Consider the following 110,741-nt stretch of genomic DNA (forward strand, 5'->3'; position numbering starts at 1 on the left):
CCGCGTCTTTTTCTGCTGCTTCTCATTCAAGTTAGTGATGAAACGCGCTCTGTAGCGCTGTGTGTTCGCTGTCGGCTACGGTAGTAACAAGATGTCACGATATGTCGACCTTCATAGAAGGGGGTGGCCGCGGTTATGTACATATAAATGACTCATTCTAAGGTAATAAAAACATAACGGTTCATTAACCCTCTGGGGACCAAAAACGCGCCCGCGCGTTTTGCTCGTTTTTTTTTTTAGCAATGAAAATAAACACTAAATGCTCTGTTAATTTTGATCTTTCATTTTCGTGTAATACATCAATCGATCCTGTTCAGTTTCTATTTTTTTTTCTGTATACTCACAATAAAAAAAAAGTGTTTTGCTTTTTGACAAATAAAGAAAAATTAAGATGATGCAATTTCTGCCTTCTCTCTGTCAGTAAACTCCCGTTTGAAACGCGTTCGAAAATGATCTATAACTCCGCGAAAATTCAGTCAAACAGGCAAACAGACCCACGGGCATAAAGCTTGAGATCGCATCTTTTAATTGAAGTCATTTATATAAAAAACAAATATTCTTAGTTTCTGTAATCTGTATACAAAGAGAGCGACTCCAGTCGAGCTCATTACGAGATGATTCACAGTAATTTGACCACTCCCCGGAGAGCGCGCGCTATTCAAATGCAAATTCTGAGAACCATTTCAGATCTGTGAAACGCCCACATCAGCTGTAAACAAAGCGCGTCGCGAGTGAGACATTATAGCCTTTATGGAGAAAAGTTTCCACAGTGCTGATGAGGAGAAATATCTCCTGATATGAGCAGCAGATCGCGCTGAGGAGTGAGGTAGGCTGTTTTCTTTTCTCAAGTGTGGAATAACGTTATGGAATAACGTTAGTGTAGGCCTATAAACCGCAAAAAGATGAATCGCATTTCTATAATATGACTCGCGTTTCTGTGAGATGAATGAAGGGTACATATTTGTAAAGAGTGTTTAGCCTAAATTTGAATCGCGTGTCTGTGTGTGAAAGAATAAACTGCTTTGCCATAGCCTACTGAGATGAGTAAAAATCGACTGAAATATGTTGAAATAAAACGTATTTGTATAAGCAACGTAAATTAACATTTATATGCCCTGATATTTCAATAAAACAACGTTAGTCAGGCGTTAGTCACACTATTTTTGTCAAAAATAAAGTCATAGACTAAGATGTTAGATGTTCCAATGTTGGCTATATTCAAACTAATGAATACATATGATAAAATGTAGGCCTATAATCTTTTTTTTCTTTCTTTTTTTTTTTTTTACAAAGAAAGAGTACACTTGAAATATTGTTGAAATTGTAATTATTGTTGTAATTGTAACATTTTTAATAAAATAGCTAAACATATTTACAAGATAGATGTAAGCGAAATCTTAAATGGTCAATATAAGTATTCTTCTAAATACATTGTCCTTGCATTGTGGCTCAGTCAGTGTCACACCTGAAAGAATGGCTAATTATGCAGAGTCATTATGCAGAGTGGGTGGGACTTTGTAATCTAAGGTGTAAACTACTCCTCCCCCTCGCATATTGGCTTTCCAAGCAAAACCTGTTTTACACCATTTAAATCAATGTATTTTTTTTTGTGAACGATAAAGCAAGACTATTTTCACATAATTTTGAAGCCAGTGCTCAAAGGTACAACATCAATTAGACAAAAGTCTTGTGGACACATATTTAATATGTGTTTTGTGGTCTTAATTCAGCCACTTTCATTTTTATTTTTTCCAATAACCACGCATAAACATTATTCTCTTAAAAATACAAACATCTACATACACGTTGCCCGCATATTTTGGTAGCCCTGTTTGTGCTATATAGAGTGATTTTACACCTTTGCCATTAACATGTTTATAAATAACTGAAAAAAGCACAAATTTCAAGGCATGTCAGAACATCTCAAGGGCTCCAAAAACACCTTGGTCCCCAGAGGGTTAAGTAAGGTCTTTATACACCACTGAAAACATAGTTATGGATCTTATATTGCATTTCTGTCAATAGATCCTCAGAAATATCACACATTGCACCTTTAAATGCAGCAAAGGTATAACAACAAACTGGTCATGAAATGGCAGTCTGACATATTTTTGCACACTCTCCACTCTCTGAAAATGTTTCACTGTCAAAGACAAGTTAGAAACCATGAAGATGTCCAATTCTGTAGAGTCAAAAGGGTATTCAAAGAATGATTCCTTGCATCTGTAGTCCCTACCGACAAAATATTCCACTCCCCTATCAACAATAATATTTTCAACCAACACAAACTTGTTCTTTATTTTGATGCAGGAATCTCTATTTGTAGTTTTGATAACTGCACCATCCATGGACAACACTTTAAACTACTTCTGCCGTGAAAAATTGTGGTACTGGCCCTTCAGTATGTTCCGATTTATAATCTTTGGATGTCTGTGCATTAAGATTACAGTTGGAGCTGGCTTCATCAATTTCAGACAACCTGCGGATCACTTGTGTCAAAGGATTTCGTGGGCCTCTAACCAATTTTTTAAGATGACCCAGGAAATTCTCATATGGAAAAGATGAAAATAAATCCAAATTACCATGGATTTTTACATCTTCACAAAGATGGACCAAACCATGAAAATTGTAAACTAATAATTCTTGTCCATAAAGCTGACCAAAATGTTCAACAAAAGATACCAAAAGAGAATTGGCCAGATTGTTCATCGTCAAGCAATATTCTGAACTCAGTAATGTGTACGCCAATTGACAAAAGCATGAAATTGTCATATATTTGAGACTTTAACACACCCTTCAGTACAACAGGTCCAGTGTACAGCAGGAACTGACGAAATTCTGAGGCCTTCCACCTACTTTTTCAGCCAGTGTACGTGGTCTTCTAGTGAACTCAGAAAGAATGTAATCCAATGTAATCAATATTAAGGTCAGCTAAAGGTGAGTGTTCATGGTGGTGTTCTACATCTGTATTTTGTCTAAAGCATTCGTCTGTTCTACACCTTGCACTTAAACTAGGAAATGTCATTCGATGTCCTATACGGACACCAATTTGGTGACACTTGTCACATCCATGGTATGCACAGTGTGATTTCACTCCTTTGACAAAGGCTCGGGCTGGGGTGTACATACAACAGAGCAGATGTTCAAAAAGAACCTCTTTCCCTGAAAAACAAACCCACTGCTCAGTGACTTTAATTCACTCACCAGATGTTGCAAATACTTTGACAAAGACTTTGGTTTAGTGTTGCCACAAAAAAGACCAATCAGCACTGGTTTCTCACTGTACCCCTGCAACATACCAAGAATGGGCCAAAACTGAGTACTACTGCTTTTGAACAGGGGTAGGCCGTCAAAATTCAGCTGTAATTTTAATAAGTGTCTATCTGGGACAACAGACCACACCTTATTCAACAGTCCATGAAACAAGCTTAGTATTCCAAAGTAGTGAAACATTCCACCTGATAAGAGTTTCTATTTTGTATGCTGTTTTTGTTTTAAGTAATGTTCGCCCATCTTTTGGCAGAAAGGGATGGTGAACTTGTAAAATGCAGAGCAGGGCTGATAACGCAATCAGGGGAATGCTAACCTCAGTGGCCCAGTCAGCAAGAGAATCCTTCAAGTCATCAATAGTGTAACTGCATGCATCACTATGATCCATTTCCTCCTCATCAGACAGAAACCAATCCTTAGGAATCTGTTCATTCCCACTATCTCTGCTGCCCTGAAACTCTTCCTCAAACCATACAGAAGTTTCATCATTGAAGCTCTCTGCATAATTTATTTCAAACTCTTGCCTGCTACACTCACTACCTATTGTCTGTATTAGTTCATCAACTTTTTTTTAATGCTCGTCTTCTCACATTGCTCCTCTAATTGTAACTCCAGTTACCATCCATACCAACAGTCTGTCAAGTTTTCTTGCCCAAGCACAGTCCTGTAAAAAAAAAAAAAAAAAAGATTAACACTGAATATACCTCAACTATTCCAGATTTACCAATATAGGATACTACTGTAGCTCTAAAACTCGTTTGTATTAATAATTTTGTTAGATCATGGAAAGTGAGTGCTTTTAGGCCAGAGTTTCCCATCTTTTTAAGTAACTTTAATTTCATTGTTTTTATCAATCAATTTATATCCGCATCTACATATTTTATATTTAATTATTTTAACCATAATTATTACATTCCCTTTAATTTCATAGGATAATACTAGCCTCTTGTATGGTTGTTCTCCTGGTTCAGTTTTGCCATAAGTGCCCAATAGTTCATTGCATTCCTAGATGTGACCTCAAACATTACCCAGGTTGAGAACTATTGTTTTAGACAACAGAAAAATTATGTGATCAATTTCATTCTTTCAATGTAGATATTTTAATAGTACAGTATAATTATTTTTCTCTCAATCGCCTACAAATATGGCACTTGAAAAAATTAAATTTTTGATGTTGCGTCATGACGTAATGTGTGACGGCATATGCGGAATCTACAAAAGGACGCCGGCACACAACAGAGATAGCTTCTGTGATGAAGCAAGCGCTCCCAGGCAGGGGGAGGCGTGGCGAAAGGACGCAGTTCTCGTTCCCTTTCTCAGGAAACAAGGGTTACAGTCGTAACCTGAGGCGTTCCCTTTCGAGGGAACTCGAACTACGTCGAATGACACTTTGGGGGAACGAGTACCCACTATGCCACAACAAGCCCTGCCTGTCCTAGTGTGAAGCTGCGCACAGGCACACTTAGGACAAGAGCACAAGGGTGCCAGGTGTCAATGGAATGTCCAGGCTATAAAATTAATAAAAGTGTGAGGGGTGGCCCATCCTGCTGCGTCGCAAGCTTCCTGGATCGGAGCCCCTGAGAGGAGAGCTCTAGAGGACGCCATGCCTCTGGTAGAGTGAGCCCTCACAGTTAGAGGTGAAGGCAAATTGTGTCCTGACCGAATCCCACACTACTGCAGGAACGTGGTTCTCTGGACTGGTGCCAACATGCTTTTTTTCGTGAGATGACGTGAGATGACGTGAGATGACGTTTCACGGCCAAATCAAATAACCAATCGGAGGAGAGCCCTTCTAGCCAATCAGAGGTGAAAAAGGCGGTACCTTCCCCTACCATCCTGGGAAAAAAAATATTGCTCGCGACCACCGTTGATCGCGCCATCACACCAACACTGGGCAGAGAGTTGAAGTCTTCAGTGTACAGCTGAATTCTACTTGAACTAAAGTCTAACAGAAGCTCGGCTCCGAAGTGAAAGACAATGTGTGCGTGTGCCCGCTTCCTGTTTATACCCGCGCTGCAGGGCGGGGCGCGTGTTGGATTCACGCACGCCAACGTTCATTGGCTCGTTCTGTAGACACTCAAAGTTGATAGGGCTCCCTGAAGTGATCCCAATTACGTTGTCACGTCGACTTTACGTCGAACGTGAGTGACTGAAAGGGAACCTGAGTTTTGTAATATCTTATTGAATCCTGGTAAAAAATTGGTCGCACACAAATCCAGTCTTGCCTTAAAAATCAAGGGTTCATTCAGCAACCAAAAAATGGAATGAAAATTTTCAGTCCTTTGAATATGAAAAAAACTCCAAATCTTGAAAAGATGCTGATAAAAAGATGACAATTTTAAAATATCCAAGCACTTAGGGTCCATTAAAAATAAAAATAAAAGATTTATCTACTCCAAGGTTTCCAACAGTCCTGAGTAAAAACACAACTGGAAAGCTGCACTCCTTCTCTGGAGATGAACCACTCGTTGACCCCCTTCTTCTTCGGGCAAAAATAAAATACTCCCCAAAAAAGTCAACAAAATCCGCTTGAATCTCGGCCATCAATTTCACTGGAGGATCATTACAAACCAGTCTGTGCCATAAGAGTAAAGCGACCAAATTATTTACAATAAGTGTTCTTCCCCTATAAGACAGGTTGGGTAGAATCCACTTCCATTTGTCTAGACGACCTTTCACTGTTTGTAATAAATCCCATTTTTCTTTTACATCCCTTTTTTTTTTTGTACGATATTATCATCTCCTAAAAAAAAAAAAAAAAAAAAAAAAGATATTTGCAACCCTACCTATTTCAACACAGACCTTCAGGAATAATTGGTTTCCCTTCATTCCAATCCCCCAATAAAAATGCCCCACTTTTTTACAATTTACTTTTGCTGAAGATCCTAAAACCATCTAAATCAGGGGTGCCCAACCCTGCTCCTGCCGTTCGACTGTCCTGCACAGTTCATCTCCAACCCTAATCAAACACACCTGCCTTTAATTTTCATGTGATCCTGAAGACCTTAATTGGTTGCTTCAGGTGTGTTTGATTAGGGTTGGAGATAAACTCGGCAGGACAGTCGATATACAGGAGCAGGGTTGGGCACCCCATATCTAAATTCTTCCTAATTGTTTGTAGAAGTGGTTGAATAACAAGAGAATATAACATTCCTGATAATGAACATTCTTGTCTAATACCTCTACTGACCTCGAATGAAGCACATAAGAGCACTATTAAACTTAATAACACTCTCAATGTCACGTTTGAAAACTTCTCATTAAAACTAAAAGCTTCTAAAACATTCCTTAGATAAGCATGCTCAACCTGATCAAACGCTTACTCTTGGTCTAAAGATAACACACCACAATTGATATTAAATAGTTTGGAAGCCTATATAATATATCGAATTAAAAAAATATTGTCAAAGATTGACCTGTTTGGTACACAATAAGATTGATCTAGATGGATCACCTGTCCATCTGCTATAAATACTGCACGCTCTAGTTACTACTTTACCATCATTAACAATGCATCCTCTCGACCAAAAACACTGTTTTCTATAGTCAACAAACTCACCAACCCTCCTGCACCCCCTATGTGTAACTCAGCAGACCTCTGTGGGTCATTTCTGCACTTTTTTCAAAGTAAGACTGATAGAATTTATACTTTCTTCCCATCCACTATCTCTACTGTTCTTACACGTCTTCCCCACCTCTTCTACATTTGGTACTCTCACTGCTTTTGCCCCTCCAACCCCTGCTTATATCTCTGAGCTAATTAACAAAGCAAACTCATCTTCCTGTCATCTTGATCCTGCTCCTACTACTCTACTCAAAAAATGTGCACCCGTTATTTCACCATCGATTTCACTTCTCATGACTCAACTTCTAAGAACTGGTGTTGTTCCTCTGAAACTTAAAACTGCTGCCGTCACTCCTGTCCTAAAGAAACCTGGCCTCGACCCCTCTGACATGGCCAACCGACCTATTTCTAATTTACTATTTCTTTCAAAACTGCTTGAGAAAGTGGTTGCTGCTCAACTTCAAACTCATTTGTCATCCAACAACATTTATGAATGTTTTCAATCTGGTTTTCGCACCCTCCACAGCACTGAGACTGCACTTCTTAGGGTTGTTAATGATCTCTTTGTCGCCACTGACTCCGGCTCCACTAGTATTCTAATTCTCAAAAAATGTGCACCCGTTATTTCACCATCGATTTCACTTCTCATAACTCAACTTCTAAGCACTGGTGTTGTTCCTCTGGAACTTAAAACTGCTGCCGTCACTCCTGTCCTAAAGAAACCTGGCCTCGACCCCTCTGACATGGCCAACTACCGACCTATTTCTAATTTACCATTTCTTTCAAAACTGCTTTAAGGGAAAAAGTGGTTGCTGCTCAACTTCAAACTCATTTGTCATCCAACAACATTTATGGCAACAGAGGCAACAGATTACAAGCAATATTATTAATTAAATTGAACAAATTAGAATTGAGTAATAATTAATCAAATTATTTTTTTTAAAGTTAACCATTTAAAATGAGTAAAATTTACAAAATATATTTTTATTGCCAACATTGAAGACACCTGATGTTAACAAGCAGAATCACTGAAGGAGAAAACCATAATTAAAGTCACCATTGTGGTGATCAGTGTTTGTTTTAGTTGGGCTCTTGACCCTTAAATTATTAACTTTAAGTTTAGTTTGGCTGCTGTACATGAGTTATAACAGCCAGATGAACAAATATAAAAGGTGATGTGATGGTGTTGGTTGTGTTTTAACATAATCATTATTTCACAATCATTTGACCTGAATCACTGAACTCATATAGAGTCCAGTTTATGAGTTAGGTTAACTTTATTAATTATAGCAGCAGAAATCCAAATGATCAAAAAAAAAAAAAAAATATATATATATATATATATATATACACACTTTTTTTTAGGCACACACACACATCAAGATTTTGCGTATGAATCTCAGCAATGGTGACAAACAGATCACCTCTGATCATAAGCTCATTATTTATTCATGCAGCAATGCATGATGGGAGCCATGAATGAGTTTTGATTGGTGGGAACCAGAATGCACTGCAACATGCTTTATAAATGTCACCATTGTTGAGATTCACAGGCTGATTATTGATGTCTGTGTGTCTCTTTTTTGTATGAGAGAAGCTTTTTAGAAATTATTTGGATTACATTGTAAAAGTAAAAAATATTATGCCGTACAAGGCCAGTGCTGCTATAATTAATAGAGTTAATCTAACTAAATTGGACTTTATATGAGTTCAGTGATTCAGGTCAAAGAATTGTGAAATAATGATTATTTTAAACACAACCAACACCATCAGATCACCTTTTATATTTGTTCATCTGGCTGTTATAACTCATGTACAGCAGCCAAACAAAACTTAAAGTTAATAATTTAAGGGTCAAGAGCCCAACTAAAACACACACTGATCTCCACAATGGTGACTTTAATTATGGTTTTCTCCTTCAGTGATTCTGCTTGTTAACATCAGGTGTCTTCAATGTTGGCAATAAAAGATATTTTGTAAATTTTACTCATTTTAAATGGTTAACTTTAAAGGAATTAATTTGATTAATTATTACTCAATTCTAATTTGTTAAATTTAATTAATAATATTGCTTGTAATCTGTTGCCTCAATTTTATTGATTAGATATCAATAAAATCAATGTATTCTTTTTTTACAGTGTACCGACCTATTTCTAATTTACCATTTCTTTCAAAACTGCTTGAGAAAGTGGTTGCTGCTCAACTTCAAACTCATTTGTCATCCAACAACATTTATGAATGTTTTCAATCTGGTTTTAGCACTGAGACTGCACTTCTTAGGGTTGTTAATGATCTCCTTGTCGCCACTGACTCCGGCTCCACCAGTATTCTAATTCTCAAAAAATGTGCACCCGTTATTTCACCATAGATTTCACTTCTCATCACTCAACTTCTAAGCACTGGTGTTGTTCCTCTGGAACTTAAAACTGCTGCCGTCACTCCTGTCCTAAAGAAACCTAGCCTCGACCCCTCTGACATGGCCAACTACCGACCTATTTCTAATTTACCATTTCTTTCAAAACTGCTTGAGAAAATGGTTGCTGCTCAACTTCAAACTCATTTGTCATCCAACAACATTTATGAATGTTTTCAATCTGGTTTTCGCACCCTCCACAGCACTGAGACTGCACTTCTTAGGGTTGTTAATGATCTCCTTGTCGCCACTGACTCCAGCTCCACCAGTATTCTAATTCTCCTAGACATTTTTTCTGCATTTGATACAATCTCTCATAGTATTCTCATTTCACGACTCTCTGCTCTTGGTATTTCTGGAACTGCCCTATCCTGGTTCACCTCCTACCCAGTGTTTGAATTGAGGGGGGGCTGGGGGGGTCTGGGACCCCCCATAAGCATCAAGGGACCCCCCATAAGGCCCAAAACATTTACCTCGGGGGGTCCCCTGGTTTTTCATTAAAACTAAAACTACTATCTAAAATAATAGAGACATAATTTATTAGGTAATATATATATTTTGTAATCAAAGTATTGCGCTGCCGCTCCCATTAGAAAGTAATTCAAATTAGATTTGCGTCTGAAAAGACGCTCAAATTTATAAACAGATACATTTTATTGATCGTGCCATTTATACGCCAAAAATAGTTTATTTTTATTTATTTTTCGTGTAAATGATATGCACTGCAAACCCCTTGGGTAGGATTAGGGGTGTGGAGTACGTGTGTATTACACGCCATAAAGTGCATATCATATGCACGCAAAAACTATTTTTGGTGAATAAATGGTACGAGAAATACATTTCGTGCTATAGATAAGCACTTTCACGAGAGTCTGGCAGAGTGGATCCTCATTTTCACCTCACGATGACGGTAAGATAATATTTCTTTCTTTTATGATTGTTTGGTAATTTACTGATCTGAATAGACTTTCGACATTAACGCTTGTCCGGGACACGTGCGTGTGTTTTTTAAGGGACAAGTGAAAGAGAATTGTACTTGCCCAACCAGACAAATGCCCTGATTAAAACAATTTTCAATATCAGAAAAATAAAATAAGAAATAACGCACTCGGTTACTAACGTAACCTCAGTTCCCTGAGAGTAGGGAAAGAGTATAGAGAGTAAAAATTAGGGAAAGAAATGCCCTTTATAAAGCTAAATGATGTAATGAAACATTGACAATTTAAGTTTGAAGGGAGTAAAGTCTCTGTTTAGGCTGGAAATGTAATTTTGACAAAAGAAGAACTTTTATTTTAAATAAATCTTAATTTTAAATCAGCCTACTTCAGTGTGATATTACCCCCCAAGAGCTTTGACACAATTCGAACACTGCTCCTACCTGTCTGATCGCCATCATTACATCTCCATCCGCCAGTCAAAGTCCACTTCTGCCTCTGTCCCGCACGGTGTTCCTCAGGGTTCTGTTCTTGGGCCTCTTCTCTTCATTATCTACATGCTTCCACTAGGTGATATCATCCGGCATCATGGCTTCAAATTCCACTGTTACGCAGATGATACCCAAATATACATCCATTCCCAACGCAATGCTCCTTTTCCAAGGACCCACATCTTCACCGTCACCATCACTGATCTGAGAACAGAGGATCAAGGCAAATACTGGTGTGGTGTGACAGGACTGGGAAAACCTGATAAATACACAGAGATTAACCTGGAAATTAAACCTGGTAAGTCAGAATATTCTGTATGAGTGAAGTGGACAGTGCACACAGATATGGTGTAAAACACATATAATCATAACTAATATATCAGTAACATCAGAGAGGTCTGTGTGTGTCTGAGAGAGCGCTGTATCACGTGTTGTAAGCAGGGTTCCCACGGGTCCTTGAAATCCTTGAAAGTTTGTGAATCTGAAAAAAAATTCAAGGCCCTGGAAATGGTCAATGGCCCTGGTTTTTGCAAATGAACATAATAGATACAGTTCCTTGAAAGTGCTTGAATTTATTTTGTTTATTTAGTTTTCTGGGAAAAAAAAATCCATATTATTTCCTCCTGTCCATTAATGTGTTATTTTGCCAACACTTCGTGGCCCATGCATACTTGCTTGATTTATGTTAGCTACGCGTGTTTACGCGTTACGTTAAGTGTTTCCCGCATGAGGCACTTTGTGTTGTACGTTGCCATGACGTTCACGTGCGCATAAAACAACTAGAGAACAGTAGAACAAAAAGTAGAAATCTGGTGTGTTGATGAGGTATTGTGTACTTTATGTGAGAGAAATTAATTGGTGTTCACTTTTTAAATATACATGTGTATAAAAAAAAAAAAAATGTTGGATGAAGTGTGAATTATTCAAGACTAAATTGTTATAATAAAGGTGTATTTAAAATGTAAAAAATTCTCTCTCTCTCTCTCTCTCTCTCTCTCTCAGGGGAAGTGGGCGTCTCTGTCACATTCATGTTAAACATGTAACCAGGAAAGAAACACTCAAAACTCTTCTGAACACACATCAAGAGCTTCAGAAGAACTGAATCTACTAACAACAGAGAAGATCATTTAATAAGAGAGAAGAATGAAGATCATCTGGACTTTCACTCTGCTGATGATTCCTGGTAAGAATCTGAACTCAGAGTAAATCATGAAAAACAGCACAGAATTGATGAGGAGAGTCTTTAACCCTCTGGGGTCTGAGCTGTTTTCTGGGCCCTGGAGGTGTTCTGACATGCTCTGACATTTGTGCTTATTTCTGTTACTTGTGACATTTTCATGGCTAAAGTCTAATTACACTGTATTTAGCACAAAACTCTGCTACAATAATATATCAGCAGCATGTATGTAAAAGTTTGTAGTTTTGAGATAATGACATTTATGCGCAGTTTGTGAAAATACAAAAAGAAATTCTCACTGAAATAAGGCCATGAAACCCATACTGATTAGGCTATTTCTTAACAAGACTTTTGAAAATTGTATGACGTAGCCTAGAATATTTGCTCTAAAACATTTACATTTACATTTAGTCATTTAGCAGACGCTTTTATCCAAAGCGACTTACAAATTAGGACTAAAATTAAGCGAGTCATCATGAAGAGGCAAAAAACAACAACAACGCAAGAAGTGCTCAAAATACGAAGTTCAGGCATTATTCAGAGTAGCATAAGCACGATAAGTGAGGTTTTAAAGGGAAAGGTTTTTTTTTTTTTTTTTTTTTTTTTTATGAAGTTAAGTGCTCACAGAAGAGATGTGTTTTCAGCTGTTTTTTGAATGTTGTCAGGGATTCTGCATTCCGGATGAGGGTGGGGAGAGTGTTCCACCAGCATGGAACTGTGAATGAGAATGTTCTGGAAAGTGATTTTGTGGCTTTCTGTGATGGAACCACGAGACGTCGCTCGTTGATCGATCATTGGTGTCTGGTAGGGATGTAGGCTCGTAGGAGTGAGTGAAAGTAGGAGGGAGCTGAGCCTATGATAGATCTGTAAGCAAGCGTCAATGCCTTGAACTTGATGCGAGCAGCGATAGGTAGCCAGTGCAGAGAGATGAACAGAGGAGTGACGTGGGCCCTCTTGGGCTCGTTGAAGACAAGACGAGCTGCAGCATTCTGGATCATCTGTAGAGGTTTGGTTGCACATGCTGGAAGTCCGGCCAGAAGAGCATTGCAGTAGTCAAGCCTAGAAATGACCAGGGCCTGGACAAGGAGTTGTGTTGCGTGCTCAGTTAGGAAAGGCCTGATCTTCCTGATGTTGTGAAGTCGTGCTGTAGAGATGGACTGGCAGGGAGGACGAGAAGCTCAGTCTTTGCCAGGTTGAGCTGCAGGTGATGTTCCTTCATCCATGTGGAGATGTCTGCCAGACAGCTTGAGACGCATGCAGCTACTGTGGGATCATCTGGTTGAAATGAGAGGAAGAGTTGTGTGTCATCAGCATAGCAGTGGTAGGAAAAACCGTGTGCCTGTATGATGTGTCCCAGTGATGTAGTGTAGATGGAGAAGAGGAGGGGACCAAGAACTGAACCCTGGGGAACCCCTGTGGTCAGTTGATGTGCTCTGGATACCTCGCCTCTCCATGCGACCTTGAAGGACCTACCTGTGAGATAGGACTCAAACCAGTCGAGTGAAGTTCCTGTGATGCCCAGTGATGAGAGGCTGGACATAAGGATCTGATGGTTCACAGTGTCGAAGGCAGCAGACAGATCCAGGAGAATGAGGAGTGAAGATTTGGAAGCAGCTTTTGCAATCCGTAGGGCTTCTGTGACCGACAGTAATGCAGTCTCAGTTGAATGCCCTTTCTTGAAGCCAGATTGGTTGACATCCAGCTGGTTGTTTAGAGACAAGAAGGATGTTACTTGGTTGAAAACAGCTCTTTCAAGTGTTTTCGCAATGAATGGTAGGAGAGAGATAGGTCTGTAATTCTCTACAAATGATGTGTTTAGTGTTGGTTTTTTAAGCAGTGGAGTAACCCGAGCCTGCTTGAATGCTGTAGGGAAGGTGCCAGTATGGAAGGATGAGTTGATGATGTGTGTGAGTGCTGGTAGAAGTGTGGGAGAGATGGCTTGTAGAAGGTGTGAGGGGATGGGGTCTAGAGGGCAGGTGGTAGGATGACTGGAGAGGAGAAGTGTAGATACTTCTTCCTCGGTTAGCGGAGAAAAGGAGGACAGAGGGTTATTGGCTGTGGAAGGGGTCAGTCTGGGTTCCTGTGTGTGTGGAGCTGAGAATTGACTGCTTAGTTGTTGTTTTGTTGGTGAAGAAGTTCGCAAAATCGTCGGCAGTTGAGAGGAGGTGGGTGGTGGTGGAGGTGGACAGAGGAGAGAGTTGAATGTCTTGAAGAGTAATCGTGTGTTGGGGGAGCTGTTGATCTTGTTGTGGAAGTATGAAGATTTTGCAGCATGAACATCAACAGAAAAGGACGAGAGGAGAGATTTATACATACTCAGGTCAGATGAGTCTTTTGATTTGCGCCATTTCCTCTCTGCTGAGTTCGGTCCGGTGTTCGCGAAGAACCTCAGATAGCCAGGGGTTAGAAGGAGTAGCACATGCTGGCCTGGAGGAGAGAGGGCAGATATTGTCTAGAGAAGAGGTTAGAGTGGAGCATAAGGTGTCCGTTGCAGTATTCACATCCAGAGATGAGAATTGTGAGGGTGGGGGAAGAGAAGATAACACGGCAGAGGAAAGATGGGAGGGGGAAAGTGAGCGCAGGTTTCGCCTGATGGTGACTGGTGGTGGGGTTGGTGGTGCCGGGTAGCGAGTTGTAGACTGAAAGTAATGAGGAAATGATCTGAAACATGGAGAGGTCTCACCAAAATGTTGTCTGTGGTGCAGTTGCGTGTGTAAACCAGGTCCAGTTGGTTGCCTGATTTGTGAGCACCTGTGGTGATGTGTCGTTTGAGATCAAAGGAGGCTAGGAGAGAGGTGAAGTCTGTTACATGTGGTTTTTCGAGATGAATGTTGAAGTCACCGAAGACTAGAAGTGGGGTGCCGTCCTCAGGGAAAGAGGACAGCAGCACATCCAGCTCCTCTACGAAGTTACCCAGCTGACCTGGGGGGCGATAAATGACTACAATGTGGATCATAAGCCCTATTCGCACGGGATTAGTATTACCTAGGGACCTCCGGTAATTTGTAATAATCGCGGAGGTCGTATGTGATTTTTATCCCGTGCGAATCTGCCATGTCTGTAAAAATGTCTGTAAAAATTCCCCCGAAAATTACCTACCGTATTTCGGCCAACACAGGGGTCCTCTGATAATACCAGTCCCGTGCGAATCCCCATGTCTGTGATTTGGGCTGTTTTTCTGTGAGCCTATCGTTTCCTAAAGAACGTAATAACCATTATGGGCCGTTTAACAGTCCATTTTACGTCTGTATTAAAACTATATTAACAATAAAATCTCTCGATATGCCCTACTCCAATCCGATTATAGTTTTTCTCCAATAAAAACTATGAAGTGCTGCAAAAGAGAAAACAAACTACAGTAAAGACGTGATCCGGAAGCTCAACTCGGACCGTTGTCATGGAAACGTCAAATTAAGCATTTTGGCGCAACATGGAAGCTCTTTTGGAAAGTTTGGACGCTTTTTGTGGAAGTGTAACTTAGTAGTCTGTATCGTGGAGCAATTCTTTGCGCTAAGCGTCACCGTAAAGTTTTGCGCGATAACATCCAAGACCGCGGTGGCGTCAAGCGCATCTCCGGTCTGATCTACGAGGAGACTCGCGGAGTGTCGAAGGTGTTCCTGGAGAACGTGATCCGCGATGCCGTCACCTACACCGAGCACACCAAGAGAAAGACCGTCACCGCCATGGATGTTGTGTACGCGCTGAAGAGACAGGACGTCCATCCTGTAAGTATCTCAAGAAATCAAAGTGTAAAAGAGTAAAAATGATATAAAATGAAATAAACCAAATAAAATGAATAGAAGAACAAGCCTATCGCGACGTTTTGGTATTTATAATACCTTCTTCAGGCAGGCTTGTTGTAAATATGGACAAAGAATAAAAGAAAAAGAAGATTGTAACGGGGTATGTTGTTGCGGGAAGAAGGAGGCGGGAACCGGCAAACATTCAACATTTTAATAAATAAATAAACAAGATACAAAAATGAAAGTAAAAGCCAGCAGCCCCTCACGGACGACTGCTGGCAACACAAAACAGAAACAACACATCAAATAAAATCCAGGCCTGTCCTCTCTCGCTCTTCACTGTCATCGCTCCTCCTTTATGCTTCCGCTCCTCCGTGAGAGATGCGAGACCGGTGCGTCGCGCACGTGTCGCTCATTATCAATCGCGCCACCGGCCTCGCGCCGTCCTCACACGGCCCTCGACCTCGTCGTGCTCGCCACAAAGATATATTATATATTTATACAATAATATGATATTCTATAGGCTAATATATATACAATTTTTCTCTAATAAATTGGTTTTAAATAAGTTCTTTTTTGAATTGCAATACTGCTGCGCGATCTTCGTTTCAGCACGTTCAGCTAGTGAAGTGTGAATGGGTGGGCGCGCGCTGTAAAGTCCGTAAACTCGAGGGAATTACGAACATTTATTTGCCCGTGTGAATGAGCTACCAAAAACACAGACGTCAGGGGGTAATTTCTTAATTACAGAGGTCCAGGGGTAATACTAATCCCGTGCGAATAGGGCTATACTGGGAGTTGTAAGTGTGATAGCATGATATTCAAATGAGTTGTTGTTGCATAGAGAAGAGAGCGTTAAGTATTTCCAATTGTTGGAGACGAGAAGCCCTGTCCCGCCACCCCTCCCAGACTGGCGATGTGAAAATCACCCTGACTGCTCATTCAGAGAAGACAATATATTGATTTAAAAGTTATACGACGTGTTGTGTTTTGTGCCACAAAGCTTTATGCGGGAGGTCATTAATATGTAAGCTTTTCACACCTGAGAAAGACAAAGTCCCTCCTCTAACTGCCCTATTAGGAGCTATCAGGCCCCTATCATTCTGAGCAACCTTGCACAAAGAATGAGGAGATTTAAAAAAGAATGGCTTTTAGATTGTTTGATTTATTTACAACACAACATAATCCAAAGACAACCAATGATGCAAAGACAGAGACCTTTGTGCCATTCCTAAAAACATTGTACTTTCATTTCCAAGGTGTTTGATTTTCACTTTACCATGTTCATGTACAGAGACTGATGTGAATGTTGAAGTCAGCAGGAGTGGCATCTGGGCCCTGAAAAAAAAAAAAAAAGTGAACATACTGATATCAAGAGAAAGGCCTGCACGATTTTGGGAATACATTTTAGATTTTTCTGGTTAAAATTGCTTTTTAAAATTCACAGAATACACACACACACACACACACACACAAATGTTTCCAACAATAATATAATGAACACCAGGTTTGTTGTGCCTTGTAGGCATAGGCTATGCGCAGTGCTGCATAAAATAATAATAACAATAACCATAGCAGCCTATAAATCTTCCAAAATATTTCAGTAACAACTAAGCTAGAGAAAAATATATTGATTATCATGTTACTTCAAATGTTTCCATTCGTTATGATGATATGAAATGAGATAATAGTAAAAACATGAAGCCATTTGGTGCGTTTTGCTTTTCGAATGTATCAAATATGATACATTCAAACGCGATCGCGCTCAAATATAAAACATTATGGTTACCATATACATATCTACGTTTGAGCAGATATCCACAAACACAGTAACAGTAAACACGGGTCTAAATATTACAATATTCACCATATATCTAGCAACAGTTCAACTGCAATGTGAAATTTATGCAACAATAACAAACTAATATGTAAGAATTTCTTACCTTGTACATCTTTCTTGTCTTCAAATCGCATTCTTCTTCTTCTGAGGTAGCCTAAATCCAATGTAAGCTCACGGTGCGCCTTTCAAACTCGACGAAAAGCAGAGACTGATTAAGTGTTTCGGTGTTTTGTTTTTGAGGTAATGAGCGCATTCGCGTTCCATGTGGAGATTTGCATGTGAATATCTTTTGCGCGAGTGGGCGTGTTCAAATTAAAAGTAATTAGGAAGCATTTGAGAAGCTGGACATCTTGTTGGTTTTATACAAATTACTTAAACAGATAATATTTGTTTTCAGTTTGAATCCGATCATTTAAAAGTACACACTTAAATGTTTATAAAGGTATATGGCTCATAAATGTGTGACAAGTATTCGCTGAGTTTTGTTTCGGTTTATAGACGTGCTCAAGAAAAAAAAGTTCACCGCGACGGAGAGGCAGAACGCACACCCTGTTTATTTTCTTTATTTTTCAAAAGCACAATGTTTTGATTTGATTGTAAGTGGACACATACAAAAGTAGAAATATCACAGATTCTTTTTTTATATTTCTTTTTTCTGTATGACCATAAATGACGGAGTAATTTAAGTTTATAGTTCTACAATGTGAAGAAAATCCAGCAAAACGCGCGGGCGCGACCTCAGAGGGTTAACTTCATTCTGTTTTATTGACTGTTGAGGAAAGTTAATTTCTGTGTATATTAAAGTGTTTTAATGCTGGTTTGTTGCAGGTGTCGTGAGCTGCATGAATGTGACAGGATATTCAGGAGGAGGAGTCAACATCACATGTAGATATGATAAAGGATATTCAGAGAATAAAAAGTATTTTTGTAAAGGACAGTGGTCAGAGTGCACAGACAGAATCAAGACTGATATTAAAGATAAATGGGTTCAGTCTGGAAGATTCTCTCTGTATGATGACAGAAGATCAGCAGTTTTCACTGTGACCATCAGAGATCTGAGAGAAGAGGATTCTGGGACGTACCACTGTGGAACTGATATCCCTTACGATCTAGATTTATACACTGAAGTGAATCTGAAGGTTTTAACAGGTGAGTAAATGAGACCCTCAAACCCATGATGATCTCCACAACATCATGATACTCAACACTGACAGACGTTCACATGTGAAACAGACACCCTCAACAACCTTTTTGTCTCTTGATGTAAGACTTAAACTTGTAATCTTGACTTGCATCAATAAATGTTGCAAAGTGACATATTGTTTATATTGGGAGGGAACAACATGACAAATTATCTGGGTTTGTGTTTAGCAGGTCAACAAATCAGGACAGTGAGAGGATATTCAGGAGGAAACGTCATTATAAACTACAAATATGAGATGCAACACTCAAATTATTTGATAAATGTCTGTAAAACTATTGCTTGAATGTGCAAATAGAATGAAGAACCAGGTTTATTCTGTTCTTGTAGATTTGCAAACAGGATTATTTTATAGATCAGGGGTGCTCAATCCTGTTCCTGGAGAACTGCTGAGTTCATATCCAACCCTGATCAAACAGACGTGTGTAATGATCAAGGGCTCCTGAAGATCTTCATTAGCTGGTTCAGCTGGGTTTGATCAGGGATGAAGCTGAACTTTGCAGGAAGACAGATCTCTGGGAAAAGAATTGAAGACCCCTGTAGTAGATCAACCCTTGATGAAGATACTGAAATATCTACATATTCTTGAAGAGATACAGCAGTGTGTGAACTCAGGAACTGCACATCCGAGTGAAAGTTTGTGTGGTCATTTGGTGTTGCATCATTAGTGTGGCAATTTGGACAGTATTACCACTTAAGTACTATTAATTATTTACTTAAAGCAACAACATGGAACTTTTCCTCTGCGGTCGCCCTACAGGTTGGAAGCGGAATTGTCCATTACCGCTGTCGTAAAATGATTTACGGTTACTGTCAACGCATTCTCATCCCCAAATCGTCACTTTCAAACATTCTTCAATATCCGACGCACAAAGCACCGTTAGCGTCAATATGAGACGCTTCGGTTATGGGTAGGTTTAGGTCTGTGGTAGGGTTATGCGTCTCATATGGACGCTAAAGGGTGCTTTGTGCGTCAGATATTGAAGAAATTTTGAAAGCGTCAGTATATGACGACTTGGGATGAGAACGGGCTGTTACTGTATATGAAGCATGCAGGTTTTTTTCATATGGGCAATGATAATATTATTAATCTTCCTCCTTTCATAATTTATACATGTTTAGTAGACTAAACATTTTAACTCAAACATTTGCGATTTGCATGTCGATTGCAATGCTCAAATCTGAACGAGAATGATAGCGATAGCATCCTAACCATCTAAAACTAGCATGTTAGTGTTTACTAGCTACCAGATTGATAATTCGCTCATCTACTAACGTTAGCTGATTCATGAAGATAAATGGAGGACCAGATCGTTTCCGTAACGTAGCCAGGCAGACAACAGATTAGAAAAACTAAAGATAGTATGCAAGCAATTTACTTACTAGTTCAACAGCATGACGGCCAAGTCAGCATCGGTCTGACGATAAGCTCACGCCAGCGAGCAAACGCTCGACCAATATTGATCCTCGTCCTGCCTTTCAGTTTATCACTCTCCCTTTTCCTCTTCCGACTCTACTCCGACAAAACCTTGGACTTCTTATTTTTTTTTATTTTTTTTTTATAGCAGAACTTACACATAATTACAAGCTCAGGGAAGTGAAGCAAGGTTGCATCTCTTACAATGAACAAACAATGATACGAAAAAAAAAAATAACCAGGATTTGCATACAGCACATTGTGTAATTATACATATAAGAAAAGAAAAGAAAAGCATAACCAGATTAAGTCATATCTTTGAATAAATCATCATAATGCATTAAAAATGTTGCACTTTTTTTGTTATTTATAAGTCTAAGGGATGATATAAAAGACTTAAGGTCAGCAAGAAAAAGAGGGAAGCTCAAAGGAGACTTAAGCCATTTTTGCTTATGGATGAAGAATTTTGCAAACAAGATAAGGAAATTAACAACATGCTCAAGGGACATCATCTTTGGGTTTTCATAATAAAAGATAACCTCTTTGAGAATGAAGGTGTGGGTCATCTTTGAAGGGACAAAAACAAAAACACTCAATTCAGCCCAAAATCTATCGGTTACATTACATTCACAAAATAAGTGGGTGAGAGTTTCCTCAACAAAACCACAAAAAGAGCAAGTCTCATCAATATCAGAGTATTTAGAAATGGATGCGTTAACAGGATAGATTTTATGAAGGATTTTATAATGAATTTCCTTAACTTTGTTGGACACACAAAATTTACTAGGCAAAAGCCAGGCCTTTCTCCAAATTATGTTTGTTACAAGGGATCCCCAATAGAATTTACCCCTTGGAGTAACCTTTCTCTTCATTTGAAAAATTGTGCGAATATGTCTGTTGTTGCATTTTCGATCTAATAAATCTATCTCGCCCAAGCGTAAAGCCGGAAAAACACTATTACCTTTACTGAAGTTAAGGTGATTTTTGATTAATTGAATTAAGCCTGCTGGGATCGCTTTTATCAAGGTATTATATTCCTTTGGTGGAACTGGAAAGTTATGGAGATTCAAAAATTGCTTATAAGTTAGAATATTACCAGAATCATCAAAGACAGATAGAATGCAATTAAAATTATTGTTAAACCATCTAGGAAAAAAGAGAGACTTATTTCTAACGGTTATATCCGCGTTATTCCAAAGAAGAACTTTGTGGGGGGAAAAGCTATGGACAAAACACAATTTCCACGAGAGAAGGCATTGCTGATGAAAGTTAGATAAGGAGATGGGTAACTTGCTTGGTAAAAAGTTACACTTTAATAGGAAAGACAGGCCACCGAGTTTGTTAAAGATAGTATTAGGAATGAAAAACCATAACGACACTGGATTCACAAGGCATCTTTTCAGCCAGTTTACTTTAAAGGTGTTTATAGTATCAGCAAAATCCAGAAAATCAAGGCCACCTTCACTTTTGGAATTAGAGAGTACTTCTTTTTTCAATTTGTGAGGCCGATTTTTCCAAATGAAATTCAATTTTTTTTTGTTAATTTCCTTTATAGCTTTATCATTGATAAACAAAGAAAGAGCAGGGTATACAAACCGAGAGAGCCCTTCCACCTTAGATAAAAGGACTCTACCGTATAATGAAAGATCTCTCTGAAGCCAGATGTTAAAGACATTTTTAGTTTTTGTCATTTTATCAGAAAAGTTTAAAAGATGTCTGGTAACTGGGTTTTTAGTGATATGGATACCTAGATATTTTACACAATTTTTAACTGGGATCCCTTCCAAAGATGTCTCATCTATATCATGAATTGAGATCATTTCACATTTTGAAATGTTAAGTTTTAGACCCGAAGCACATGAAAATTGTTCCACTAATTCCAGAGCATTAGGTAACTGTTTTTTATCCTCCAAGAATAGTGTGGTGTCGTCAGCTAACTGTGCAATTTTAAACTCACGATCAAATATAGAAATTCCAATCAAACTTTCATTTTGGTTGATCCTTAGACAGAGTAGTTCAGTAGCTAAAAGAAATAAAAACGGGGAGATTGGACAGCCCTGTCTGACTCCACGATGAATGTCAAACCTTTTGGACGTATCAAAGTTAACTATCACTGAGCTGTTAATATCTCTATAAAACATGGTTACAGTATCAATAAATGATTTACCGAATCCAAATAACTCTAGAGTGCGATAAAGAAATTTGTGTTCTATAGAATCAAAAGCTTTTTGAAAGTCAAGAAAGAGTATAAGACCATCAGAATGAATTAAGTTTGAGTAATCCAGCACATCTAATACTAACCTTATATTATTAGATATGTGACGGCCTTTCATAAATCCCGACTGAGATTCTGAAATAATATTATTTAGACCAGTACTTAATCTTTTAGCATAAACAGAGGCTAATATTTTATAATCTAATGTTAACAAAGTAATAGGCCGCCAATTGTCAATTAATAAAGGGTCCTTGCTTGACTTGGGTATAAGGGATATAACTCCCTGTTTCATTGTAGAGGTCATCTCTCCCTGACTGATGCATTCCTTATACATATGAAATAAAGGTAGTTTAATGAACTCCCAAAAGTGAAGATAGAATTCTACTGAAAGCCCGTCAATACCAGGGGATTTACCTTTTTTCATTGAGTGCAGAGCTTGATTAATTTCATCTAATGATAAATCAGCGTCACAAATTTGACTAAACTCACGATCAATAATTGTAATATGGTGTTTAATTGTATCAATACATTTTTCACAGCTGTCATAGTTAAATTTAGACGTATAAAGATTGCTATAAAATTTGGTAACGAATTCTGATATTACTTTTGGGTCTTTAGAGATAACTCCATCGATGTTAAGTGCTGAAAGAGCTTTCCTCTGACCGTTTCTCTTTTCCAGGGCAAAAAAAATAGCTAGAATTCTTCTCCCCCTCCTCAAGCCATTTTGCCCGAGACCTGATATATGCACCTTTGGCCAACTCTAAGTAAGCTCTGTCGAATTCCAGATTTAATTTTTTTATCTCCATATCTTCTTCTTCTGTAGTCTTATCTTTAGCTAGTAATACATTAAGTCTATTAACCAAATCTGCATCAGTTTTATGTTTAATATCTTTAAGTTCCTTACTTCTTTTAACAGCAATATATCTAGCTTTATATTTAAAGAACTCCCAATTTTTTTTATAATCTCTCGTTGATCCAGTAAATAATTCTTTGGTAAGATTGACGATACTATTATTAAATTTTTTATCTTGTAACAAGGTATTATTAAGTTTCCAGTAGCCCCTCATTCTCGGGTTATCATTAATGTCACTCAATTTTACTGCAACTAATTTATGATCTGATAAGGGGGCAGTGACGTGAGAAACATCTTTTAAATATTTAAGGATAGATGATGAAATTAGAAAAAAGTCAATTCTAGATCTAAGAGAGAAACTTCTATTGGACCAGGTAAAATCTTTGGTAGAAGGATTAAAGAACCGCCATGCATCAGTAAGAGAGAGGTCAGAGCACAGGGAAAAAATTTGGTCATTATTCATCCTGCTATCAAGTCTAGGGGGGTATCTATCCAGGTGATCGTCCATACATTCATTAAAATCTCCCCCCAAAATAAAATAAGCATTATTATATTTTTTGTGTAACTTTTTAAGCTTGTCAACTAGATGAGAGAACATTACTCTATTGGATGCACGAGAGTTGTGTCCATATACACAACAAGCTATAAAGGTGGCGTTATCTTGTTTTATTACAGCACAAACCCATCTGCCTTCATCAGAGCATACAGTTTCTAATACAGATCCCTTAAATCTGTGTAACATTATAGCAGATCCAGCCGAGTGGCTGCTGCCATGGCTAAAGAAAATTGAGTTTCCCCATTGCGTTCTCCAAAATTTAACATCTGCTTCCCCTGAATGAACTTCTTGAAGAAAAATAAGATCAGCTGCACATCTTTTACAAAACAAAAAAATTGCTTTTCTTTTCAGATTGTCCCGCAAACCTCTAACATTTAAAGTTACAACCGACAAGGAGTTAAACGAATACTCCATAACAAGAACCCCTAAACAAAATGAGAAAAAATAACAAAAAAATTACTTTCTTTAGACTTAGCTATCAGAATGTAAAGGGAGAGGTGGATAATAACCAAAGCACATCGTTATCGAGGTGACAAACAAATCAGGAGAATATTAGTAAAGGTAACAATTATTAAAGAAGAACAAAAATAGTTACCTTCCTATTTGTGCACAACTAACGAGTTTTTGCACAGATTATATTGTCAGTCAAGTTTCATCTTTTCGAATTTTGCATGGGAAAAGTAACAAGTGCAAGCAACAGCTTAGCTTACAGGACATCAGAATAGAAGATTTGTTTCCCATCAATCAAAGCAAATGAGTTGCGAAAGGTTGCCTTCTTGCCCTCCTCCCTTGCCTTCTTCACAAGAGGCCACAGCTTGTCTCGCGCTGCTCTATCTTCAGGAGACAGCGGCTCCGAAAGACGCAGTTTATTGTCAGTTAGAAACTTGCAACCTTTAGCAGCACTCCAAATGATGTCACGAATGCGGCGCTGTGAGAAGAGAATTATGATCGATCTGGTCTTTCCATCCGTCCGATTCGGACCCAGACGATGAACGACATCGACACTGTCCTGCAGCCCGTCTCCGACTCCAGGAGCAATCTTCCCTAAGATGTTGAGAACCACACTTCGGACATCCTCGTTGTCTTTTTCCGCAACGCCGTGCAACTTTAGAAACCATCGCCAACTGTAACGTCTACACTCCTGTACACTTGCTTTCAATAATCTGTTTTCCTTTCTTAGAGTGTGGACCTCAGATCCCAGATGATCGAGAGCTTCTTTATGCACGCCAACATCCAAGATAAGCTGTTGCACCGTCGCTGTTAGACTTTGGACTTGTTTGGAAGTTGCCTCGGTGGTAGTTTCGATCGCCGAAATCTTCTGGAACGTTTTGTCTAACTTTGAATCAAGCTCACGAATAGCCGCCAAGACATTCTCATTTCCGTTTCCACTAACGTTAGATTCTGCGCGTTTAGTTTTTTTAGTAGCTGGCTTCTGAGGAGTATCCAAGAGGGATGTGACAACAACCTCATTGTCGAAATTTGGACACGTGTCAAACCACTTTGATTCGGTATCTTTCTTAAGTTTAGAACCAGCACTACTCGAGGCTGATGCTGAATCCTCAAATTGATCAGTTGAGCCAGATGCGTCGGAAGACATGGTGTCAAGCCAAACTTGTTTAACTTTCTTCTTGCCTCTTTGTCCCACACTGTAAAAATGAATACGCTATATTTACTCAATAAAATTGTGGCTACAGATTACAAGCAATATTATTAATTAAATTGAACAAATTAGAATTGAGTAATAATTAATCAAATTAATTCCTTAAAAGGTAACCATTTAAAATGAGTAAAATTTACATAAAAAAAAAAAAATCGAAATAACAGACAGAGGTCAAAGATGAATTAAAAACTCTTTATTTTTTATTGGCAACATTGAAGACACCTGATGTTAACAAGCAGAATCACTGAAGGAGAAAACCGTAATTGTAAGTCACCGTTATGGTGATCAGTGTTTGTTTTAGTTGGGCTTTTGACCTTAAATCATTAACTTTAGATTTTGTTTGGTTGTTGTATCTGAGTTATAACAGCCAGATGAACAAAGAGAAAAGGTGATCTGATGGTGTTGATTGTGTTTTAACAATCATTATATTGATTATTAACGTTAGATAATTGATAATTAATATCAATAAATATTGATAATTAATTATAGCAGCTTTGTCCCTGTACAGTATAATATTTTTAACTATATGAGTTCAGAGAATCAGGTCAAATGATTGTGAAATAATGATTATGTTAAAACACAACCAACACCATCAGATCACCTTTTCTCGTTGTTCATTTGGCTGTTATAACTCAAGTACAGCAGCCAAACAAAATCTAAAGATAATGATTTAAGGTCAAGAGCCCAACTAAAACAAACACTGATCACCATAACGGTGACTTACAATTACGGTTTTCTCCTTCAGTGATTCTGCTTGTTAACATCAGGTGTCTTCAATGTTGGCAAAAAAAATAAAAAGTTCTTAATTCATCTTTGACCTCTGTCTGTTATTTCGATTTTTTTTTTTTTATGTAAATTTTACTCATTTTAAATGGTTACCTTTTAAGGAATTAATTTGATTAATTATTACTCAATTCTAATTTGTTCAATTTAATTAATAATATTGCTTGTAATCTGTTGCCACAATTTTATTGAGTAAATATAGCGTATTCATTTTTACAGTGTACACCGCCGCCATCTTGGCCTCACCACCTTGGACTTCTTACGTTTCGCTGCTGCTTCAGCCATGATGAAAACAGACGCACGAAAACAAACGCGCTGGTTGGCCTGTCACGGTGGGCGAAGTGACGTATGCCGTAAAGCAGTCGAATTGTGTAGTTCTTTTTGAGCTCTGAATACTACCCGCTCCCCGAAGTTACATAGTGCCAGTAAAAGCGATACAGACCCCGTCAGGCTCTGGCAGACGTCTCATTCAACCTATTGTAAGTCGATGTACCATCACAAGGGTCTTGGAAATATATTATGAAGGTTGAAAAACTACATGTTGTTACTTTAAAACCTCACCCCCTTTTTTTGAGTAGACGTTAAAATGCACATTTCGAACTTAAATGGTTGTAATTAAAGAATGCTTTGGAGTATAGACGTACAATTGGTCTTGTTTTAAAGAAGACATTTGGCAGATTTTTGTAGAAGTGAAAGAAATTAAGAAAGTGAAACAGGAAAAAAGTTATAGAAGTTTGAGTTTATGGAAATGTACAATGTAAAAAAATTAATTATTCATATTTTATATAAAATATATATTTTTTAAACCTGGGCGACTCTAAAACTTCAAAAAAAAAAAATCAAAATTTAGGTTGATATCTAAAAAAATGAGCTTTCAGTAAGATTTTGTTTGGGCGCAGTACCAAACTTTTTCACTAGGTGACAACCAGACTCCATTACTGCCCATATAAGGGCGCCCCCATTTCCATATGTGGTGATCTGAACCATTATTTCCACAATTTTCATACAATTTATGAAGTAGACATTCTATTCAGAAGTAATATGGGAAGTTTGGCAGATTTTTATATGAATTCAACCTCTAAGAAACATAAAAATGTTCATTGCTTTTTCAAAATAAAGGTCTGAACACGCCTTAGGAATATGAAAATATTCTTGATGCAAATTGATAAATTACGGCTCCTCTGTAATTTATTTTGAAAATCAGTCACCAAATATGAAAACTAGAGATTGTAAGCTTTCAAATGATATATAGTTTGTCAAGATTAGTTTAGGTTTAGTGTAGGATATTACTGTTTTAAATATGTAATGGATTTGGGCCCACCGGTGGGCCCGTGACAGTTAACAGGTAGTACTAGTGTTGTAATTTGGATACATTACAAGTGCAGTTTTCAGTATTTCTGTTAGTCCACTACCACACTTGCACTACAGTTAAAACTGAAGTGCAATTTGGGTCTGGAAGTTGTTTTATCAAGTGGGTAAAGATTCTATATTTATGTCCTCGTTCATCCATTCTGACAAACGCAAACAAATCTAACCCTTTTGAGTTGCATCGAGGAGTTAGGCAATTGTGTGCTGTAGTTCTGCTTTTCTCTTTCGTTGTGATTTTAATACGCAGAATATCATGTTTTTAGAAAGAGGATATACTGTTTGATCAACATTTGTAATCAGATGTTTGTCATCAAAAGCAGAATTGCCTCTCAAACCATATTTATGTAAATCGTCCCATAAAATAACACACTTTAAATTAAACTTTTTGGCTAAGATTGACAGATTAAAAGATAATATAGAGCGATGGAGGCTCCTTCCGCTATCTATGATTGGCAAAATTAATTAGTGTCACTTTGCCACAGTTCCTCTACCTTTTTCAAAATGTGGCTACTTATATACCTGTATCTTTTTTCAAGCTTTTGGATTCAGTTATCATACCGTTTATTTGGGCTTACAAGACTCCCCGAATAGCAAAAGCGCACATGCAGAAACCCACTCAGTTGGGAGGCCTAGGGCTCACAGTGTTTAACCAAGGTGTGGTAACCCTGTGTATGGATGTAAAGAGATAACAGAAACCACAGTATCCTCTGTAGATGATGATAAGCGAGTGTTCACACCACAGACACTGACCCGCATCACTTCCTCACACACAACACTGTCTCAGTTATGGAGAAATCGCTCAATCAAAACACAAAGTATACATTATCTGTACACCAAAGGTCAGGTCTTTCTGTTGTAAAATACCTTTTCATTTTATTTTTTTTCCATTATCAGTTTTGAGAGGCAATGATGGGACGTGCGTGGTGTCACATGTTGAGCTCACAGTATGAGTGCACACTCTGATAACAGATATTTCTTATAAGAACATTCACCAAACATACAACTGACTTCAGCCACAGCCTTAGAGTAAATGAAGACATTCAATCTGTGAAGATCTCAGCAGAGGAGGATTAAACAACTCCACAAACAGCATTACCAGCTTCACTTATTACTAACCAGACTGACTTTATTTCTGTCAGACGTCTACAGAAGTTCTTATTGAGAATAATAGAGATTTAGATGTTGATGGTTTATTATTTTGTTTGAAATTGAAATTTTAAATTAAAATAGACCTCAGATTACACAGTTTGATATCCAACAGTATCATAATCATTTATAATGGATCTGAATTGTATAATAAGACACAGACATTTGAACTACTGTTTCATTTAGACACAAAGAGACATCAAGAATCAGCTTATGAATCTCAACAATGGTGACGATCGAAACCTTCATGCTGCAATGCATGCTGGGTATCTAGTCTTTGTGTAGTCCAGAGTATGTGAGCGGAGCGGAGAGAATTTGCGCTCCACGCTCAAAGCTATAGGGCTGGGCGATATATCGATATAAAAAATATATCGATATATTTTTAAATGCGATATGAAATTAGACCATATCGCATATATCGATATAACGTTAGTTAAAATTTGCGCTCTGCTCCCGCGCCTCTGCGTGCGTGTTTAGAGCATGTTATGTTATGAGAGGCGAATCATGACTACTTCAGAAACCCCAGCACAATAGGAACTTCCAGGCAGTGACATAAGTGTACGCTGAAATAAAGTCTTTCACCTCAGAAAAACGGACTTTATTGTCCTGTCAGCCGTTATCCTGCACTCAAAAAAAAAAATTGTGTCTAAAAATAAGATTTATGTATTTGAATTGCATAACAAATTTCCATGCATTTGGATTACATAGTTTTAACATAAACCAATCAATAATCTGAATGTGATTCATATTTTTAAGTCATATCTAAATTAAACAGATAAGATTTATGTAATTGTATTAATAAACTGAATGTGATTTATATTTGTCAGTCGTATGTAAATGAAACGGGTAAGATTTATGTAATAGTACACAGAAAAACGCTCATGTTAAATGAACACTGCTCAGTGTTCATATGTGTGCACACTACAGAGTTAAAGCGGTGTTGAAGTTAATGAGATAATTAAGTGATGATTGGGCATTAATTATGAACACCTGCTGTTAACAAGCAGAATCACTGAAGGAAAGAGAAACACAAGAACTACAACTGACTTCAGACACAGCCTTAGATTACATTTACATTTACATTTATTCATTTAGCTGACGCTTTTATCCAAAGCGACTTACAATTGCTCTATGTGTCAGAGGTCGCACGCCTCTGGAGCAACTAGGGGTTAAGTGTCTTGCTCAGGGACACATTGGTGTCTCACAGTGGATTCGAACCCGGGTCTCTCACACCAAAGGCATGTGTCTTATCCATTGCGCCACACAACCCCCACGATGAAATCAACTGAAGAGAAAAGAAGACATTAAATCTGTGAAGATCTCAGCAGAGGAGGATTAAACAACTCCACAAACAGCATTACCAGCTTCACTTATTACTAACCAGACTGACTTTATTTCATTTCCGTTTGAATGAAATCAATAGTTGTATTTTAAAGTCACCATGATGGTGGTTAGCGTTTGCTTTAGTTGGGCTCTTGACCATTGACTCTTTAATATAACATTTTCTCTGGCTGCTATAATTATGTGTTTATAAAACACATTTGTTGCAGCGAAAAAGCCAAGAGAAAATGAGATCAAGTGATATTGGCTGTTTATATATAAAAATATCGGGATATATATCGTATATCGGGATATGACTTTTGGTCCATATCTCCCAGCCCTACTTGAAACATCAGGTAAAGCGCACAGGCTCGCAACTGAAGGAATACATATGCCTGCAAATCAAATTGGTAAAGTCACACAAATTAAACATTGAAGTCCATGTTGCACAAAAATAAACACTGAAGTTTATAATTACTATGTTGTTTTTTTACAGTGGGTCATAAAATATATTATCTTTTAGTTTGTCAGTGCGTTTTGTGGTGTCAGTGTAACCGGTGGCTCGCGACACCAGTTATAAACACTTGTCTGCGTTGTGTAGTGTAGTGGAGACAAACACGGGACAACAGCCGACGGTTTCACTGGCTTTTATCTGATGTAAAACAAATAAAAGGAGCCTCTGAGTACAATCACCCTTATTTTCCATGCATTAACAATGCCAAGAGGAATCCAGAAAAAACATACCTGATGTAAAACAAATAAAAGCAGCCTCTGAGTACAATCACCGGTGTGACGTGAAAGATCGCTGAATGTGAGAGTGTTTCGCTGATCGCGGAGGCCGTAGCTCATTTCATCTCGTCCGATCTCGTCATCAGTGTTCTATCTTCTGTTGCTCATATCACAGACGGTAAAGGTTGAACGGTTGCCTTTTACGAGGTATGATGAAAACCTGTTTTGATGAAAACACTTCTTTTTTTTGCATTGCTACACGCTCATCAATGACAGTGTTTCTGTGAATTGTTTTTCTGCGCATTTCCGCACTAACTCAAAACGTGCGTACACCACCTCCTGAGCTGGCGTAGGATTTGAGCGTGCCGTACGCCAACGTCCATATTGATCAATCTCAAAGTCACCGTGGTTTTGGGTGTACGCAGGGACGGATTGACAATCTGTGCGTTCTGGAAAAGTCAAAAAAAAAAAAAAAAGTCTTATAAAGCAGTAGGCCTATTAACAGCCAACAGCAGGGGCACTAATATGATCACTTATTACGTGTAAAAAACAACAACTGAGGTAGAAGAGTCGGCCTATAGCCACTGACAGAAAGTTAGTTTTATAAGGCTGCACTTTTAAATTTGCTTACATTATATTTGAATAGCAGTGGTCTCCAACGTGGTGCCTGTGAGTTGCCCGCTAAACACATTCTATAAATAGCCCTAACTTGCCGTCGGGGTTCCAGACTTCGAATAAATGGCATAATTTTGCGACCTTTTCAACTAAACGTTTCAATTTGAACTTTTGCCTCTACAAAATTACCCAACTCTCTTTGATTGTACGCTGTCATTTGCGTTGCGTATGAGAAACATCAAATGGCAAACGCTCAAAAAGCGGAACAAAACTTATTTGATCTGAGCAGCGCATTATCAGCTCGGCCCAAAAAACAGCGATCGCGGACAAACCAGCTGTGCGGGCTGATCTCGATCACGCGAACATTATTACACAGAGCTGCGCGATCCACTGAGAAGCATTTCAATTACCGGTAAGCGCAGAATTCTCTATCTCTATTATAAACCACAAATGACTATGTGATTTAAGCTTGTAAAAAGCCAGATGAAACGGCGCTGATATTCTCAACATATTGACGCAAAAAAAAAAAAAAAAAAAAAAACAGGCGAAACATTGTTCCGAGAACAAACCAGCTAGAAGACATTTCACACCAAAACCTATGAATTAACTTTAGTAAAACAAACTTTTTTGGCAGAAATGTGCCTGTATTCATATTAAAAATGCTATTATATTAATACAGTCATGTATAAATGTATTAAATGTAATGCAGTAATGTTTTTGTTTAGAAGTTATGGCAGTTTATTTTTATTTTTTATTTTTTTTTCATTTATATTTATACTAAATGTTTGGGCTACTGTTTTGGATAACACGTACAACAGGTTTATAGAAAATCAACAAAAAAATCAATACATTTTCAGAATTTTTTTTTAAACGCTTTTAAGTCTGAACCAGAATATCAAGATATTTTATTATTTCCCATATGATGGTGAAAAGTAAAAAAGCTTCACCATGTTATGTATAATAAATATTGGAGTATAACAAATAAAAATTCCTTCTAGATTATTTTATCCCTTGAGGTAGCCATTCGCACACAAAAAGGTTGGGGACCCCTGGTATATAGTAGCCTAACTATATGTTTTATAATTACAAGTTTGTGTAATTTGGGGTTTCTGTAGCCAGTGACATTTTGTTATTTGTTTTTTATGGCATTGTACATTTTTTGCTTTTATTTGAAGGCTGAGGCTTCATTAATAAACACAACCCCAATAATGATTATTGGTTTTGAGATGTTACTTGCTGTGAATACCTTGTCTGATAGGCTACAGTATTGTGGCATAGTATCAGGACATCCTGGCTAGTGTCTGTCCCACACGGCTAGAGGCGAATGGCCGGATGATGGGCCTATTTGGGAGAAAGTCCAGGGCTGTTTTTTAGCCCCAGTCCGTCCCTGGGTGTACGCCAGGTGTACGCTGGAAATTTGGTGTACGCACTTTTGATAAATGAGGGCCATTGTGACTATAGCATGAGCACACAGTGAGGGCGCTGTGAGGTTACACTTTTAGCTCACTGTGAACTCAGATTATGTTAGTCCACTTTACCACACTTGCACTACAAGTGCAATTTGGGTCTGGGAGTCGTTTTATCAAGTGGGTAAAGATTCTATATTTATGTCCTCGTTCATCCATTCTGACAAACTCGAACAAATCTAACCCTTTTGAGTTGCATCGAGGAGTTAGGCAATTGTGTGCTGTAGTTCTGCTTTTCTCTTTCGTTAGAACTATTGTTTCGTTGCAAAATAGAGTAAGTACTGATAGTACTGTGTTTAAAATACACATTTTGTGTTTCAGATTTTGTTGACCTGTTGTATGATAATCAATGTCACGTTTGCCATCATGTGGATATTTGGGAACAATTGCATTCTTGCTCATTATCAACATTAAATACAACAACTCGCACAAGGTGTTTTTGTATCAAAGAAAGTTTATGGGCCCTATTTAAACGATCTGAAAAGCAAGTGTCAAAGCGCAAGTAACTTTGTGGGCGGGTCTTGGGCGCTGTTGCTATTTTCCCGGCGGGATAAATGACTCTTGCGCTCGACGCATATCTAAAAGGGGTTGGTCTGAAGTAGCTTCATTATTCATAGGTGTGGTTTGGGCGTAACGTGAAATAAACCAATCAGAGCATCATCTATCGTTAGTAATAATGTATGATTTGCAAAAATGAAAACTGCTGCTTCTGTGTAGATTAGAAAATCAAAGTGTATGCGCGTTGTGCACGCTATACATTATGGTTAAGCATGCGCCCTTAAAATAGCATAATGAACAACGCGCAACGCGCCACTGACTTTAGACTAGGTTTTTTTCTGGGCAGTGGCGCAATTGTTTTATGGAACAGTAAAATAGCACCAGGGAACGTTTGCACCGGAACACGCCTCCTTTTTTGCGCTAAACCGCCCAGGGAGCGCAAGTTCATTCCCTAGTTTAGCGACGTGCTTCTGTGGAGGGAAAAGCGCGCTTTGCGCGGGTGCAAAATAGGAATGAAACATGCGTCGGTGTACAAAGTCAATTACGCTGGGTGCAAGATAGGGCCCTGAGTCTTAAATCTCTCACTCTGTGTCTATATTTGTTCTTCATGTGAGTATGTACTAAATCCCCACTTTTAGCGCGGTGTCAAGAACGGCAGTAATGTAGCGCAGCAATACTCTGCAGGCAATCTGTCATATGCTCGCTGCCTGTCACTTATAACTTATTAACAGATAAGTAGGAGTCAAAATGAAAGAAAGATTCAATTTGTGAAATATTGATCCAACACACAAAAAAAGTACAATATTGGAAAATCAACCATGTGACCATGTGAGGAGATGACCAGAAATCGGTAAAGCTTTTCGTTTGTCACCATTGTTGAGATTCATACGCTGATTCTTGATGTCTGTGTTTGACTAGTTTCTGCTGCAGATAAAAATTTTCAGAAAACATTTTTTTTTTTTTTTTTTACTGCTGGATAGTATGATGTAGTTTCACAAGATTGTTATAACTAACAGCACATAAATAAATTAAATGCACACCATCCATATACTCATAAACTTGATCAGATCAGCACTTGCTGATTATGACATCATCAAAAAACGTCTGATCATATTTTCTCTCACCATAGCAAATGTATTTTATTAAAAAACAGTTACAGCAGCCAGAGAAAAACTAAAAGAAGAGTAAAGGGTCAAGAGCTCAAATAAAGCAGCCATTAATCACGATTCTGGTGACTTCAAATAAAACATTCAATGAAACATCAACATCTAAACCTCTGTTAATTCTCAATAAGAGCTTGTCTATGTAGATTCATGATGTCTAAACCATCCAGGTAATAAAATGTTCAAAGAAACTCTCATAGCTGCCAACATTTGTCACAGTTGTGTTCTGTCTGAGTATTTGTTGTCACTGATCACATGTCTTCCTTTGTTCTGTTTTCCCGACACTCCTTGGTTTCCGCTGTAACTGTCATTTAGTTAATCTGTCACACCTGTTTCCTCGTTAGTCTTGTCAGCTGTGTCTTGTTTCCCTGATCAGTTCTCCCATGTATTTAAGCCCTGAGTGTTGCCTTGTTCTTTGTCAGTTTTATGTTGTAATTAGAGTGTGTTGCCTGATGTCCTGATGTCCTGATGTCCTGATGTCCTGATGTCCTGATGTCCTGATGTCCTGATGTCCTGATGTCCTGATGTCCTTGCATTTTGTATGTTCATCCTTGTCTCTGTGTGCTTTCCTGCAACCATTCCGTGACAGAAGAACTGACCAATAAAGTAATGGAGGAGGACGCTATGGATGCATTTCTGTTTAATCAGAATGGGAGTTCATTGGAGGAATTTGTTGGAGTTTACCTGCATCTGCATCAGGACGTTTACTGGGAGGAGGAGTTTTTGAAGCAACGGTTCTGGAGAGGACTTGAAGATCCACTAGCCCAGATACTGCTGCTCAAAGACTTAAATCGACCTTTTATAGAGTTTATGGACAGAGCTCTTTGGGTTTGTGGTTCCTCCCTCACTGTAACACCAGCCGATCCAGAGTCAGCAGAGCCAGTAGCCTGCCCGCCTGAGCCAGAGCCAGTTGCCTGCCCACCAGAGCCAGTTGCCTGCCCGCCAGAGCCAGTCGCCTGCCCGTCAGAGCCAGAGCCAATCGCCTGCCCGCCAGAGCCAGAGTCTGTGAACGTCGTTCTCCCCGAGCCAGAGCCAGAGTTTTCAAAGCCCTCATCGCTGGTCCCGTCCAGCACAAAGCCCTCATCGCTGGTCCCGTCCAGCACAAAGCCCTCATCGCTGGTCCCGTCCAGAACAAAGCCCTCATCGCTGGTCCCGTCCAGCACAAAGTCTTCGTCGCTGGTCCCGCCCAGCTCAAAGCCCCCTTCGCCGCTGGTTTCGTCCAGCTCAAAGCCCTCTTCACAGCTGGTCCTGCCCAGCTCAAAGCCCTCTTCACCGCTGGTCCCGTCTAGCCCATAGCCTTCACCGCTGGTCCCATCCAGCACAGAGCCCTCACCGCTGGTCCCGACCAGCACAGAGTCTTCACCGCTGGTCTCGTCCAGCACAGAGCCTTCACCGCTGGTCCCGTCCAGCTCAGAGCCCTCTTCGCCGCTGGTCCTGTCCAGCTCAACGCCCTCTTCATCGCTGGTTCTGTCCAGCTCAGAGCCCTCTTCGCCGCTGGTCCCGCCCAGCTCAAAGCCCTCTTCGTTGCAGGTCCCGTCCAGCTCAAAGTCCTCTTCGCCGCAGGTCCTGTCCAGCCCAGAGCCGCCTTCGCCGCTGGTCCAGCCCAGTACAGACCCACCTTCGCCGCTGGTCCTGTCCATTCCTGACCTTCCCTCGCCGCTGGTCTCGTCCAGTCCTGACACGCCTTCGCCGCTGGACTACTCCTACCCGGAGCCTAAGCCCGTTAACCTCCCCAAGAAAATTTGGGGGGGGGGGGGGGGGGGGCAATAGGTCCTCTTCGCCATGGCCACCTGAAGGGTCCTCTCCGCCATGGTCACCTGAAGTGTCCTCTCCGCCGTGGCCACCTCCTCAGCCTGCTTCGCCATGGCCACCTCCTCAGCCTGCTTCGCCATGGCCACCTCCTCAGCCTGCTTCGCCATGCCCGCCTGAGGGGTCGTTTCCGACATGGCCGCCCGAAGGGTCGTCTCCGCCATGGAGGCTTCCTGTCCTGCCAAGTCACGCCCTTGTCAGCCTCCAGGGTCAGCCTCCCAAATAATGTGATATAGCCTACATTATGGTCATCAAATGGCTTTCCTGAGGTAAATGTTATGTGATAATTGTTCCCCAGCTGTTTTATTGACCCCTTTCCACGGTTGAAAAACACTGATTGATCGATATTATGTATGATGAATATACATTTCGGTAAGTTGTACTGTTTATTTCAACATTGTTCATTCATGTTTATTTACTATTACCTAGTAGAGATGATCGGTTCATGCTAGGGATCTGTCACGTCACATTTACAAGCGCCAAAACGGTATTTATTGTTTGAATTTCGTAATAATTTTTTTTTTTTTTTTTTAGCAGAGATTTTTTTTATATCATAAGTAACCTGCTCTGTCTAGTCTGTCTTATTATCTGGGTCTTTCCAAGTTGTTGATTTTGATCTATGTGTGTGTTCAAGAGAAACAGTAACTTAATGGGCCCTATCATACACCCGGCGCAATGCCACGCAAGTGTTTTTGGCTAGTTTCAGCTCAACGCAGTTTTCAGTGCAAGGTTAAAGCTGTGTGTGTGTGTGTGTGTGTGTGTGTGAGAGAGAGTAAGGTTAAAGCACAAGCAGACCCTCTAAGGGACAAGCCGGATTCCACCATATCTTTATGTACACAATATTAATCTTTTACATTGTAATCCTTTTATTTGTAATATTTGGCATGTTTGTGTGCCGCTGTGGGTCCCTGTGTTTTTAATAAGCAGAGTGTGTGTGTAATAAGCAGAGTGTACGCGCGTTGTGAACCCACCTATAGGCGCACATTACTAACACGCTTATTAAATAACAAAAAATATATTGCACCATCTACTTTAGAGCAGGTTTCAGTCGGTCAATAACTGTCTTTTTCTGTTCCTCAAAATAGCAACGCAACAACAATGCGCCAGAACACACCTCGTTCTCAGACCAGCAGCCCATGGGCGCATAAATGGGTGCAAATGCATTTGCTATTTAGACAACGTGGCGCAGGACGTGAAAATGATAATTGCGTCAGGCTGAAACTAGCAAAACACACTTGTGTTGTGTCTGGCGCCTCGCTAAGACACAGAATATGGTGATTAAATGATGCAGTAAATTGAGATGGTTGTCCTGTGGGAAAAGTGCTTGAACAATTTCTGAGCCTCCTCCCTGGGATTTTCACTTTCCTGGACAGCAAAGGAAAACGGGAACCGGTGTTGGATCACACAGCTGGCCTTTCTGACTGAAAACCTGAGCCTCCAAGCAACATGCTGAATGCAATCAGAGCATTTCAGAACAAAATAACTGCCCTCTGAAAAATGCTGGGTTGTTTTAACCCAATTTTGGTTCAAATATGGACAAACCCAGCCGTTGGGTTGAATTTTTAAATTGCATTTTTAATCCAACGTTTGAGTTTGTCCATATTTGACCCAAAAATTGGGTTAAAACAACGACAGAATTCATTCACTTCCCACAAATGCCCCATCTCTGCAGAAGCTCTTCAGCCACACAGGATTGCGAATGTTTTGGAAGAGCTGAGGGGGGGGTTTGAGTCCATATTCAAGGATGTGAATGAGCACAAGGAAATGTTCAACTTTAATGAAAACCCCTTCCACATGGATGATCATCTCACTCTCCAACTATCAGTTGGCTGAAATGGTAGAACTGCAGACAAAAGACATTCTCGAAGCTGAACTCCGAGCACGTTCTGGTCACTTCTGGAGTTTGGTGTCTGAAGAAGATTTTCCCACTTTGAAGCCACTTGTGCAAAAAGTGATGTCCTTCTTTGTGAGCACATACACTTGTGAGTCAGCATTTTCAACCATGAACTTATAAAGAGGAAACAGAGAAACCGCCTCACCAATGAACATTGTGCATGCCTCACAAGAATTGCAACAACAAGCTACAAATACAACATGAAGAAAGCCAAGGAAATGCATGCATGCTTCCACTCATCCCAGCATTAAGGTAATCCTGCTTTTTTTCATTAAGGGAAATCATCTTGTCTCAGTTACAAATGAAGACCACATCTCTAACCCTTCAGTCAAGCGGAAGCAAGTATACTACTATATCCTCCACACGAAAGACAAGAAGTGTCTAACCCTTCATATATCACAAAATAGAAACAGACAGGAAAGACAGTATTTAAAGTTACATGCATCAGGGCTGCACTGGTTGGCTGTAGTTAATAATATAATATAATATATGTAAGGAATCATTGAAAACTGTCCAATGAATTAGAAAATAATGCACACCCGAGGTGGTAACGAAGCGTGTAATTATCTGCATCGAGAACAGAGCCATTACGTTGATAAAGAGAAATGTCAGCTTTCAAGTTAACTATTTCACTGATAAAACCGTCAGATCAGCGCTGAAAACACATTTCTGTGTGAATGTGTGTTTGAGTGGGAGAGAGCATGTGACCTAATTTTGTGGCAAAAATTTCATTTTAAAAAATTTCAATTTCAGTTCGCTTCTGTAGTCAGTCTGAGATGGTGACCGTTTTCCCCGTTTTCCTCCGGCCTCAAAACAGCCGGCCAATCAACGAACAGAGGGCGGGCTGAGAGCCGTGACGTAGACACTGATTGTACCGTGGATGCGTAGATTTACTTCACATAATCTGCAAAAGTCGTTCACAGCAATATTCACTCCGGTATTTCGCTCGATGGTTTTGTTTTCGCATCATACATGTGTTTACAGTGGAAGTTAGATGAGGCTGAGCATGCGCATAACACATGCCATAACCAAACGTTATGTGATTGGCTTACGGGTAACCAATGATTTTAAACTTTAGACAAGCATTATCTGCAAATGAGCAGATAACCAATAAAGGCCTTTATTAAAGGATTAGTTCACTTTCAAAAAAAATTTTGCTGATAAATTTACTCACCCCGATGTCATCCAAGTCGAAAATAAATTAAGGTTTTTGAGGAAAACATTCCAGGATTTTTCTCCATATAATGGATTTCAATGGCAACCAAACTATTACAATGTTCAAAGAAGGTTCAAATGTCCATCTCAATGCAGCTTCAAAGTCTCGACACAATCCCACTCAAGAAATAAGGGTCTTATCTAGCGAAACGATCGGTCATTTAAAATAATAATAATAATAATAATAATAAAAAAAAAATATATATATATATATATATACAAACAGATGAACATACCGGTTGATTTATTATCTTGTTTCCAGTTGTTTGCGTATATTCTGATCTGTAGACTCTAATCTGTGGTCTGTGCTCTGTTGTCTGTGGTCTGGTGAGAACTGTGTGCGCTCCCCCTACCTGTGGCTACCACTTCCTGTCACCTATGCCCCCTATATACAACCATGTGCATCTAATCACTGTCACCCAGTGTCCAAAATACTAATATAAATATAGTTATTTATATATTTTTTTGCTGTAGTGTGTCAGTAGGAAATATCAGTTTACATTTCCAAACATTCTTTTTGCCATCAATTGTAATAATCCAGTGAGATTTGTGTATGCACAAGGAGTCTGACAACAGCCGGTATGATCTGATCTCACCATCATCGAGTCCGTCTGTGATTACATGAAGAAACAGAAAAAACTGAGACAGACTAAATCCAGAAGAACTGCGGAAACGTCTCCGAGATGCTTGAAGAAACCTTCCTGCAAAGCTACAGTACTGTGAAAAGTACTGCCACTTGTGTTAAAATGCAGTAAAGTGAGAATGCTTTCAAAAATAAAATCACAAATTGAATTTATTTATGATTTAACTTCAATTAAATAATTCAAATCAATATATGGTGTAACGACCCTTTGCGTTTAAAACATCTTTTGTCCAGGTACACTTGCGCATAGTTTTTTCAGGTAGCTTTGCAGGAAGGTTTCTTCAAGCATCTTGGAGAAGTTCCCGCAGTTCTTCTGGACTTAGTCTGTCTCAGTTTTTTTCAACAAGGATACTCTGATACCAGGAAAGATTATAAAACTAGATTACGCGCTAAGATCATTTCCAGAACACAAACTGAAAAACACCACAAAGTACATACACAAAAAAACCCCAGCAAAGACATGAGGGAAAGAGGCACAATATAAAGGGACCAGAGCACAGATGAGGTGAGCACAATGAGTGAAACGAGAACAAGATGTGAACTAATCAAGGGGGCATGGTAATGGGAAACAAGGAGGCGGGAAAAGAGGAGCACACGCAAACACAGACCATGGGTGTGTTTCCCGTACAACTATAAAGCTCGCTGCTTAACTACCATAGTACGATGCATCGTTGGAGAAATCAACTAGCTAGTCACGACTGTTTCCTGAAACCGTATGTCGCAAAGTATCGGTCAACCACGTTGGTTTATGACGTCCCGCGCGTGGTGGACGTATTTTAAGGGCGCATGCTTGGCCATAATGTAGCGTGTGCACAACGCGCATACACTTTGCTTTTCTCATCTACACAGAAGCAGCAGTTTTCATTTTTGCAAATCATACATTATTACAATAGATAGATAGATAGATAGATAGTTTATTATAAAAGCATAAATCTAGCTTACACATTTACCCAAATTATCATACGCCTGTTTAACCACCAGCTTCAATTCTCTGTGTTTTACGGCCCTGAGGAGAACGTCAGTCTCCTCGGCTGTGAACCGCTCCTGGCGTGCGCCTGGCAAATCCGCCGTTATAACAGCAATCCGCCATGGAACAAGCGGGTCTGCTCGTAAAGGGAATGTGAGATGACGCTCTGATTGGTTTATTTCACGTTATGCCCAAACCACACCTATGAATAATGAAGCTACTTCAGACCAACCCATTTTAGATTTGCATCGGGCGCAAGAGTCATTTATCCCGTCAGTATAATAGCAACAGCACCCGAGACCCGCCCACAAAGTTACTTGTGTTTCGCACTTGATACTTGTGTTCCCTTTCATGGTCACTCCGAGTTACGTCGGATGACGACGAATGGGGTTTCGCTTAGAAAGCCTATCACTTTCGAGTATATAAAACGAGCCAATGGCAATGAAATGCCATGGGTCTGCGGAATTTGCATAGCTTAGGTCCGCCCCCCTCTGGGGGTATATAAGGAAGTACGCCGGCAACATGCAGATATGTTTTCGCTTCGGAGCCGAGAGCTATTATTCTTTCCACATAGAAGCCTGAATCCTGAGTTACTCTTTATCTCTTCATCTTCGAGATGAGCGAACTCTCCGGTGTTGGTGTGACGGCGATTCCAGCGAGTGCACATTACCCTGCTGATCTGATCAGTGATCTGACAGATATTGTGTTTCTCCCTGGCCGCTTCAACATCCGCAGAGTTTTTCCTCTCACAAAAGAGCTTGCACGCGGCACGTCTTTTTAAAGATGCCTCGCCCGTGCACTTCTGGTTGCGGTCGCAATGTGTCTACGTCACTGTGGGAACATGACCATTTCCGCGCTTCGGTCGAGACTCAATGAGCTCATTCGAGCGAGAGTCCCCCCACCCACACCCCAATCTACGGTCTCCCCGGGAGGCTGTACTTCGGCTGGTGGCCGGGGTGACCTGAGGGTAATGGTGTGGAACAAACCGCCGACTCGTCCACAGTCCACACCCCCCTCTCCAGCGCTGGTACCCGCGAGTGTCCAGACTGAGACCGCTGGTCCGATCCCCGTCGGCGTCCAACCCCAATACCTTTCTTCCCGGATGTGCATGAGGAGGTCACGCGGTCCTGGAAGACACCAGGTCCTTGTCTTCCCGCGATCGTTCGTCGACCTTCTCCACCTTCCCTCCCCTCGATAGAGCTGCTGCTTGTGGGTACACTGGGGTTCCCCCGGTGGAGCGTTCTGTCGCGATGCAGCTGTGTCCGGCAAGCGCTTCCTCTCGGGGCGACACTAAGCACCCGTCCAAAGCCTGTAGATTTTCGTCTACCCTGGTGGCGAAGTCTTACAGAGCGGCGGGACAGGCAGCTGCCTCTCTGCATGCCATGGCCATCTTGCAGGTCTGTCAGGCCCAGATGCTCAGGGACATGCACGAGGGCAGGGCTGACCCAGGGCTCTTTGATGAGCTGCGTGCCGCCACCGACCTTGCTCTCCGAGCGACGAAGGTGACCGCACGCTCCCTGGGTCAGGTGATGTCCACAGCTGTGGTCCAGGAGAGACACCTGTGGCTGAACCTGGCTGATATGCGGGAGGCCGAGCGGCCTCTTCGGCGGTGCGGTCGAGGACTTTGCCCAACAGTTCTCGACCACTCAGAAGCAGACTGAGGCGATAAAGCACATTCTGCCCCGATGGCCCGCTGCTGCCTCCACCCAGCCGTCGGCACAGAATCCTCAGCCTGCTCGCCGCCGAGGGCGCCCTCCTGCGGCTCCCGCCCCTCCCGCACGGCCCCAGCAGCAGCCTCCACCCGGGCCGCGTCGTGGAGGAAGCCGCAGGAAGGCGCCACAACCCTCTCCGGCCCCGCGGCCCGCTAAACGCCAGATTAAGCGGCGCCCCTGAGACGGGCTGCTCAGGATTGGCAGTCAGTTTTTTACAGGAGATGGTAGCAGGGCCACTCCTTCTTGGGCTTGGAATCTTTTGTTCTCCACTCCCCGCTGCTCGTCCAACGACGAGCAGTACCCTAATGTGGTTAAATAAAGAACTGATTCCCCCAATCCTGAGCACACAGAGTTCTCGGACCATAGTGCGCGCCGCCCACGGGTCCCGCCAATATCGCCCCCCTCTGTCACAGAGTTCTCGGATGACAGCACGCGCCGCACACGGGCCACGCTCCTCTCATCCCCCTCTGTCGCCAGACCTCTGCCAGAGCACGTCCCCGTGGGACGCTGGTCCTCCCCTGGCCTCCTCTGGCAGGACGCGGCTAATGACCGTGCCCCTGCACAGGGCCGCTATGCCACCCTCGCCTGGGCCGGTCATTCTGCCTCGCTGCACCACCGACAGTACGTCTGTGGTTCATATGACCCCGCTGGTGCACTTTCTGGAGGCCTGGCTAGAGCTTCCCAGACTGTCCCGGTGGGTCGCGAGAACCATCAGGCTCGGCTACGCGATTCAGTTTGCGCGGTCTTCTCCCCGCTTCAGGGGAGTCCGCTTCACGGGAGTCCGCTTCACTATGGTCGGTGGCAATGCCCCTGTCATGAGAGCGGAGGTCGACACCCTACTGGTGAAGGGTGCGATCGAGATTGTCCCTCCAGCCGAAATGAGGTCCGGCTTCTACAGCCCTTACTTCATTGTACCGAAGAAATCCGGTGGGTTACGGCCAATCCTCGACCTGCGCATCTTGAACCGCTCCCTTCACAGGCTGTCGTTCAAGATGCTCACGGCTAAATGCATCCTCCAGTGCGTGCGGCCGCAGGATTGGTTTGCAGCGATCGACCTGAAGGACGCCTACTTTCATGTCTCCATTTTACCTCGACACAGACCGTTCCTACGGTTTGCTTTCGAGGGGCGGGCATACCAGTACGCGGTTCTCCCATTCGGGCTAGCCCTGTCTCCTCGCGTCTTTACGAAGGTCGTCGAGGCAGCCCTTGTTCCCCTCCGGGAACACGGGGTTCACATCCTGAACTATCTCGACGACTGGCTGATCCTAGCTCACTCTCGAGATCAGGTTTGCGAACACAGGGACCTAGTGCTCCAGCACTTAGCTCGTCTGGGCCTTCGGGTCAACTGGGAGAAGAGCAAACTCTGCCCCGTGCAGAGGATCTCTTTTCTCGGTATGGAGATCGACTCGGTCGCCATGTGCTTGCAGCTTACGAGCACGCGTGCGCAGTCACTGCTGACTCTTCTTCGCCAATTCGAGGACAAGAGTGTGGTTCCACTGAAACTATTTCAGAGACTCCTGGGGCATATGGCATCCGCAGCCATAGTAACGCCGCTCAGATTGCTTCATATGAGACCGCTTCAGCTTTGGCTTCGCGATCGAGTCCCGAGGTGGGCATGGCAACACGGCACGCTCTAAGTCCCAGTGACTCCAGCCTGCCGTCAGACCTTCACCCTGTGGACGAACCTCAGTTTTCTACGGGGCGGTGTGCCCTTAGAACAAGTTTCCCGGCATGTTGTTGTATCAACAGATGCCTCCACCACGGGCTGGGGCGCCATGTGCAATGGACATGCTGCAGCGGGCTCCTGGACAGGACCCCTGGACAGGACCCCAGCGCCTTTGGCATGTCAATTGCCTCAAGTTGCTGGCTGTACGACTCGCCCTGCACCGCTTCCGTGCGCTGCTCAGGGGTCAGCACGTACTAGTCCGATCAGACAATACCGCGACAGTAGCGTACATCAACCATCAAGGTGGTCTACACTCCCGCCGTATGTCGCAACTCGCTCGCCACCTCCTCATATGGAGTCAGAAGCATCTGAGGTCGCTTCGAGCCATTTATATCCCGGGAGACCTGAACCAGGCGGCCGAAGAGCTCTCTCGGCTTCAGCCTCTCGCTGGAGAATGGAGACTCCATCCCCAGATGGTCCAGCTGATTTGGGATCAGTTCGGGATGCACAGGTAGATCTGTTTGCCTCCCACGACTCGTCCCACTGGGACCTGTATTATTCCCTGACCGAGGGCACGCTCGGCACAGATGCACTGGCGCACAGCTGGCCGCGGGGCCTACGCAAGTATGTGTTTCCCCCAGTGAGCCTCCTTGCGCAGACTTTGCGCAAGATCAGGGAGGACGAGGGGCAGGTCATTTTGTTTGCCCCGTATTGGCACAACTGGACCTGGTTCTCAGAACTAGTACTCCTCGCGACAGCACCTCCCTGGCCAATTCCCCTGAGGAAGGACCTGCTTTCTCAGGGACGGGGCACCCTTTGGCACCCTCGTCCCGATCTTTGGAACCTCCACGTGTGGCAGGTTTGAGTACCCTACCACCAGCGGTGGTGGCTACCATCACTTCCGCTAGAGCATCGTCCACAAGACATGCCTATGCGTTGAAGTGGAACCTCTTCGCCAACTGGTGTTCTTCTAAACATCAAGAACCCTCGAAATGCCCAATCAGTGTCGTGCTTTCCTTCCTGCAAGAAGGGTTGGAGCGAAGGCTGTCTCCCTCCACCCTGAAAGTGTATGTTGCCGCTATTGCCGCACATCACGACGCAGTTGATGGTAAGTCTCTGGGAAAGCACGACATGATCATCAGGTTCCTGAGGGGAGCGAGGAGACTGAATCCTCCTCGACCTCCCCTCGTACCCTCTTGGGACCTCTCAGTGGTTTTAACTGCCCTGCAGAGGGCTCCCTTTGAGCCTCTGCAATCAGTAGAGCTTAGGTTTCTGTCAATTAAGACAGCGCTCCTGGTTGCATTGGCCTCCATCAAGAGGGTAGGGGACCTGCAGGCATTTTCGGTTGAGGAAGCGTGCCTGGAATTCGGGCCGGCTAACTCTCACGTGATCCTGAGACCCCGGCCTGGATATGTGCCCAAGGTTCCTACCACACCCTTTCGAGACCAGGTAGTGAACCTGCAAGCGCTGCCCTTGGAGGAGGCAGACCCAGCCTTGGCACTGCTCTGTCCAGTGCGCGCCCTCCGTGCTTACGTAGACAGAACGCAGTGTTTCAGGACCTCAGACCAGCTCTTTGTCTGTTATGGTGGGAAGCTGAAGGGAAAGGCTCTCTCCAAGCAATGGTTGTCCCACTGGATAGTGGACGCCATTGCTTTGGCATACCAGCAGCAAGGTCGACCGTGCCCCCTTGGTGTGACGGCCCACTCCACCCGGAGTGTGGCATCCTCTTGGGCTCTAGCGCATGGCGCCTCGCTAACAGACATCTGCAGAGCTGCAGGCTGGGCGACACCTAACACATTCGCGAGATTCTATAATCTCCGAGTGGAGCCAGTTTCTTCTCATGTACTCGCTTCAACTAGCCGGTACTAGATTCTGCTCAGGTGTCTTCGCTTGCTCGCCATTCTTCTCCACGGACGGGATACGTGCGATATTCTCTTCAGGTGAGCCTAATAAGCCCTGAGTCTCCTCAAGCACTGACGACGTCAATGCCAGAGTTATGCCACTGGCAGCTTTCGCGCTTGGCTAGGTGCCTCCATGTGCATGGTTCCCCCTCTGGGCGACCCCCACATGTGTATTTCCACTGTAAGCCTCTCTGAGCATGTGTCTCAAGAGCATGTGTCTCACTTTTTCATGCGTATATATCAGTAGGCTTTTATAGAAATACAATTTTTAAATATAACAAAGTTTTTCCTGCCATTAGTGCGACTGGTACAAAGGTCTCATTTCCAAATAAGTAAAACAAAAGTTAATAAAGTTTTTAAGAGTTTAGAGATAACTGGCACACAAAGGAAGGTGGTCTCTAGACAAATGGACTCCTACCCCCCAAAAGGTGTCAACACTGAATGTAAATTCCCATTGTTAGCAGATGTTTCAATGTGAAAGAAGTTCTGTCTATATACTGAAATACAGCGTGAAGATCGTGGCCTTTCTGTATCTCAGATTAGCCTGAGAGGCTGACAGTGAGATTCTCAGCTTCATAATGTCGGGTTTGCATCTCTTCTCTTTATTCCAGAGCATTTGATGTTTTGTATCGATTATCTTTGAATAATGAAATTGGCATGATACATTTACCTGACATAATAAATTGTTATATTTGATTATTCTAACTGACTTTGACATTATTTTCATTAAAGAGTTAAAAAGAATAGTCAAACATTCGCTCACAATTAATGATCCACAGATATCATTAAAACCTTTTAATTTATGGAGTCAGATGAAATAATGCAAGAATACATTTCCAAATGTATTTCATTTAATCAATAATACTTTGCCACGAGAAAAGAAGAGACCTTCCGCGCTGGTCGGATGCCGGACTTTGGGCTTATCGAGTGCGAGTTTACTATCATATTAAAGGAGAACTCCGGTCAATTTTAACATTGAGCTCATTTTTTTTGTAAATTTGGAGTGCTGTCAATACAGAGACCAACAACAAATCAGTGTTGACTACATCGTGTTATCCTCTTTTTAAAATTTGCACCCTGTTGACTTCAATGGGGCAAGTTTTAAACCTGCTTTTAGCCTCTTAACATCCTTGATGTGTCATTACAAGTGCACAGCCATTGTGAGTGATTCCTTCAGAGTGAACACGGGTGAATCTGACTGCAGTATATGTGGCGATGGATTCAAAACATTAAAAAATAGGACCTGTGTCGGTAATGAGAACCTTGTGTGTTTTAATACAATGTCTTTTTCATAATGTGCATAATACACAGTTAATGCTCTGTATGTCACTCAAAAGAGGGAATTTGTGTAACCGTAGTTATTAAACTTTGTAACAACGTTTCGATTTTGATTCCTGCCTCTCTTACAGATGAAGATGAGTGTGAGACGCGGAGTCCGTGTGGCGAAAACGCTCAGTGTTTCAATACACATGGAAGTTACTACTGCACCTGTGATAAAGGATTTAAATCAGATCCACCCAATTTCACAGCATCAACCGGACAGTGTGTGGGTACGAGAGGGGTTTATCTGATGAACTATGATTACTATGACTACTATGATTAAAACACTATGATTAATACCAACTGTTTCCCCAACAGATATCAATGAGTGTCTTGAGAAGACCTCTGAATGCACAGATGGTCTGGTGTGTGTGAACACCATTGGCTCTTATAACTGCACGTGTCCTGAAGGATTTGATCGTGATGCAAGACTAGACTCATCATGTGAAGGTGAGCGGCCTCACTCGTATTACTTTCCATTTACTGTTAATCAAACCAAAGAACTTCAGTTTCAGAAATTTCATGCTGAGACCACATGAAAATTACCCAAAAATACATATGGTTTGATGACGATAATTATCATCGAGTATTATACATGTTTGGTATCATTTTAAATGACTGAATTTTTTAAATGTCTGAATTTTCCCATGGTCATTTTTTTAGTAATTATATAGCCTAAAACAGTGATGATCTCAAGTGTACCCTCACTTTTTCATGCGAATATATCAGTAGGCTTTTATAGAAAGAAAATTTTTAAATATAACAAAGTAGAATCAATGATTTATATATTTTTTTCCTGCCAATAGTGCGACTGGTACAAAGGTCTCATTTCCAAATAAGTAAAACAAAAGGTAATAAGGTTTTTAAGAGTTTAGAGATAGCTGGCACACAAAGGAAGGTGGTCTCTAGACAAATGGTCTCCTACCCCCCAAAAGGTGTCAACACTGAATGTAAATTACCATTGTTAGCAGATGTTTCCATTTGAAAGAAGTTCTGTCTATATACTGAAATACAACGAGAAGATCGTGGCCTTTCTGTATCTCAGATTAGCCTGAGAGGCTGACAGTGAGATTCTCAGCTTCATGTATAATGTCGGGTTCGCATCTCTTCTCTTTATTCCAGAGCATTTGATGTTTTGTATCGATTATCTTTGAATTGATAATGAAATTGGCATGATACATTTACCTGACATAATAAATTGTTATATTTGATTATTCTAACTGACTTTGACATTATTTTCATTAAAGAGTTAAAAAGAATAGTCAAACATTTGCTCACATTTAATGATCCACAGATATCATTAAAACCTTTTCATTTATGGAGTCAGATGAAATAATGCGAGAATATATTTCCAAATGTATTTCATTTAATCAATAATACTTTGCCATGAGAAAAGACAGTAACACGTAGAGACCTTCCGCGCTGGTCGGATGCCGGATTTTGGGCTGATCGAGTGCGAGCTTACAATCATATTAAAGGAGAACTCCGGTCAATTTTAACATTGAGCTAATTTTTTTGTAAATTTGGAGTGCTGTCAATACAGAGAACAACGACAAATCGGTGTTGCCTACACCGTGTTATCCTCTTTTTAAAATTTGCACCCTGTTGACTTCAATGGGGCAAGTTTTAAACTTGCTTTTAGCCTCTTAACATCCTTGATGTGTCATTACAAGTGCACAGCCATTGTGAGTGATTCCTTCAGAGTGAACATGGGTGAATCTGACTGCAGTATATGTGGCGATGGATTCAAAACATTAAAAAATAAGACCTGTGTCGGTAATGAGAACCTTGTGTGTTTTAATACAATGTCTTTTTCATAATGTGCATAATACACAGTTAATGCTCTGTATGTCACTCAAAAGAGGGAATTTGTGTAACCGTAGTTATTAAACTTTGTAACGTTTCGATTTTGATTCCTGCCTCTCTTACAGATGAAGATGAGTGTGAGACGCGGAGTCCGTGTGGAGAAAACGCTCAGTGTTTCAATACACATGGAAGTTACTACTGCACCTGTGATAAAGGATTTAAATCAGATCCACACAATTTCACAGCATCAACCGGACAGTGTGTGGGTACGAGAGGGGTTTATCTGATAAACTATGATTACTATGACTACTATGATTAAAACACTATGATTAATACCAACTGCAAAATGATCAAATGGAATGTTCCCCTCAACCTTTTTCAAAACATTTAAAAAACTGTACGTTTTGATCTTTCAGAGAACTTTCAGAAATTACATTTTTACAAATTAATGGAAAATATTCTTAGAACATATCTTGTTTACAGTGATGGTGTTTAAACACATAACTAAATATGCATAGCCTAGATAATTATTAGATGCCAGATAAAAACAGAGGATTTTTTGACCTAGTTCAAGCCCTGATTAATTTCTGACCCTGATTATAACCATCCAAGATCTATGTGATGCATTTATAAATTAAGCATATAATTGAATGAAACTTGAAACATGAGGGGCTCTATCTTGCACCCAGCGCAATTGACTTTGTACACCGACGCATGTATCATTCCTATTTTGCACCCGCGCACAGCGGACTTTTCCCTCCACAGACGCACGTCGGTAAACTAGCAAATGCACTTGCGCTCCCGGGGGCGGTTCAGCGCAAAGAGGAGGCGTGTTCCGGCGCAAACATTCCCTGATGCTATTTTGCAGGTTTAGAAAACAATTCCGCCACTGACCAGGAAAAACATGCGTTGCGCATAAATCTAGCTTACACATTAACCCAAATTATCATTCGCCTGTTTAACCACCAGCTTCACTTCTCTGTGTTTTACGGCCCTGATGAAAACGTTCCTGGCGTGCGCCTGGCAAATCCGCCATGGAACAAGCGGGTCTGCTCGTAAAGGGAATGTGAGATGATGCTCTGATTGGTTTTGTAGCAACAATGGGTTGTACATTAATATTAATATTAGCTCAAATGATCTATAGGGAATTTTAATAATCATGAATATGATTAATATTTTGCATATTACAGTTATATTAATTTATCGCAGCTGAACTAGATTGATATATGAATGATTACCATAACGGGTTATGGTTCGTCATTAATACATCAAAAGTCTTATGTCAGCTCGAAGTTATGGGATAACTTTACTGGAATTAATTTAGCTATCAAACAATCTGTTTGTCCCGCAAACATTAAACGTAAGATTAACTTAACTCTCAAGGAAAATTATCCTTCTTACAAACACAAGAAAGAGTATCCCTTCCAGGCCTTGAAAGAAAACAACTCTCTGGGTTTGTAAGATTAGGTTACTTAAATCGTATCAAGATAAAGCATATAGCTAAGATCGAACATTTCAGTGACTTTGGAACATGGGCAATTAAAACAGAGTCAATCAAGGACATATGGAATTTAATAATTGGACTAATACATCGAAACTAAGGAATACATCAAACTACACAATACACACGGATTATATGTCTATGTACATAAAATACAATTAAACAATACAAGATAACGAATAACAGTGAGAGAGAGAATAAAATGATCAAAATTAGAGAAAGATATGAATGACAGAAAAGGATGAGAGAGAGGATGAGAGAGAGAGAGGGATGAGAGATGAGATCGGAAGTGAAAGCAAAAATCTGCGATCAGAGATCGCAGTAGGCTATGGCAAAAATCACAGACAGTAACCCTTGAAAGACCACAAAGGAATCACCTTAAAAGTTCAATTCAATAATCGATACTTGCATTGCATATGGTTCTCTTTGTGTGAGGAAGGAAGGCAGGGTCCTGCGGGTGTCTTTAAAAGCAGCGTGAGTCGTCCGAGCGCGGCGTGCGCGTGCTGTGTCTTTCGGGCGAGCGCGGCCCCGGGAAATTCAAAGAGTCTCTTTCTTTGAGGTGAAGTTGCCAGGAATGATTCAGGCTAAGTTCATTCAGCTCGTGACTGAACAGAGGCGAATCGGAAAACGAAACTAGACTATAGAAAAACATACAAAGAAATAAAAGAGAAGAGAAGAGAAGAGAAGCAGGCCGAAGCCGGTCCGGACGTGGGTTTCCAAAGTTTTTGGAGGAGGGAGAAGAGATAGAGAATTGAAGGTTTGGACTTTTTATCAGTGTCCCGTGTACGCCTCCTTTTTTCGTGAAGGACGAATCAGCAGCAGGAAGATTGTCTTGGTGTGTTAATGCTGCCCGACCCTCGTGTGGAATCACGAGGGGGCAAAATATGATATTATGCTCGGGGAATTAAAACGCATGGAACCATAACGTTTATCACAATCTCTTATCAAAAATCTCCTTCGTCGTGCAAAGGGGATTAAAACAATACTAAGGACGAATATTGACAAAGATAGCAACATAGAGATACATTATTTTGGTTGAACAAAGGCACTTTAAAATGACCTTACTGTAATCCAAAAACACAACTATTCTAATATCACACTGGTGAACATGCAAATCACCCGGAACCCTCTTTATACAGTTGTAATAGTTGGTAAAATGAAATTTTACTAGTGGAAGTCCAAATATGGCAATGTGCGTGTGTGTGTGTGTTAGAATGTCGCGTTGGAATGTTGCGCCCCCCGTTGTCTCTCTTGCATAGGGCTGGATGAGCTTGGTGGTCAAATTTTATGACCAATGGTCAATGAGATCGGGTTACGGGATGCGATTCTACTGGGAGAACATTCTTCAAAAATACATGTAAGAGCCAAACACTCGAAGATCATAACTATATGATCAAAACAACATTAATCACACATACATACAGGAAGTTCAGATACAAGTCTGAGTTACATACATTGAAAGGATATTAAGTTAAACACAAAGGATGTTTGTGTGTGTGTGTGTGTGTGTGTGTATGTATGTGTGTGTGTGTGTGTCATTCAGAATTCAGGCTGCTTTTGTGAACTCTTGTCCTTTCCCCCACCCGTTCGGGGGGGGTCAGGATGTGAGTCCCGTGAGTTGGCGAGATTTTAATCAAGGGACTAGGTCGACCCTTTTGCTCAACGCTCGGCTTGTTATAAATGTGTCATGTGCCAGGGAGGCCCTAGCCCGAGCGGCGCCCCCGCTGGTCAACATGCCCCAAGGGGATCGTACACCGAATGCTCTTTGTTTACTCAAATGGGGAAACGAGCTGTATTTTACAAATCAGGAGTCGCCAATTCAGAACATCTGGCCGGATGGACTGTCAGTATCGTTACAGTTTATTTCACGTTATGCCCAAACCACACCTATGAATAATGAAGCTACTTCAGACCAACCCATTTTAGATTTGCATCGGGCGCAAGAGTCATTTATCCCGTCGGTATAATAGCAACAGCACCCGAGACCCGCCCACAAAGTTACTTGCGTTTCGCACTTGATACTTGTGTTCCCTTTCGTGGTCACTCCGAGTTACGTCGGATGACGACGAATGGGGTTTCGCTTAGAAAGCCTATCACCTTCGAGTATATAAAACGAGCCAATGGCAATGAAATGCCATGGGTCTGCGGAATTTGCATAGCGTAGGTACGCCGGCAACATGCAGATATGTTTTCGCTTCGGAGCTGAGAGCTATTCTTCTCTCCACATAGAAGCCTGAATCCTGAGTTACTCTTTATCTCTTCATCTTCGAGACGAGCGAACTCTCCGGTGTTGGTGTGACGGCGATTCCAGCGAGTGCACATTACCCTGCTGATCTGATCAGTGATCTGACAGATAGTGTGTTTCTCCCTGGCCACTTCAACATCCGCAGAGTTTTTCCTCTCACAAAAGAGCTTGCACGCGGCACGTCTTTTTAAAGATGCCTCGCCCGTGCACTTCTGGTTGCGGTCGCATTGTGTCTAATTCTGATGGGCACAATCGCTGCTTTGTGTGTTTGGGCATTGATCACGCTAAAGCCGCGTTTGTGGATGATTCATGTTCTCACTGTGGGAACATGACTATCTCCGCGCTTCGGTCGAGACGCAACGAGCTCACTCGAGCGAGCGTCCCCCCACCCACACCCCGATCTACGGTCACCCCGGGAGGCTGTACTTCGGCTGGTGGCCGGGGTGACCTGAGGGTAACGGTGTGGAACAAACTGCCGACTCGTCCACGGTCCACACGCCCCTCTCCAGTGCTGGTACCCGCGAGTGTCCAGACTGAGACCGCTGGTCCCTCTACGGAAGCTGGTCCGCTGGTCCGATCCCCGATCCCCGTCGGCGTCCAACCCCAATACCTTTCTTCCCGGATGTGCATGAGGAGGTCACGCGGTCCTGGAAGACACCATTGTCTTCCCGCGATCGTTCGTCGACCTTCTCCGCCTTCCCTCCCCTCGATAGAGCTGCTGCTTGTGGGTACACTGGGGTTCCCCCGGTGGAGCGTTCTGTCGCGATGCAGCTGTGTCCGTCATGTGCTTCCTCTCGGGGCGACCCTAAGCACCCGTCCAAAGCCTGAAGATTTTCATCTACCCTGGTGGCGAAGTCTTACAGAGCGGCGGGACAGGCAGCTGCCTCTCTGCGTGCCATGGCCATCTTGCAGGTCTATCAGGCCCAGATGCTCAGGGACATGCACGAGGGCAGGGCTGACCCAGGGTTCTTTGATGAGCTGCGTGCCGCCACCGACCTTGCTCTCCGAGCGACGAAGGTGACCGCACGCTCCCTGGGTCAGGTGATGTCCACAGCTGTGGTCCAGGAGAGACACCTGTGGCTGAACCTGGCTGATATGCGGGAGGCCGAGCGGACTCGTCTGCTCGACACCCCATTATCCCAGGCCGGCCTCTTCGGCGGTGTGGTCGAGGACTTTGCCCAACAGTTTTCGACCGCTCAGAAGCAGACTGAGGCGATAAAGCACATTCTGCCCCGACGGCCCGCTGCTGCCTCCACCCAGCCGTCGGCACAGAATCCTCAGCCTGCTCGCCGCCGAGGGCACCCTCCTGCGGCTCCCGCCCCTCCCGCACGGCCCCAGCAGCAACCTCCACCCGCGCCGCGTCGTGGAGGAAGCCGCAGGAAGGCGCCACATCCCTCTCCGGCCCCGCGCCCCGCTAAACGCCAGGCTAAGCGGCGCAGCCCTGAGACGGGCTGCTCAGGATTGGCAGTCAGTTTTTTACAGGAGATGGTAGCAGGGCCACTCCTTCCCCCGGTGGAGGGCCGGGGGAGAATCTTTTGTTCTCCACTCTCCGCTGCTCGTCCAACGACGAGCAGTACCCTAATGTCGTTAAATAAAGAACTGATTCCCCCAATCCTGAGCACACAGAGTTCTCGGACCATAGTGCGCGCCGCCCACGGGTCCCGCCACTATCGTCCCCCTCTACCGCTTCCGTGCGCTGCTCAGGGGTCAGCACGTACTAGTCCGATCAGACAATACCGCGACAGTAGCGTACATCAACCATCAAGGTGTTCTACACTCCCACCGTATGTCGCAACTCGCTCGCCACCTCCTCATATGGAGTCAGAAGCATCTGAGGTCGCTTTGAGCCATTTATATCCCGGGAGACCTGAACCAGGCGGCCGACGAGCTGTCTCGGCTTCGGCCTCTCGCTGGAGAATGGAGACTCCATCCCCAGATGGTCCAGCCGATTTGGGATCAGTTCGGGGACGCACAGGTAGATCTGTTTGCCTCCCACGACTCGTCCCACTGCGACCTGTATTATTCCCTGACCGAGGGCACGCTCGGCACAGATGCACTGGCGCACAGCTGGCCGCGGGGCCTACGCAAGTATGTGTTTCCCCCAGTGAGCCTCCTTGCGCAGACTTTGCGCAAGATCAGGGAGGACGAGGGGCAGGTCATTTTGGTTGCCCCGTATTGGCACAACTGGACCTGGTTCTCAGAACTAGTACTCCTCGCGACAGCACCTCCCTGGCCAATTCCCCTGAGGAAGGACCTGCTTTCTCAGGGACGGGGCACCCTTTGGCACCCTCGTCCCGATCTTTGGAACCTCCACGTGTGGCTCCTAGACAGGTCGAGGCAGGTTTGAGTACCCTACCACCAGCGGTGGTGGCTACCATGTAACGTAAACGACTCTGGGTCAATGCGAATTAGCTCAAGAATATAGGGAATTTTGGAAATATTAACAATCATAACTCATGGTCATAATTCATAAATTGCATATACATTTGCTTTATCAATTTTCGGAAATACCTCGTTCTGTAACTGGTCTCGTCATCAGTCATCCGTCCAGCGAATAAATGTAAGACTATCACAGTTAAGAAGGAGTATCCCTGTTTTCAAACTCCAAGAAAGTTTATCTTCTGGCCACGAACATCAAACTTTCTGAGTTTATGAATTAAAAACTACTCAAGGTAGTCTATAATATCGAGCTTGTAGCTTAATTAGATCTTTGATTTCATTGACGTTATAAGGTGGGGTTTCAAACACAGAGACAGTTAAAGTATAAATGGATTTTAATAAATGTAAAACTAGAGATTATATGAGCTACAAATATAAACGTACGTAAAAATGCAAACAATAAAACAAACATTTAACCAAACAAGAACATAAAACATAGCGTGATCAGGGTGAATGAAATGAAAGAAAGAATATAGAGAGAGGAGAAAAGAGGGTAACTTAATTCACAGACCCAAGAGCTAGACACCTGTAATCAGCTTTAGAGAGATCAAAATACTTGCACGATGTTGTACTCTTTCAGTGTGATGCTGGAAAAGGGACGCGCGTGTGCGTGTGCGCGTGTCCGCGTGTCCGGCTGGTTTGCGTCTAGCTTCGTCTTCAGGTGTCGTTTCGCAAGACGATGTAAAGGCTCACTTGAATTTAACGTTACCGAGAAAGTTCAGATCATTTCCCTTGTGGAGGGGAAAGGCGAGTATGAACTTAGTTGCAACGAACGGCAGCTTCTACATGACGCAAGGCATGCGTCCCAGAGAGAGAGGCCAAGGCCTGTCCAGCTGGTTCCATTGGGAGGAGAAGCACTGCGCGTGGAGGAGAGGAAGGTCAGAGCGAGAGAGCAAGAGTTGAGAGAGAGAGAGAGCAAAACTGAAAGTTTGGACTTTTATCAGTGTCCCGTGAGCAGTGTCCCACGCCCCCTTTTTCGTGGCAACAGCGAATCGGATCTTCTGATCTGAAGCGGGAAGAGGTTTCTTTGTTTGTGAAGAAACGCCTACTTTGACTGTCATGTGAGAGATCGAAAATAACATTCATATTTAGAAATATGGTATTTCCTGGAATAAATTCATAATATTGTACTTTGCAGTCAAGATTCGACTCCGACATGTTTTTCCCATTACATTGACACCTCGAATGACGTTTTTGCATGAAAGAAATACAGGGTTACATAATTTCCTCATAATCACTAGCATAGTGATTTTGATTATCATAATAACGTTGCATAGATACCTCAGACATTATCTGGCCAATTATACACGCATAAAAATACATATTAAAAACATTGCTATTGGATCACATGTGTGGAAATGTCCGTTTCAAAGTCCACAAGTGTTTGTGTGTGGAGTGGAATGTCTTTGAGGCTGGTCACGTGATTCAAAGGCATGTGGTTTTTACAGAGAGGGGGGATTTTAAACAACAGGGTTCCTTCTGTTTAAGGGTAATGTGTGACTCAAATGTCTCCCTGTGGAGCCACAAAGATGCAATTTTGACAGTCCAAGCAGACTTAGGGGCGCCATGAACAGACTCGTTGTCTTCTTAGACAACGAAGGATGTGTTTGCAAGATCAGGATTCACTAATTTGAACAGCAGCTGACCGGATGTCATTGTCATTGTCGCTACAACCATCACTTCCGCTAGAGCATCGTCCACAAGACATGCCTATGCGTTGAAGTGGAACCTCTTCGTCAACTGGTGTTCTTCTAAACATCAAGAACCCTCGAAATGCCCGATCAGTGTCGTGCTTTCCTTCCTGCAAGAAGGGTTGGAGCGAAGGCTGTCTCCTTCCACCCTGAAAGTGTATGTTGCCGCTATTGCCGCATATCATGACGCAGTTGATGGTAAGTCTCTGGGAAAGCACGACCTGATCATCAGGTTCCTGAGGGGAGCGAGGAGACTGAATCCTCCTCGTCCTCCCCTCGTTCCCTCTTGGGACCTCTCAGTGGTTTTAACTGCCCTGCAGAGTGCTCCCTTTGAGCCTCTGCAATCAGTAGAGCTTAGGTTTCTGTCAATTAAGACAGCGCTCCTGGTTGCATTGGCCTCCATCAAGAGGGTAGGGAACCTGCAGGCATTTTCGGTTGAGGAAGCGTGCCTGGAATTCAGGCCGGCTAAATCTCACGTGATCCTGAGACCCCGGCCTGGATATGTGCCCAAGGTTCCTACCACACCCTTTCGAGACCAGGTAGTGAACCTGCAAGTGCTGCCCTTGGAGGAGGCAGACCCAGCCTTGGCACTGCTCTGTCCAGTGCGCGCCCTCCGTGCTTACGTAGACAGAACGCAGTGTTTCAGGACCTCAGACCAGCTCTTTGTCTGTTATGGTGGGAAGCTGAAAGGAAAGGCTCTCTCCAAGCAATGGTTGTCCCACTGGATAGTGGACGCCATTGCTTTGGCATACCAGCAGCAAGGTCGACCGTGCCCCCTTGGTGTGACGGCCCACTCCACCCGGAGTGTGGCATCCTCTTGGGCTCTAGCGCATGGCGCCTCGCTAACAGACATCTGCAGAGCTGCAGGCTGGGCGACACCTAACACATTCGCGAGATTCTATAATCTCCGAGTGGAGCCAGTTTCTTCTCATGTACTCGCTTCAACTAGCCGGTACTAGATTCTGTTCAGGTGTCTTCGCTTGCTCGCCATTCTTCTCCACGGACGGGATACGTGCGATATTCTCTTCAGGTGAGCCTAATAAGCCCTGAGTCTCCTCAAGCACTGACGACGTCAACGCCAGAGTTATGCCACTGGCAGCTTTCGCGCTTGGCTAGGTGCCTCCATGTGCATGGTTCCCCCTCTGGGCGACCCCCACATGTGTATTTCCACTGTAAGCCTCTCTGAGCATGTGTCTCAAGAGCATGTGTCTCACTTTTTCATGCGTATTTATCAGTAGGCTTTTATAGAAAGAAATTTTTTAAATATAACAAAGTTTTTCCTGCCATTAGTGCGACTGGTACAAAGGTCTCATTTCCAAATAAGTAAAACAAAAGGTAATAAGGTTTTTAAGAGTTTAGAGATAGCTGGCACACAAAGGAAGGTGGTCTCTAGACAAATGGACTCCTACCCCCCAAAAGGTGTCAACACTGAATGTAAATTCCCATTGTTAGCAGATGTTTCAATGTGAAAGAAGTTCTGTCTATATACTGAAATACAACGTGAAGATCGTGGCCTTTCTGTATCTCAGATTAGCCTGAGAGGCTGACAGTGAGATTTTTCAGCTTCATGTATAATGTCGGGTTCGCATCTCTTCTCTTTATATTCCAGAGCATTTGATGTTTTGTATCGATTATCTTTGAATTGATAATGAAATTGGCATGATACATTTACCTGACATAATAAATTGTTACATTTAATTATTCTAACTGACTTTGACATTATTTTCATTAAAGAGTTAAAAGGAATAGTCAAACATTCACTCACAATTAATGATCCACAGATATCATTAAAACCTTTTCATTTATGGAGTCAGATGAAATAATGCGAGAATACATTTCCAAATGTATTTCATTTAATCAAAAATACTTTGCTACGAGAAAAGAAGAGACCTTCCGCGCTGGTCGGATGCCGGACTTTGGGCTTATCGAGTGCGAGCTTACAATCATATTAAAGGAGAACTCCGGTCAATTTTAACATTGAGCTCATTTTTTTTGTAAATTTGGAGTGCTGTCAATACAGAGAACAACGACAAATCGGTGTTGCCTACACCGTGTTATCCTCTTTTTAAAATTTGCACCCTGTTGACTTCAATGGGGCAAGTTTTAAACCTGCTTTTAGCCTCTTAACATCCTTGATGTGTCATTACAAGTGCACAGCCATTGTGAGTGATTCCTTCAGAGTGAACACGGGTGAATCTGACTGCAGTATATGTGGCGATGGATTCAAAACATAAAAAAATAAGACCTGTGTCGGTAATGAGAACCTTGTGTGTTTTAATACAATGTCTTTTTCATAATGTGCATAATACACAGTCAATGCTCTGTATGTCACTCAAAAGAGGGAATTTGTGTAACCGTAGTTATTAAACTTTGTAACAACGTTTCGATTTTGATTCCTGCCTCTCTTACAGATGAAGATGAGTGTGAGACGCGGAGTCCGTGTGGCGAAAACGCTCAGTGTTTCAATACACATGGAAGTTACTACTGCACCTGTGATAAAGGATTTAAATCAGATCCACCCAATTTCACAGCATCAACCGGACAGTGTGTGGGTACGAGAGGGGTTTATCTGATAAACTATGATTACTATGACTACTATGATTAAAACACTATGATTAATACCAACTGTTTCCCCAACAGATATCAATGAGTGTCTTGAGAAGACCTCTGAATGCACAGATGGTCTGGTGTGTGTGAACACCGTTGGCTCTTATAACTGCACGTGTCCTGAAGGATTTGATCGTGATGCAAGACTAAACTCATCATGTGAAGGTGAGCGGCCTCACTCGTATTGCTTTCCATTTACTGTTAATCAAACCAAAGAACTTCAGTTTCAGAAATTTCATGCTGAGACCACATGAAAATTACCCAAAAATACATATGGTTTGATGACGATAATTATCATCGAGTTTTATACATGTTTGGTATCATTTGAAATGCCTGAATTTTTTAAATGTCTTTTAGGAATTATATAGGCCTAAAACAGTGATGATCTCAAGTGTACCCTCACTTTTTCATGCGTATATATCAGTAGGCTTTTATAGAAATACATTTTTTAAATATAACAAAGTAGAATCAATGATTTATATATTTTTTTTCTGCCATTAGTGCGACTGGTACAAAGGTCCCATTTCCAAATAAGTAAAACAAAAGGTAATAAGGTTTTTAAGAGTTTAGAGATAGCTGGCACACAAAGGAAGGTGGTCTCTAGACAAATGGTCTCCTACCCCCCAAAAGGTGTCAACACTGAATGTAAATTCCCATTGTTAGCAGATGTTTCCATGTGAAAGAAGTTCTGTCTATATACTGAAATACAACGAGAAGACCGTGGCCTTTCTGTATCTCAGATTAGCCTGAGAGGCTGACAGTGAGATTCTCAGCTTTATGTATAATGTCGGGTTCGCATCTCCTCTCTTTATTCCAGAGCATTTGATGTTTTGTATCGATTATCTTTGAATTGATAATGAAATTGGCATGATACATTTACCTGACATAATAAATTGTTACATTTGATTATTCTAACTGACTTTGACATTATTTTCATTAAAGAGTTCAAAAGAATAGTCAAACATTCGCTCACATTTGAGCGAATCTAGTTTAAAACTAGATTAAAGTCGCATCTCTTCAGCCAGGCATTCATATAATATTTTTAATCTTACAGTTCAAATTACAATCCGGCCTCTAGTTAATAAACGCCAGAGGAGAACTGGCCCCCGACTGAGCCTGGGTTCTCCCAAGGTTTTTTTTCCTCCATTGGGTCACCTGATGGAGTTTTAGGACACCATTAGGTCACTTGATGGAGTTTTTCGGTTCCTTGCCACTGTTGCCTTTGGCTTGCTCAGTTGGGGATATTCTGGGGATATTTAATTTGATTTTATCAATCAATAAATTCCACTAGAAACAAACCTTGTTTTATTATTTTAATTTAATACTGTGAAGCTGCTTTGATACAATCTGTATTGTGAAAAGCGCTATACAAATATACTTGACTTGACTTGACTTGACATTTAATGATCCACAGACATCATTAAAACCTTTTCATTTATGGAGTCAGATGAAATAATGCGAGAATATATTTCCAAATGTATTTCATTTAATCAAAAATACTTTGCCACGAGAAAAGACAGTAACACATAGAGACCTTCCGCGCTGGTCGGATACCGGACTTTGGGCTGATCGAGTGCGAGCTTACAATCATATTAAAGGAGAACTCCGGTCAATTTTAACATTGAGCTCATTTTTCTGTAAATTTGGAGTGCTGTCAATACAGAGAACAACGACAAATCGGTGTTGCCTACACCGTGTTATCCTCTTTTTAAAATTTGCACCCTGTTGACTTCAATGGGGCAAGTTTTAAACCTGCTTTTAGCCTCTTGACATCCTTGATGTGTCATTACAAGTGCACAGCCAATGTGAGTGATTCCTTCAGAGTGAACACGGGTGAATCTGACTGCAGTATATGTGGCGATGGATTCAAAACATAAAAAAATAGAACCTGTGTCGGTAATGAGAACCTTGTGTGTTTTAATACAATGTCTTTTTCATAATGTGCATAATACACAGTTAATGCTCTGTATGTCACTCAAAAGAGGGAATTTGTGTAACCGTAGTTATTAAACTTTGTAACAACGTTTCGATTTTGATTCCTGCCTCTCTTACAGATGAAGATGAGTGTGAGACGCGGAGTCCGTGTGGCGAAAACGCTCAGTGTTTCAATACACATGGAAGTTACTACTGCACCTGTGATAAAGGATTTAAATCAGATCCACCCAATTTCACAGCATCAACCGGACAGTGTGTGGGTACGAGAGGGGTTTATCTGATAAACTATGATTACTATGACTACTATGATTAAAACACTATGATTAATACCAACTGCAAAATGATCAAATGGAATGTTCCCCTCAACCTTTTTCAAAACATTTAAAAAACTGGACGTTTTGATCTTTCAGAGAACTTTCAGAAATGACATTTTTACAAATTAATGGAAAATATTCTTAGAACATATCTTGTTTGCAGTGATGGTGTTTAAACCCATAACTAAATATGCATAGCCTAGATAATTATTAGATGTCAGATAAAAACAGAGGATTTTTTTTTACCTAGTTCAAGCCCTGATTAATATCTGACCCTGATTATAACCATCCAAGATCTATGTGATGCATTTATAAATTAAGCATATAATTGAATGAAACTTGAAACATGAGGGGCTCTATCTTGCACCCAGCGCAATTGACTTTGTACACCGACGCATGTATCATTCCTATTTTGCACCCGCGCACATCGGACTTTTCCCTCCACAGACGCACGTCGGTAAACTAGCAAATGCACTTGCGCTCCCGGGGGGCGGTTCAGCGCAAAGAGGAGGCGTGTTCCGGCGCAAACGTTCCCTGATGCTATTTTGCAGGTTTAGAAAACAATTCCGCCACTGACCAGGAAAAACATGCGTTGCGCTTGTTATTCATATGCTGTTTTAAGGGCGCATGCTTGGCCATAATGTAGCGTGTGCACAACGCGCATACACTTTGCTTTTCTCATCTACATAGAAGCAGCAGTTTTCATTTTTGCAAATCATACATTATTACAATAGATAGATAGATAGATAGATAGTTTCTTATAAAAGCATAAATCTAGCTTACACATTTACCCAAATTATCATACGCCTGTTTAACCACCAGCTTCACTTCTCTGTGTTTTACGGCCCTGATGAGAACGTCAGTCTCCTCGGCTGTGAACCGCTCCTGGCGTGCGCCTGGCAAATCCACCATGGAACAAGCGCGTCTGCTCGTAAAGGGAATGTGAGATGACGCTCTGATTGGTTTATTTCACGTTATGCCCAAACCACACGTATGAATAATGAAGCTACTTCAGACCAACCCATTTTAGATTTGCATCGGGCGCAAGAGTCATTTATCCTGTCGGTATAATAGCAACAGCACCCGAAACCCGCCCACAAAGTTACTTGCGTTTCGCACTTGATACTTGTGTTCCCTTTCGTGGTCACTCCGAGTTACGTCGGATGACGACGGATGGGGTTTCGCTTAGAAAGCCTATCACCTTCGAGTATATAAAACGAGCCAATGGCAATGAAATACCATGGGTCTGCGGAATGTGCATAGCGTAGGTCCGCCCCCCTCTGGGGGTATATAAGGAAGTACGCCGGAAACATGCAGATATGTTTTCGCTTCGGAGCCGAGAGCTATTCTTCTCTCCACATAGAAGCCTGAATCCTGAGTTACTCTTTATCTCTTCATCTTCGAGACGAGCGAACTCTCCGGTGTTGGTGTGATGGCGATTCCAGCGAGTGCACATTACCCTGCTGATCTGATCAGTGATCTGACAGATATTGTGTTTCTCCCTGGCCACTTCAACATCCGCAGAGTTTTTCCTCTCACAAAAGAGCTTGCACGCGGCACGTCTTTTTAAAGATGCCTCGCCCGTGCACTTCTGGTTGCGGTCGCATTGTGTCTAATTCTGATGGGCACAATCACTTCTTTGTGTGTTTGGGCATTGATCACGCTAAAGCCGCGTTTGTGGATGATTCATGTTCTCACTGTGGGAACATGACTATCTCCGCGCTTCGGTCGAGACTCAATGAGCTCACTCGAGCGAGAGTCCCCCCACCCACACCCCGATCTACGGTCTCCCCGGGAGGCTGTACTTCGGCTGGTGGCCGGGGTGACCTGAGGGTAACGGTGTGGAACAAACCGCCGACTCGTCCACGGTCCACACCCCCCTCTCCAGCACTGGTACCCGCGAGTGTCCAGACTGAGACCACTGGTCCCTCTACGGAAACTGGTCCGCTGGTCCGATCCCCGTCGGCGTCCAACCCCAATACCTTTCTTCCCGGATGTGCATGAGGAGGTCACGCGGTCCTGGAAGACACCATTGTCTTCCCGCGATCGTTCGTCGACCTTCTCCGCCTTCCCACCCCTCGATAGAGCTGCTGCTTGTGGGTACACTGGGGTTCCCCCGGTGGAGCGTTCTGTCGCGATGCAGCTGTGTCCGTCAAGCGCTTCCTCTCGGGGCGACCCTAAGCACCCGTCCAAAGCCTGTAGATTTTCGTCTACCCTGGTGGCGAAGTCTTACAGAGCGGCGGGACAGGCAGCTGCCTCTCTGCATGCCCATCTTGCAGGTCTATCAGGCCCAGATGCTCAGGGACATGCACGAGGGCAGGGCTGACCCAGGGCTCTTTGATGAGCTGCGTGCCGCCACCGACCTTGCTCTCCGAGCGACGAAGGTGACCGCACGCTCCCTGGGTCAGGTGATGTCCACAGCTGTGGTCCAGGAGAGACACATGTGGCTGAACCTGGCTGATATGCGGGAGGCCGTGCGGACTCGTCTGCTCGACACCCCCATATCCCAGGCCGGCCTCTTCGGCGGTGTGGTCGAGGACTTTGCCCAACAGTTCTCGACCGCTCAGAATCAGACTGAGGCGATAAAGCACATTCTGCCCCGACGGCCCGCTGCTGCCTCCACCCAGCCGTCGGCACAGAATCTTCAGCCTGCTCGCCGCCGAGGGCGCCCTCCTGCGGCTCCCGCCCCTCCCGCACGGCCCCAGCAGCAGCCTCCACCCGGGCCGCGTTGTGGAGGAAGCCGCAGGAAGGCGCCACAGCCCTCTCCGGCCCCGCGGCCGGCTAAACGCCAGACTAAGCGGCGCCCCTGAGACGGGCTGCTCAGGATTGGCAGTCAGTTTTTTACAGGAGATGGTAGCAGGGCCACTCCTTCCCCCGGTGGAGGGCCGGGGGAGAATCTTTTGTTCTCCACTCCCCGCTGCTCGTCCAACGACGAGCAGTACCCTAATGTGGTTAAATAAAGAACTGATTCCCCCAATCCTGAGCACACAGAGCTCTCGGACCATAGTGCGCGCCGCCCACGGGTCCCGCCACTATCGCCCCCCTCTGTCACAGAGTTCTCGGATGACAGCATGCGCAGCCCACGGGCCACGCTCCTCTCATCCCCCTCTGTCGCCAGACCTCTGCCAGAGCACGCCCCCGTGGGACGCTGGTCCTCCCCTGGCCTCCTCTGGCAGGACGCGGCTAATGACCGTGCCCCCACACAGGGCCGCTATGCCACCCTCGCCTGGGCCGGTCATTCCGCCTCGCTGCACCACCGACGGTACGTCTGTGGTTCGTATGACCCCGCTGGTGTACTTTCTGGAGGCCTGGCTAGAGCTTCCCAGACTGTCCCGGTGGGTCGCGAGAACCATCAGGCTCGGCTACGCGATTCAGTTTGCGCGGTCTCCTCCCCGCTTCAGGGGAGTCCGCTTCACTATGGTCGGTGGCAATGCCCCTGTCATGACAGCGGAAGTCGACACCCTACTGGCGAAGGGTGCGATCGAGATTGTCCCTCCAGCCGAAATGAGGTCCGGCTTCTACAGCCCTTACTTCATTGTACCGAAGACATCCGGTGGGTTACGGCCAATCCTCGACCTGTGCATCTTGAACCGCTCCCTTCACAGGCTGCCGTTCAAGATGCTCACGGCCAAATGCATCCTCCAGTGCGTGCGGCCGCAGGATTGGTTTGCAGCGATCGACCTGAAGGACGGCCTACTTTCATGTCTCCATTTTACCTCGACACAGACCGTTCCTACGGTTTGCGTTCGGGGGGCGGGCATACCAGTACGCGGTTCTCCCATTCGGGCTAGCCCTGTCTCCTCGCGTCTTTACGAAGGTCGTCGAGGCAGCCCTTGTTCCCCTCCGGGAACACGGGGTTCGCATCCTGAACTATCTCGACGACTGGCTGATCCTAGCTCACTCTCGAGATCAGGTTTGCGAACACAGGGACCTAGTGCTCCAACACTTAGCTCGTCTGGGCCTTCGGGTCAACTGGGAGAAGAGCAAACTCTGCCCCGTGCAGAGGATCTCTTTTCTCGGTATGGAGATCGACTCGGTCGCCATGTGCTCACAGCTTACGAGCACGCGTGCGCAGTCACTGCTGACTTGTCTTCGCCAATTCGAGGACAAGAGTGTGGTTCCACTGAAACTATTTCAGAGGCTCCTGGGGCATATGGCATCCGCAGCCGCAGTAACGCCGCTCAGATTGCTTCATATGAGACCGCTTCAGCTTTGGCTTCGCAATCGAGTCCCGAGGTGGGCATGGCAACACGGCACGCTCCAAGTCCCAGTGACTCCAGCCTGCCGTCAGACCTTCACCCCGTGGACGAACCTCAGTTTTCTACGGGCCGGAGTGCCCTTAGAACGAGTTTCCCGGCATGTTGTTGTATCAACAGATGCCTCCACCACGGGCTGGGGAGCCATGTGCAATGGACATGCTGCTGCGGGCTACTGGACAGGACCCCCCACCGCCTTTGGCATGTCAATTGCCTCAAGTTGCTGGCTGTACGACTCGCCCTGCACCGCTTCCGTGCGCTGCTCAGGGGTCAGCACGTACTAGTCCGATCAGACAATACCGCGACAGTAGCGTACATCAACCATCAAGGTGGTCTACACTCCCGCCGTATGTCGCAACTCGCTCGCCACTTCCTCATATGGAGTCAGAAGCATCTGAGGTCGCTTCGAGCCATTTATATCCCAGGAGACCTGAACCAGGCGGCCGGCGAGCTGTCTCGGCTTCGGCCTCTCGCTGGAGAATGGAGACTCCATCCCCAGACGGTCCAGCTGATTTGGGATCAGTTCGGGGATGCACAGGTAGATCTGTTTTCCTCCCACGACTCGTCCCACTGGGACCTGTATTATTCCCTGACCGAGGGCACGCTCGGCACGGATGCACTGGCGCACAGCTGGCCGCGGGGCCTACGCAAGTATGTGTTTCCCCCAGTGAGCCTCCTTGCGCAGACTTTGCGCAAGATCAGGGAGGACGAGGGGCAGGTCGTTTTGGTTGCCCCGTATTGGCACAACTGGACCTGGTTCTCAGAACTAGTACTTCTCGCGACAGCACCTCCCTGGCCAATTCCCCTGAGGAAGGACCTGCTTTCTCAGGGACGGGGCACCCTTTGGCACCCTCGTCCCGATCTTTGGAACCTCCACGTGTGGCTCCTGGACGGGACGAGGCAGGTTTGAGTACCCTACCACCAGCGGTGGTGGCTCCCATCACTTCCGCTAGAGCATCGTCCACAAGACATGCCTATGCGTTGAAGTGGAACCTCTTCGTCAACTGGTGTTCTTCTAAACATCAAGAACCATCGAAATGCCCGATCAGTGTCGTGCTTTCCTTCCTGCAAGAAGGGTTGGAGCGAAGGCTGTCTCCCTCCACCCTGAAAGTGTATGTTGCCGCTATTGCCGCACATCATGACGCAGTTGATGGTAAGTCTCTGGGAAAGCACAACCTGATCATCAGGTTCCTGAGGGGAGCGAGGAGACTGAATCCTCCTCGTCCTCCCCTCGTACCCTCTTGGGACCTCTCAGTGGTTTTAACTGCCCTGCAGAGTGCTCCCTTTGAGCCTCTGCAATCAGTAGAGCTTAGGTTTCTGTCAATTAAGACAGCGCTCCTGGTTGCATTGGCCTCCATCAAGAGGGTAGGGGACCTGCAGGCATTTTCGGTTGAGGAAGCGTGCCTGGAATTCAGGCCGGCTAACTCTCACGTGATCCTGAGACCCCGGCCTGGATATGTGCCCAAGGTTCCTACCACACCCTTTCGAGACCAGGTAGTGAACCTGCAAGCGCTGCCCTTGGAGGAGGCAGACCCAGCCTTGGCACTGCTCTGTCCAGTGCGCGCCCTCCATGCTTACGTAGACAGAACGCAGTGTTTCATGACCTCAGACCAGCTCTTTGTCTGTTATGGTGGGAAGCTGAATGGAAAGGCTCTCTCCAAGCAATGGTTGTCCCACTGGATAGTGGATGCCATTGCTTTGGCATACCAGCAGCAAGGTCGACCGTGCCCCCTTGGTGTGACGGCCCACTCCACCCGGAGTGTGGCATCCTCTTGGGCTCTAGCGCATGGCGCCTCGCTAACAGACATCTGCAGAGCTGCAGGCTGGGCGACACCTAACACATTCGCGAGATTCTATAATCTCCGAGTGGAGCCAGTTTCTTCTCATGTACTCGCTTCAACTAGCCGGTACTAGATTCTGCTCAGGTGTCTTCGCTTGCTCGCCATTCTTCTCCACGGATGGGATACGTGCGATATTCTCTTCAGGTGAGCCTAATAAGCCCTGAGTCTCCTCAAGCACTGACGACGTCAACGCCAGAGTTATGCCACTGGCAGCTTTCGCGCTGGGCTAGGTGCCTCCATGTGCATGGTTCCCCCTCTGGGCGACCCCCACATATGTATTTCCACTGTAAGCCTCTCTGAGCATGTGTCTCAAGAGCATGTGTCTCACCTTTTCATGCGTATATATCAGTAGGCTTTTATAGAAAGAACATTTTTAAATATAACAAAGTTTTTCCTGCCATTAGTGCGACTGGTACAAAGGTCTCATTTCCAAATAAGTAAAACAAAAGGTAATAAGGTTTTTAAGAGTTTAGAGATAGCTGGCACACAAAGGAAGGTGGTCTCTAGACAAATGGACTCCTACCCCCCAAAAGGTGTCAACACTGAATGTAAATTCCCATTGTTAGCAGATGTTTCAATGTGAAAGAAGTTCTGTCTATATACTGAAATACAACGTGAAGATCGTGGCCTTTCTGTATCTCAGATTAGCCTGAGAGGCTGACAGTGAGATTTTTCAGCTTCATGTATAATGTCGGGTTCGCATCTCTTCTCTTTATATTCCAGAGCATTTGATGTTTTGTATCGATTATCTTTGAATTGATAATGAAATTGGCATGATACATTTACCTGACATAATAAATTGTTACATTTAATTATTCTAACTGACTTTGACATTATTTTCATTAAAGAGTTAAAAAGAATAGTCAAACATTCACTCACAATTAATGATCCACAGATATCATTAAAACCTTTTCATTTATGGAGTCAGATGAAATAATGCGAGAATACATTTCCAAATGTATTTCATTTAATCAAAAATACTTTGCTACGAGAAAAGAAGAGACCTTCCGCGCTGGTCGGATGCCGGACTTTGGGCTTATCGAGTGCGAGCTTACAATCATATTAAAGGAGAACTCCGGTCAATTTTAACATTGAGCTCATTTTTTTTGTAAATTTGGAGTGCTGTCAATACAGAGAACAACGACAAATCGGTGTTGCCTACATCGTGTTATCCTCTTTTTAAAATTTGCACCCTGTTGACTTCAATGGGGCAAGTTTTAAACCTGCTTTTAGCCTCTTAACATCCTTGATGTGTCATTACAAGTGCACAGCCATTGTGAGTGATTCCTTCAGAGTGAACACGGGTCAATCTGACTGCAGTATATGTGGCGATGGATTCAAAACATAAAAAAATAAGACCTGTGTCGGTAATGAGAACCTTGTGTGTTTTAATACAATGTCTTTTTCATAATGTGCATAATACACAGTCAATGCTCTGTATGTCACTCAAAAGAGGGAATTTGTGTAACCGTAGTTATTAAACTTTGTAACAACGTTTCGATTTTGATTCCTGCCTCTCTTACAGATGAAGATGAGTGTGAGACGCGGAGTCCGTGTGGCGAAAACGCTCAGTGTTTCAATACACATGGAAGTTACTACTGCACCTGTGATAAAGGATTTAAATCAGATCCACCCAATTTCACAGCATCAACCGGACAGTGTGTGGGTACGAGAGGGGTTTATCTGATAAACTATGATTACTATGACTACTATGATTAAAACACTATGATTAATACCAACTGTTTCCCCAACAGATATCAATGAGTGTCTTGAGAAGACCTCTGAATGCACAGATGGTCTGGTGTGTGTGAACACCGTTGGCTCTTATAACTGCACGTGTCCTGAAGGATTTGATCGTGATGCAAGACTAAACTCATCATGTGAAGGTGAGCGGCCTCACTCGTATTGCTTTCCATTTACTGTTAATCAAACCAAAGAACTTCAGTTTCAGAAATTTCATGCTGAGACCACATGAAAATTACCCAAAAATACATATGGTTTGATGACGATAATTATCATCGAGTTTTATACATGTTTGGTATCATTTGAAATGCCTGAATTTTTGAAATGTCTTTTAGGAATTATATAGGCCTAAAACAGTGATGATCTCAAGTGTACCCTCACTTTTTCATGCGTATATATCAGTAGGCTTTTATAGAAATACATTTTTTAAATATAACAAAGTAGAATCAATGATTTATATATTTTTTTCTGCCATTAGTGCGACTGGTACAAAGGTCCCATTTCCAAATAAGTAAAACAAAAGGTAATAAGGTTTTTAAGAGTTTAGAGATAGCTGGCACACAAAGGAAGGTGGTCTCTAGACAAATGGTCTCCTACCCCCCAAAAGGTGTCAACACTGAATGTAAATTCCCATTGTTAGCAGATGTTTCCATGTGAAAGAAGTTCTGTCTATATACTGAAATACAACGAGAAGACCGTGGCCTTTCTGTATCTCAGATTAGCCTGAGAGGCTGACAGTGAGATTCTCAGCTTTATGTATAATGTCGGGTTCGCATCTCTTCTCTTTATTCCAGAGCATTTGATGTTTTGTATCGATTATCTTTGAATTGATAATGAAATTGGCATGATACATTTACCTGACATAATAAATTGTTACATTTGATTATTCTAACTGACTTTGACATTATTTTCATTAAAGAGTTCAAAAGAATAGTCAAACATTCGCTCACATTTGAGCGAATCTAGTTTAAAACTAGATTAAAGTCGCATCTCTTCAGCCAGGCATTCATATAATATTTTTAATCTTACAGTTCAAATTACAATCCGGCCTCTAGTTAATAAACGCCAGAGGAGAACTGGCCCCCGACTGAGCCTGGGTTCTCCCAAGGTTTTTTTTCCTCCATTGGGTCACCTGATGGAGTTTTAGGACACCATTAGGTCACTTGATGGAGTTTTTCGGTTCCTTGCCACTGTTGCCTTTGGCTTGCTCAGTTGGGGATATTCTGGGGATATTTAATTTGATTTTATCAATCAATAAATTCCACTAGAAACAAACCTTGTTGTATTATTTTAATTGAATACTGTGAAGCTGCTTTGATACAATCTGTATTGTGAAAAGCGCTATACAAATATACTTGACTTGACTTGACTTGACATTTAATGATCCACAGACATCATTAAAACCTTTTCATTTATGGAGTCAGATGAAATAATGCGAGAATATATTTCCAAATGTATTTCATTTAATCAAAAATACTTTGCCACGAGAAAAGACAGTAACACATAGAGACCTTCCGCGCTGGTCGGATACCGGACTTTGGGCTGATCGAGTGCGAGCTTACAATCATATTAAAGGAGAACTCCGGTCAATTTTAACATTGAGCTCATTTTTCTGTAAATTTGGAGTGCTGTCAATACAGAGAACAACGACAAATCGGTGTTGCCTACACCGTGTTATCCTCTTTTTAAAATTTGCACCCTGTTGACTTCAATGGGGCAAGTTTTAAACCTGCTTTTAGCCTCTTGACATCCTTGATGTGTCATTACAAGTGCACAGCCAATGTGAGTGATTCCTTCAGAGTGAACACGGGTGAATCTGACTGCAGTATATGTGGCGATGGATTCAAAACATAAAAAAATAGAACCTGTGTCGGTAATGAGAACCTTGTGTGTTTTAATACAATGTCTTTTTCATAATGTGCATAATACACAGTTAATGCTCTGTATGTCACTCAAAAGAGGGAATTTGTGTAACCGTAGTTATTAAACTTTGTAACAACGTTTCGATTTTGATTCCTGCCTCTCTTACAGATGAAGATGAGTGTGAGACGCGGAGTCCGTGTGGCGAAAACGCTCAGTGTTTCAATACACATGGAAGTTACTACTGCACCTGTGATAAAGGATTTAAATCAGATCCACCCAATTTCACAGCATCAACCGGACAGTGTGTGGGTACGAGAGGGGTTTATCTGATAAACTATGATTACTATGACTACTATGATTAAAACACTATGATTAATACCAACTGCAAAATGATCAAATGGAATGTTCCCCTCAACCTTTTTCAAAACATTTAAAAAACTGGACATTTTGATCTTTCAGAGAACTTTCAGAAATGACATTTTTACAAATTAATGGAAAATATTCTTAGAACATATCTTGTTTGCAGTGATGGTGTTTAAACCCATAACTAAATATGCATAGCCTAGATAATTATTAGATGTCAGATAAAAACAGAGGATTTTTTTTTACCTAGTTCAAGCCCTGATTAATATCTGACCCTGATTATAACCATCCAAGATCTATGTGATGCATTTATAAATTAAGCATATAATTGAATGAAACTTGAAACATGAGGGGCTCTATCTTGCACCCAGCGCAATTGACTTTGTACACCGACGCATGTATCATTCCTATTTTGCACCCGCGCACATCGGACTTTTCCCTCCACAGACGCACGTCGGTAAACTAGCAAATGCACTTGCGCTCCCGGGGGGCGGTTCAGCGCAAAGAGGAGGCGTGTTCCGGCGCAAACGTTCCCTGATGCTATTTTGCAGGTTTAGAAAACAATTCCGCCACTGACCAGGAAAAACATGCGTTGCGCTTGTTATTCATATGCTGTTTTAAGGGCGCATGCTTGGCCATAATGTAGCGTGTGCACAACGCGCATACACTTTGCTTTTCTCATCTACATAGAATCAGCAGTTTTCATTTTTGCAAATCATACATTATTACAATAGATAGATAGATAGATAGATAGATAGTTTCTTATAAAAGCATAAATCTAGCTTACACATTTACCCAAATTATCATACGCCTGTTTAACCACCAGCTTCACTTCTCTGTGTTTTACGGCCCTGATGAGAACGTCAGTCTCCTCGGCTGTGAACCGCTCCTGGCGTGCGCCTGGCAAATCCACCATGGAACAAGCGCGTCTGCTCGTAAAGGGAATGTGAGATGACGCTCTGATTGGTTTATTTCACGTTATGCCCAAACCACACGTATGAATAATGAAGCTACTTCAGACCAACCCATTTTAGATTTGCATCGGGCGCAAGAGTCATTTATCCTGTCGGTATAATAGCAACAGCACCCGAAACCCGCCCACAAAGTTACTTGCGTTTCGCACTTGATACTTGTGTTCCCTTTCGTGGTCACTCCGAGTTACGTCGGATGACGACGGATGGGGTTTCGCTTAGAAAGCCTATCACCTTCGAGTATATAAAACGAGCCAATGGCAATGAAATACCATGGGTCTGCGGAATGTGCATAGCGTAGGTCCGCCCCCCTCTGGGGGTATATAAGGAAGTACGCCGGAAACATGCAGATATGTTTTCGCTTCGGAGCCGAGAGCTATTCTTCTCTCCACATAGAAGCCTGAATCCTGAGTTACTCTTTATCTCTTCATCTTCGAGACGAGCGAACTCTCCGGTGTTGGTGTGATGGCGATTCCAGCGAGTGCACATTACCCTGCTGATCTGATCAGTGATCTGACAGATATTGTGTTTCTCCCTGGCCACTTCAACATCCGCAGAGTTTTTCCTCTCACAAAAGAGCTTGCACGCGGCACGTCTTTTTAAAGATGCCTCGCCCGTGCACTTCTGGTTGCGGTCGCATTGTGTCTAATTCTGATGGGCACAATCACTTCTTTGTGTGTTTGGGCATTGATCACGCTAAAGCTGCGTTTGTGGATGATTCATGTTCTCACTGTGGGAACATGACTATCTCCGCGCTTCGGTCGAGACTCAATGAGCTCACTCGAGCGAGAGTCCCCCCACCCACACCCCGATCTACGGTCTCCCCGGGAGGCTGTACTTCGGCTGGTGGCCGGGGTGACCTGAGGGTAACGGTGTGGAACAAACCGCCGACTCGTCCACGGTCCACACCCCCCTCTCCAGCACTGGTACCCGCGAGTGTCCAGACTGAGACCACTGGTCCCTCTACGGAAACTGGTCCGCTGGTCCGATCCCCGTCGGCGTCCAACCCCAATACCTTTCTTCCCGGATGTGCATGAGGAGGTCACGCGGTCCTGGAAGACACCATTGTCTTCCCGCGATCGTTCGTCGACCTTCTCCGCCTTCCCACCCCTCGATAGAGCTGCTGCTTGTGGGTACACTGGGGTTCCCCCGGTGGAGCGTTCTGTCGCGATGCAGCTGTGTCCGTCAAGCGCTTCCTCTCGGGGCGACCCTAAGCACCCGTCCAAAGCCTGTAGATTTTCGTCTACCCTGGTGGCGAAGTCTTACAGAGCGGCGGGACAGGCAGCTGCCTCTCTGCATGCCCATCTTGCAGGTCTATCAGGCCCAGATGCTCAGGGACATGCACGAGGGCAGGGCTGACCCAGGGCTCTTTGATGAGCTGCGTGCCGCCACCGACCTTGCTCTCCGAGCGACGAAGGTGACCGCACGCTCCCTGGGTCAGGTGATGTCCACAGCTGTGGTCCAGGAGAGACACATGTGGCTGAACCTGGCTGATATGCGGGAGGCCGTGCGGACTCGTCTGCTCGACACCCCCATATCCCAGGCCGGCCTCTTCGGCGGTGTGGTCGAGGACTTTGCCCAACAGTTCTCGACCGCTCAGAATCAGACTGAGGCGATAAAGCACATTCTGCCCCGACGGCCCGCTGCTGCCTCCACCCAGCCGTCGGCACAGAATCTTCAGCCTGCTCGCCGCCGAGGGCGCCCTCCTGCGGCTCCCGCCCCTCCCGCACGGCCCCAGCAGCAGCCTCCACCCGGGCCGCGTTGTAGAGGAAGCCGCAGGAAGGCGCCACAGCCCTCTCCGGCCCCGCGGCCGGCTAAACGCCAGACTAAGCGGCGCCCCTGAGACGGGCTGCTCAGGATTGGCAGTCAGTTTTTTACAGGAGATGGTAGCAGGGCCACTCCTTCCCCCGGTGGAGGGCCGGGGGAGAATCTTTTGTTCTCCACTCCCCGCTGCTCGTCCAACGACGAGCAGTACCCTAATGTGGTTAAATAAAGAACTGATTCCCCCAATCCTGAGCACACAGAGCTCTCGGACCATAGTGCGCGCCGCCCACGGGTCCCGCCACTATCGCCCCCCTCTGTCACAGAGTTCTCGGATGACAGCATGCGCAGCCCACGGGCCACGCTCCTCTCATCCCCCTCTGTCGCCAGACCTCTGCCAGAGCACGCCCCCGTGGGACGCTGGTCCTCCCCTGGCCTCCTCTGGCAGGACGCGGCTAATGACCGTGCCCCCACACAGGGCCGCTATGCCACCCTCGCCTGGGCCGGTCATTCCGCCTCGCTGCACCACCGACGGTACGTCTGTGGTTCGTATGACCCCGCTGGTGTACTTTCTGGAGGCCTGGCTAGAGCTTCCCAGACTGTCCCGGTGGGTCGCGAGAACCATCAGGCTCGGCTACGCGATTCAGTTTGCGCGGTCTCCTCCCCGCTTCAGGGGAGTCCGCTTCACTATGGTCGGTGGCAATGCCCCTGTCATGACAGCGGAGGTCGACACCCTACTGGCGAAGGGTGCGATCGAGATTGTCCCTCCAGCCGAAATGAGGTCCGGCTTCTACAGCCCTTACTTCATTGTACCGAAGACATCCGGTGGGTTACGGCCAATCCTCGACCTGTGCATCTTGAACCGCTCCCTTCACAGGCTGCCGTTCAAGATGCTCACGGCCAAATGCATCCTCCAGTGCGTGCGGCCGCAGGATTGGTTTGCAGCGATCGACCTGAAGGACGGCCTACTTTCATGTCTCCATTTTACCTCGACACAGACCGTTCCTACGGTTTGCGTTCGGGGGGCGGGCATACCAGTACGCGGTTCTCCCATTCGGGCTAGCCCTGTCTCCTCGCGTCTTTACGAAGGTCGTCGAGGCAGCCCTTGTTCCCCTCCGGGAACACGGGGTTCGCATCCTGAACTATCTCGACGACTGGCTGATCCTAGCTCACTCTCGAGATCAGGTTTGCGAACACAGGGACCTAGTGCTCCAACACTTAGCTCGTCTGGGCCTTCGGGTCAACTGGGAGAAGAGCAAACTCTGCCCCGTGCAGAGGATCTCTTTTCTCGGTATGGAGATCGACTCGGTCGCCATGTGCTCACAGCTTACGAGCACGCGTGCGCAGTCACTGCTGACTTGTCTTCGCCAATTCGAGGACAAGAGTGTGGTTCCACTGAAACTATTTCAGAGGCTCCTGGGGCATATGGCATCCGCAGCCGCAGTAACGCCGCTCAGATTGCTTCATATGAGACCGCTTCAGCTTTGGCTTCGCAATCGAGTCCCGAGGTGGGCATGGCAACACGGCACGCTCCAAGTCCCAGTGACTCCAGCCTGCCGTCAGACCTTCACCCCGTGGACGAACCTCAGTTTTCTACGGGCCGGAGTGCCCTTAGAACGAGTTTCCCGGCATGTTGTTGTATCAACAGATGCCTCCACCACGGGCTGGGGAGCCATGTGCAATGGACATGCTGCTGCGGGCTACTGGACAGGACCCCCCACCGCCTTTGGCATGTCAATTGCCTCAAGTTGCTGGCTGTACGACTCGCCCTGCACCGCTTCCGTGCGCTGCTCAGGGGTCAGCACGTACTAGTCCGATCAGACAATACCGCGACAGTAGCGTACATCAACCATCAAGGTGGTCTACACTCCCGCCGTATGTCGCAACTCGCTCGCCACTTCCTCATATGGAGTCAGAAGCATCTGAGGTCGCTTCGAGCCATTTATATCCCAGGAGACCTGAACCAGGCGGCCGGCGAGCTGTCTCGGCTTCGGCCTCTCGCTGGAGAATGGAGACTCCATCCCCAGACGGTCCAGCTGATTTGGGATCAGTTCGGGGATGCACAGGTAGATCTGTTTTCCTCCCACGACTCGTCCCACTGGGACCTGTATTATTCCCTGACCGAGGGCACGCTCGGCACGGATGCACTGGCGCACAGCTGGCCGCGGGGCCTACGCAAGTATGTGTTTCCCCCAGTGAGCCTCCTTGCGCAGACTTTGCGCAAGATCAGGGAGGACGAGGGGCAGGTCGTTTTGGTTGCCCCGTATTGGCACAACTGGACCTGGTTCTCAGAACTAGTACTTCTCGCGACAGCACCTCCCTGGCCAATTCCCCTGAGGAAGGACCTGCTTTCTCAGGGACGGGGCACCCTTTGGCACCCTCGTCCCGATCTTTGGAACCTCCACGTGTGGCTCCTGGACGGGACGAGGCAGGTTTGAGTACCCTACCACCAGCGGTGGTGGCTCCCATCACTTCCGCTAGAGCATCGTCCACAAGACATGCCTATGCGTTGAAGTGGAACCTCTTCGTCAACTGGTGTTCTTCTAAACATCAAGAACCATCGAAATGCCCGATCAGTGTCGTGCTTTCCTTCCTGCAAGAAGGGTTGGAGCGAAGGCTGTCTCCCTCCACCCTGAAAGTGTATGTTGCCGCTATTGCCGCACATCATGACGCAGTTGATGGTAAGTCTCTGGGAAAGCACAACCTGATCATCAGGTTCCTGAGGGGAGCGAGGAGACTGAATCCTCCTCGTCCTCCCCTCGTACCCTCTTGGGACCTCTCAGTGGTTTTAACTGCCCTGCAGAGTGCTCCCTTTGAGCCTCTGCAATCAGTAGAGCTTAGGTTTCTGTCAATTAAGACAGCGCTCCTGGTTGCATTGGCCTCCATCAAGAGGGTAGGGGACCTGCAGGCATTTTCGGTTGAGGAAGCGTGCCTGGAATTCAGGCCGGCTAACTCTCACGTGATCCTGAGACCCCGGCCTGGATATGTGCCCAAGGTTCCTACCACACCCTTTCGAGACCAGGTAGTGAACCTGCAAGCGCTGCCCTTGGAGGAGGCAGACCCAGCCTTGGCACTGCTCTGTCCAGTGCGCGCCCTCCATGCTTACGTAGACAGAACGCAGTGTTTCATGACCTCAGACCAGCTCTTTGTCTGTTATGGTGGGAAGCTGAATGGAAAGGCTCTCTCCAAGCAATGGTTGTCCCACTGGATAGTGGATGCCATTGCTTTGGCATACCAGCAGCAAGGTCGACCGTGCCCCCTTGGTGTGACGGCCCACTCCACCCGGAGTGTGGCATCCTCTTGGGCTCTAGCGCATGGCGCCTCGCTAACAGACATCTGCAGAGCTGCAGGCTGGGCGACACCTAACACATTCGCGAGATTCTATAATCTCCGAGTGGAGCCAGTTTCTTCTCATGTACTCGCTTCAACTAGCCGGTACTAGATTCTGCTCAGGTGTCTTCGCTTGCTCGCCATTCTTCTCCACGGATGGGATACGTGCGATATTCTCTTCAGGTGAGCCTAATAAGCCCTGAGTCTCCTCAAGCACTGACGACGTCAACGCCAGAGTTATGCCACTGGCAGCTTTCGCGCTTGGCTAGGTGCCTCCATGTGCATGGTTCCCCCTCTGGGCGACCCCCACATATGTATTTCCACTGTAAGCCTCTCTGAGCATGTGTCTCAAGAGCATGTGTCTCACCTTTTCATGCGTATATATCAGTAGGCTTTTATAGAAAGAACATTTTTAAATATAACAAAGTTTTTCCTGCCATTAGTGCGACTGGTACAAAGGTCTCATTTCCAAATAAGTAAAACAAAAGGTAATAAGGTTTTTAAGAGTTTAGAGATAGCTGGCACACAAAGGAAGGTGGTCTCTAGACAAATGGACTCCTACCCCCCAAAAGGTGTCAACACTGAATGTAAATTCCCATTGTTAGCAGATGTTTCAATGTGAAAGAAGTTCTGTCTATATACTGAAATACAACGTGAAGATCGTGGCCTTTCTGTATCTCAGATTAGCCTGAGAGGCTGACAGTGAGATTTTTCAGCTTCATGTATAATGTCGGGTTCGCATCTCTTCTCTTTATATTCCAGAGCATTTGATGTTTTGTATCGATTATCTTTGAATTGATAATGAAATTGGCATGATACATTTACCTGACATAATAAATTGTTACATTTAATTATTCTAACTGACTTTGACATTATTTTCATTAAAGAGTTAAAAAGAATAGTCAAACATTCACTCACAATTAATGATCCACAGATATCATTAAAACCTTTTCATTTATGGAGTCAGATGAAATAATGCGAGAATACATTTCCAAATGTATTTCATTTAATCAAAAATACTTTGCTACGAGAAAAGAAGAGACCTTCCGCGCTGGTCGGATGCCGGACTTTGGGCTTATCGAGTGCGAGCTTACAATCATATTAAAGGAGAACTCCGGTCAATTTTAACATTGAGCTCATTTTTTTTGTAAATTTGGAGTGCTGTCAATACAGAGAACAACGACAAATCGGTGTTGCCTACATCGTGTTATCCTCTTTTTAAAATTTGCACCCTGTTGACTTCAATGGGGCAAGTTTTAAACCTGCTTTTAGCCTCTTAACATCCTTGATGTGTCATTACAAGTGCACAGCCATTGTGAGTGATTCCTTCAGAGTGAACACGGGTCAATCTGACTGCAGTATATGTGGCGATGGATTCAAAACATAAAAAAATAAGACCTGTGTCGGTAATGAGAACCTTGTGTGTTTTAATACAATGTCTTTTTCATAATGTGCATAATACACAGTCAATGCTCTGTATGTCACTCAAAAGAGGGAATTTGTGTAACCGTAGTTATTAAACTTTGTAACAACGTTTCGATTTTGATTCCTGCCTCTCTTACAGATGAAGATGAGTGTGAGACGCGGAGTCCGTGTGGCGAAAACGCTCAGTGTTTCAATACACATGGAAGTTACTACTGCACCTGTGATAAAGGATTTAAATCAGATCCACCCAATTTCACAGCATCAACCGGACAGTGTGTGGGTACGAGAGGGGTTTATCTGATAAACTATGATTACTATGACTACTATGATTAAAACACTATGATTAATACCAACTGTTTCCCCAACAGATATCAATGAGTGTCTTGAGAAGACCTCTGAATGCACAGATGGTCTGGTGTGTGTGAACACCGTTGGCTCTTATAACTGCACGTGTCCTGAAGGATTTGATCGTGATGCAAGACTAAACTCATCATGTGAAGGTGAGCGGCCTCACTCGTATTGCTTTCCATTTACTGTTAATCAAACCAAAGAACTTCAGTTTCAGAAATTTCATGCTGAGACCACATGAAAATTACCCAAAAATACATATGGGGCCCTATCTTGCACCCAGCGCAATTGACTTTGTACACTGACGCATGTATCATTCCTATTTTGCACCCGCGCAAAGCGGACTTTTCCCTCCACAGAAGCACGTCGGTTAACTAGCAAATACACTTGCGCTCCCCGGGGCGGTTCAGCGCAAAGAGGAGGCGTGTTTCGGCGCAAACGTTCCCTCATGCTATTTTACAGGTTTAGAAAACAATTCCGCCAGTGACCAGGAAAAACCTAGTCTAAAGTCAGTGGCGCTTTGCGCATGTTATTCATGCTATTTTAAGGGCGCATGCTTGGCCATAATCAATGTAGCGTGTGCACAACGCGCATTACAATTTGATGCTCTCATCTACACAGAAGCAGCCGTTTTCATTTTTGCAAATCATACATTATTACTAGGAAAAATATTAGGTCTTGTAGGTCTTGATAAGCCTAGGGCTTCTACGTATCCCTTTTCGAACAGTGTGATTAGTATGCAAAAAAAAAAAAAAAAAAAAAAAGGTTTTGTTTTTCTTGATTTTGTTTTATTTTTCTTGATGGATATTTAATGTGTTGCTGTCTTTGGTTTAATTTATTTTTTAATTGTTCGAAATAAAGATTTCATTCATTTATTCATATTAATACACGAGGGAAATCATTGTTGTGTCCATGAAGATGTGAAAATAAAATAGGCATAAATCTAGCTTACACATTTAATCATACGCCCAAATTATCATACGCCTGTTTAACTGAAGCTAATTTGGGTGTGTTTGTTTCTCCATCCCCAATGTCACTTCTCTGTGTTTTACGGCCGTGACGAGGACGTCGGTCTCCTCGGCTGTGATCCGCTCCTGGCGTGCGCCTGGCAAATCCGCCATTATAATAGGAATCCGCTTTAGAACAAGCGCGCCTGCTCTTAAAGGGAATGTGAGATGTCGCTCTGATTGGTTTATTTCACGTTACGCCCAAACCACACCTATGAATAATGAAGCTACTTCAGACCAACCCCTTTTAGATTTGCGTCGGGCGCAAGAGTCATTTATCCCGCCGGGAAAATAGCAACAGCGCCAAGACCCGCCCACAAAGTTACTTGCGCTTTGCGCTTTGACACTTGCGTTTCAGATCGTTAAAATAGGGCCCATGGTTTGATGACGATAATTATCATCGAGTTTTATACATGTTTGGTATCATTTGAAATGCCTGAATTTTTGAAATGTCTTTTAGGAATTATATAGGCCTAAAACAGTGATGATCTCAAGTGTACCCTCACTTTTTCATGCGTATATATCAGTAGGCTTTTATAGAAATACATTTTTTAAATATAACAAAGTAGAATCAATGATTTATATATTTTTTTCTGCCATTAGTGCGACTGGTACAAAGGTCCCATTTCCAAATAAGTAAAACAAAAGGTAATAAGGTTTTTAAGAGTTTAGAGATAGCTGGCACACAAAGGAAGGTGGTCTCTAGACAAATGGTCTCCTACCCCCCAAAAGGTGTCAACACTGAATGTAAATTCCCATTGTTAGCAGATGTTTCCATGTGAAAGAAGTTCTGTCTATATACTGAAATACAACGAGAAGACCGTGGCCTTTCTGTATCTCAGATTAGCCTGAGAGGCTGACAGTGAGATTCTCAGCTTTATGTATAATGTCGGGTTCGCATCTCTTCTCTTTATTCCAGAGCATTTGATGTTTTGTATCGATTATCTTTGAATTGATAATGAAATTGGCATGATACATTTACCTGACATAATAAATTGTTACATTTGATTATTCTAACTGACTTTGACATTATTTTCATTAAAGAGTTCAAAAGAATAGTCAAACATTCGCTCACATTTGAGCGAATCTAGTTTAAAACTAGATTAAAGTCGCATCTCTTCAGCCAGGCATTCATATAATATTTTTAATCTTACAGTTCAAATTACAATCCGGCCTCTAGTTAATAAACGCCAGAGGAGAACTGGCCCCCGACTGAGCCTGGGTTCTCCAAAGGTTTTTTTTCCTCCATTGGGTCACCTGATGGAGTTTTAGGACAACATTAGGTCACTTGATGGAGTTTTTCGGTTCCTTGCCACTGTTGCCTTTGGCTTGCTCAGTTGGGGATATTCTGGGGATATTTAATTTGATTTTATCAATCAATAAATTCCACTAGAAACAAACCTTGTTGTATTATTTTAATTTAATACTGTGAAGCTGCTTTGATACAATCTGTATTGTGAAAAGCGCTATACAAATATACTTGACTTGACTTGACTTGACATTTAATGATCCACAGACATCATTAAAACCTTTTCATTTATGGAGTCAGATGAAATAATGCGAGAATATATTTCCAAATGTATTTCATTTAATCAAAAATACTTTGCCACGAGAAAAGACAGTAACACATAGAGACCTTCCGCGCTGGTCGGATACCGGACTTTGGGCTGATCGAGTGCGAGCTTACAATCATATTAAAGGAGAACTCCGGTCAATTTTAACATTGAGCTCATTTTTCTGTAAATTTGGAGTGCTGTCAATACAGAGAACAACGACAAATCGGTGTTGCCTACACCGTGTTATCCTCTTTTTAAAATTTGCACCCTGTTGACTTCAATGGGGCAAGTTTTAAACCTGCTTTTAGCCTCTTGACATCCTTGATGTGTCATTACAAGTGCACAGCCAATGTGAGTGATTCCTTCAGAGTGAACACGGGTGAATCTGACTGCAGTATATGTGGCGATGGATTCAAAACATAAAAAAATAGAACCTGTGTCGGTAATGAGAACCTTGTGTGTTTTAATACAATGTCTTTTTCATAATGTGCATAATACACAGTTAATGCTCTGTATGTCACTCAAAAGAGGGAATTTGTGTAACCGTAGTTATTAAACTTTGTAACAACGTTTCGATTTTGATTCCTGCCTCTCTTACAGATGAAGATGAGTGTGAGACGCGGAGTCCGTGTGGCGAAAACGCTCAGTGTTTCAATACACATGGAAGTTACTACTGCACCTGTGATAAAGGATTTAAATCAGATCCACCCAATTTCACAGCATCAACCGGACAGTGTGTGGGTACGAGAGGGGTTTATCTGATAAACTATGATTACTATGACTACTATGATTAAAACACTATGATTAATACCAACTGCAAAATGATCAAATGGAATGTTCCCCTCAACCTTTTTCAAAACATTTAAAAAACTGGACGTTTTGATCTTTCAGAGAACTTTCAGAAATGACATTTTTACAAATTAATTGAAAATATTCTTAGAACATATCTTGTTTGCAGTGATGGTGTTTAAACCCATAACTAAATATGCATAGCCTAGATAATTATTAGATGTCAGATAAAAACAGAGGATTTTTTTTTACCTAGTTCAAGCCCTGATTAATATCTGACCCTGATTATAACCATCCAAGATCTATGTGATGCATTTATAAATTAAGCATATAATTGAATGAAACTTGAAACATGAGGGGCTCTATCTTGCACCCAGCGCAATTGACTTTGTACACCGACGCATGTATCATTCCTATTTTGCACCCGCGCACATCGGACTTTTCCCTCCACAGACGCACGTCGGTAAACTAGCAAATGCACTTGCGCTCCCGGGGGCGGTTCAGCGCAAAGAGGAGGCGTGTTCCGGCGCAAACGTTCCCTGATGCTATTTTGCAGGTTTAGAAAACAATTCCGCCACTGACCAGGAAAAACATGCGTTGCGCTTGTTATTCATATGCTGTTTTAAGGGCGCATGCTTGGCCATAATGTAGCGTGTGCACAACGCGCATACACTTTGCTTTTCTCATCTACATAGAAGCAGCAGTTTTCATTTTTGCAAATCATACATTATTACAATAGATAGATAGATAGATAGATAGTTTCTTATAAAAGCATAAATCTAGCTTACACATTTACCCAAATTATCATACGCCTGTTTAACCACCAGCTTCACTTCTCTGTGTTTTACGGCCCTGATGAGAACGTCAGTCTCCTCGGCTGTGAACCGCTCCTGGCGTGCGCCTGGCAAATCCACCATGGAACAAGCGCGTCTGCTCGTAAAGGGAATGTGAGATGACGCTCTGATTGGTTTATTTCACGTTATGCCCAAACCACACGTATGAATAATGAAGCTACTTCAGACCAACCCATTTTAGATTTGCATCGGGCGCAAGAGTCATTTATCCTGTCGGTATAATAGCAACAGCACCCGAAACCCGCCCACAAAGTTACTTGCGTTTCGCACTTGATACTTGTGTTCCCTTTCGTGGTCACTCCGAGTTACGTCGGATGACGACGGATGGGGTTTCGCTTAGAAAGCCTATCACCTTCGAGTATATAAAACGAGCCAATGGCAATGAAATACCATGGGTCTGCGGAATTTGCATAGCGTAGGTCCTCCCCCCTCTGGGGGTATATAAGGAAGTACGCCGGAAACATGCAGATATGTTTTTTTTTACTCAATGAGCTCACTCGAGCGAGAGTCCCCCCACCCACACCCCGATCTACGGTCTCCCCGGGAGGCTGTACTTCGGCTGGTGGCCGGGGTGACCTGAGGGTAACGGTGTGGAACAAACCGCCGACTCGTCCACGGTCCACACCCCCCTCTCCAGCACTGGTACCCGCGAGTGTCCAGACTGAGACCACTGGTCCCTCTACGGAAACTGGTCCGCTGGTCCGATCCCCGTCGGCGTCCAACCCCAATACCTTTCTTCCCGGATGTGCATGAGGAGGTCACGCGGTCCTGGAAGACACCATTGTCTTCCCGCGATCGTTCGTCGACCTTCTCCGCCTTCCCACCCCTCGATAGAGCTGCTGCTTGTGGGTACACTGGGGTTCCCCCGGTGGAGCGTTCTGTCGCGATGCAGCTGTGTCCGTCAAGCGCTTCCTCTCGGGGCGACCCTAAGCACCCGTCCAAAGCCTGTAGATTTTCGTCTACCCTGGTGGCGAAGTCTTACAGAGCGGCGGGACAGGCAGCTGCCTCTCTGCATGCCCATCTTGCAGGTCTATCAGGCCCAGATGCTCAGGGACATGCACGAGGGCAGGGCTGACCCAGGGCTCTTTGATGAGCTGCGTGCCGCCACCGACCTTGCTCTCCGAGCGACGAAGGTGACCGCACGCTCCCTGGGTCAGGTGATGTCCACAGCTGTGGTCCAGGAGAGACACATGTGGCTGAACCTGGCTGATATGCGGGAGGCCGAGCGGACTCGTCTGCTCGACACCCCCATATCCCAGGCCGGCCTCTTCGGCGGTGTGGTCGAGGACTTTGCCCAACAGTTCTCGACCGCTCAGAATCAGACTGAGGCGATAAAGCACATTCTGCCCCGACGGCCCGCTGCTGCCTCCACCCAGCCGTCGGCACAGAATCCTCAGCCTGCTCGCCGCCGAGGGCGCCCTCCTGCGGCTCCCGCCCCTCCCGCACGGCCCCAGCAGCAGCCTCCACCCGGGCCGCGTCGTGGAGGAAGCCGCAGGAAGGCGCCACAGCCCTCTCCGGTCCCGCGGCCGGCTAAACGCCAGACTAAGCGGCGCCCCTGAGACGGGCTGCTCAGGATTGGCAGTCAGTTTTTTACAGGAGATGGTAGCAGGGCCACTCCTTCCCCCGGTGGAGGGCCGGGGGAGAATCTTTTGTTCTCCACTCCCCGCTGCTCGTCCAACGACGAGCAGTACCCTAATGTGGTTAAATAAAGAACTGATTCCCCCAATCCTGAGCACACAGAGCTCTCGGACCATAGTGCGCGCCGCCCACGGGTCCCGCCACTATCGTCCCCCTCTGTCACAGAGTTCTCGGATGACAGCATGCGCAGCCCACGGGCCACGCTCCTCTCATCCCCCTCTGTCGCCAGACCTCTGCCAGAGCACGCCCCCGTGGGACGCTGGTCCTCCCCTGGCCTCCTCTGGCAGGACGCGGCTAATGACCGTGCCCCCACACAGGGCCGCTATGCCACCCTCGCCTGGGCCGGTCATTCCGCCTCGCTGCACCACCGACGGTACGTCTGTGGTTCGTATGACCCCGCTGGTGTACTTTCTGGAGGCCTGGCTAGAGCTTCCCAGACTGTCCCGGTGGGTCGCGAGAACCATCAGGCTCGGCTACGCGATTCAGTTTGCGTGGTCTCCTCCCCGCTTCAGGGGAGTCCGCTTCACTATGGTCGGTGGCAATGCCCCTGTCATGACAGCGGAGGTTGACACCCTACTGGCGAAGGGTGCGATCGAGATTGTCCCTCCAGCCGAAATGAGGTCCGGCTTCTACAGCCCTTACTTCATTGTACCGAAGACATCCGGTGGGTTACGGCCAATCCTCGACCTGTGCATCTTGAACCGCTCCCTTCACAGGCTGCCGTTCAAGATGCTCACGGCCAAATGCATCCTCCAGTGCGTGCGGCCGCAGGATTGGTTTGCAGCGATCGACCTGAAGGACGGCCTACTTTCATGTCTCCATTTTACCTCGACACAGACCGTTCCTGCGGTTTGCGTTCGAGGGGCGGGCATACCGGTACGCGGTTCTCCCATTCGGGCTAGCCCTGTCTCCTCGCGTCTTTACGAAGGTCGTCGAGGCAGCCCTTGTTCCCCTCCGGGAACACGGGGTTCGCATCCTGAACTATCTCGACGACTGGCTGATCCTAGCTCACTCTCGAGATCAGGTTTGCGAACACAGGGACCTAGTGCTCCAACACTTAGCTCGTCTGGGCCTTCGGGTCAACTGGGAGAAGAGCAAACTCTGCCCCGTGCAGAGGATCTCTTTTCTCGGTATGGAGATCGACTCGGTCGCCATGTGCTCACAGCTTACGAGCACGCGTGCGCAGTCACTGCTGACTTGTCTTCGCCAATTCGAGGACAAGAGTGTGGTTCCACTGAAACTATTTCAGAGGCTCCTGGGGCATATGGCATCCGCAGCCGCAGTAACGCCGCTCAGATTGCTTCATATGAGACCGCTTCAGCTTTGGCTTCGCAATCGAGTCCCGAGGTGGGCATGGCAACACGGCACGCTCCAAGTCCCAGTGACTCCAGCCTGCCGTCAGACCTTCACCCCGTGGACGAACCTCAGTTTTCTACGGGCCGGAGTGCCCTTAGAACGAGTTTCCCGGCATGTTGTTGTATCAACAGATGCCTCCACCACGGGCTGGGGAGCCATGTGCAATGGACATGCTGCTGCGGGCTACTGGACAGGACCCCCACCGCCTTTGGCATGTCAATTGCCTCAAGTTGCTGGCTGTACGACTCGCCCTGCACCGCTTCCGTGCGCTGCTCAGGGGTCAGCACGTACTAGTCCGATCAGACAATACCGCGACAGTAGCGTACATCAACCATCAAGGTGGTCTACACTCCCGCCGTATGTCGCAACTCGCTCGCCACTTCCTCATATGGAGTCAGAAGCATCTGAGGTCGCTTCGAGCCATTTATATCCCAGGAGACCTGAACCAGGCGGCCGGCGAGCTGTCTCGGCTTCGGCCTCTCGCTGGAGAATGGAGACTCCATCCCCAGACGGTCCAGCTGATTTGGGATCAGTTCGGGGATGCACAGGTAGATCTGTTTGCCTCCCACGACTCGTCCCACTGGGACCTGTATTATTCCCTGACCGAGGGCACGCTCGGCACGGATGCACTGGCGCACAGCTGGCCGCGGGGCCTACGCAAGTATGTGTTTCCCCCAGTGAGCCTCCTTGCGCAGACTTTGCGCAAGATCAGGGAGGACGAGGGGCAGGTCATTTTGGTTGCCCCGTATTGGCACAACTGGACCTGGTTCTCAGTAGTACTTCTCGCGACAGCACCTCCCTGGCCAATTCCCCTGAGGAAGGACCTGCTTTCTCAGGGACGGGGCACCCTTTGGCACCCTCGTCCCGATCTTTGGAACCTCCACGTGTGGCTCCTGGACGGGACGAGGCAGGTTTGAGTACCCTACCACCAGCGGTGGTGGCTCCCATCACTTCCGCTAGAGCATCGTCCACAAGACATGCCTATGCGTTGAAGTGGAACCTCTTCGTCAACTGGTGTTCTTCTAAACATCAAGAACCATCGAAATGCCCGATCAGTGTCGTGCTTTCCTTCCTGCAAGAAGGGTTGGAGCGAAGGCTGTCTCCCTCCACCCTGAAAGTGTATGTTGCCGCTATTGCCGCACATCATGACGCAGTTGATGGTAAGTCTCTGGGAAAGCACAACCTGATCATCAGGTTCCTGAGGGGAGCGAGGAGACTGAATCCTCCTCGTCCTCCCCTCGTACCCTCTTGGGACCTCTCAGTGGTTTTAACTGCCCTGCAGAGTGCTCCCTTTGAGCCTCTGCAATCAGTAGAGCTTAGGTTTCTGTCAATTAAGACAGCGCTCCTGGTTGTATTGGCCTCCATCAAGAGGGTAGGGGACCTGCAGGCATTTTCGGTTGAGGAAGCGTGCCTGGAATTCAGGCCGGCTAACTCTCACGTGATCCTGAGACCCCGGCCTGGATATGTGCCCAAGGTTCCTACCACACCCTTTCGAGACCAGGTAGTGAACCTGCAAGCGCTGCCCTTGGAGGAGGCAGACCCAGCCTTGGCACTGCTCTGTCCAGTGCGCGCCCTCCATGCTTACGTAGACAGAACGCAGTGTTTCATGACCTCAGACCAGCTCTTTGTCTGTTATGGTGGGAAGCTGAATGGAAAGGCTCTCTCCAAGCAATGGTTGTCCCACTGGATAGTGGATGCCATTGCTTTGGCATACCAGCAGCAAGGTCGACCGTGCCCCCTTGGTGTGACGGCCCACTCCACCCGGAGTGTGGCATCCTCTTGGGCTCTAGCGCATGGCGCCTCGCTAACAGACATCTGCAGAGCTGCAGGCTGGGCGACACCTAACACATTCGCGAGATTCTATAATCTCCGAGTGGAGCCAGTTTCTTCTCATGTACTCGCTTCAACTAGCCGGTACTAGATTCTGCTCAGGTGTCTTCGCTTGCTCGCCATTCTTCTCCACGGACGGGATACGTGCGATATTCTCTTCAGGTGAGCCTAATAAGCCCTGAGTCTCCTCAAGCACTGACGACGTCAACGCCAGAGTTATGCCACTGGCAGCTTTCGCGCTTGGCTAGGTGCCTCCATGTGCATGGTTCCCCCTCTGGGCGACCCCCACATATGTATTTCCACTGTAAGCCTCTCTGAGCATGTGTCTCAAGAGCATGTGTCTCACCTTTTCATGCGTATATATCAGTAGGCTTTTATAGAAAGAACATTTTTTAAATATAACAAAGTTTTTCCTGCCATTAGTGCGACTGGTACAAAGGTCTCATTTCCAAATAAGTAAAACAAAAGGTAATAAGGTTTTTAAGAGTTTAGAGATAGCTGGCACACAAAGGAAGGTGGTCTCTAGACAAATGGACTCCTACCCCCCAAAAGGTGTCAACACTGAATGTAAATTCCCATTGTTAGCAGATGTTTCAATGTGAAAGAAGTTCTGTCTATATACTGAAATACAACGTGAAGATCGTGGCCTTTCTGTATCTCAGATTAGCCTGAGAGGCTGACAGTGAGATTTTTCAGCTTCATGTATAATGTCGGGTTCGCATCTCTTCTCTTTATATTCCAGAGCATTTGATGTTTTGTATCGATTATCTTTGAATTGATAATGAAATTGGCATGATACATTTACCTGACATAATAAATTGTTACATTTAATTATTCTAACTGACTTTGACATTATTTTCATTAAAGAGTTAAAAAGAATAGTCAAACATTCACTCACAATTAATGATCCACAGATATCATTAAAACCTTTTCATTTATGGAGTCAGATGAAATAATGCGAGAATACATTTCCAAATGTATTTCATTTAATCAAAAATACTTTGCTACGAGAAAAGAAGAGACCTTCCGCGCTGGTCGGATGCCGGACTTTGGGCTTATCGAGTGCGAGCTTACAATCATATTAAAGGAGAACTCCGGTCAATTTTAACATTGAGCTCATTTTTTTTGTAAATTTGGAGTGCTGTCAATACAGAGAACAACGACAAATCGGTGTTGCCTACATCGTGTTATCCTCTTTTTAAAATTTGCACCCTGTTGACTTCAATGGGGCAAGTTTTAAACCTGCTTTTAGCCTCTTAACATCCTTGATGTGTCATTACAAGTGCACAGCCATTGTGAGTGATTCCTTCAGAGTGAACACGGGTCAATCTGACTGCAGTATATGTGGCGATGGATTCAAAACATAAAAAAATAAGACCTGTGTCGGTAATGAGAACCTTGTGTGTTTTAATACAATGTCTTTTTCATAATGTGCATAATACACAGTCAATGCTCTGTATGTCACTCAAAAGAGGGAATTTGTGTAACCGTAGTTATTAAACTTTGTAACAACGTTTCGATTTTGATTCCTGCCTCTCTTACAGATGAAGATGAGTGTGAGACGCGGAGTCCGTGTGGCGAAAACGCTCAGTGTTTCAATACACATGGAAGTTACTACTGCACCTGTGATAAAGGATTTAAATCAGATCCACCCAATTTCACAGCATCAACCGGACAGTGTGTGGGTACGAGAGGGGTTTATCTGATAAACTATGATTACTATGACTACTATGATTAAAACACTATGATTAATACCAACTGTTTCCCCAACAGATATCAATGAGTGTCTTGAGAAGACCTCTGAATGCACAGATGGTCTGGTGTGTGTGAACACCGTTGGCTCTTATAACTGCACGTGTCCTGAAGGATTTGATCGTGATGCAAGACTAAACTCATCATGTGAAGGTGAGCGGCCTCACTCGTATTGCTTTCCATTTACTGTTAATCAAACCAAAGAACTTCAGTTTCAGAAATTTCATGCTGAGACCACATGAAAATTACCCAAAAATACATATGGTTTGATGACGATAATTATCATCGAGTTTTATACATGTTTGGTATCATTTGAAATGCCTGAATTTTTGAAATGTCTTTTAGGAATTATATAGGCCTAAAACAGTGATGATCTCAAGTGTACCCTCACTTTTTCATGCGTATATATCAGTAGGCTTTTATAGAAATACATTTTTTAAATATAACAAAGTAGAATCAATGATTTATATATTTTTTTCTGCCATTAGTGCGACTGGTACAAAGGTCCCATTTCCAAATAAGTAAAACAAAAGGTAATAAGGTTTTTAAGAGTTTAGAGATAGCTGGCACACAAAGGAAGGTGGTCTCTAGACAAATGGTCTCCTACCCCCCAAAAGGTGTCAACACTGAATGTAAATTCCCATTGTTAGCAGATGTTTCCATGTGAAAGAAGTTCTGTCTATATACTGAAATACAACGAGAAGACCGTGGCCTTTCTGTATCTCAGATTAGCCTGAGAGGCTGACAGTGAGATTCTCAGCTTTATGTATAATGTCGGGTTCGCATCTCTTCTCTTTATTCCAGAGCATTTGATGTTTTGTATCGATTATCTTTGAATTGATAATGAAATTGGCATGATACATTTACCTGACATAATAAATTGTTACATTTGATTATTCTAACTGACTTTGACATTATTTTCATTAAAGAGTTCAAAAGAATAGTCAAACATTCGCTCACATTTGAGCGAATCTAGTTTAAAACTAGATTAAAGTCGCATCTCTTCAGCCAGGCATTCATATAATATTTTTAATCTTACAGTTCAAATTACAATCCGGCCTCTAGTTAATAAACGCCAGAGGAGAACTGGCCCCCGACTGAGCCTGGGTTCTCCCAAGGTTTTTTTTCCTCCATTGGGTCACCTGATGGAGTTTTAGGACACCATTAGGTCACTTGATGGAGTTTTTCGGTTCCTTGCCACTGTTGCCTTTGGCTTGCTCAGTTGGGGATATTCTGGGGATATTTAATTTGATTTTATCAATCAATAAATTCCACTAGAAACAAACCTTGTTGTATTATTTTAATTTAATACTGTGAAGCTGCTTTGATACAATCTGTATTGTGAAAAGCGCTATACAAATATACTTGACTTGACTTGACTTGACATTTAATGATCCACAGACATCATTAAAACCTTTTCATTTATGGAGTCAGATGAAATAATGCGAGAATATATTTCCAAATGTATTTCATTTAATCAAAAATACTTTGCCACGAGAAAAGACAGTAACACATAGAGACCTTCCGCGCTGGTCGGATACCGGACTTTGGGCTGATCGAGTGCGAGCTTACAATCATATTAAAGGAGAACTCCGGTCAATTTTAACATTGAGCTCATTTTTCTGTAAATTTGGAGTGCTGTCAATACAGAGAACAACGACAAATCGGTGTTGCCTACACCGTGTTATCCTCTTTTTAAAATTTGCACCCTGTTGACTTCAATGGGGCAAGTTTTAAACCTGCTTTTAGCCTCTTGACATCCTTGATGTGTCATTACAAGTGCACAGCCAATGTGAGTGATTCCTTCAGAGTGAACACGGGTGAATCTGACTGCAGTATATGTGGCGATGGATTCAAAACATAAAAAAATAGAACCTGTGTCGGTAATGAGAACCTTGTGTGTTTTAATACAATGTCTTTTTCATAATGTGCATAATACACAGTTAATGCTCTGTATGTCACTCAAAAGAGGGAATTTGTGTAACCGTAGTTATTAAACTTTGTAACAACGTTTCGATTTTGATTCCTGCCTCTCTTACAGATGAAGATGAGTGTGAGACGCGGAGTCCGTGTGGCGAAAACGCTCAGTGTTTCAATACACATGGAAGTTACTACTGCACCTGTGATAAAGGATTTAAATCAGATCCACCCAATTTCACAGCATCAACCGGACAGTGTGTGGGTACGAGAGGGGTTTATCTGATAAACTATGATTACTATGACTACTATGATTAAAACACTATGATTAATACCAACTGCAAAATGATCAAATGGAATGTTCCCCTCAACCTTTTTCAAAACATTTAAAAAACTGGACGTTTTGATCTTTCAGAGAACTTTCAGAAATGACATTTTTACAAATTAATGGAAAATATTCTTGGAACATATCTTGTTTGCAGTGATGGTGTTTAAACCCATAACTAAATATGCATAGCCTAGATAATTATTAGATGTCAGATAAAAACAGAGGATTTTTTTTTACCTAGTTCAAGCCCTGATTAATATCTGACCCTGATTATAACCATCCAAGATCTATGTGATGCATTTATAAATTAAGCATATAATTGAATGAAACTTGAAACATGAGGGGCTCTATCTTGCACCCAGCGCAATTGACTTTGTACACCGACGCATGTATCATTCCTATTTTGCACCCGCGCACATCGGACTTTTCCCTCCACAGACGCACGTCGGTAAACTAGCAAATGCACTTGCGCTCCCGGGGGCGGTTCAGCGCAAAGAGGAGGCGTGTTCCGGCGCAAACGTTCCCTGATGCTATTTTGCAGGTTTAGAAAACAATTCCGCCACTGACCAGGAAAAACATGCGTTGCGCTTGTTATTCATATGCTGTTTTAAGGGCGCATGCTTGGCCATAATGTAGCGTGTGCACAACGCGCATACACTTTGCTTTTCTCATCTACATAGAATCAGCAGTTTTCATTTTTGCAAATCATACATTATTACAAAAGATAGATAGATAGATAGATAGATAGTTTCTTATAAAAGCATAAATCTAGCTTACACATTTACCCAAATTATCATACGCCTGTTTAACCACCAGCTTCACTTCTCTGTGTTTTACGGCCCTGATGAGAACGTCAGTCTCCTCGGCTGTGAACCGCTCCTGGCGTGCGCCTGGCAAATCCACCATGGAACAAGCGCGTCTGCTCGTAAAGGGAATGTGAGATGACGCTCTGATTGGTTTATTTCACGTTATGCCCAAACCACACGTATGAATAATGAAGCTACTTCAGACCAACCCATTTTAGATTTGCATCGGGCGCAAGAGTCATTTATCCTGTCGGTATAATAGCAACAGCACCCGAAACCCGCCCACAAAGTTACTTGCGTTTCGCACTTGATACTTGTGTTCCCTTTCGTGGTCACTCCGAGTTACGTCGGATGACGACGGATGGGGTTTCGCTTAGAAAGCCTATCACCTTCGAGTATATAAAACGAGCCAATGGCAATGAAATACCATGGGTCTGCGGAATTTGCATAGCGTAGGTCTGCCCCCCTCTGGGGGTATATAAGGAAGTACGCCGGAAACATGCAGATATGTTTTCGCTTCGGAGCCGAGAGCTATTCTTCTCTCCACATAGAAGCCTGAATCCTGAGTTACTCTTTATCTCTTCATCTTCGAGACGAGCGAACTCTCCGGTGTTGGTGTGATGGCGATTCCAGCGAGTGCACATTACCCTGCTGATCTGATCAGTGATCTGACAGATATTGTGTTTCTCCCTGGCCACTTCAACATCCGCAGAGTTTTTCCTCTCACAAAAGAGCTTGCACGCGGCACGTCTTTTTAAAGATGCCTCGCCCGTGCACTTCTGGTTGCGGTCGCATTGTGTCTAATTCTGATGGGCACAATCACTTCTTTGTGTGTTTGGGCATTGATCACGCTAAAGCCGCGTTTGTGGATGATTCATGTTCTCACTGTGGGAACATGACTATCTCCGCGCTTCGGTCGAGACTCAATGAGCTCACTCGAGCGAGAGTCCCCCCACCCACACCCCGATCTACGGTCTCCCCGGGAGGCTGTACTTCGGCTGGTGGCCGGGGTGACCTGAGGGTAACGGTGTGGAACAAACCGCCGACTCGTCCACGGTCCACACCCCCCTCTCCAGCACTGGTACCCGCGAGTGTCCAGACTGAGACCACTGGTCCCTCTACGGAAACTGGTCCGCTGGTCCGATCCCCGTCGGCGTCCAACCCCAATACCTTTCTTCCCGGATGTGCATGAGGAGGTCACGCGGTCCTGGAAGACACCATTGTCTTCCCGCGATCGTTCGTCGACCTTCTCCGCCTTCCCACCCCTCGATAGAGCTGCTGCTTGTGGGTACACTGGGGTTCCCCCGGTGGAGCGTTCTGTCGCGATGCAGCTGTGTCCGTCAAGCGCTTCCTCTCGGGGCGACCCTAAGCACCCGTCCAAAGCCTGTAGATTTTCGTCTACCCTGGTGGCGAAGTCTTACAGAGCGGCGGGACAGGCAGCTGCCTCTCTGCATGCCCATCTTGCAGGTCTATCAGGCCCAGATGCTCAGGGACATGCACGAGGGCAGGGCTGACCCAGGGCTCTTTGATGAGCTGCGTGCCGCCACCGACCTTGCTCTCCGAGCGACGAAGGTGACCGCACGCTCCCTGGGTCAGGTGATGTCCACAGCTGTGGTCCAGGAGAGACACATGTGGTTGAACCTGGCTGATTCGTCTGCTCGACACCCCCATATCCCAGGCCGGCCTCTTCGGCGGTGTGGTCGAGGACTTTGCCCAACAGTTCTCGACCGCTCAGAATCAGACTGAGGCGATAAAGCACATTCTGCCCCGACGGCCCGCTGCTGCCTCCACCCAGCCGTCGGCACAGAATCCTCAGCCTGCTCGCCGCCGAGGGCGCCCTCCTGCGGCTCCCGCCCCTCCCGCACGGCCCCAGCAGCAGCCTCCACCCGGGCCGCGTCGTGGAGGAAGCCGCAGGAAGGCGCCACAGCCCTCTCCGGCCCCGCGGCCGGCTAAACGCCAGACTAAGCGGCGCCCCTGAGACGGGCTGCTCAGGATTGGCAGTCAGTTTTTTACAGGAGATGGTAGCAGGGCCACTCCTTCCCCCGGTGGAGGGCCGGGGGAGAATCTTTTGTTCTCCACTCCCCGCTGCTCGTCCAACGACGAGCAGTACCCTAATGTGGTTAAATAAAGAACTGATTCCCCCAATCCTGAGCACACAGAGCTCTCGGACCATAGTGCGCGCCGCCCACGGGTCCCGCCACTATCGTCCCCCTCTGTCACAGAGTTCTCGGATGACAGCATGCGCAGCCCACGGGCCACGCTCCTCTCATCCCCCTCTGTCGCCAGACCTCTGCCAGAGCACGCCCCCGTGGGACGCTGGTCCTCCCCTGGCCTCCTCTGGCAGGACGCGGCTAATGACCGTGCCCCCACACAGGGCCGCTATGCCACCCTCGCCTGGGCCGGTCATTCCGCCTCGCTGCACCACCGACGGTACGTCTGTGGTTCGTATGACCCCGCTGGTGTACTTTCTGGAGGCCTGGCTAGAGCTTCCCAGACTGTCCCGGTGGGTCGCGAGAACCATCAGGCTCGGCTACGCGATTCAGTTTGCGCGGTCTCCTCCCCGCTTCAGGGGAGTCCGCTTCACTATGGTCGGTGGCAATGCCCCTGTCATGACAGCGGAGGTCGACACCCTACTAGAGAAGGGTGCGATCGAGATTGTCCCTTTGCACATATATATTCCAGAGCATTTGATGTTTTGTATCGATTATCTTTGAATTGATAATGAAATTGGCATGATACATTTACCTGACATAATAAATTGTTACATTTAATTATTCTAACTGACTTTGACATTATTTTCATTAAAGAGTTAAAAAGAATAGTCAAACATTCACTCACAATTAATGATCCACAGATATCATTAAAACCTTTTCATTTATGGAGTCAGATGAAATAATGCGAGAATACATTTCCAAATGTATTTCATTTAATCAAAAATACTTTGCTACGAGAAAAGAAGAGACCTTCCGCGCTGGTCGGATGCCGGACTTTGGGCTTATCGAGTGCGAGCTTACAATCATATTAAAGGAGAACTCCGGTCAATTTTAACATTGAGCTCATTTTTTTTGTAAATTTGGAGTGCTGTCAATACAGAGAACAACGACAAATCGGTGTTGCCTACATCGTGTTATCCTCTTTTTAAAATTTGCACCCTGTTGACTTCAATGGGGCAAGTTTTAAACCTGCTTTTAGCCTCTTAACATCCTTGATGTGTCATTACAAGTGCACAGCCATTGTGAGTGATTCCTTCAGAGTGAACACGGGTCAATCTGACTGCAGTATATGTGGCGATGGATTCAAAACATAAAAAAATAAGACCTGTGTCGGTAATGAGAACCTTGTGTGTTTTAATACAATGTCTTTTTCATAATGTGCATAATACACAGTCAATGCTCTGTATGTCACTCAAAAGAGGGAATTTGTGTAACCGTAGTTATTAAACTTTGTAACAACGTTTCGATTTTGATTCCTGCCTCTCTTACAGATGAAGATGAGTGTGAGACGCGGAGTCCGTGTGGCGAAAACGCTCAGTGTTTCAATACACATGGAAGTTACTACTGCACCTGTGATAAAGGATTTAAATCAGATCCACCCAATTTCACAGCATCAACCGGACAGTGTGTGGGTACGAGAGGGGTTTATCTGATAAACTATGATTACTATGACTACTATGATTAAAACACTATGATTAATACCAACTGTTTCCCCAACAGATATCAATGAGTGTCTTGAGAAGACCTCTGAATGCACAGATGGTCTGGTGTGTGTGAACACCGTTGGCTCTTATAACTGCACGTGTCCTGAAGGATTTGATCGTGATGCAAGACTAAACTCATCATGTGAAGGTGAGCGGCCTCACTCGTATTGCTTTCCATTTACTGTTAATCAAACCAAAGAACTTCAGTTTCAGAAATTTCATGCTGAGACCACATGAAAATTACCCAAAAATACATATGGGGCCCTATCTTGCACCCAGCGCAATTGACTTTGTACACTGACGCATGTATCATTCCTATTTTGCACCCGCGCAAAGCGGACTTTTCCCTCCACAGAAGCACGTCGGTTAACTAGCAAATACACTTGCGCTCCCCGGGGCGGTTCAGCGCAAAGAGGAGGCGTGTTTCGGCGCAAACGTTCCCTCATGCTATTTTACAGGTTTAGAAAACAATTCCGCCAGTGACCAGGAAAAACCTAGTCTAAAGTCAGTGGCGCTTTGCGCATGTTATTCATGCTATTTTAAGGGCGCATGCTTGGCCATAATCAATGTAGCGTGTGCACAACGCGCATTACAATTTGATGCTCTCATCTACACAGAAGCAGCCGTTTTCATTTTTGCAAATCATACATTATTACTAGGAAAAATATTAGGTCTTGTAGGTCTTGATAAGCCTAGGGCTTCTACGTATCCCTTTTCGAACAGTGTGATTAGTATGCAAAAAAAAAAAAAAAAAAAAAAAGGTTTTGTTTTTCTTGATTTTGTTTTATTTTTCTTGATGGATATTTAATGTGTTGCTGTCTTTGGTTTAATTTATTTTTTAATTGTTCGAAATAAAGATTTCATTCATTTATTCATATTAATACACGAGGGAAATCATTGTTGTGTCCATGAAGATGTGAAAATAAAATAGGCATAAATCTAGCTTACACATTTAATCATACGCCCAAATTATCATACGCCTGTTTAACTGAAGCTAATTTGGGTGTGTTTGTTTCTCCATCCCCAATGTCACTTCTCTGTGTTTTACGGCCGTGACGAGGACGTCGGTCTCCTCGGCTGTGATCCGCTCCTGGCGTGCGCCTGGCAAATCCGCCATTATAATAGGAATCCGCTTTAGAACAAGCGCGCCTGCTCTTAAAGGGAATGTGAGATGTCGCTCTGATTGGTTTATTTCACGTTACGCCCAAACCACACCTATGAATAATGAAGCTACTTCAGACCAACCCCTTTTAGATTTGCGTCGGGCGCAAGAGTCATTTATCCCGCCGGGAAAATAGCAACAGCGCCAAGACCCGCCCACAAAGTTACTTGCGCTTTGCGCTTTGACACTTGCGTTTCAGATCGTTAAAATAGGGCCCATGGTTTGATGACGATAATTATCATCGAGTTTTATACATGTTTGGTATCATTTGAAATGCCTGAATTTTTGAAATGTCTTTTAGGAATTATATAGGCCTAAAACAGTGATGATCTCAAGTGTACCCTCACTTTTTCATGCGTATATATCAGTAGGCTTTTATAGAAATACATTTTTTAAATATAACAAAGTAGAATCAATGATTTATATATTTTTTTCTGCCATTAGTGCGACTGGTACAAAGGTCCCATTTCCAAATAAGTAAAACAAAAGGTAATAAGGTTTTTAAGAGTTTAGAGATAGCTGGCACACAAAGGAAGGTGGTCTCTAGACAAATGGTCTCCTACCCCCCAAAAGGTGTCAACACTGAATGTAAATTCCCATTGTTAGCAGATGTTTCCATGTGAAAGAAGTTCTGTCTATATACTGAAATACAACGAGAAGACCGTGGCCTTTCTGTATCTCAGATTAGCCTGAGAGGCTGACAGTGAGATTCTCAGCTTTATGTATAATGTCGGGTTCGCATCTCTTCTCTTTATTCCAGAGCATTTGATGTTTTGTATCGATTATCTTTGAATTGATAATGAAATTGGCATGATACATTTACCTGACATAATAAATTGTTACATTTGATTATTCTAACTGACTTTGACATTATTTTCATTAAAGAGTTCAAAAGAATAGTCAAACATTCGCTCACATTTGAGCGAATCTAGTTTAAAACTAGATTAAAGTCGCATCTCTTCAGCCAGGCATTCATATAATATTTTTAATCTTACAGTTCAAATTACAATCCGGCCTCTAGTTAATAAACGCCAGAGGAGAACTGGCCCCCGACTGAGCCTGGGTTCTCCAAAGGTTTTTTTTCCTCCATTGGGTCACCTGATGGAGTTTTAGGACAACATTAGGTCACTTGATGGAGTTTTTCGGTTCCTTGCCACTGTTGCCTTTGGCTTGCTCAGTTGGGGATATTCTGGGGATATTTAATTTGATTTTATCAATCAATAAATTCCACTAGAAACAAACCTTGTTGTATTATTTTAATTTAATACTGTGAAGCTGCTTTGATACAATCTGTATTGTGAAAAGCGCTATACAAATATACTTGACTTGACTTGACTTGACATTTAATGATCCACAGACATCATTAAAACCTTTTCATTTATGGAGTCAGATGAAATAATGCGAGAATATATTTCCAAATGTATTTCATTTAATCAAAAATACTTTGCCACGAGAAAAGACAGTAACACATAGAGACCTTCCGCGCTGGTCGGATACCGGACTTTGGGCTGATCGAGTGCGAGCTTACAATCATATTAAAGGAGAACTCCGGTCAATTTTAACATTGAGCTCATTTTTCTGTAAATTTGGAGTGCTGTCAATACAGAGAACAACGACAAATCGGTGTTGCCTACACCGTGTTATCCTCTTTTTAAAATTTGCACCCTGTTGACTTCAATGGGGCAAGTTTTAAACCTGCTTTTAGCCTCTTGACATCCTTGATGTGTCATTACAAGTGCACAGCCAATGTGAGTGATTCCTTCAGAGTGAACACGGGTGAATCTGACTGCAGTATATGTGGCGATGGATTCAAAACATAAAAAAATAGAACCTGTGTCGGTAATGAGAACCTTGTGTGTTTTAATACAATGTCTTTTTCATAATGTGCATAATACACAGTTAATGCTCTGTATGTCACTCAAAAGAGGGAATTTGTGTAACCGTAGTTATTAAACTTTGTAACAACGTTTCGATTTTGATTCCTGCCTCTCTTACAGATGAAGATGAGTGTGAGACGCGGAGTCCGTGTGGCGAAAACGCTCAGTGTTTCAATACACATGGAAGTTACTACTGCACCTGTGATAAAGGATTTAAATCAGATCCACCCAATTTCACAGCATCAACCGGACAGTGTGTGGGTACGAGAGGGGTTTATCTGATAAACTATGATTACTATGACTACTATGATTAAAACACTATGATTAATACCAACTGCAAAATGATCAAATGGAATGTTCCCCTCAACCTTTTTCAAAACATTTAAAAAACTGGACGTTTTGATCTTTCAGAGAACTTTCAGAAATGACATTTTTACAAATTAATGGAAAATATTCTTAGAACATATCTTGTTTGCAGTGATGGTGTTTAAACCCATAACTAAATATGCATAGCCTAGATAATTATTAGATGTCAGATAAAAACAGAGGATTTTTTTTTACCTAGTTCAAGCCCTGATTAATATCTGACCCTGATTATAACCATCCAAGATCTATGTGATGCATTTATAAATTAAGCATATAATTGAATGAAACTTGAAACATGAGGGGCTCTATCTTGCACCCAGCGCAATTGACTTTGTACACCGACGCATGTATCATTCCTATTTTGCACCCGCGCACATCGGACTTTTCCCTCCACAGACGCACGTCGGTAAACTAGCAAATGCACTTGCGCTCCCGGGGGGCGGTTCAGCGCAAAGAGGAGGCGTGTTCCGGCGCAAACGTTCCCTGATGCTATTTTGCAGGTTTAGAAAACAATTCCGCCACTGACCAGGAAAAACATGCGTTGCGCTTGTTATTCATATGCTGTTTTAAGGGCGCATGCTTGGCCATAATGTAGCGTGTGCACAACGCGCATACACTTTGCTTTTCTCATCTACATAGAAGCAGCAGTTTTCATTTTTGCAAATCATACATTATTACAATAGATAGATAGATAGATAGATAGTTTCTTATAAAAGCATAAATCTAGCTTACACATTTACCCAAATTATCATACGCCTGTTTAACCACCAGCTTCACTTCTCTGTGTTTTACGGCCCTGATGAGAACGTCAGTCTCCTCGGCTGTGAACCGCTCCTGGCGTGCGCCTGGCAAATCCACCATGGAACAAGCGCGTCTGCTCGTAAAGGGAATGTGAGATGACGCTCTGATTGGTTTATTTCACGTTATGCCCAAACCACACGTATGAATAATGAAGCTACTTCAGACCAACCCATTTTAGATTTGCATCGGGCGCAAGAGTCATTTATCCTGTCGGTATAATAGCAACAGCACCCGAAACCCGCCCACAAAGTTACTTGCGTTTCGCACTTGATACTTGTGTTCCCTTTCGTGGTCACTCCGAGTTACGTCGGATGACGACGGATGGGGTTTCGCTTAGAAAGCCTATCACCTTCGAGTATATAAAACGAGCCAATGGCAATGAAATACCATGGGTCTGCGGAATGTGCATAGCGTAGGTCCGCCCCCCTCTGGGGGTATATAAGGAAGTACGCCGGAAACATGCAGATATGTTTTCGCTTCGGAGCCGAGAGCTATTCTTCTCTCCACATAGAAGCCTGAATCCTGAGTTACTCTTTATCTCTTCATCTTCGAGACGAGCGAACTCTCCGGTGTTGGTGTGATGGCGATTCCAGCGAGTGCACATTACCCTGCTGATCTGATCAGTGATCTGACAGATATTGTGTTTCTCCCTGGCCACTTCAACATCCGCAGAGTTTTTCCTCTCACAAAAGAGCTTGCACGCGGCACGTCTTTTTAAAGATGCCTCGCCCGTGCACTTCTGGTTGCGGTCGCATTGTGTCTAATTCTGATGGGCACAATCACTTCTTTGTGTGTTTGGGCATTGATCACGCTAAAGCCGCGTTTGTGGATGATTCATGTTCTCACTGTGGGAACATGACTATCTCCGCGCTTCGGTCGAGACTCAATGAGCTCACTCGAGCGAGAGTCCCCCCACCCACACCCCGATCTACGGTCTCCCCGGGAGGCTGTACTTCGGCTGGTGGCCGGGGTGACCTGAGGGTAACGGTGTGGAACAAACCGCCGACTCGTCCACGGTCCACACCCCCCTCTCCAGCACTGGTACCCGCGAGTGTCCAGACTGAGACCACTGGTCCCTCTACGGAAACTGGTCCGCTGGTCCGATCCCCGTCGGCGTCCAACCCCAATACCTTTCTTCCCGGATGTGCATGAGGAGGTCACGCGGTCCTGGAAGACACCATTGTCTTCCCGCGATCGTTCGTCGACCTTCTCCGCCTTCCCACCCCTCGATAGAGCTGCTGCTTGTGGGTACACTGGGGTTCCCCCGGTGGAGCGTTCTGTCGCGATGCAGCTGTGTCCGTCAAGCGCTTCCTCTCGGGGCGACCCTAAGCACCCGTCCAAAGCCTGTAGATTTTCGTCTACCCTGGTGGCGAAGTCTTACAGAGCGGCGGGACAGGCAGCTGCCTCTCTGCATGCCCATCTTGCAGGTCTATCAGGCCCAGATGCTCAGGGACATGCACGAGGGCAGGGCTGACCCAGGGCTCTTTGATGAGCTGCGTGCCGCCACCGACCTTGCTCTCCGAGCGACGAAGGTGACCGCACGCTCCCTGGGTCAGGTGATGTCCACAGCTGTGGTCCAGGAGAGACACATGTGGCTGAACCTGGCTGATATGCGGGAGGCCGTGCGGACTCGTCTGCTCGACACCCCCATATCCCAGGCCGGCCTCTTCGGCGGTGTGGTCGAGGACTTTGCCCAACAGTTCTCGACCGCTCAGAATCAGACTGAGGCGATAAAGCACATTCTGCCCCGACGGCCCGCTGCTGCCTCCACCCAGCCGTCGGCACAGAATCTTCAGCCTGCTCGCCGCCGAGGGCGCCCTCCTGCGGCTCCCGCCCCTCCCGCACGGCCCCAGCAGCAGCCTCCACCCGGGCCGCGTTGTAGAGGAAGCCGCAGGAAGGCGCCACAGCCCTCTCCGGCCCCGCGGCCGGCTAAACGCCAGACTAAGCGGCGCCCCTGAGACGGGCTGCTCAGGATTGGCAGTCAGTTTTTTACAGGAGATGGTAGCAGGGCCACTCCTTCCCCCGGTGGAGGGCCGGGGGAGAATCTTTTGTTCTCCACTCCCCGCTGCTCGTCCAACGACGAGCAGTACCCTAATGTGGTTAAATAAAGAACTGATTCCCCCAATCCTGAGCACACAGAGCTCTCGGACCATAGTGCGCGCCGCCCACGGGTCCCGCCACTATCGCCCCCCTCTGTCACAGAGTTCTCGGATGACAGCATGCGCAGCCCACGGGCCACGCTCCTCTCATCCCCCTCTGTCGCCAGACCTCTGCCAGAGCACGCCCCCGTGGGACGCTGGTCCTCCCCTGGCCTCCTCTGGCAGGACGCGGCTAATGACCGTGCCCCCACACAGGGCCGCTATGCCACCCTCGCCTGGGCCGGTCATTCCGCCTCGCTGCACCACCGACGGTACGTCTGTGGTTCGTATGACCCCGCTGGTGTACTTTCTGGAGGCCTGGCTAGAGCTTCCCAGACTGTCCCGGTGGGTCGCGAGAACCATCAGGCTCGGCTACGCGATTCAGTTTGCGCGGTCTCCTCCCCGCTTCAGGGGAGTCCGCTTCACTATGGTCGGTGGCAATGCCCCTGTCATGACAGCGGAGGTCGACACCCTACTGGCGAAGGGTGCGATCGAGATTGTCCCTCCAGCCGAAATGAGGTCCGGCTTCTACAGCCCTTACTTCATTGTACCGAAGACATCCGGTGGGTTACGGCCAATCCTCGACCTGTGCATCTTGAACCGCTCCCTTCACAGGCTGCCGTTCAAGATGCTCACGGCCAAATGCATCCTCCAGTGCGTGCGGCCGCAGGATTGGTTTGCAGCGATCGACCTGAAGGACGGCCTACTTTCATGTCTCCATTTTACCTCGACACAGACCGTTCCTACGGTTTGCGTTCGGGGGGCGGGCATACCAGTACGCGGTTCTCCCATTCGGGCTAGCCCTGTCTCCTCGCGTCTTTACGAAGGTCGTCGAGGCAGCCCTTGTTCCCCTCCGGGAACACGGGGTTCGCATCCTGAACTATCTCGACGACTGGCTGATCCTAGCTCACTCTCGAGATCAGGTTTGCGAACACAGGGACCTAGTGCTCCAACACTTAGCTCGTCTGGGCCTTCGGGTCAACTGGGAGAAGAGCAAACTCTGCCCCGTGCAGAGGATCTCTTTTCTCGGTATGGAGATCGACTCGGTCGCCATGTGCTCACAGCTTACGAGCACGCGTGCGCAGTCACTGCTGACTTGTCTTCGCCAATTCGAGGACAAGAGTGTGGTTCCACTGAAACTATTTCAGAGGCTCCTGGGGCATATGGCATCCGCAGCCGCAGTAACGCCGCTCAGATTGCTTCATATGAGACCGCTTCAGCTTTGGCTTCGCAATCGAGTCCCGAGGTGGGCATGGCAACACGGCACGCTCCAAGTCCCAGTGACTCCAGCCTGCCGTCAGACCTTCACCCCGTGGACGAACCTCAGTTTTCTACGGGCCGGAGTGCCCTTAGAACGAGTTTCCCGGCATGTTGTTGTATCAACAGATGCCTCCACCACGGGCTGGGGAGCCATGTGCAATGGACATGCTGCTGCGGGCTACTGGACAGGACCCCCCACCGCCTTTGGCATGTCAATTGCCTCAAGTTGCTGGCTGTACGACTCGCCCTGCACCGCTTCCGTGCGCTGCTCAGGGGTCAGCACGTACTAGTCCGATCAGACAATACCGCGACAGTAGCGTACATCAACCATCAAGGTGGTCTACACTCCCGCCGTATGTCGCAACTCGCTCGCCACTTCCTCATATGGAGTCAGAAGCATCTGAGGTCGCTTCGAGCCATTTATATCCCAGGAGACCTGAACCAGGCGGCCGGCGAGCTGTCTCGGCTTCGGCCTCTCGCTGGAGAATGGAGACTCCATCCCCAGACGGTCCAGCTGATTTGGGATCAGTTCGGGGATGCACAGGTAGATCTGTTTTCCTCCCACGACTCGTCCCACTGGGACCTGTATTATTCCCTGACCGAGGGCACGCTCGGCACGGATGCACTGGCGCACAGCTGGCCGCGGGGCCTACGCAAGTATGTGTTTCCCCCAGTGAGCCTCCTTGCGCAGACTTTGCGCAAGATCAGGGAGGACGAGGGGCAGGTCGTTTTGGTTGCCCCGTATTGGCACAACTGGACCTGGTTCTCAGAACTAGTACTTCTCGCGACAGCACCTCCCTGGCCAATTCCCCTGAGGAAGGACCTGCTTTCTCAGGGACGGGGCACCCTTTGGCACCCTCGTCCCGATCTTTGGAACCTCCACGTGTGGCTCCTGGACGGGACGAGGCAGGTTTGAGTACCCTACCACCAGCGGTGGTGGCTCCCATCACTTCCGCTAGAGCATCGTCCACAAGACATGCCTATGCGTTGAAGTGGAACCTCTTCGTCAACTGGTGTTCTTCTAAACATCAAGAACCATCGAAATGCCCGATCAGTGTCGTGCTTTCCTTCCTGCAAGAAGGGTTGGAGCGAAGGCTGTCTCCCTCCACCCTGAAAGTGTATGTTGCCGCTATTGCCGCACATCATGACGCAGTTGATGGTAAGTCTCTGGGAAAGCACAACCTGATCATCAGGTTCCTGAGGGGAGCGAGGAGACTGAATCCTCCTCGTCCTCCCCTCGTACCCTCTTGGGACCTCTCAGTGGTTTTAACTGCCCTGCAGAGTGCTCCCTTTGAGCCTCTGCAATCAGTAGAGCTTAGGTTTCTGTCAATTAAGACAGCGCTCCTGGTTGCATTGGCCTCCATCAAGAGGGTAGGGGACCTGCAGGCATTTTCGGTTGAGGAAGCGTGCCTGGAATTCAGGCCGGCTAACTCTCACGTGATCCTGAGACCCCGGCCTGGATATGTGCCCAAGGTTCCTACCACACCCTTTCGAGACCAGGTAGTGAACCTGCAAGCGCTGCCCTTGGAGGAGGCAGACCCAGCCTTGGCACTGCTCTGTCCAGTGCGCGCCCTCCATGCTTACGTAGACAGAACGCAGTGTTTCATGACCTCAGACCAGCTCTTTGTCTGTTATGGTGGGAAGCTGAATGGAAAGGCTCTCTCCAAGCAATGGTTGTCCCACTGGATAGTGGATGCCATTGCTTTGGCATACCAGCAGCAAGGTCGACCGTGCCCCCTTGGTGTGACGGCCCACTCCACCCGGAGTGTGGCATCCTCTTGGGCTCTAGCGCATGGCGCCTCGCTAACAGACATCTGCAGAGCTGCAGGCTGGGCGACACCTAACACATTCGCGAGATTCTATAATCTCCGAGTGGAGCCAGTTTCTTCTCATGTACTCGCTTCAACTAGCCGGTACTAGATTCTGCTCAGGTGTCTTCGCTTGCTCGCCATTCTTCTCCACGGATGGGATACGTGCGATATTCTCTTCAGGTGAGCCTAATAAGCCCTGAGTCTCCTCAAGCACTGACGACGTCAACGCCAGAGTTATGCCACTGGCAGCTTTCGCGCTTGGCTAGGTGCCTCCATGTGCATGGTTCCCCCTCTGGGCGACCCCCACATATGTATTTCCACTGTAAGCCTCTCTGAGCATGTGTCTCAAGAGCATGTGTCTCACCTTTTCATGCGTATATATCAGTAGGCTTTTATAGAAAGAACATTTTTAAATATAACAAAGTTTTTCCTGCCATTAGTGCGACTGGTACAAAGGTCTCATTTCCAAATAAGTAAAACAAAAGGTAATAAGGTTTTTAAGAGTTTAGAGATAGCTGGCACACAAAGGAAGGTGGTCTCTAGACAAATGGACTCCTACCCCCCAAAAGGTGTCAACACTGAATGTAAATTCCCATTGTTAGCAGATGTTTCAATGTGAAAGAAGTTCTGTCTATATACTGAAATACAACGTGAAGATCGTGGCCTTTCTGTATCTCAGATTAGCCTGAGAGGCTGACAGTGAGATTTTTCAGCTTCATGTATAATGTCGGGTTCGCATCTCTTCTCTTTATATTCCAGAGCATTTGATGTTTTGTATCGATTATCTTTGAATTGATAATGAAATTGGCATGATACATTTACCTGACATAATAAATTGTTACATTTAATTATTCTAACTGACTTTGACATTATTTTCATTAAAGAGTTAAAAAGAATAGTCAAACATTCACTCACAATTAATGATCCACAGATATCATTAAAACCTTTTCATTTATGGAGTCAGATGAAATAATGCGAGAATACATTTCCAAATGTATTTCATTTAATCAAAAATACTTTGCTACGAGAAAAGAAGAGACCTTCCGCGCTGGTCGGATGCCGGACTTTGGGCTTATCGAGTGCGAGCTTACAATCATATTAAAGGAGAACTCCGGTCAATTTTAACATTGAGCTCATTTTTTTTGTAAATTTGGAGTGCTGTCAATACAGAGAACAACGACAAATCGGTGTTGCCTACATCGTGTTATCCTCTTTTTAAAATTTGCACCCTGTTGACTTCAATGGGGCAAGTTTTAAACCTGCTTTTAGCCTCTTAACATCCTTGATGTGTCATTACAAGTGCACAGCCATTGTGAGTGATTCCTTCAGAGTGAACACGGGTCAATCTGACTGCAGTATATGTGGCGATGGATTCAAAACATAAAAAAATAAGACCTGTGTCGGTAATGAGAACCTTGTGTGTTTTAATACAATGTCTTTTTCATAATGTGCATAATACACAGTCAATGCTCTGTATGTCACTCAAAAGAGGGAATTTGTGTAACCGTAGTTATTAAACTTTGTAACAACGTTTCGATTTTGATTCCTGCCTCTCTTACAGATGAAGATGAGTGTGAGACGCGGAGTCCGTGTGGCGAAAACGCTCAGTGTTTCAATACACATGGAAGTTACTACTGCACCTGTGATAAAGGATTTAAATCAGATCCACCCAATTTCACAGCATCAACCGGACAGTGTGTGGGTACGAGAGGGGTTTATCTGATAAACTATGATTACTATGACTACTATGATTAAAACACTATGATTAATACCAACTGTTTCCCCAACAGATATCAATGAGTGTCTTGAGAAGACCTCTGAATGCACAGATGGTCTGGTGTGTGTGAACACCGTTGGCTCTTATAACTGCACGTGTCCTGAAGGATTTGATCGTGATGCAAGACTAAACTCATCATGTGAAGGTGAGCGGCCTCACTCGTATTGCTTTCCATTTACTGTTAATCAAACCAAAGAACTTCAGTTTCAGAAATTTCATGCTGAGACCACATGAAAATTACCCAAAAATACATATGGGGCCCTATCTTGCACCCAGCGCAATTGACTTTGTACACTGACGCATGTATCATTCCTATTTTGCACCCGCGCAAAGCGGACTTTTCCCTCCACAGAAGCACGTCGGTTAACTAGCAAATACACTTGCGCTCCCCGGGGCGGTTCAGCGCAAAGAGGAGGCGTGTTTCGGCGCAAACGTTCCCTCATGCTATTTTACAGGTTTAGAAAACAATTCCGCCAGTGACCAGGAAAAACCTAGTCTAAAGTCAGTGGCGCTTTGCGCATGTTATTCATGCTATTTTAAGGGCGCATGCTTGGCCATAATCAATGTAGCGTGTGCACAACGCGCATTACAATTTGATGCTCTCATCTACACAGAAGCAGCCGTTTTCATTTTTGCAAATCATACATTATTACTAGGAAAAATATTAGGTCTTGTAGGTCTTGATAAGCCTAGGGCTTCTACGTATCCCTTTTCGAACAGTGTGATTAGTATGCAAAAAAAAAAAAAAAAAAAAAAAGGTTTTGTTTTTCTTGATTTTGTTTTATTTTTCTTGATGGATATTTAATGTGTTGCTGTCTTTGGTTTAATTTATTTTTTAATTGTTCGAAATAAAGATTTCATTCATTTATTCATATTAATACACGAGGGAAATCATTGTTGTGTCCATGAAGATGTGAAAATAAAATAGGCATAAATCTAGCTTACACATTTAATCATACGCCCAAATTATCATACGCCTGTTTAACTGAAGCTAATTTGGGTGTGTTTGTTTCTCCATCCCCAATGTCACTTCTCTGTGTTTTACGGCCGTGACGAGGACGTCGGTCTCCTCGGCTGTGATCCGCTCCTGGCGTGCGCCTGGCAAATCCGCCATTATAATAGGAATCCGCTTTAGAACAAGCGCGCCTGCTCTTAAAGGGAATGTGAGATGTCGCTCTGATTGGTTTATTTCACGTTACGCCCAAACCACACCTATGAATAATGAAGCTACTTCAGACCAACCCCTTTTAGATTTGCGTCGGGCGCAAGAGTCATTTATCCCGCCGGGAAAATAGCAACAGCGCCAAGACCCGCCCACAAAGTTACTTGCGCTTTGCGCTTTGACACTTGCGTTTCAGATCGTTAAAATAGGGCCCATGGTTTGATGACGATAATTATCATCGAGTTTTATACATGTTTGGTATCATTTGAAATGCCTGAATTTTTGAAATGTCTTTTAGGAATTATATAGGCCTAAAACAGTGATGATCTCAAGTGTACCCTCACTTTTTCATGCGTATATATCAGTAGGCTTTTATAGAAATACATTTTTTAAATATAACAAAGTAGAATCAATGATTTATATATTTTTTTCTGCCATTAGTGCGACTGGTACAAAGGTCCCATTTCCAAATAAGTAAAACAAAAGGTAATAAGGTTTTTAAGAGTTTAGAGATAGCTGGCACACAAAGGAAGGTGGTCTCTAGACAAATGGTCTCCTACCCCCCAAAAGGTGTCAACACTGAATGTAAATTCCCATTGTTAGCAGATGTTTCCATGTGAAAGAAGTTCTGTCTATATACTGAAATACAACGAGAAGACCGTGGCCTTTCTGTATCTCAGATTAGCCTGAGAGGCTGACAGTGAGATTCTCAGCTTTATGTATAATGTCGGGTTCGCATCTCTTCTCTTTATTCCAGAGCATTTGATGTTTTGTATCGATTATCTTTGAATTGATAATGAAATTGGCATGATACATTTACCTGACATAATAAATTGTTACATTTGATTATTCTAACTGACTTTGACA

At 44.5% G+C, this 110,741-nt stretch overlaps 1 protein-coding gene across 1 annotated transcript; it reads left to right on the forward strand.

Annotated features, from left to right (window-relative positions):
• The first annotated feature begins 11,739 nt into the window (after positions 1-11,739).
• On the forward strand, positions 11,740-109,446 carry LOC308687459 (uncharacterized protein). The gene is made up of 22 exons (XM_081360024.1): positions 11,740-11,857; positions 18,263-18,583; positions 47,641-47,781; positions 47,870-48,001; positions 49,483-49,623; positions 59,645-59,785; positions 59,874-60,005; positions 61,895-62,035; positions 69,712-69,852; positions 69,941-70,072; positions 71,961-72,101; positions 79,782-79,922; positions 80,011-80,142; positions 83,154-83,294; positions 90,565-90,705; positions 90,794-90,925; positions 92,814-92,954; positions 97,308-97,448; positions 97,537-97,668; positions 100,680-100,820; positions 108,497-108,637; positions 108,726-109,446. The coding sequence occupies exons 1-22, from the start codon at positions 11,818-11,820 to the stop codon at positions 108,944-108,946; spliced, it is 3,207 nt and encodes a 1,068-aa protein (XP_081216150.1). The 5' UTR covers positions 11,740-11,817; the 3' UTR covers positions 108,947-109,446.
• Positions 109,447-110,741: the final 1,295 nt, after the last annotated feature.

The sequence above is a fragment of the Scardinius erythrophthalmus genome (genome assembly GCF_964197995.2).
Source record: "Scardinius erythrophthalmus genome assembly, chromosome: 3".
In the NCBI taxonomy this organism is placed as follows: Eukaryota; Metazoa; Chordata; class Actinopteri; order Cypriniformes; family Leuciscidae; genus Scardinius; species Scardinius erythrophthalmus.

Excerpts from the sequence above, each read along its gene's own strand:
- LOC308687459 (XM_081360024.1), top strand. The coding sequence starts at position 11,818 with ATGAAGATCATCTGGACTTTCACTCTGCTGATGATTCCTG. Across the intron at positions 18,584-47,640 it reads GAATCTGAAGGTTTTAACAG|ATGAAGATGAGTGTGAGACG; the intron begins GTGAGTAAATGA and ends CCTCTCTTACAG. Across the intron at positions 83,295-90,564 it reads ATCAACCGGACAGTGTGTGG|ATGAAGATGAGTGTGAGACG; the intron begins GTACGAGAGGGG and ends CCTCTCTTACAG.